The following is a 144,179-nucleotide window of genomic DNA, read 5'->3' as shown; positions in this document are numbered from 1 at the left end:
GTTCGTTGTTTCTCTCCTCCAGAGCAACGCTTCCAGAATGTTCCAGAATAACAATTTCATAACTTGTCACGTATAATACATACTACGCAAAAAAATACAAAACTATTGAATTACAAAGTCGAAATGCATAGGAATAAATAATAAATCACACAAAATACTAACTACCGAAAACCATGCTAGGTAGCACAAGTGTACCACAAGAGGGCGCTATATCACAAAACTGCATGGTGCATATTTAAGCGATTTAAGTCGAACAATAGACAACAATGCCATGTACCATGGGTCAAAAATGCCTAAAGTAAGGCTGAGTTACAATAACAATAGTAATTAAAATAAATATATGCATGATTCAGCGTAAATAAAAAAATATTATTCTTCTGACGTTGTTTAGAACCACATTAGTTTTTAAAAATGGCATTTTGTGTTTTGAGGGAAAACACTTGACTCGTTCGCCTCGATGTTTTCATTTGAAAGCTGTTACATGTATACACATTCATTTGCCCTTTTCTTGGCACGGTTATTAGTCTTTCTCTACGAAGGAACCATCCAGAGTTATCCATTTCTCCCACCGTTTGATGCAGCTATGGACACAGTTTTTGTGAAACACCCCAGGTTGGTCTTCCAACCACGTCGCAACTTCAGAAATCAAGGCTGAAACGATTTTCTTTCAAAAACAACTTCATGCCTGGGAAGAGATGAACATCAAAGGGTGCAATGTCAGGAGAGTAAGGGGATAGGGAGCTTTTCATAGCCACACGCCCGTGCTTCTGATCTGGCGACATGCGAGTTGTGGACAGGAGCATTGTCCTGCAGGAGGAGGATACATTTGCTGATCTTACCCCGCCTCTTGATTTTGATAGCTTCTTTTAATTTCTTTGGAGGTGGTGAGTCCAAATGCTTCAACTGCATCGACTGGGCGTTGGTCTCTGGGTCGTAGAGATAGACCCAGATTTCATCCTGTGTAATCAATTTTATGAAAAACTTTGACTAATTTTCTTGCCACATCTCCAAATTCATCCTCGAGCACTCGACGCGTTCTTGCTTCTGGAAAGGTGTGAGCAACCTGGGAATCCATCTGGCAGACACCTTATGTATATGCAAATAGTCATAAATGATAGTTTCCACAGACCATATGCTAATCTTGACCTCTTGGGCTATTTGGCGAACAGTAATGCGTCGATCTTCCGAAATATAGCTGTCTCAACTTGACGGACAGATGGCAGATCAATGGTAGAAGAGGGACGACCAGGACTGGGAGCTGATTGAATTCACGATGCCAGTGTTTTACAAGGTCATGTGATGGGGAATCATCACCATAAGTGACTTTCATTTCATCAAAAGTCTCCTTTGGTGTGCGTCCTTTCAAATAAAAAAATGGATCACTGCGCGACACTCAACTGGCTCCATTTCACACCTGACTCAGTTCAAACAACAGACACCACAATTAGTTCAGAGCTGTTTTTTGCAACACAACTCATAGAGATGTAAATCATTACACATGCAAATTTTAATCTAAATCAGACAACGGAAGTGGGTCAGGTACATTACTTATTGAACGCCCCTCATATTGAATGGACTCAAAATACCACATTTTGCGGTAACCTTCTCATAACATATTTAGCAAAGCAAGACATTTATTGTTTATATTTATTAAATGGCCGTTTTTTCATTCTGTTTTCCTTTTTTTCATTTTGTTTTAAGTATTTTGACATTTTATTTAAATTTACGTTCCTGACAAAATGCTTAACGCGAAACAGGTAATAAAAAAAATCAATGTCTGTTTCTCAGAAGCGGGCGGTTCACATTAACACTGATATAACACAAATTGACGTTCCAAAGCGGAAATGGAACTACATTTAAACATTGCATATTTTATGCTGAGTTTCGAATGTGCCAGTCTGAAGACAGAGCATTGCTTTAGTCGGCAGCAGGTAAAGGTAATGGATATTGTGCTCTATTTTTATTTGTCGTTTATTGTGACGACGAAAGGTAAATCGTGACAGTCAATAGATACATTTAGTGTGAAGTGACATAAGTAGTGGCTCTTCCAACAATAAGGACACTGTGTCATTGTTGATGTTTTATTCGGCTCTATGTTCGCCAACGCTATGTGTGGTCTGTTACGAGGTCTTTTCTACGTAAATTAGTTTAACAGTGGTCTGAATGACTGATAATGATTTGAACTTATTATGTAGTATCTGACATGTGGGTGGTATATTATTGGGATGGCATGTGGTTTGATTTGGTGATTTGATCAACTATACACTCGATTACTACTAACATTTCATAGCAATGCATTTAAATTGTGTTTGTCGTCTAGATCAAATCATCGCCAGCATTTTCCTCACGTGTTATTGATGCGCAGTGACATAATGCGGAGTTATGTCAGTCAGTAGACATAATTATCTATTGACGTTATACGTTATTATTGTATTGGGAGAACGATAACACCGTTACCATTATTTCTAAATATTGTTTATTAATTATTATACTCAGTATATTGTCAGGATGTAATTGGACCAACTGGTATAGAATATGCCAAACCAGGAGAAGATGTAACCTTGAACAGTTTACTGCTTTATAGATTGGCAACCAGGTTCAAGTACTGTGGTTTGGGTTAAAATTGATGAGAGCGATACACTAGCTGAAATGACAAGTGGTACTATCAACGTTAGTGATCCAACCAATTAAGGTGCTGTGTACACAGCGCCATACAGCTATGACTTGGTTATATATAACGTGGATTTACAAGACGATGATGGAAAGTATGATGAAGATGGGGAAGTATGAACACTTAATGTACTTGGTAAGTAATATATAATTCAACAAATGGGAATACACAGATGTTGTTCAAAACGTGCAATAAAACATGTTACAAATGAAGCGTCACACTTTACAGTAAATTTTGTATCCAATACATTCAATAAATTCAGTTTCTCTGATATCACATGATTACATTTGCGTTCCGACTTATTGCGTTACAAAGTACCGTGTTTAAAAATCACCGAGTCACTGTCAGTGCTGTCAGACTGTTACACTTCATGTCGGTTAATATTATTCACTCATGTTTACGTTGTCACCTCTTGATTACGACGTGTATAGAACCACCATTCGTTATTATGGATAAAACGTCTAAGACAATCTGTACTGATTGAACGACGTATTTCAACTAGAATCCATTAACCATCGTTCCATGTCTACATAATATTATATTTTATTCTAATTATATAATATGAAAATGTTCGTCATCACAGATCAAATAGATTCAATAACCATAGTTGGCTACAGCGATGAGGAAGTTGTCACACCTGTGAATCCACTCATGGTAACTCAGCAGCTGAGTTAACGTGGACAATAGGTGGTAAAGATATCACAAAATACAGTACATATACATCACAAGTCAGCGATAACAATGACAAACTACATAACAGTATGAGTGTGTTACATTATACATTCAACGCATCGGATAATGGGGATGCTTTGAAATGCCAAGGGTTTCAACATGAACGATTAACAAAAACAAGTACACGTGTTTACTTGAATATATTATGTGAGTATTTTAACTTTGGAATGAGTAAATATTGTAGATTTACTGCACATTGTTGACACATTATTTTCAGTCTTATTGATGATTGATTCGTGAACGAGGTGCTTTCATTAATATCGACATGTATTCTCGCACCACTATTAACATACGTCGAGTTTCCACCGTAAGTATTTGTCGTCCAGATCGTTGTGCCGTCGTGTTTTACGGAGTTGTTTTTAAATAGAATTGAGTATTCGCCTTTTCTTTCCAAGGCAAAAAAAACGTTCACCAAATCTTTCATGAATTTTAAGTTAAAAATGCAAAGGAAACCATATTGAGAGAGGATTAAAAGAATTGCGCCTATAACGTTTCATAAAATAAAATGCCTTGGTAATTTCTCTCTCTACATTGGTTTGCCGCTTTTGGTTATGACGCGCCCTCTATAGGTCAATTATAATATTCAACTTGTTGCCGTTGAGAAATTTTAGATGCACTATACACAATTATAAGTATTCAACTTAAAATAATGTGTCAACAATGTGCAGTAAATCTACAATATTTACTCATTCAAAAGTTAAAATTCATTTCTGTCGCTGTTAGACTCGGGTTAAAAGACCAATTCGTTTTAGATCGACAGTTTGTTCAATCACCGACCACCTCTGAAACACCTTTAAAATATATTTATTTAAACTATATGTGTAGCGGTAATTACGAAATTATTTGAAATATTTAATTTGTTTACTTTTATTAAATCGGCAGCTAAAGAAATCAAAATCGCGGAGGGAATATTTACTATGTACTAATAGTAGACTGAAACAACTGTACTGTATTGTGTTGACATGAAATCTCGTGTCGACTTTATGCAATTGAATGCTTTGCTAATATTACTGCCAATAACACAACATTTCAATTGATTAAACTTGTATATGGCAATTATCACAAATAAATAGCCTATTTAATTACAATAACAAGTAAGTGTCTTTAATAGATCGCACTTCATATATTGTCTGGAACTGACATTGTTGACACAATGATCAAAGTTCATGCATGACAAAAAGCTTCGTATACTGTTCCTCCCTGTTGCCGGATAAGCAGAACAATATGTCACATTGTAAAGCTTATAAAGTACATATTCGTCAACCTGTTTTTTACTGGGCGCCTTCACTTCGTAGTTATTCCCTGTCTGGTAAAATGTGTGTATATAAACTACTACCCATTATGTGACGCAAAGGTACATGACCGTATAAAAGTGACATATTCATAAAAGTTGAAAGGTCATATAATGAGTTTAAAGGCCCGGGTATACTATAAATACGCTTCAAAAAATAGGGATTATGTTTAAGTCTTGCTGTGGTAAACAAGTCCAGCCAAGCTCTGATAAAACCGTGTTTTCACCAATTTACGGGTTGATTATTTCGTATCAAATCGGGTGTATGTGATAATGAATAATACAGCTGTGATTATGTGTTGTATGTATGGCAATAAATAGTGCAGATTGACGAGTAAAAGTCAAAAAACATAAACCGTATAAAAGACGCGCTGCTAAGCAATCAATGTCACGTGATGTTGACGAGCTGAAACAGATGCGCTCTCTAATCTTTACAAACATTTACACAGTTTCTAATTCAACGAAGAATGACAATTGTATTGGCAATTTAAAAAATCGCCACCGTGAATATGAACTAGAAATACCCCTGATTGTTTCTAATGAAAGTATTAATGTGTTAGTCTTGTTTACTGTTATGCTCCGAGTGTGTTTACATAGTGATCTATCTCCGAATCGTTGTTGGGGTCGTCAAACGTGTCCAGCTGTTCAAACATAACAAACATCACACGACTACCTGCGTAACATGCGGTGAATAAAGAAATATGGAGAATAACATTTTGAAGTTAATTGTGATACTGGCTTTCTTACCAAGGTATTCGGATATTTCACCGAAATATTGGTGTAATTTATGACACATAAAGTAGTGTTTGGTGGGTGTGAAACCAGTTAAACCCATGTCTTTTTTACAACTCCTCTGTCATCTGTTGTTATATTACCAATGATATATTGCCAACCTAAATGGTGAAAATGTCGCCTTTGTACATGCCGACCTAATGATATACCACCAACGTGACAGACAGTTAAAGTTCAAATCGGTATCTGTCATACAGACCAGTATTAAACTTGGCAATTTACATAGGAACAACCTCGTGACCAAGTCGTGTCATGTTATGTCGTGTTGGCATGTACAAAGCCGAAGATAAAATCACAATGGCACAGTGTATCTGGTGGTTGAGTAGCAACAACTTTTATCTGTACACACTGTCAATATTTACATTTCAATATCACAACGAACGACAGAGCAATGCAGAGCTTGATTACAATATCCATGGTCATATACTTGCTGCCGAACAAAAGAGAGGTGGGTATCCATATAGACACACTAAAAACCAACTCAGTATAAACGTTGCTCTGTCTAAATATAGTTCAATTTCCGCATTGAGACGCCATATTTTGTTGTTGTGCCAATGGGTACTACCCATATTTACCATAATTGCGTGTGTACCATGGGTGAAGCGCCCTCGTCGTCTAACAGAAGAAATTGTTATTGATTTTACACGTGCATCCTATTCATCCGCTGTCGCTATTTTATAAAATGTATTTCCTCTTCATAAAGGCGACTCTATATCGGTGTTAAAAGTCAAAATCGTTCAGCTATTCTTTCTATCTTTTCAAAGATTTTGAAAAAAACATGTTTATTAGTCTTTAGACTGTCGGCAGTCCTCGGGCCTAATGTAATTGAGTTTCCTAGATATTCGAACGCCGAAGGAAATGCGAACCATTTCACGCGAGGTTCTTTAGTCCCGAGAGACTGTCCCCGTCTGCAGGTTTCTAGTTGATATAAATAATTCATAGTTGATGCAGACTTAGATTATATTATATTATTATATAGATTATATTAACATAATGCATGCAAATTTATTCCAAATGACCCCCTGAATGCGTTGGTTGTCCACGTCAAGATTTGCTTGTGACATGAGATCAAAAACTGCTGTGGAAAGTGTTGCAATTACGTATACTGTAGTATAGTCAAAACAAACTTCGCGTGAGTCGTGGGTGATCCTCGTAGCCGACTCTGACCCTTTTCACGATTGGCCACGATAAAATGATATAGACATCTGCGCGACCTCATTTGCATATGTACCCAGATCTGGTAATAAATCTTACCAGTGAATTGCAGCACCGGACCGTCGGTCGTGCCTAACGGCACTCCATACTTCCTGTCCCGGCGTTCGATATATTCACGTCTATTACGTTTATACGCAATATGTATTAATAATAACATATTATTATTAGGTACGACCGACTATCGACAGCCTAAGTAGTCTTGTAAATAGGTGTGTTAAATGTGCAGTAATGATGGTTTACTTGGGTACAATGGTCAAACAGTTAAGCTCAGTCAGTGTTCGATATATGGGTGAACGACCTCCTCTATATTCACATGCAAATGAATTGAAAATGACACTACATCACTGCATCGACATGTATAGTATAAGCTAGACTGGCGCAGTCAGGGCGATTAATTTGTTTTTGTAGTTTAAATAAAATAAAAAAAATGCAAAATGGAGGGCGAAATCCCCCGTAACTGCGAAATCACCCCGACTGGTTTATTCTGCATGGCCCTCTATCGACACTACAGGAACCCGTCGATTTTTCAACGGGTAATTATGTTAATGAGTGTTCTAATTGACAATCATCTAAGCCAATCACAACGTCTCTTCAACTGACCTCTGACCGAGAAGGCGTCGGCTGATTGGAGCAGCCCACTTTTTTTCAATTCTACGACAGTGCAAGTTACTTTTTTACACATTGTGATAAATTAGAAACGACGACTACGAGAAACTCGAATTTCAACGTGCCGCCATGTTGGGTCTGCAGTGTGACCTTTACCGCGTTGACCTCATTATAATATTTGCTCATGAATATTTAATAGCAATGAATTTCCTGCAAAATAAACCAGTCGGGGTGATTTGGCGCTAACACCTCCATTTTGCGATTTTATTTTATTTTATTTTATTTAAACTACAAAAACAAATTAATCGCTTCGACTGCGCCAGTCTAAGTATAAGCGTTCTCATTAACATAAGAAACGTGCAATATGTCAAGTCAGTAGAAGACCATAGTGTCACGCGTTTTGTTCAAATTAAAAATAGGACACTTCGATGTTTTTATCTGGGAAGTTCTGGGAACTTCGTCACGCTTGATTGATATCACTTACACGTAGAGATACCAATTTCAAATGAATGCACATTAGTTTATTATATATCGTCCAGTTTTATTCTTCCCATTCCAATTACAAAACGTTACAAACGTTCTATATTAAAAGTCAAGTCTCTGAGTCGTGGCAAAGTAAACATGCGATCAGCCAATTGCTGCAGTCGTTGGTACGATCACGTGATTACCAGGGATGTGTCTCACGGTTAAAGCCTTGAAAAGTTGCACTACTAAATACAATAATTAAACAATCTATTATTCAGATTCATGTAATATATGTTTATAATCTTCACCCAAAACATGCCATTTGTTGATTATAAACAATTGTGCAACGGCGTGTGAACCGAATTTGCGAACGTGAAGTCGCTATCATAACAAAAGTGTCAAATTATTCATTGGGTAATACTACAGTGTATTTTCAAAATGATGGTAATAAATTATCGATGACTTGTAAGTCAGAAAATAGTCTCAATATACCATACAATACAATACAACTACGAAACAATTCTCTAGCTGCAGTAACCACGCATTTATTTATTTCTATAATTTTCATGTTCATGTATTCCTTGTAACTATTGAATGAATAACTAAGTTGTTATCAAACTTGTTGTAATTTCTAAAAGCCAATAGATCAATTAAGGCAATTCAGAAAAGTACTGATAAATATAATTTACTCTGAATAAATTGGTCGTTAAATGTCACAACTTGTAAAAGTAATGTATTAAAAATCTATAACGCGCTAACTAGTCAACTTACTTAAAACTATTGTATTTACTAAGCTTTGTTAATAATTGGCCATATCTCAGAATGACGTCAGCATTATATTGAGCTGTGAGAAATATGACAACGTGAATGGTTTATTTTCTGAAGCTACCACGAAATTGAATATAAATATGTTCCGTGGACGTCAACATTAGTACAGCAATAAGTCTTCATCTCGTTCAGATGTTCTGAGTGAAAAACGATAGTACAATGTTATAAACTCAATGCTACAGTTATTGTAACAGTCGTTTATTTTTAATTGGTTTCACAAGAGTAAAATTGTTTCACAAGAGTAAAATTGTTTCACAAGAATTTAATTGTTCACAAGAGTAAAATGTTTTGTATGTTCTAATCATAGTTTCATTGCATACATATACTATAACATGACATGGCACAGAATACATTTTTGTAATGAATAAAGTAAAATATAAATATCATATCAATCGATGTAATCTGTAAAAAAAGCATTACGCTGCTCAGTATTTACCTTTGTCGTGTTTATTATCTCATATGTAGATTGTGTGTTTCTTGTTTCTGCCTTTAATGTAGGTTTTATATATACATGTACTGCATCTTTAGTCATTGTATAAAGTGTTGTATAATTATCACGTGAGTTCGACATAGACTTTAAAAGAAAATACAAAATACCTACATAAAACAATAAATTTCTCGAAAAATAAAAACTGTTTTAAACGAATACACGGATATATATTTCCACCGTTTTTGCGAGGATGATTTTGCCGATAACAATATCAAGACATGTCTGATTTAATTACTTAAATATATTGTGTGTAGTAGGAAACCTAAATTATTCTATGTGGATGAGTTATTGTTATAAAATATATTTTCAATATCCACGCTATGTACCACATAGAAAACATTAATCTTCATTATTAAACATGGAACAAACCTGTTCTGTGCTTCGCTTAAGACGTCTTTTTATAACAATGGTGAAGACATTCGCTGTCACTGAGCAACAAAGAAGAACTGTAAGTAATACCGCCATACCGACACTCACGTTGCAGGAATTCTGATCAGTTGCTGGAATAATTTACAAACACAGCACATGCGGTGTGAATAAATATAATATTACGTCATCGGTTTTTACAATATTGACAATTGTTATCGTCATCTAGATTACATATGCATTGCGCTTATGTATATACAGATCGCCATATGTTTAATACATTGAATACGGACGGTGAATTTACGTCTTTTATCTACGATAATGTGTATTCAATACCTATAAATGTTCAAATATTATATGTTAGTACTGCAATATCAAAATTAGATAATATATTAATATATCATTAATATCTGTAAAGAGAGGTATGATTAACTCTGCCGTGAAGTTTACCTGATCCCGTTGCCTGGACTTCAATATTGGCGTATGATTCTCCAAGTTGACAGCGATAAGTATTGACACCTTGTGCATCAAATACAGTTAACGTTGTTGTCTGTTCATCACCTTCCACTGGATCAATATCATAGCCTTCATAAGAAAGATCTAATTGTGTGTAATTTGAACCATCCTGTAGAAACCATTTCCAACTCTCGTTATCGGGAAATGGTGGTATAGCATCTGTGCCGCACTCTAACACGGCGTCAGACCCTGCTTCGATTATACGGGGACTTGAGTCAGTGATAGCTTTAACCAGTGGTTCATCTGCAAAATAGAACACAGTCAGTTATAAGTATGGCAAATATGTTATATATACGCAATTAACGCATGTAATGTTAATGTAGAAATGTCACTAGACCTATCAATGTATACATATCTAATTCGTAATGTTAATTCATAGCTTATCATGAAATAAACAGAATCACATACCATGACCGTGTGTATGGGCAGTGTAGAACCGACTCTTGAAAAGACATGCGTTCTTTAGCAGAGAATGGGTTTACAGAGGGAGCTACAAAATCATGCTAAATTCCGGCCAGTGGAATAATATTACAAAGTGGTCGTATACAATCCCAAAAACATGGATTTTTGTTAACCAATTGTGGTATTTAAGAATTGATGAGTTTAATCACCACATTTGAATATTTTAATATAATGTGTTTATTTGGCAGAATAAAAATTTCATCTTTCATATAATAATTTTAATTTAAAATCCATATTATTTTGGCCAAAAGAGAATGACACTTTATTTGACAGTAGGGTTGTTAACAACATAATTACTTATTAGTAGCGAGCACAGAATTCCACGGAGACATTAACAGATCAGCGCATTTTTACAAGTATCATTGAAATCTCGTATTTTTTCGAGATATATTGGTGGAACAGACACAACTAGACAGTAATCAAATGCAGACACCAAAACTGATGATGAACTAAACTGCAATGACTGCAATTGTGTGCATTGTACAATATACATCGTGTCATATTCAAACTATTGCATTTGCCACAGGCAAGAACAAATAAATAAAAGACTTGATGTCTAAACCGACCACAATAATTCAACTAATAGATTTACAGATTTTTCTCAAAACTATGTAAAATAAAAAAAATAATTCGCACAGTACTTCTACACTATTGTTTTATCTTAAACAATATACCTCATGGTCTAAATAGCTTCATTGTTGTTGAGTGTCTCCTTCCAAATTTGACATCGTTCTTTATGTTAGTTTGAATGGTTTTTGCTTTGGTAATTGCAATTGTCATCACTTTGTAAATCATACCAATTATCAAAGTAATGTAGCTGATATTTCCCAAGAATTCGAAAATAGCATTTTTACTAAAAATTCCAAAAACGGTCTCTAAAATAGAAAGTAAAAGATATTAGCAAAGTGAATAAATCCAACAAAAATCAACTCATGGAACATACATACTAAGTATCAAAGTAATTGAGTTAGTAGTTTCAAGAAAAACTAGAACAAAAGCATTTTTACTAAAAAAATACAAAATATTTTCTAAAAATAAAGAATTGAAGATATCGCCAGGAAATAAACAAATCTGACAGAGGTTTACTCAAGATATCAACATAAAAAGTAAAAAAAATAATCACTGAAGTAGAAAATTGAAGAATTGTGTCACCAAATTAACAAAATTGATAACAGTCAACCGGATTCATGTGCACTGTATACCAAATAGTGTTATAGAAGAAGTTCGTTATGCATTGTTATCTATACACAACACAAATTACGTCAATTGGTTCAGCGATTTTTCAGTCACCTTACACCCATCCATCAATCTAGATTAACCAAGACCACTTTCTAATGTGACGCCCTGAAACATACAAAAATACCACAACCATGTTCGTATATAATGTGAAAAATCGTACCTTAACTTTTGCTGGTTCAATTGTTGTATTCGTATAAGCTGTTTTATATAATTGTAAAAAATAATTCACTTACGACCAAAAAAACAAACTTTGATTGGTTGAGTGGTCGTCTCGAATGTGTCAACTAGACCATCTTGTGTTGATTTACATTGTATAGCCAGTGTCATATGCTCTTGCCCACTTGTATACACAAATGTGATACGACTATTCGTGGTGTAATAACCTCCATTTTCTTGCGTTGTTGTCACAGCCCCGAATTGTACATCCGAGTAAGTATCCGGACTGTGTATATCGTCATATGGTATATCCCCCTGTATCGGTGACCTCGTAGCTGATGTGATTATATAATTCCAGGTTAAAGTAGCCGAGGGTACTACGTTAACGACAGTGCACATCCAACTAAATGACATGATTTGACCAGGTGCAGGAAATTCTGTTTTACAGTCGCCTTGCTCACCACTTATCAACACTTCTTCTGCAGGGACTATTAGAAATATATGGTCAGAGGAAGTAATTCTATGTTGTGCATAGCATTGTGTATTAGATAGTGTACATTATTATACGTCATTTCAAAATTATCGAATTGATTTGTCATAGCGTGATCACATGGCGGTTTTGTTTTTGCGCATGTATAGTTGTTCACAAAAACATCGTCTGGAACTCAAATGTTCGATGATATTGCGTGAAATTATTCGATAGAATGAAACATATAGTTACCTCAATATTGTTCAAACATCAGTTGTAATGACACACTGAAATTATGAAACTCGTTTTTACTATTTCTCTAATATTCATTATATAATGTACTTGAAATGAATTCAATGGAGAAGATTAGTAGAACTAACAATATAACATCCGTATTTATTGACTTACCCCACACACCCAAGTTCGCTGATTGAAATTGTGGAATCAGATTCAACATCATACACCTGTATTCACCTTCATCCGCCAGTTTTACATCACTTAATACTAAATTATACGAGTCTGCGACCTATAAAATAAACAGTTAACATTCATTACAGCAGCAGCAAATTGAAAGATTTCCTTTAGTGAAATGGTATCTCAGTATTTTTTTGTGGGCACTTGGACAGAGTCTTGTCAAGACCCTTTAGGAGCTCTGTCAATAGAAACTTACTCGAAAGATTTTAAAATACGAACATTGGTGACATAAATTAACAGACAAAAATGAAGTCGCATTGTTAGGAAAATTACTGTAAATCAAGGCACGTTTTATTCAACTGCAGACAAGACTGCCAATAAAAAAATGAGACAAACCTCAACCTCTAGAAATACCTTAGTGCCATAGTACCAAAAGTCATCGACCACTGCCACAAAATATACTTTGTGGCATCACAACCGATGAATGCTAAGTGACAAAAGGTTTCTGATCAAGGTAACCAAGATGGCATCACAACAGTGCATGATCTTTCCCTACAATGTTTTAGAAAACAGGATCTTGTTGCTGAATGTTAATGTAATATCCAGGATAATTTCATTTTCAGATGAATTGCTCAAGGCTAATTTAAGATAAGTAATTGTTAGATTTTGAAGAATTTAATGCATGTCAGCAATGGAAAATACAGTGGCCCTCGCTAAGTTGCAGATTTCAGAATCCTAGCAAAAAACTGATCGAGAGGTCTCGTGAAAGATTTTTATTCATAGATAGATAGCAAGCAGCCTGTCACTTGAGATAGCTCCGTTGTTAGCAAGGCACATTTCAATTAAAGAACTGAAGATATAATTAGAAAATGAACAATATGTAAAGTATCAAAGCAATCAGACTTGCTGGTTTCAGCAATAATTTGAAAATATCACTTTTTACCAAAAATATTCACCAGATAATTTAAGATATCATCATGCAATTAACAAATCTAAGAGAGGTCTACCCAAGGTATCAAGTCATTCGGGCTTATGGATTTCAAGAATAAGTCGAAAAAGTAAAAAGTTGACATGGACGATCAGTCATATGATAAGCTTCGCTCGACAAAGTCGACAGCAGAGCCAAAAAGCACATGTACACACATGTATTGGACAATATCACAGCATCCATTTCTGCATGGATTCAACTCATCGCAACAAGTTTAATAGATCATTATCAAGGGGAACGCCCAAGAAGTACTCAAAGTCGTGACTTCGTACCCCTGTATATTTATCTCAGTAATCAACAGCCAGCAGGTGTCATCTCCTCCAGCCTATTAATGGCCAATATACTATGCGACAAAACATTAGTTCTTTTACTTCAAAACTGCCGGCAAAGCTATAGAATTTTGGGAGCAATCCAACCACCTGCGACTTAGCCGAAACTGCGACTTACCGAGGCACAACTAAGCGAGGCGTTACTGTACATAAAACTTAACCACACTTACATTATCAATAACATATTCACAATCATCAAGGGTACAACCAGCTGTATTAGTAGCTATAAGGGTTGATTCAGTTGTCCCCGATATTGTTCTCTCCCATCTTGGTTCAAGCCCTGCCGTTACATCACCATCAAGTTTACATTTTAATGTCACATCATCACCTTCAAGTACCTGGACATCAGATGGACCTTGATTCCATGTTTGGGCAAACACTGGATCAAATAATATAATGTATAATTACATATGTTGACATGTTTTATAACAAGCTAGTATATTATATGTGATACCTTATGATATCTTATATTCTTATTTAGCGCAAATACAATAAAAAAATTATAATGTCATGGTAACACAATGCAGTCAATACAGGTTACATATTACACGCTTACCCAATTGATTAAAACAATAAGTTGTATCAACATTCAATCGCATGGTAATTATATTGTACTTGTACATGGTTATGTCATGTGATGTATTATATTTGTTGTACTTATGCTGATAACTAGCACGTATAAAGGTAATTATTTGTGTTCATTTCTAGAGAATCATACGATTAATTTAGACCCTTGAATACATGTTCTGGACTACAATGCAAATTGCCACGTTCTACACCAGTGGATCTCTTAGTATCGTAAAGTAAAGGTTACAATCAACACATAATATGTTCCAGGGTAATCTTGCCACTGTATATGTGCATAAGCTTGACAATCTGTGGGTATTATTTAACACTATAGATATACTCGTTGCACCACTTTTTGAATGTTGTACTGTCTGATGTCGCCAATATGCTCAAGGATATTTATGGCGATATATATTGTAGTCGTAGGCTTGTTAATCTGTAGATATGTCATCATGATACAAACATATACACTACAACAGTTCTGTCGTTGCACTAAATCGAAGCACCTTGGAAACCAAATGTCGTATGTTTGAATAACACCTTTACACGTAACAAACAAACGTTAATTTGGATCACCACTGCTGAATCAACACCTATTCATTCGTCTGTATTTCTCTACATACCATTGTGTATTTTGTTTAGTGAATGCACTGTAAATGTTCCGTCTCGCTGTTACATTATTGTACGGATTAGGTTGTATAACGGTCCTGATAATCGTTTATTTAATGTTATATTAAGATACTTCGGAACATATGCTGCGACACTTTATCTCAACCACAACATGAAAACAAAATAAAAAAAACAAAAAATGTGGTCATTTCAAACCTCTCAATTTACAAGGTTGTATAATGCTATGTAAGCACATCATCTTTGTAATCACTGTGACGGAATCCACTATGTTTTACAGTACAATATAAGTTCTCCTCGTATTTTTGCAATGTGTGTAAACTAAACTTAAATAGCTCCTACAGTGTTTGTATGTGTTATTTATCGTCGTCGATAAAATGTTTTGTTCTCTTCTAGCAATATGCCGTATAGGTTGCTTATCACATAAATAAACACAGTGCAGTTCTTCGGAGAGTATCATCATTTGTAAAAACACTACAAACAGATAAAGTATTGCAATGAAATTTATTAAAATATGACTCAAGCAAATAATACACATGTACTCAAAACGAGGCTGCCAGCACCTGATACCCAGATACGACAGAGATGGCATACCAGCAAAGGCAACGCAGTAGATCAAGATATAAACAAAAATTAAATTACAAAGCTATAAGCTAATAAACTCAAACAGGCAAACAATAAAATTACCAAGCTATAAACTAATACTCACATAAAATCAGAAATAAATAAATTGGGCGTGAAGGCTTCTCTCTCATCCCACATGCGAGTTGGATCCCCTAGGCAAAGGATGACTTGCTAAGCAGAAAAGGGGGTCTGAGGTAGCCACTAAGAAACCAAGAGATCAGACGGAGCGTTCTAGAAAGAAGGGGGTCTCGGTGAAATAGAATGGTAGGTGAGACCTGACGGTACATCCTGGGAGGAGGGGGGACCTCTTGAAGCCTGATTACTGCGTCCCAGGCTGGGTGAAAGAAGGCCTGGTGAAACCTGATGGTTGCGTTCCTGGGAAGGAATGGGATCAAGTGAAGCCAGCTGGCTGCGTCCCGGGATAGCCTAGCCTTAAAGTTGGATAAGGTGGTCAGGGATATTGGCTTATGCTGCTGTTGCAGCTGCGCCTATTCGGAACAAATAACCAGCAAAAAGGTGGAAGGAGAGTCAAAGTCGAGTTAAGAGTGTACGAAGGGAGTCCGTAAAAAAAGAGTGGCGATAAAAGGGAACTCCTTCCGGAAGCAGTAGGAAAAGATCGCTAGGTTTAGCATGCATACAGTTTCGTAAAGCAAGGAAGCTGCGAGTCGGAAAATATTGGAGGTTGATTCCTCTGCGGAATTGATCAGTTTTTGATGATTTAATATGAATTGAGATAACATCTAATTTACCGCAACGTAAACAAAGTTGATGTCAGGAATGTACAAGTGCGGATCAGGGTTAAAATCAAATTGGGGGCACGTGATTTTGCTGCAGCGCAGAAAACCAAGGTGAAGCTGATCGGCACAATATACGACAAAAAATAAAACAAAATGTCCTCGGAATTTAATGGAAAAGTACAAGAACTGCCTTGAAAATTGTAAAATGCACAGAAACGGAACCAAGCTTTGACCCTTGTAGCATATAATTGAACTGTTCTCAAACTCAATGATACTTGTTGAAACTGGGTGATGGCCCGATTTAGCCGAATAATATTGCTGAGGGTACTTGGCATGGTATCTTTTGAGCCATTGGTGCTGCTTCTCTGAAACGACGAACCTGCTAGGATATCTCTTCGTAGGGATGGTGAAATAAGCTAAATAAAAGGTAGAGTTTCCGATGATGTCCCACGTGAACGAAATAAATCGTTTCCCAAAGGCATGATCGGCGTTGGAGCAACGTTAGTATTCAGAGCGCTTTGGCTGTTCGTCACTCAACTGTTGCGACTCAGAGTTTCCCGCTTCCTGTTTGGGGCGAAGTCACTTTCCGTGTTTGGTGTTGAAACTGCATGGCGACGATATTGGCTAGGTTGATGACAGACAATTGCAGATTCTGTATTGTCTGAGGGGTGACAACTGCAGGATTCGGACCCTGATCATTCTGATGACTGCAGCTGCTTGGGCTGGTATGACCGTTGATTGGAAATTCGGCGCTGCAGAATGATCGGTAAGACTTCTCGTTGGCGGATTGCCAGCTGATCAAGCGAGGAGTTAGTTACATTAGAGGTCGTTGTCTGGATCTTCGTCGTTTGCCTTGTTACTGGTCGGGTGTAAGGAGCAGCACGATGAGCGTTGCCTTTGTTGCTGGGGATGACCTTTTCGTGGACGAACAATAGTAAAAATTGGCGTTGATTACAACTTTCGATCTCGAACCAAACTCACAATCAGGAACTCTTTAGGATCTACCTGACGTAGCACCAGGAAAGAATGCAAGGATGTAAATTGACAACACCATTGATGTTGATGTCTGCTACTGTAGTTCAGAAACAAAGACGAAAATAATAGCGAAAATATATAATAGCAAAATGACAGCATGCGCGAGTGACCAGGAACAAAAAATGAATGAATAGAAAGGGCACAAGACAAAGGAAACACGTGACGCAATGTGTCGTGTGCACGTAAACTTGGTCCTGATTGGCTATAAGGGAAATCTTAAAAACAAATACACAACAAGAAAATAACGTATAGCAGGCCCCTTAGTTGATGGATAAAAAAACGTTTATTTACGAACTAGTACATTAGTAACCACATGTACACAATAATCTGCAGAGTACTACATACAAACAACTGTGCATTCCTTCGATACACACAACACCTATATAAATTCAGATTGACAGAATGCCAACTTATTTAGCTATATAGGTAAGGAATTCCTTGAAACACTGAATAAATGTCCATTTTAAAACATGAACTACAGTGTATCTTAAAGTTTTTAATATTTTTAAAAGTCAAGTGTGTGAACCCAATATTATCATACAATGTATGTACAAAAAAACACTTAATATAGGTAAAATAAATGTAATTTTCTTAACTTCAAAACCATTATAATTGAAATGTTGCAACAATATTTGTGTTTGTATTAATGAATGTAAATCAGGATTTCCAAAGCCACAACAAATGGCCTATGATAGGAAAAAGAAAACAGCATATATCAAAGTTGTCTGTAAGATTGTTTGGACCAGTAATAGTAACGTCATATTTTCATGTGGTTTATTTTAGTCTTAGTTGATATATGAGTCAATTATTGTCAATATTTACATATTAGAATTACGTCATTGATATATTACAGGACATGTATACCACGACTGCATTGCAAAATTCATATTTATGCAGTTGTGAAGTAAACATTATTACATAGATATGTGAATGTTCGAAATAATAATTTTTTACACGTTGAGAAAGCATAAACTGTTGAGTAAGTGTCACTTGATGTCCGGTCATTCTTTGTGTATAACGATACCCACGTACATATATGCCGTACATGATTATATGCTCGATGCAACTCTATGATTTATGAATTGGAAGATGTTTACTGCCTAACATGTGTAAATGAAACACCGTGACAACAATTATTCCGACACATTGCTATATTAGATTCCAAGACTCACCTTCTGTTTCAGTGCTATACTACTATTTCGTTTTAGCAACACTGTCTAACATGATCTCTTCTGACAATTCCTGGCATATCGCCAATAATGATATGTAGTAATAGATTGCAGACACAGGCATGGCGATAGAAATGGGGTAATAATGATCGATCAAGATTTATTGATAATGAACTATTCACAGGAGGGGATTTCATGCGCGATAGTCTGCTATTTCGAGATATCATAACATTGTGTAACATAAAATTTCATATTTGTGTGTGCTCTAAAATAATACACACTGAGGCAGAATGTTTAAGTTGATATATGTATATTAAAGCGGGGAAGTAGTCACCTGCATATGATATAGATGGTCATGGCGTGTCATCGTCAACAAACCCATGAGTCTTTGCGTTTTAGCGTGTTTTGTTATCGTTGCTTGGTACTCAATTCCCGCGCGTGCGCAGATGAAGACTATCCCGCTTCAAGCGATTGCCTAGAGATGTTTTGTGTAATTATTAGGTTCAAAACGCAACAGATGAATATTTAATTACCATTAGTCTCCAACTGGATCAGTGAAGAGAACCAGCAGATTAATGTTTAAGAAAACCAGCGGACAGGCTGGTGACACACGTGACAACTATGAAGTCAACGTTTATTTGTACTGGCACGCATGTCGTCTTTCCAGTGTTGGTTATTTTGTATCATTACGTGATGATTTTCCTGAAATATTATGCATTTGTATGAAGTTATTTGTTCGAGACCTGAATTGATAGACTACAAACTGAAATCTTGCGCTCGGAGGACACTCAAGGCTAACCATAATCAGCAAACCATAATCATAATCAGCATGATGTCTTTGACAGAAATCGTTGTTATGTGTTCCAGTTATGTGTTCAGCAGATTACACCAAGTGTACATGCATTTATAGATATTCATTGGAAATATCTACGCATCTAGCCATGCAATAAACATGTCTTACCTGATATTGACGTAAAGTACACGTAAATTGTGATAATATTCGTTACACACATGTTCCGTCCTAATGTTCGACACTGGTAGTTCACGATGATGGCATGTTGTGTAAAGTACCAGGATAAACGTAACAATGCTCTTTTCACTGTGATTGCTGGCATGTGACAATAAAGTGTACAAAGTCTATTGACCCTATTCGGATCGGTCATAACACGTACGCCAAATAGATTTGATTTTGTCCCACCCACATATAATTCATTGTTTAATTGAGTAAATACTTTCTATAACATGATTGGCCGAGAACCTAACTTATTTGCATAAATTAATAATTCACGCGCTTTTATTAGACCTATGTCGAAATGCGTCCCAAGTATCGCATAAATTAAATTTCCACGACAAAATTTCCAATTAGTAGTAATTATCAATCATATACAATTTGATATGAGACGCAATGAAATTGAGCATAAAACTCACTCCAGTAAAACCACAAAGGGTGTAAATTGATTTCGATTGATTTATCACACAACACACAATGTTAGGGCCTGTATGTTTTTGAAAGAAACAAAATACACATTGCCTAAGAGAGCCACATACAAATGGGCGACATTCAAATCATTGAAATCTTGATATAATAGGCTGCTTGTCTGACTATAACAATGCTCTGTCCACTCTGAATTTAAATTAGTCTCTATGGTGGATAATACATCTATAGAGTGCAGTGTTGACACAGTCAGAAAGGGCAGCTTGGTTCTCATAACCTTCACTGTAGGTCAGATATAACTCATACTGTCACATGTGAACACCTGGAGGGTCGTGTTCTGTCATTCTACTAGGTCACCACCGTCGCGACTGAAGTGCGTTCCACAATTATGCACCATGATCGGCTTTAGTTTGCGAATTATTACTGAAACAAGCATAGATTTTTGTAAAACATTTGAGCGTACAATAATGTACATAAATAATTCATGTTACTGGCTTGTATTTAAATACAGCGGGTGAAATTAAAATCACTCACTTAAAACCCCACAATAGCTGGTGAAGAAAAAAAGCATTTTGAAAATGAGTACATGTTGACAAAAAAAACATACTATTTAGTGATTTGCAATATCATCAGGCCACATAAAATGGCAAATTAATGAATAAATTATGCATGCTTCAGACGCAATGAAAACAGTGTAAATTTGGTATAAAATATTCACCTTGAAATCGAACATTATCAAATAGTTTTGAATACCGTGATCATTAGAATAGGTGGTTATAGTCAATGCGGCATCGTGTTCGAACTCTCTCACTGGTCATGGTTTTGTCACATTTTATGTATGAGATCAAGGATACTCTTGTTTCGTAAAATCAATAATATGCCTAGGTTTGCTCTCCCATATCTAGTACGATGGAAAACAATATTCTACCAACAATGTCAATCTTATATTTACGTTTTCGCGTTTCAAATAGAACACTGAGATGTTGAACTCATTGAGAATCGGTGAGTCTGACATAAATCTTTTCAGCTCAGTCCGTAATCTTGGAGTACATTTTGAAACTGATGGTGATTTGGAGCACCATATTAATCAGATTTGCATGTCAGCTTACTTTGCACGCTATTTGATAAAGCGGCTACGATGAAGTTGGTCCATGCATTTGTGATGTCGAGATTGGACTACTGTAATATTATATTTTATGGATGCCCTCAATCTCAGCTAGATAAACTCCAGTCTGTTCGAAATGCAGCGGCAAGACTCGTCAAGTGTAAAAAACTGACCATATTACATTCGTTAGTCAATCAATATAAATGATTTTAAGAGAGTTTAAAAAACTCATTTGTTTAGAAGACAGTTCTTCATTTAAATCCGATTTAATGGTAATGTTATTGAAAAGTTTTGTTTTTATTTTTTCATAATACTGTTAATTTTTCTCTTAATGTGTGAACATAAAATTGTATTATTATTATTATTATTATTATTATTATTATTGTCCAATATGATAATGCTACATACAAACGTATAACATTTAACATGAATTACCAAAACACAAGACACACACGCATTACTGTTGGGCATAGTGGGCAGCTTTAATCAAAAACATATGGGCTGAGAAAGAAGACACCCATGTGAAAAATGTTAGAACTACAAATGCGAGAAAGGAAGAAGCTGCCCTATATGTACCTATGCAACTAAATTGTTTATAATCAGTAAGAGATCCAGGATGGAATAATGTGTATCAAATATACAGCCAGGAAAACGCATGCACCGACAACATGCACACATTATTGAACAAAAGATATGTGACCCGTCACCAAGGACTGTGGGGGCGCTATATAACGTAAGGCAACCAAGAACTATCACAGAAATTAAATTAAATTAAAAATACACAGTATAAAACATACCCTAATTCGTGCTAATCACAAGCTGTGTATGACATCAGTAAGCATTTTTAGTCGGGCTTGCCATGTTGTACAATTGCAAATAAATTGTCTTTTCAACACAGTCAATCCAACCAAACTGTAAATGTCTTTCAAAATATGATTGGTAACAGAAATAAGGGCATATGAATGACATCAAATACTGGCCACGGGTCATTAACTGTACTGCAATTGTTGACTAAACGAAATTGTTGTATTTCCAAATATGAAGGAGACGTCTCAACCGTGTCATGATGATATATATATCTATTTTCTTTTATTTCTTTCTATACAATGTGTGTTTGAGCAATATTGTCGTATACCTCAAACCATACTTTAATTTGCTTACTTGCTATTTTCAATACGATTAGCAAGTATGATTTATAATATTTCTGTATGCATTATTTAATCTGAATAGAATAAATTATGGAACTTTCCCGCCATGTAGTTTATACCAACATTCATCCACGTATGCTTTAAATAACGGGAAAGGCATGACAGGAATTCCAATGCAATATTACTCATTGCAGTTTGTCAAGTTGTCCACCGTTGATTTGACGTATAAGTTGACTAAAAAATCAATTAGAACAAGTATTACAATTATATGATATGTATTAAAACTCCTTCAAGTATTGGTATTTTATGTTTAGTTGCCAAATGTTTGTCCATAGAAATGACAATGTTCGTTCTTATTCATTATACACAATGCTGGTCGCAAAATGCTAGAATCATGAAATTGATGTTTGATACCCAGTGTTAATAGTATCAACTGTTTGTATGATGCTCTGCTGTCAAGACGAATTGTTGCAATATACATCATAGTAGCGAATCTCAATAATAGGTGCCTATGTACAATGATGATGACGTTGCATGACCCCTATGAAATATGACCACCATTCCTATCAAATAGTTAATCATATGAACTCATGTAGTATCACTGAAAAAAATTACATGCACACTAAACAAAATACTTTGTCAAATGTTGTATAGAGCTATCCATTTGATTTCAATATATTTGAAACATTCAATGGAACATGTACAGGAATACGAAATCTAATCCAATCCACCAAAACGTCCTTTGCTATGTAATTTACAACACCACGCCGCTCTCAATTACAATTACGCCAATTACAAATGACAAATAATATGAATATACAAACGAGCAAGGTTTTGCCAAGAGAATGGTATACTACATTTACATGAACTCGTCTAGTTGTGCTTTTAATTTCATGATAATTTTTTCTGATTTCATCACCCATCAATGATTTACTGCCCTCGTTTATATTTATACTTGTGGTTACTATGTCTTTAACATCCGCCACCAAACATATCAGAGATATTGCTTTAGAAATACTCTTCGCTATTGTACGTCCAATATGTCCATGTGTTTTATTCAAAGAAATGTTCTCGCCAGCTTGGCCACCACTTTTACACATCGATATATCGATTTCTTCTGTTCCATACGCCATGTTCATCAACTGAATCATTGTAAATGTCCCACCTACATGCTCAGAATGAACACTAAATATGATGTCCTCCACTTTTTATTATTCTGTTCAATCATCAACACCATTCGTCTATCTTTTTTAAACTATGTGTCTGCTTCTGTTCCTACATTTCCGGTGACAATTCCATTCACAATCTCTGCACCGAAGTTTGTAAGAGTTCCAGCGACTGAGATTACTAACCCCATTAAGACAGTGCCTCCTGTTAAAGCAACAGCTACTACTCCCCCTGCAATTTAAGCCGCCAAACCACAACGTTTAGCTCTATTAATATCATTTTGTACCTTGTCCAACTCCGCAGCCAGCAAATTTAATTTGTCTATTGTCTCATTTCTTGTAGGTATCCAGTTTTCAATAATTTTAATAAGTTCTGAGTAACTTCATTGACGATCACACTGTCAATGACGTTCATTCCGGTAGCTGTCATAATCTTTATTTCAGTTCACCAGTTGTGTTGAACGTCTTGGTTCCTGTAAATAAGTAGAAACAAACATAACTTCCATGGGCCGAACAGTTTGTTCTCGTATGTGTTGGCATGGATTCCACTTTGGTGATAACCCTGTATTTAAATCGTATTTGATGGCTGGCTGTCCTATAGGTTAATCCTACAAAATGGGAATTAATAAACACGTATGGCAAATTACTTTATAGTTATAAATTTGATATCATGTTTACAGTACATTAAATAGAACAAAATTAACGCATTCGGACACGATCGAGGCGACATACAAACAGTTTACTAATGACTTCACAACGTAAAAACAAAACCTTGATTCATAGGATGTAATATTTATTTTGTTCATGAACATGTTGGTGATTTTACATAATAACCCATTGTTAAATATTATAAAAATATTTAATATGTAGTCAACTAATTCAGTCTGCTAAAATGTGCTTGTGTATGTCATTAGGCCTTATATACGTCAGGTTTATTTTGTCATATCGAAGCATGTAATGTATTGTTTAGACATAGGTCATAATTACTTCATGCAATTGTGTAGTTTAACATGTAACTCTACATTATCTTGAATGTGCATACACAATTAACAATTACCGGGACGTTTCTTTTGATTAACATTGAATATTTGGAATGATATATTAAACTAGGGACGTTATTCTGTTTGTTAATCGATAAATACTTATAATAAATAGTTATATATTTAATTATATGTACATCAATATCTGAGAAACACCTTCTTATCTCCGTATCCGAGGGACAAACCGGCTTACCAAATAAAGTTCCAACTATAGTGCCATGTATATTAGTATAGTTCATGGCAATTCAAATATAAACATTCGCTTTATAACTAGAATTAAAAGTATATAGTGCCGTTAGGGTTACTGATGTTTGTGGCTGTTAATTATGATAAACAGACAAGTTGGAAATCAATGCTCCATGTAAAAAGGGGAATGTTTAAGGCCTAATATATTCGCATTTTTTAAATATATTCTACCATACTCCAGGTGTCCAATGGAACATTGGAAATATTTTCCCCGCACCGTAGCAGAGACTTAGTTGTTCGTCAACTATGGCATCTAAACTTTGGCACCGTTTTGCCAGATTAGCGTCCTCATTGGCCTTCGTCAATTTTGTGTGACATGGTCGGCACTGGCTTTTGTGTGATGTCGTCTACCACCTTAGTAAATCGTGTGGATCAAAAATAACGACTGGAAATGCATGCGGATAAGAACGCAGAAATATATGTGCAATAATTCTCGTTTACTTGATTATAAATGTCAGTCTACTTGGGTTATTCAGTAGTGATATTAATTGACATGTACGTGTAAATTAGTTTATTATACACGATGAACATAAAACCAATGCACATAACCATACAGGTAAATAGGTGTATTTAATGTGAATAACGCTGGTTTACTTGGGTGCAAAGGTCAAACCGATCAGATCAGTCAATGTTCGATGAAGGGTTGAACGACCTTCTATATATTCACATGCAAATGCATTATGCTACATCACGACATCATGTGCTATAGTAAAAGCTTTGTTGGTAAAATAAACAAAAAATATGAGACATTAGTTCTCTTCTCCGATTAAATAGTATTTAAATAGCAATTATTTTGTTGTTGCTTTTCGGTAATAAAATTTGCATTGTGATATAAACTACAACTCACATACTTATTACATATCATGCATACTATTAGTAGCACCACCATTATAACATGTCATTCCTCATATTTCAATATCTTTCTTTAATCGAAAGTGAGTGCTCATATCAGCACTGCTGTGTAAAACACAGTTCTAAACGTTACTGCCTACTATTTATAATGGCAATCAATGTTTGTGATCGCATGTCACTAGTCATGTTAATGTTGAAGTGGCTTAGACGTTAGTATTTACGATGTAACAGTTTGCAAATAACAACGTTGAGTGTAAGAAAAAAATGTTACCGCATGGAGTTGTCACGTATCACGAAGAAGTTGCGAAATTTACACTGTATTTTATGTGTCCAACCACGAGTTGTCATCAATGCTTGCCTTGCTTTCAAACAACCAATAAAATTCGTTTTAATATATCTTTTGTTTTCAAATATAAAACCTGAATACGATATACTCAATTTAACTGACGGACACGGTTAGGTCTTGATATGAGATGAGACACAATGTTAACATTTATCATTAACCTGTAATTGGTTTAGCAATCATTGACAAATGTCTTATCCTACCTTTGAAAATCACAATGTCACGCTCTTCGTGCTTGAAAAGACGGAAATGTCACGTAGTTATGTGGAGTCTCTACGATACCTCCACGAAGGTTCAAAGGTAATATATGCTTATTAGTTGTGTCATGTATATACATGGTTCTGTGTCGTACATAAGGTGGTGCTGTAACATCTGCAGTGTGTATTATGGTGTGTATTTTTGTAAAAAAAATCGACGTTTTATACATTCACACTTTTTTCTTTTTCTCGTGAAAGAAGGTGTGCGAAATTGCTCCTGCAATTTTCTCATTTTAAGCTGGGTAATGAAAAATACTGTGGGGCTGAGAACATCCGAACAGTATCGTGCTTGAATAGGTCAGAGGTGATTATTCTGAAAACAAAAATTGTAGATATAATATGCCTAACGGGTGTACTGTAAATTACAAACATGTCCAACCCCAACCTATGGTGACGCCTACTGCTAGGATAACTATCCAATGTACCATCGTTTATTATACACGCAACATTTATTCAATATTTCCATAAATACATCATTCCATGTCATTCCACATTGATGCAACAAAGACACACGTTAGACGTTAGGTCTACATGCTCATACAAGAATTATAATAGAGTGATCCAAGTTCAGCATGATGAAATGAGATGCTTTCATTGGCGTAATACTGGCCATGTAATCACGACGACACCGACGCGGTCTAAGCTCTGCGTGATTATCTGGGCACGCTTATAGAATTTTATATCTCACCTACGAATTCAAATTCTAATCAAATTTCCAATGACGCATATGAATGAGACACTTTCAACGACGTATTATTTCCCAGCCAATCAATGATCAATTCACCACCCGGCCGGTGAAGTGAGTTGTAAACCGTAGTTTGGACGTTAGTTGTAGTAACCATAAATCTGACGTAGTTGTTCACCAAAACACGGAAAAAAGCTAGATGAACGAATAAGGTTGAACGTTAATTATTGCCGATGTTTATTATTTTATTTTCTATTTTGGCTGCTTTTAAATGATACACTCGCATTCCAAATATATCGTTATTGAACATAAATTCATACTTGTTTAAATCACGTTCATGCATAAATGAATGTAACATTTGTGGCGTTTACATGAGCCGTCTTATCCCAGTCTACCATCCTGAACGATTCTATAGGTGTCTGACTCTGTGTGTGGTAGTGCGTTTTATTTGTTTAGCTGCGGTGATACTACAAACTTATAACAACCAAAAACATACATTTCATCTCTAGTATTGTACTGATCCACAGTCCTTCTATATACTTGGAGCAGACATCCGTGTGTTTTTTCACCGCATGCATACCGTCACGGTGAAAACAAAGGCAGAAAACTTTCAGAAAACTTTAATTTGGGATAGTTGATCAGACTCCTTCGAACAGGGTAACAATATTATCTCTACATATATACATTTAGTTGCTAAGGATTATTTCAAAGTTGAGTTTGTGCTGTTTCTTCGACTTTAGCTGTTTTCACCGGCTCCTCAAGTGAGCATCTACAGCAGGTCACGTAATAGCCACAGAATAACAAAGAACGTTTTGCTCTAGCTGTCAAGCCAGTCTAGGTGTCATGCAAATATATTTGACCCTTATTTTAAGATTTGTTTTTCATTTTTGAAACATGTAATGTAGGTGGTATTGAACTCGTGATAGATATATAGTTTCACGTAAGTTATACCTACACATGCATACTCAAACGGGTCCGGCTTATAATAGATAATAGGTATTTTGTAGACTTGTTTTTGTTTGGGCACTGGGGACATTCATTGAACACATTATAAATTCAAGTAAACGTTGACTAGATTCAATTCAACAAAACGAGGTAACAATTTGTCTTACCTTTAGTATAGCTACGGTGAATAATGTTATTCATTTGCATTGAGTTTTCCGATGTCTAAATATTTGTTCTTTTGTGTTCAATATTTATATTCTACTATTGGAGATGTAATTTAGTTTTTGGTGCTTTGATATAAAATATTATCATTGTATATATACATGTATGTATTGTATGTATACATACATGTTTGAAATGGTTTATATAACTGTCTATTTACAATTCGTGTATTGCTAGGTTTACATGACAGCATTTTATCTGAGCACAAGTTCGGCTCCAATAAAACCTCGGGGTTGAACTCCGATAGTGTTGGACCCGACATGGCTCCGACCATGTATATGCATCGCGCCCAACTATCGGAGCCGAAATCACGCCCTCACTCTTTTTCATCAAGGAACATCTCATTTCAGCTATGGCGGAGACAACATCGTTTGTAATTTCACGTAATTTCTGGTTTGACAAAGAGGTACGCGCCCTAATATCTATTTTGCAGAGTAAAGAATTACAACGAAAGATTGATAGTTCAACGGGAAACAGAAAAATGGCGTACGAAATGATGCAACAAAAACTTGAAAGGACGACTGAACAGATGCAATGGAAATTGAAGAAACTTGTTAAAACACCGAAGATAAAATTGTAGAATCGGTTACGGTAGGCGACGTGTTCCTACTAGTTTTTTGACAACTGTTACAAATATCACAACAGTTGAATAATTACAATATGGTAATTTTGCATGACAATAACTTAAGCGAATAGGCTGTAACACATTTAGCGTATTTTAGCTGCTGTGTATCTTGTTTATTCGAGCATGGTTCGAGATACCTAAATTATAACACCAGTGTATTGTCTCAGACTCACGACTGTTTTTTCCCAGCTCAACAGTAACGTACTATGTAAAGAAACAACACAAGCATGACACCAACATCGTTTTCAGCCATGTTGTTTTCATGCCAAGTATTCTAGGGCACAACATTAATTCATTTACAATAATAATATTATTCAGAATCCGACTCCAGGGTGATCAATTTACTAATATGTGGTGACGATGACGTAATCAGAGTGAGTGAATTATTGTGTTGCTGGTTTTTATTATGGACTGTCACATACCCTAGAGTTTCGAATATGTCGTCATGGCAGTTATTTTGAACAATGCGTGTTTGATTGAAGGGTAGACTATATCTCCATGCAACTGCATTGACTGGTTTTGATTTCTGGCTTGACAGAATCTTGTCAATCTCATCTGTAGCTGACACGCCTATAAAGGCGTACATTTGCAGAACTAGTTGACGTGGTCTTGAAGTCAGGTCCTCGTACCGCACGATCATATAGTGTTTCTTCAACCACTCTGACCCGTTGCGAACTGCGTCTATGTTAGTTTTTAACCATATACAATAGTTTTTACTAGCGTCACTGATTTTTTGCGCGCTTTTCCCCTGTTTTTCACATGTGTCCAAGTGTTCAAACTTTATTCTCGAGTTGATCATTGCCCGAGGATCTCTTACAATTTGGATGACTTTCGCATCATACTTCTTTAACGTTTCCAGACCTTTGGAAATATCATTTATCCGCACAGTCTTCACCACACGATGAGCCTTTGTCATGCATATTTCAGATATTCGTTTGGCATTAAACTGAGGGCCTTCAAGGTGGGCGAGACCATTACTTGATTTCATCCACTTTGTCTTGTTGATAACAGGCAATAGTTCAGGACATCTTGTATAATCACAGTCAAAAAATCCCTCAATAATTTTGTAGAACGGTTTTTGAAGTTTCTCGATATTTGCTGCACTGTCGTTGTATACATTATAATGAAACGACTTTCGTAAAGCGAGTTCCGGTTCGTATAGGTACATAAATCCAGGATGATTAGAAAAATAACGACCGGTCAAAGATGATCCTGTACGCATTCTAGCGTTAATTAACACGTGAATTGGTTTGACCTTCTTAATTGCAGTTATCCTAATATTCTGGGAGGCAGGTATTTCAATATTCTCGGATACGGTCATTGGAATATCTTTAGATGATAAATAGCTCCAATCAAGGCATCGCATAAACAATGTTGTTAGTATGGAGAGCACTATACATACAATAAACCACAGCATCAAACGTCGTTCCATGTCTGAAATTATATAAAAAATATATCACTAAAATCAGTAAATATTAGGTCATGGTGGTTTTGAAACCTCGGTTGATGGAAAGAATTTATAAGATTGAGATGACCGACATTGTGCAATTCTTACTTATATTTTGGTACAAGGGATCCCAACTATTGTGATTCTACTTGCAGGAAAAACATACAGAAAGTAGAGTTGCCATTTTGTAGTTTATTCCGCTGCATTGATATCATATTATTCTCACGTGACTAAATGTGGAATATGGAATGGCATGCCAATATAACTTAATTTATACTCCACTGAGACCTACCTCATCGTCTTTTCTATCCTCATTTAAGGCATTGTAGATATATGAAATAGAATAATAACAATGGTCGGGAAATCTTAACAGATCGGATTTGTTATATTGGCGAACATGAGTGAATTTTTATTACATTTTATTAAATAAAGTATGATATCTCTTACAATTGACGCAGTTTGTGTTATTATATATATTCAAGATACCCAGGCAAGTGTTTTATTCCAATAACCGAAACAGTATGTTTGAAATTGTGTCACTTTTCATGAACAAAGTTATGTTATGATAATTATATTTTCTTTGCCACAAAAAATTGTATTCATTACATATTTTTTTAATAAATATCAATTTTTATACCATGTATACCTAATTTCATTAGCTTCCTTCCAGGGATAATCGTTTTATGTTCAGTTAATCAGCAACGGTGATAACGACAGATACACAAAACGTATGGGCAATCTATGAATCACAAGAACAAATCACATGAAGCATTTCATAACCTACTGGCAATAACTTGCATATCCGGCGTCCCAAATCAATTATTCAATTCAGCAAAATTTTACTTTGGGCTCTTTTGGAAATTTGTCACTTCTATTTAGCCTATTGTTCTGATTGGTTTGACTAAGCCACATATATAAAGATTGTTTTCCCTGTTTTAAAAAAGAGAAAGAGATTAAAAAAGTTTAATTTTGGCAGAGTGATGGCCAACTGATTTTAAAATGCTATGTCATATGCTGACGTTAAAAACGTAAAATGTCGCGAACAGTTCAGTTAAAGAAATTAAATATTCAGAAATTGTAGAGTTTGTATGTGGAGATATTGCCACCCTTGTCAAACGACAAAAAAGATCACTACAAGTGTAACTGATGTATTTATTTACCTAAATCATTGTTGTTGAACGGTGGATCATTTTGCAGACAAATCTGGACACATATTTTTATTCAATAATTGAGGAGAGATTAAAAACAACTGAGCAATACAATATATGATCATATTAGCCTGCACATTTTAAGTAGTAGTGAGAAAGCTTATGAAATGTAGTTAAATCGTCATTATGGCGGGGAGCTGAAAATAATTCATATCGTAATGCTCCAAAATAGTATCACATATAATTCAGTTGTATTGTTTAGGTCGAAAGTTCAATTAAATATCCAGTAACGGTTTTCTTTCATATGTCCTAGTGCTTTTAAAGTAATCAGTAATATATAAGTTATAAGAAATACTTGAAAATTCCTATCCCACATGATGTTAATTTTGCGATGATCGGGGGGACCAGTGATGTGTCGATGGATTGAAGCTCGTAAAGAAGACAGCGACGGCTTGCTGTACTGCACCCCATCTTGCTTGCGAGCTGAAGCGTAAAATTCCCACAGCAAGATGACACGAAGTTCTTCAAAATATTGGTGGCGCATGCCCCTTGTATTCAAGCCATTCTAGGAAGAAAACACGTACTCCCCATTTAGTCTGCTGTGAAATATCTTTTTTCATTTCTTGCATTTTCGAGCACATTTAACTGGGATTCGTCGACATCGATAAAACGCGTCATTGTTTGCCTTTGGTGAGCTACATTTATTTACGTGTTGGGCGTCGGTACCGGGTGTTTCTCGCGAGGTTGGAATTGGCCAGACGACGGTTTTTGTTTGTCGTTATGGCGGGAATGACATTTTTCATGTAAACTAATAACAAATAATTATTTTAGTTATTTAGTTATTAATTTTCAGTTTTGATTTTATTCGTTTTCACCCCATAGTTTCCCTTATTATTATTAAATGGCCGCCTCTTTATTTGTTTTCCGAACTCAAAATTTATTCCTATGCATGGTACGGGGCCCAATAATGCAATGATGCAATACATTATCGCGAATAATCTGTGGCAATGACGTCATAAAATTCGCTTGTATTGACAATGCTTTAATATAATTACTAATATTAGAGGATTAAATATCAAAGCAATCGGACTAACTATATTTAGAATATAACAGCAATTGCACTAAATTAGGGAATGGTAGGTATCGTCACAAAATGAACAAATATGAAAACCCAAGACCCCTGCCACAAACGAAAGTATCAACCTGACTGACTGTTTTTCTAAGACAACATTGCAGTAGTTATAATCACAAGTCAAAACAAGTGAAAACGATATTAGCTGTCGGTGAAAATTTCAAATGTAAGAGTTTCAGTTGTACGCTTTGATAGGATGATTTACTGCAAAAACAATAACAAACCGAGAAACGTAGCAATATTACTGACAAAAAATACACGCTTTGAATCGTACCTTACCCACACAGTCACACAGAGTTGTTGAAGCTTCAGTTGATTCTGCTGATGTGGCTATCTGATGTCACATCGCGTGCTTTTTCATCTTGTTTATGACGCTTAGGTTCGTCTCACCAGTCTTTTAGCATTCTCTACTGGGTGGTCACAGTTATGATTGACAGAATGACACAGTATGACGTATGCGGATGTGTCATGTTGTATGTATTCTACAAGTATAACCATGAACATTTCTGTTTACAATATTTTTAAGGAGGATTTGGATTATAACATATTTACTTTAAGTTACTAAACTGTAATTTGTTTTTAGTGTTATCTCCTGATAAGTACAAAAGCAAATATTCCGCTGGAATCATGTATATGCTTCTTTCAAGAGAGGGAGTTAGTCTAAAGAGGGGACAGTTCATTCGATTCGATGGATTATTTACCTAATATTAGCATTTGAGGGCTGCTGTGTATAAATTACTACACTGAATTAGCTGAAAAGTATGCGTTAGCGACGTATGCTGAATTTGATATGCCATTATTTAAACCAGTATTAACACCTTGGCTACTATTTCGACATTGGCTGTTAATATTATTGATTTAGCTAACTGGTAAGCAGACGTCCAAAACTAGTACAGAATGGCTGAACTTTGTTTATATTACTTGCTGACATATGTATGATGTGTCTCTACTCTCAATACAGCGAATCTGCTCACAACTAACTCTGTGACGGCCACGTCACATGTTCTATTTAACACTGTGATTTTTAAAAACAATAATTCTGCATTTGCAAATAACAGATAATATGGTTGAAAATACAAATATAATGCGGTGAGTTCTCTTCATACAAAATGGAGAGACTAAATACCCATCCCGTGTGAATGGGTTTGCTATAATATACATACAATTGTTTATATAATAATACTGGTAGTCACGACATGTTTCAAAACAACATTTCATTTGAAATCTTTAGATGAAACCAGAGGGATAGTCCAATCATTCTAGCAAAAAAGGGGGCCAAACCGTCACAAATTACAACAAAAATAATTTCATCACAGTGCTTTTCGGAAAGGTATCTAGATTGACATACTAAAAGTCTAGGAAAATCTAGGCTTCCGATATATACCTAATTTGCATATATTCAAAATGGCCGTTTTGCACATTTTTACAACATGGAAATATAACTATTTGGACATATCTTTAATTCTAGATGAGGTATTTTAAAAATTCATGATGCTATGGTACTGTTTTGAGGCGGAGAATGAGAGTGCGAAATGTGTTGATTTGGTAGATGAAAATTAGCATAAATCCAATATGGCCGCGATAATATATTTATTTAATGTAACTTCTCTTCCGGCTTCTCTTCTATGTGGCATAAGTAATAAATTTAAGATGCGAGAATACAATTTTAAACAAAATATGTAAATAAATATGTAAATAAATGGTTTCTTTGGTAGACGGATGCTTCATCTGAATAAATCCAACATGGCCGTCACATCTAAAAAAACTAGAGGAATGAAACACCTTGGACGGATCTACAAATCTGCTATACTATATTCATAATAGACCATTTAAACGTAAATTTTCAACTTTATAAACTATATTTTTTGAATTAACAAACTGTATTTAATAGTTCTGTTCTAAATAATTCTGTCCAAAAGTTTATTGTTTGATTAATGTAATTGCTAATCGTCATCGCTATCTTCATCAGATATCTGAACTACATTTGTGCATCCAGATCCACGACATTTACCACAAACTGCAGAACATTCAAGGTTGTGCTTTCTGCAGGTACATCTGAGACTGCGACAGTATGTGGAGCAGTTGCATCTCACTATCCTCGCGAGAAATTCAGGTGCTGCCTCCTTGTCAGTCATTACAGGAATGATGATAGGTTGTGAATCGCGTCCTGGGATTTGCTTCCTGGCGAGAAATCCGATTCGTGTCTTTATCACGACTTCATTGTCCATAAAGGCGACACACCCGTCTGAGAAGGACGCCCCTAGTTCAGCCCGACGCCTACCTGAGGCAAGGGTGAGTAGGAAGACTGTTTTCCACGTCAAGTGGTGCTGATCGTAGAGGTTCAAAGGGCTGCTTAGAGCGGCCAACACAACCGATAAGTTCGAATTGGTTGGTTCCCTCATTCAGGGTCTAGGCCTCTGATTAAACAGTAAACAATGGTAGGACAACAGGCTAGCCTCGTCCCCAGAGAATCCCAATGGTTGACCTATAGCTAACAATCGCTGAAAGAACAAGTCCATTTCGTTCAAACGATGGATGAAAAGTCAGCTGTCTGGCCAACAAAGGGATGGCAAGGATCTCCCTTCCACTACACCTCAGTGTACGCACGTCATTTCGAGACGTAGGCTGTGTTGGTGGGATCTCTGTTCGCCCTGACCAGGACGTTGGCAGCCCACTCAGAAAAGTGAATCAACTGAGAGCCTTGATGCGTGTAAGTGGTACACCGCTGGGTTCAAAATCAGTGCTGCATCTGGTTGGGACAGCAGATCCAGAAGCACCCCTGGTGTTTCGACTAACATTTCCAACAGTAGTGGAAACCAGACCTTGCTTGGCCCATTGGGCGCCACCCGCGTCAAAGTGCAGATGCGCTCCTGTCGAAGTTTCTCCAGTACCCGGTGAATAGCGGGAAGGAAGTAAAGGCTTACACGTCAATGTGGGTCCATGGGGGACGACAAAGTGTTCCTGGCCCAGGCTCCTGGAGTTGGCAGGAGTGTCATGTACGTCGGGAGCTTGGCGTTCTGGGGTGTGGTGAATAGGTCTAACCTTGGACCGTCCCACCGCCGAAACAGTCTGGAGGTTACCCATTGGGGTATCCACTACTCCGCGTTCTGGAGACGGAGCTGCCACGAGAGGGTGTCCACTTGACTGTTTTTCGCTCCTGGAAGGTGGAGTGCGGCTAACTCCACATTGTATTCCGGGTACCAAAGGAGAATTTGCTCTGCTAGGACTGACAACAATGGGGATCCTTGCCCCCCCCCCCCTCCTTGTAGCTATAGCTGTGTTGTCCGTGCGAAGCAAGACTCTGTGGTCACAAACTAGGGGTAGAAAGTGGAGTAGTGCTAAGCGCACTTCTTTCAGTTCGAGCCAGTTGATATGGCAGTCCTGAATCTAATGCAGGGGCCATATTTTCCATTGGGCTTGTTCGTCCAATATGTGCGCTCCCCAACATGTGAGGGAAGCATCCGTTTCCAGAGTCATAGCCGTAGCGAGTGGGTCCAAGGGGACCCCCTGCCTGAGGTTGGCAATTGCCGACCACCAGGGCAAGGCATCCCTCGCTTGGTCCTGGTCCGAGAGTGCTACTCGCCTCTCCAGTTCCCGTAAGAGAGTGTTGCAACAAAAACGCGCTGTAATGGGCGGCTGCATAATGCGGTCTGGGGGTACTTCCCTGCGAACTGCTGACATCATTCTGATGATCTGCATTAGTTCTCGGAGGGACACAGAGAGAACGCTGACTAGGCATTTCGCTGGGTCGTTTAGGCAACAGGCCTGCAGTGACCGTACCAAGCCCACCTCTGTGTCAAACTCCCTGGCCAGAAACACCAACTGTTGTGTTGGCTGAGGGTGGGCCTTCCACGATTTACCAGGAAGCACAACTGGTCTAGAAAATCTGGTGTTAGCCTTACTGTTTGACTAACTACCCCTTGTTGGGTTGTGTAGCAACCAGCCATCTAGGTACACGTTGATGTGTACCGATGTTATGTGTATCGGCGCTGCAGTAGCACCACCTGTTTCCACACTCTGGTGAATATGTATGGAGCCATGCAAAACCTGAAGGAGAGCACCCCGCGCTCGACTACTTGGCCGAATTGGGCGAATCGAGGCAGTCGCTGACTCACTTGGTGTAACGGTATGTGCGGGTAAGTATCGCTCAAATCTAGCGAGGCTAACCAGTAGAAACAGAGCATGGAGAATAATATGGTGCTCGGCGTTTCCAGGAAGCTCATACTGATTTAGTCTGCTTAAGCACAGCCACCTGTAGTCTCAGTTGTTGTCTTTAGAACCACCAATACTTGCGAGTAGAAGCCCGGACTTAACGCCGGGTCCCCTATCCTGTGTATATCGCACTTTGTAAGCAAACTATCTACCTCCTGTCAGTTTACTCTCGCTTTGCGGGAGTCCCCTGTTTGTGCCCTGAATGGGGGCTGGTGCCAGGGGGTGGAGATTGCAGTGGGATAACCGTGTATCGCCACCTGGAGATTCCAGGGATCGGTTACGCGCTGCCTCAGAACCGGAATACATCGGCGCAATCAATGTGACAGAGATGTGTGGGTTCGACGGTTCCACATCGGGGTGATCTCTCCTCCACAGAGGTGAGACCCCACGAGGCCTGTGGAAGTCGATAGGTTTAGACTCTACCTCCCGCCGAACGTATGCCCATCCCCATTGTCACAAGCAGAAGCATCAAACCTGCTTCCCTGCGAGCTGGGTAGGCGACCCCTGAGGAAGACAGGGGAACGCCACCTGGTCCTTTCTTCCTGGGGGCGCGTCACCACTCTTCCCTCCCCCGGAAGAGCCGGGACGCTTGCCTCCTGGCTACTTCTGGCCAGTGGGTGTCGACTACGTTTTCTCAGCTTGGGGTCCTTACCGCTTGCCCTTGGCAGAAGCCAAACTGGCTTGCGGGCCTCACCTGTACCAACTGGTCAGTGGGATCCTGAAGCACAGAGACTGCTCCTTCCATCCTCAAAAAATAAGAGGGTGGGGGAGGTCCAGCCTGCGTAACTGAGGCGATGAAAACAGGCAAAACCGCATTCCTCTGTACAGAGGCAGGCCCTGCCACAAGAGCCAGATGACACTGCAGGATATCCCGCTCAGCCGTGTCAGTGCATATTATGAGTAACGCTTGTTTTAGTCAGTGCATATTATAAGTATCTCTTGTTTTTGTCAGTGCATATTATAAGTATCTCTTGTTTTTGTCAGTGCATATTATAAGTATCTCTTGTTTTTGTTAGTGCATATTATAAGTATATCTCGTTTTTGTCAGTGCATATTATAAGTATCTCTTGTTTTTGTCAGTGTATATTATAAGTATCTCTTGTTTTTGTCAGTGCATATTATAAGTATCTCTTGTTTTTGTCAGTGCATATTATAAGTATCTCTTGTTTTTGTCAGTGCATAATATAAGTATCTCTTGTTTTTGTCAATGCATATTATAAGTATCTCTTGTTTTTGTCAGTGCATATTATAAGTATCTCTTGTTTTTGTCAGTGCATATTATAAGTATCTCTTGTTTTTGTCAGTGCGTGTTATAAGTATCTCTTGTTTTTGTCAGTGCATGTTATAAGTATCTCTTGTTTTTGTCAGTGCATATTATAAGTATATCTTGTTTTAGTCACTGCATATTGTAAGTATCTCTTGTTTTAGTCAGTGCATATTATAAGTATCTCTTGTTTTTGTCAGTGCATATTATAAGTATCTCTTGTTTTTGTCAGTGCGTGTTATAAGTATCTCTTGTTTTTGTCAGTGCATGTTATAAGTATCTCTTGTTTTTGTCAGTGCATATTATAAGTATATCTTGTTTTAGTCACTGCATATTGTAAGTATCTCTTGTTTTAGTCAGTGCATATTATAAGTATCTCTTGTTTTTGTCAGTGCATATTATAAGTATCTCTTGTTTTTGTCAGTGCATATTATAAGTATCTCTTGTTTTTGTCAGTGCATAATATAAGTATCTCTTGTTTTTGTCAGTGCATATTATAAGTATCTCTTGTTTTTGTCAATGCATATTATAAGTATATCTTGTTTTAGTCAGTGCATATTATAAATATCTCTTGTTTAAATCATTGCATATTATCAGTTTCTCTTGTTTTTGTCAGTGCATATTATTAGTATCTGATGTTTTATTCAGAGCATAATATAAGTATATCTTGTTTTTGTCAGTGCATATTATAAGTATATCTTGTTTTTGTCAGTGCATATTATTAGTATCTGCTGTTTTATTCAGTGCATAATATAAGTATCTCTTGTTTATGTCAGTGCTTATTTTAAGTATATCTTGTTTTTGTCAGTGCATATTATAAGTATCTCTTGTTTTTGTCAGTGCATATTATAAGTACCTCTTGTTTTTGTCAGTGCGTGTTATAAGTATCTCTTGTTTTTGTCAGTGCATGTTATAAGTATCTCTTGTTTTTGTCAGTGCATATTATAAGTATATCTTGTTTTAGTCACTGCATATTGTAAGTATCTATTGTGTTAGTCAGTGCATATTATAAGTATCTCTTGTTTTTGTCAGTGCATATTATAAGTATCTCTTGTTTTTGTCAGTGCATATTATAAGTATATCTTGTTTTTGTCAGTGCGTGTTATAAGTATCTCTTGTTTTTGTCAGTGCATGTTATAAGTATCTCTTGTTTTTGTCAGTGCATATTATAAGTATATCTTGTTTTAGTCACTGCATATTGTAAGTATCTATTGTGTTAGTCAGTGCATATTATAAGTATCTCTTGTTTTTGTCAGTGCATATTATAAGTATCACTTGTTGTTGTCAGTGCGTGTGATAAGTATCTCTTGTTTTTGTCAGTGCATGTTATAAGTATCTCTTGTTTTTGTCAGTGCATATTATAAATATCTCTTGTTTAAGTCAGTGCATATTATAAGTATCTCTTGTTTAAGTCATTGCATATTATCAGTTTCTCTTGTTTTTGTCAGTGCATATTTTAAGTATATCTCGTTTTTGTCAGTGCATAATATAAGTACCTATTGGTTTAGTCATTGCATATTGTATATAACTCTTGTTTTTGTCAGTGTATATTATATGTATCACTCTTGTTTTTGTCTGCATATTGTATGTAACTCTTGTTTTTGTCAGTGTATATTTTAAGTATATCTCGTTTTTGTCAGTGCATAATATAAGTACCTCTTGGTTTAGTCAGTGCATATTATGAGTATATCTTGTTTTTGTCATTGCATATTATCAGTTTCTCTTGTTTTTGTCAGTGCATATTTTAAGTATATCTCGTTTTTGTCAGTGCATAATATAAGTACCTCTTGGTTTAGTCAGTGCATATTATGAGTATATCTTGTTTTTGTCAGTGTATATTATAAGTATCTCTTGTTTTTGTCAGTGCATATTATAAGTATATCTTGTTTTAGTCATTGCATATTGTATATAACTCTTGTTTTTGTCAGTGTATATTATATGTATCACTCTTGTTTTTGTCTGCATATTGTATGTAACTCTTGTTTTTGTCAGTGTATATTATAAGTATCACTATTGTGTTAGTCAGTGCATATTATAAGTATCTCTTGTTTTTGTCAGTGCATATTATAAGTATCTCTTGTTTTTGTCAATGCATATTATAAGTATATCTTGTTTTAGTCAGTGCATATTATAAATATCTCTTGTTTAAGTCATTGCATATTATCAGTTTCTCTTGTTTTTGTCAGTGCATATTATTAGTATCTGATGTTTTATTCAGTGCATATTATAAGTATCTCTTGTTTTTGTCAGTGCATATTATAAGTATATCTTGTTTTAGTCACTGCATATTGTAAGTATCTATTGTGTTAGTCAGTGCATATTATAAGTATCTCTTGTTTTTGTCAGTGCATATTATAAGTATCTCTTGTTTTTGTCAGTGCATATTATAAGTATCTCTTGTTTTTGTCAGTGCATATTATAAGTATATCTTGTTTTAGTCACTGCATATTGTAAGTATCTATTGTGTTAGTCAGTGCATACTATAAGTATATCTTGTTTTAGTTAGTGCATATTATAAGTATCTCTTGTTTTTGTCAGTGCATGTTATAAGTATCTCTTGTTTTTGTCAGTGCATATTATAAGTATATCTTGTTTTTGTCAGTGCATATTATAAGTATCTCTTGTTTTTGTCAGTGCATATTATAAGTATATCTTGTTTTAGTCACTGCATATTGTAAGTATCTATTGTGTTAGTCAGTGCATACTATAAGTATATCTTGTTTTAGTTAGTGCATATTATAAGTATCTCTTGTTTTTGTCAGTGCATGTTATAAGTATCTATTGTGTTAGTCAGTGCATATTATAAGTATATCTTGTTTTAGTTAGTGCATATTATAAGTATCTCTTGTTTTTGTCAGTGCATGTTATAAGTATCTCTTGTTTTTGTCAGTGCGTGTTATAAGTATCTCTTGTTTTTGTCAGTGCATGTTATAAGTATCTCTTGTTTAAGTCAGTGCATATTATAAGTATCTCTTGTTTTTGTCAGTGCATGTTATAAGTATCTCTTGTTTTTGTCAGTGCATGTTATAAGTATATCTCGTTTTTGTCAGTGCATATTATAAGTATCTCTTGTTTTTGTCAGTGCATATTATAAGTATCTCTTGTTTTTGTCAGTGCATATTATAAGTATCTCTTGTTTTTGTCAGTGCATATTATAAGTATCTCTTGTTTTTGTCAGTGCATGTTATAAGTATCTCTTGTTTTTGTCAGTGCATGTTATAAGTATATCTTGTTTTAGTCACTGCATATTGTAAGTATCTATTGTGTTAGTCAGTGCATATTATAAGTATCTCTTGTTTTTGTCAGTGCATATTATAAGTATCACTTGTTTTTGTCAGTGCATATTATAAGTATCTCTTGTTTTTGTCAGTGCATATTATAAGTATCTCTTGTTTTTGTCAGTGCATGTTATAAGTATCTCTTGTTTTTGTCAGTGCATGTTATAAGTATATCTTGTTTTAGTCACTGCATATTGTAAGTATCTATTGTGTTAGTCAGTGCATGTTATAAGTATTTCTTGTTTTTGTCAGTGCATATTATAAATATCTCTTGTTTAAGTCAGTGCATATTATAAGTATCTCTTGTTTAAGTCATTGCATATTATCAGTTTCTCTTGTTTTTGTCAGTGCATATTTTAAGTATATCTCGTTTTTGTCAGTGCATAATATAAGTACCTCTTGGTTTAGTCAGTGCATATTATGAGTATATCTTGTTTTTGTCAGTGCATATTATAAGTATCTCTTGTTTTTGTCAGTGTATATTATAAGTATCTCTTGTTTTTGTCAGTGCATATTATAAGTATATCTTGTTTTAGTCATTGCATATTGTATATAACTCTTGTTTTTGTCAGTGTATATTATAAGTATCACTCTTGTTTTTGTCTGCATATTGTATGTAACTCTTGTTTTTGTCAGTGTATATTATAAGTATCACTATTGTTTTTGTCAGTGCATATTATAAGTATATATTGTTTTTTTCAGTGTATATTATACGTATATCTTGTTTTAGTTAGTTTATATTGTAAGTAACTCTTTTTTTTGTCAGTGCATATTATAAGAATCTTCTGTTTTTGTCAGTGCAAATTATAAGTATTTTCTTCTTGTCAGTATATATAATCAACTGTTTTTCACGTGGCATATAATTAGTACAACTTGATTTAAATATATAATTAGTATTAATAGATTATGCTTGAATATGATTATGCAAACACGTGGATCGCATCTGATTATATATATATATGTACTACCACTGGTTATTGTGACGGCATATTATTTAGGCAGTGGAGTGAGAGCACCTTCTTTACTGCAGCTGGTGCCTTACGAGTGTAGCTATGTCAATGACTGTCATTATTCTCACAATGGTAACATTACAGAGAGTATTGGTCGTGATGTTTCCATTTACGAGTTATCATCTGTCCCAGTTCTCTGCGAAGGTTATCTTCATTCTAGCCCAGAACACGGGTGCAGTCATGACAACAAATTAGCGACATATTAGTTCCACCCCAATTACAATATTATAAAAAAATTAGTTGTATGTATGTTAATATGATCTTACCATGCAATATGTACAACTGTTTTCTTTCTCGTTATCCAAATATTATTTTTGGCTGCAAGCTGGTCGCCCAAGGCAAAATAACCGTAGTGTAGTGGCAACGACTGAACCTGAATACCGTCTACATACAATTAATTGCCTTTCTGTTTTGATTTAGTCTGCCAGCTGGAGTTTTTTATCAAAACATTGTTGCAACATGTATTTATTGATCTATTATTATTATAGTGTTGCATATTTAATAATTTATAATGTCACTGTAATATTTGACTAATATAAGTGGAAAGAAAGACTTAAAGACTTTAACCGATGTGTAACGTATGAATGCAAAATAAACCAGTAATAATTATGATATAGACGACTTTCCCGGAAGTCGAAGATATGGCGTTTTGCATGCGCGCGCGTGTCGTTTTGGGGTGTTCGTAAACTTGCATGCGTAATATTGTGTTCTGGGTGAACCAATCGATGTCACGAAAATAAAATTCCCTTCTATCGATTACAAGCAAACTGACATGTTTGTATTTTCAGTTATGACAAAGCAGGAGTATTTTCCCACCGCAACCTCGCTACTTCCGGGAAAGTCGTCTATCAGATAAAACAGTAGCTTTATTGACAATTGCCATTGGTGGCGCTGTATAGTTACAAAAGTGGCTCAGAATGATAGACATGTAGTATAAGGCGAAGAATCAGTTGTTAAATCGGGTATCCAATCCAATCCAATTAATATGACGGCAACATGTACAGTCTTCTGGCAAAATATATGTGCTTGCGACGTTTCATAATTAAAGTTTTCTAGTAATAATTGCATCTAAAAATCATATTCACAAGATATGTCTACTTCGTAACATCATTAAAGTTATTAGAATATCGATTACGTAGTGCGCATGCCTCAGGTCGCATATTCCACAATGAATGCGTGACCTTGCTAAGGTGTAGTTGATACAAAGTACCGTTTTCCCATGTTGTTGACATTGACAAATTTATGGATCTACATCTACAAACACTTTCATTTAGTGTTAGCATGGAGCTAAATAATCTACCTCCATGGTGTGAGTATCCTTAATGTTCATGTTCAATGGACCCTTTCACTACCATTTAAATTGTCTCTTTCCTCAAAACAAAGGCACAATCTTCCCCTATCCTTAAGAACAATTAATCTTTATTAAATAATCCATATCTACTTCAGTGAACTTCAACAATCCTTAACCACCCCATAATCCCGCCAGAAGGCAAATATCGCTAGATGAGTGACGAGATAACAAACAAATATACATGCTTATCTGTATAGCGTAATTTGCAACACGTACCGGTATTGTTCCGAGTATGTTTACATAGTGATCTAACTTCGACTTGTAATGTCCAGAGTGTGTTTACATAGTGATCTAACTCCAGCTTGATATGTTACAGGTGTGTTTACATGTGATCTAACTGACTTGTAATGTTCCGAGTTTGTTTACAGAGTGATCTAACTGACTTGTTATGTTACGAGTGTGTTTACATCGTCATCTAACTCCGACTTGTTATGTTCCGAGTGTGTTTACATAGTGATCTAACTCCGACTTATGTTCCGAGTGTGTATACATACTGATCTAACTCCGACTTATGTTCCGAGTGTGTTTACATACTGATCTAAATCCGACTTGTTATGTTCCGAGTGTGTTTACATAGTAATATAACTCCGACTTATTATGTTCCGAGTGGGTTTACATAGTGATCTAACTCCGACTTGTTATGTTCCGAGTTTATTTACATAGTGATCTAACTCCGAATTGTTATGTTCTGAGTGTGTTTACATAGTGATCTAACTCCGACTTTTCATGTTTCGAATGTGTTTACATAGTGATCGAACTGACTTATTATGTTCTGAGTGTGCTTACATAGTGATCTAACTGACTTGTTATGTTCTGAATGTGTTTACATAGTGATCTAACTCCAACTCATGTTCCGAGTGTGTTTACATAGTAATATAACTCCGACTTGTCATGTCCCGAGTGTGTTTACATAGTGATCTACCTCAGACTTGTTATGTTCCGAGTGTGTTTACATAGTGATCGAACTGACTTGTTATGTTCTGAGTGTGTTTACATAGTGATCTAACTCCGACTTGTCATGTTCCGAGTGTGTTTACATGGTGATCGAACTGACTTGTTATGTTCTGAGTGTGATTACATAGTGATCTAACTGACTTGTTATGTTCTGAATGTGTTTACATAGTGATCTAACTCCAACTCATGTTCCGAGTGTGTTTACATAGTAATATAAATCCGACTTGTTATGTTCCGAGTGGGTTTACATAGTGATCTAACTCCGACTTGTTATGTTTCGAGTGTATTTACATAGTGATCTAACTCCGAATTGTTATGATCTGAGTGTGTTTACATAGTGATCTAACTCCGACTTTTCATGATCCGAGTGTGTTTACATAGTGATCGAACTGACTTGTTATGTTCTGAGTGTGCTTACATAGTGGTCTAACTGACTTATTATGTTCTGAATATGTTTACATAGTGATCTAACTCCAACTCATGTTCCGAGTGTGTTTACATAGTAATATAACTCCGACATGTTATGTTCCGAGTGGGTTTACATAGTGATCTAACTCCGACTTGTTATGTTCCGAGTGTATTTACATAGTGATCTAACTCCGACTTGTCATGTTCCGAGTGTGTTTACATAGTGATCTACCTCAGACATGTTATGTTCCGAGTGTGTTTACATAGTGATCTAACTCCGACGTGTTATGTTCCGATTGTGTTTACATAGTGATCTAACTCCGACTTGTCATGTTCCGAATGTTTTGACATAGTGATCAACCTCCGACTTGTTATGTTCCGAGTGTGTTTACATAGTAATCTAACTCCGACTTGTTATGTTCCGAGTGTGTTTACATATTGATCTAACTCCGACTTGTTATATTCCGTGTGTGCTTACATAATGATCTAACTCCGAATTGTTATGTTCCGAGTGTGTTTACATAGTGATCTAACTCCGACTTGTTATGTTCTGAGTGTGTTTACATAGTAATCTAACTCCGACTTGTTATGTACCGAGTGTGTTTACATAGTGATCTAACTCCGACTTGTTATATTCCGTGTGTGCTTACATACTGATCTAACTCCGACTTGTTATGTTCCGAGTGTGTTTATATGGTGATCTAACCCCGAATTGTTATGTTCTTAGTGTGTTTACATAGCGATCTAACTACGTCTTGTTATGTTCTGAGTGTGTTTACATAGTGAACTAACGCCGACTTGTTATGTTCCGAGTGTGTTTACATATTGATCTAACTCCGACTTGTTATATTCCGTGTGTGCTTACATAATGATCTAACTCCGAATTGTTATGTTCCGAGTGTGTTTACATAGTGATCTAACTCCGACTTGTTATGTTCCGAGTGTGTTTACATAGTAATCTAACTCCGACTTGTTATGTACGGAGTGTGTTTACATAGTGATCTAACTCCGACTTGTTATATTCCGTGTGTGCTTACATAATGATCTAACTCCGACTTGTTATGTTCCGAGTGTGTTTATATGGTGATCTAACCCCGAATTGTTATGTTCCCAGTGTGTTTACATAGCGATCTAACTACGTCTTGTTATGTTCTGAGTGTGTTTACATAGTGAACTAACGCCGACTTGTTATGTTCCGAGTGTGTTTACATAGTGATCTAACTCCGGCTTGTTATGTTTCGTGTGTGTTTACATAATGATCTAACTCCGACTTGTTATGTTCCGAGTGCGTTTACATAGTGATCTAACTCCGACTTGTTACGTTCCGAGTGTGTTTACATAGTGATATAACTCCGACTTGTTATGTTCCGAGTGTGTGTTTACATAGTGATCTAACTCCGATTTGTTATGTTCCGAATGTGTTTATATGGTGATCTAACTCCGACTTGTTATGTTCCGAGTGTGTTTACATAGTGATCTAACTCCGACTTATTATGTTCTGAGTGTGTTTACATATTGATCTAACTCCGACTTGTCATGTTCCGAATGTGTTTACATAGTGATCAACCTCCGACTTGTTATGTTCCGAGTGTGTTTACATAGTAATCTAACTCCGACTTGTTATGTTCCGAGTGTGTTTACATATTGATCTAACTCCGACTTGTTATATTCCGTGTGTGCTTACATAATGATCTAACTCCGAATTGTTATGTTCCGAGTGTGTTTACATAGTGATCTAACTCCGACTTGTTATGTACCGAGTGTGTTTACATAGTGATCTAACTCCGACTTGTTATATTCCGTGTGTGCTTACATAATGATCTAACTCCGACTTGTTATGTTCCGAGTGTGTTTATATGGTGATCTAACCCCGAATTGTTATGTTCTGAGTGTGTTTACATAGCGATCTAACTACGTCTTGTTATGTTCTGAGTGTGTTTACATAGTGAACTAACGCCGACTTGTTATGTTCCGAGTGTGTTTACATATTGATCTAACTCCGACTTGTTATATTCCGTGTGTGCTTACATAATGATCTAACTCCGAATTGTTATGTTCCGAGTGTGTTTACATAGTGATCTTACTCCGACTTGTTATGTTCCGAGTGTGTTTACATAGTAATCTAACTCCGACTTGTTATGTTCCGAGTGTGTTTACATATTGATCTAACTCCGACTTGTTATATTCCGTGTGTGCTTACATAATGATCTAACTCCGAATTGTTATGTTCCGAGTGTGTTTACATAGTGATCTAACTCCGACTTGTTATGTTCCGAGTGTGTTTACATAGTAATCTAACTTCGACTTGTTATGTACCGAGTGTGTTTACATAGTGATCTAACTCCGACTTGTTATATTCCGTGTGTGCTTACATAATGATCTAACTCCGACTTGTTATGTTCCGAGTGTGTTTATATGGTGATCTAACCCCGAATTGTTATGTTCTGAGTGTGTTTACATAGCGATCTAACTACGTCTTGTTATGTTCTGAGTGTGTTTACATAGTGAACTAACGCCGACTTGTTATGTTCCGAGTGTGTTTACATATTGATCTAACTCCGACTTGTTATATTCCGTGTGTGCTTACATAATGATCTAACTCCGAATTGTTATGTTCCGAGTGTGTTTACATAGTGATCTTACTCCGACTTGTTATGTTCCGAGTGTGTTTACATAGTGATCTAACTCCGACTTGTTATATTCCGTGTGTGCTTACATAATGATCTAACTCCGACTTGTTATATTCCGAGTGTGTTTATATGGTGATCTAACCCCGAATTGTTATGTTCTGAGTGTGTTTACATAGCGATCTAACTACGTCTTGTTATGTTCTGAGTGTGTTTACATAGTGAACTAACGCCGACTTGTTATGTTCCGAGTGTGTTTACATAGTGATCTAACTCCGGCTTGTTATGTTTCGTGTGTGTTTACATAATGATCTAACTCCGACTTGTTATGTTCCGAGTGCGTTTACATAGTGATCTAACTCCGACTTGTTACGTTCCGAGTGTGTTTACATAGTGATATAACTCCGACTTGTTATGTTCCGAGTGTGTGTTTACATAGTGATCTAACTCCGATTTGTTATGTTCCGAATGTGTTTATATGGTGATCTAACTCCGACTTGTTATGTTCCGGGTGTGTTTACATAGTGATCTAACTCCGACTTATTATGTTCTGAGTGTGTTTACATAGTGATCTAACTCCGACTTGTTATGTTCCGAGTGTGTTTACATAGTGATCTAACTCCGGCTTGTTATGTTTCGTGTGTGTTTACATAATGATGTAACCCCGAATTGTTATGTTCTGAGTGTGTTTACATAGCGATCTAACTACGTCTTGTTATGTTCTGAGTGTGTATACATAGTGAACTAACGCCGACTTGTTATGTTCCGAGTGTGTTTACATAGTGATCTAACTCCGGCTTGTTATGTTTCGTGTGTGTTTACATAATGATCTAACTCCGACTTGTTATGTTCCGAGTGCGTTTACATAGTGATCTAACACCGACTTGTTACGTTCCGAGTGTGTTTACATAGTGATATAACTCCGACTTGTTATGTTCCGAGTGTGTGTTTACATAGTGATCTAACTCCGATTTGTTATGTTCCGAATGTGTTTATATGGTGATCTAACTCCGACTTGTTATGTTCCGAGTGTGTTTACATATTGATCTAACTCCGACTTGTTATATTCCGTGTGTGCTTACATAATGATCTAACTCCGAATTGTTATGTTCCGAGTGTGTTTACATAGTGATCTAACTCCGACTTGTTATGTTCCGAGTGTGTTTACATAGTAATCTAACTCCGACTTGTTATGTACCGAGTGTGTTTACATAGTGATCTAACTCCGACTTGTTATATTCCGTGTGTGCTTACATAATGATCTAACTCCGACTTGTTATGTTCCGAGTGTGTTTATATGGTGATCTAACCCCGAATTGTTATGTTCTGAGTGTGTTTACATAGCGATCTAACTACGTCTTGTTATGTTCTGAGTGTGTTTACATAGTGAACTAACGCCGACTTGTTATGTTCCGAGTGTGTTTACATATTGATCTAACTCCAACTTGTTATATTCCGTGTGTGCTTACATAATGATCTAACTCCGAATTGTTATGTTCCGAGTGTGTTTACATAGTGATCTAACTCCGACTTGTTATGTTCCGAGTGTGTTTACATAGTAATCTAACTCCGACTTGTTATGTACCAAGTGTGTTTACATAGTGATCTAACTCCGACTTGTTATATTCCGTGTGTGCTTACATAATGATCTAACTCCGACTTGTTATGTTCCGAGTGTGTTTATATGGTGATCTAACCCCGAATTGTTATGTTCTGAGTGTGTTTACATAGCGATCTAACTACGTCTTGTTATGTTCTGAGTGTGTTTACATAGTGAACTAACGCCGACTTGTTATGTTCCGAGTGTGTTTACATAGTGATCTAACTCCGGCTTGTTATGTTTCGTGTGTGTTTACATAATGATCTAACTCCGACTTGTTATGTTCCGAGTGCGTTTACATAGTGATCTAACTCCGACTTGTTACGTTCCGAGTGTGTTTACATAGTGATAATACTCCGACTTGTTATGTTCCGAGTGTGTGTTTACATAGTGATCTAACTCCCATTTGTTATGTTCCGAATGTGTTTATATGGTGATCTAACTCCGACTTGTTATGTTCCGAGTGTGTTTACATAGTGATCTAACTCCGACTTATTATGTTCTGAGTGTGTTTACATAGTGATCTAACTCTGACTTATTATGTTGCGAGTGTGTTTACATAATGATCTAACTCCGACTTGTTATGTTCCGAGTGTGTTTACACAGTGAACTAACGCCGACTTGTTATGTTCCGAGTGTGTTTACATAGTGATCTAACTCCGACTTATTATGTTCTTAGTGTGTTTACATAGTGACCTAACTCCGACTTATTATGTTCTGAGTGTGTTTACATAGTGACCTAACTCCGACTTGTTATGTTCAGAGAGTGTTTATATGGTGATCCAACTCCAAATAGTTGTTGGGTTCGTCAAACGTGTCCAGCTGTTCAAACATAACCAACAGTTAACGACCTGCGTAACATGCGGTGAATACAACAATATGGAGAATAGCACGCTTGTGAAGCAAATTTTGAAGTTAAGTTTGATACTGGCTTTCTTACTTAGGTATTCGGATATTTCACCGAAATATTATTGCAATTTATTACCGATAAATCATACGATACGTCTTTACCAAGATATACATATTGTACCTTAAATGAAGCATGTACATGTTCAATAAGATTCAAGTGATATTTCACTTCGTACTTTAGTTTGCCACATTGGGTTATAATGCGCCCACTATAGGTCAGTTATGATATTCAATTTGTTGACGTTGAGTAACTTTAGATGCACTAGATATAATTCACACACTGACAGATATTATACCATAATACAAAAGCTATGTTTATTGCATACACTAGAAACATAATTTATATTTTTTTAATTTCTGGATGCAATTTTGTATAAAGCTGTGAAAATTATACTTCCTTTTAGACATAGACAGAATGTAAATAAATATTAAATCAAAAATAGACAGTGTTCTTACTATCAAATAGTGTGGTTTGGACATTATGGAGCAATATATTTTATTTGTCTGTCGTTGGGTCACAGCGTGTTTAATGTGGGTTCAATGTGACATATATAGCGAATGCTATTTATACAAAATTGTAATGCTTACTAGACAAATGACTGTGATGTTTATTTATCTTTGTACTAGACACCATGAAAAGACAACACACCAGATATTTTATTTCATAAAAGACATGTCATTTTAGTGTCTTAGATAACCTACAAGATCAGCGCCATGCTGTCAAACAGTTCGGTCGATGTGGTACTATATTCGGGTCAACACACCGATGTCACTGAATGTACGGTGTATTTACTTTGTGTCCTCAATTGCATTAATATGCAAATATTCACAATATTGTATTGCTGTACCCACCTTATACAAACAAAATCATTTGTATTTTTGTATAGTTATTCATTTGTAGTCTTCTTCACGAACTTTCCTCGCCCATGAACACAAATTGTTCAAGTAATATATTATCCAGTAATTATTATATTAGCTGTAATTTGTCTCAGAATATATATAGTATACTATTGTCTCATTATGTACAAAGACTTAACATATTAAGATATTTACTTAATTTTGTATTACAATGAAAAAAAATGTGAATTTTAGAATAAGTCAGATGGCGTTTCTTTCTTCTTCTTCTGGTGAAAAAACATTATTACTGGCAAAAATGTGTAGTAGATATCTACAATATTTACTGTTTTCAAAGTTAACATTATTTTTTGGCGCTGTGTTACTCAATTAAAATACGCTGTATTATTCAATTAAAACATTTTGATATTCTACAAGACTTTTTAGACCGGCAGTTTGTTTAATCACCGACCATCGTGCCGGCAATGTGAAACCGAACATATGTGGAATACTTTATTTTCGCTGGAATTAATTTTCGCTGAAAAGGATTTTTAGGCATTTTTTATGAAATTTATTTTCACAGATTTTAATGTTTTATGTGAAATATAGGAAAACAAGTATATTAGCTGGATTTTATTTTCACGAAATCGTCCCTTCAGCGAAAATAGCGAAAATAAATTCCAAGCGAAAATAAAGTATTCTACAGTAAATAGTATGATATATTGTATCGGGACATGTACGATGGAATATACAGCTTTGAACAGCATTAGTTAATATAAAATAATATAAAATTAGTGCATTACTCATTAGTTCATCTTAAAGTCAAAGTCAATAAAATTAATATGATAGATAATATTGAACGATTTAGAATATTTACTTATGCTGTATGTGGGGTTGGTATTTCATATTTTCATAATACTAAGCTAAGGGTCTTTCAAAGCCATCAAAGTTTGCAAATCTATAAATGTTATGAAATTTGTTTCTAGATTATGTAATTAAATCATATGATATTTTAAGAGAATTTGTTATGATATTAGCTTAATGTTAGATGCTACACTATACTGTTGTGTCTTGTTTCTTGGTGGAGCTTAATTATAGTGATATTTGTGGTAGAACTCGCATACACGTGTTCGCTTTACCTCCTTATCGGGAATAGTGTTGCATAATTATCGGCACAGCCTGAAAAGAAGCCTATCTCAGTACATATAAAACTTGTACAAATGTGACATTATTAAATGTTAACGTAACGCATGTTACAGTTACAGCGTGGCGTAATTGTGTGGTGTTTTACGGGGTATTTTCATCCTACTATATCAGGGAATGCGAATTCCAAATATGTGACGATTACGCGCGGACGTCGACACTCCCGCTGTACTGTCTTCATGTAATAACCTCATATTGCTATATTCTTTCTTGTTTAAATTTATTCTTCAAACGTCTGTATAATACAAATCCACTTATATTAAGAGCACTGAGCATACTAGAAGTGCGACAACACCAACACTACATGAATTCTGTGGCCATACTGAAATTCTTACTGACAATATGGTGTGTATACGTTAACGGAATTTAATGTTGATGGGATGAATATCACCAATTCTTATTTAGAAATGACATAACTTTTAATTATGTCATTGTTAGAACGTAGAAAACTTACGTTTTCGACTAAACATTGGACCAAATGTATGATTCATTTAGATATCAAGTTTCATTGGGTAAACGAGAACGTGTGTTATATTAGCAGCATTATAATATAACACTGTCTACTCTCATTAGGTCTCACCTGCTGTTGTCCAGACTTCAATATCCGCGTACGATTCTCCAAATTGTCAGCAATAAGTACACCTTGTGCACCTTGCTATCCCACAAGGTCAGTGTCTAGCGGTAACTGTTGCTCAACTTACAGTTTCACAACATAATTTTAAATTTGCTGCAGTAAAACACTGGAATTCACTTCCAGACTTCCTGAAAAACATCAACAACAGAAACAAATTTAAATATGAAATAAAACATTATTTGCTTTGTTAAATTTCTCGACTACCACCCACTTCTCTGCATTTTTTTTTCTTTTCTTCTGCATATAAATTTGCTGTACCAGAAGTTCATTTATATTATTATTACACATAATATATTTGTCATTTTATATCTACATCATATAGATTACTTTTTACTCTTCGTTATGTAAACAGTAATTTCCCTTTCATTTGCTAGTACATTGTCATTTTCTACTTGACAGTCTGGGCCATGGACTGGACTAGTCCATAAGGACTATTTTCCTGGTCCACGCCGGAATTACTACTATTGTATTTTGTTTATAAATTCTGTAATAATGGTCATTCTGGTGAAATAAATAAAATAAATAAATAAATAAATAAATAAATAAATAAATAAATAAATAAATAAATAAATAAATAAATAAATAAATAAATAAATAAATAAATAAATAAATAAATAAATAAATAAATAAATAAATAAATAAATAAATAAATAGGCTTCGTTAGAAGAATCCATTTCTGCGTAATTTGATCCGTCCTACAGAAAACATTTCCAACCGTCGTTATCAGGGAATGGTGATACAGCACCTGTGCCGCACTCTAACACGGCGTCGGACCCTGCTTCGATTTTAATAGGAGTCGCTGTGGTAGCAATAACTGTGGCTTCAACTGTGAACAAGTTAATTTGTGTAAAACTCAACAATAGATATTTTGCGAAAGCGCCACAATGTCGGAAGGGAACATTATTTTAAATTGAGTATATATATATATATATATATATATATATATATATATATATATATATATATATATAGGAAGGAAGAAATGCCGTTCGTACATACTAGCTCAAAGACATAATTATTTGGTTATTTGTTAACTAGAATACAGTACATCACGCATTAAATTACAAACAATAATTACAGACAACAATACTACTATAACTGTTGTGAACGGAATCCCTTACACCAATTTACTTCACAGAACTACTTCGTTGTTAGAGGATACAAATTACATGTATACATTTCCCTTGATATCACTATAATGTGAACATATTGTATACTTACATGGTTTGTAGACTATATGTGTATATGGTGTACTAAATCCCATAGTGTTTGTAGTTGTATATATTGCCTCTGATGTCACTATAATGTGAACACATTGTATACTTACATGGTTTGTAGACTATTTGTGTATATGGTGTACTAGATCCCATAGTGTTTTTAGCTGTATATATTGCCTCTGATGTCACTATAATGTGAACACATTGTATACTTACATGGTTTGTAAACTATTTGGGTATATGGTGTACTAGATCTCATAGTGTGTGTAGCTGTACATATTGCCTCTGATGTCATTATAATGTGAACACATTGTATACTCACATGGTTTGTAAAATATTTGGGTATATGTGTACTAGATCTCATAGTGTTTGTAGCTGTACATATTGCCTCTGATATCACTATAATGTGAACACATTGTATATTTACATGGTTTGTAGACTATTTGGGTATATGGTGTACTAGATCTCATAGTGTTTGTAGCTGTACATATTGCCTCTGATGTCACTATAATGTGAACACATTGTATACTTACATGGTTTGTAGACTATTTGGGTATATGGTGTACTAGATCCCATAGTGTTTGTAGCTGTACATATTGCCTCTGTTGTCACTATAATGTGAACACATTGTATACTTACATGGTTTGTAGACTATTTGGGTATATGTGTACTAGATCTCATAGTGTTTGTAGCTGTACATATTGCCTCTGATGTCACTATAATATGAACATGTTGTATACTTACATGGTTTGTAGACTATTTGGGTATATGGTGTACTAGATCCCATAGTGTTTGCAGCTGTACATATTGCCTCGGATGTCACTATAATGTGAACACATTGTATACTTACATGGTTTGTCGACTATTTGGGTATATGGTGTACTAGATCTCATAGTGTGTGTAGCTGTACATATTGCCTCTGATGTCACTATAATGTGAACACATTGTATACTTACATGGTTTGTAGACTATTTGGGTATATAGTGAACTAGATCCCATAGTGTTTGCAGCTGTACATATTGCCTCGGATGTCACTATAATGTGAACACATTGTATACTCACATGGTTTGTAAAATATTTGGGTATATGGTGTACTAGATCGCATAGTGTTTGTAGCTGTACATATTGCCTCTGATATCACTATAATATGAACATGTTGTATACTTACATGGTTTGTAGACTATTTGGGTATATGGTGTACTAGATCTCATAGTGTTTGTAGCTGTACATATTGCCTCTGATGTCACTATAATGTGAACACATTGTATACTTACATGGTTTGTAGACTATTTGGGTATATGGTGTACTAGATCGCATAGTGTTTGTAGCTGTACATATTGCCTCTGATATCACTATAATGTGAACACATTGTATACTTACATGGTTTGTAGACTATTTGGGTATATGGTGTACTAGATCTCATAGTGTTTGTAGCTGTACATATTGCCTCTGATGTCACTATAATATGAACATGTTGTATACTTACATGGTTTGTAGACTATTTGGGTATATGGTGTACTAGATCGCATAGTGTTTGTAGCTGTACATATTGCCTCTGATATCACTATAATGTGAACACATTGTATACTTACATGGTTTGTAGACTATTTGGGTATATGGTGTACTAGATCTCATAGTGTTTGTAGCTGTACATATTGCCTCTGATGTCACTATAATGTGAACACATTGTATACTTACATGGTTTGTAGACTATTTGGGTATATGGTGTACTAGATCGCATAGTGTTTGTAGCTGTACATATTGCCTCTGATATCACTATAATGTGAACACATTGTATACTTACATGGTTTGTAGACTATTTGGGTATATGGTGTACTAGATCCCATAGTGTTTGTAGCTGTACATATTGCCTCTGATGTCACTATAATGTGAACATGTTGTATACTTACATGGTTTGTAGACTATTAGGTATATGGTGTACTAGATCCCATAGTGTTTGTAGCTGTACATATTGCCTCTGATGTCACTATCATGTGCACACATTGTATACTTACATGGTTTGTAGACTATTTGGGTATATGGTGTACTAGATCTCATAGTGTTTGTAGCTGTACATATTGCCTCTGATGTCACTATAATGTGAACATGTTGTATATTTACATGGTTTGTAGACTATTTGTGTATACAGTGTACTAGATCCCATAGTGTTTGTAGCTGTACATGTAATTTCTTTTTGGTCATCATCCCCAGTATGTGTAAGTTCTCATATGTAGTACCAGTCTGTCCACCCTCAGCTTTCTATTCATATTGATATGAGTCAAGATATATTCTGGCTGTATCTATAAAAGCCACAATTATCAACCACAAATATTCCAGGAAATAGCCATAATTTACGTGATTATTGGGATATCTGAAAATGTGTCTCACATATTTTAATCTTGTTTTGTAAAACTGACTGATCAAATTATTTCTATGTAGAACAAATATTTGAATTAATACGTTCAAATATTACACTGCTTTGTTACATGTTTATTGAAAATATGATATATTGGGTACTGATAAATTAAATCGGATTGTTTCAAAAGTACGGAAAGTTTGAGCACATCTGGTGTATTTTCAGATAAATGTTTGATAATTTGCCAAAGTCGACAGAATATCACACAATTCTAGTGATATACTTTCAAACTTAGTTTTCAGTTTATCATTCCTAACAATAGTTAATAACAAAAAATCATATCAGTAATTGTTGTTATCAAATCTAAAATTCACACTCTGAATGATACAACACAACTGATCACAACTTGGCTCACCTCCACATAACCGCTGCGCAATAAATACAATGCTGCAATAGCCTTTGGTTCAGGTGTCATACATTTATTTTTACATACATTAGTTATTTTACTAAGCAGTTATTCAAAACATAAATAGTTAATGTATACCTAACAACCGGACCCGTTGAAACAAGTTATCATCACAATTTGTCCTATTTTGTTTAGTTCTCCACAGTAAACAATACCCTTCGGCTAGATGAAGGGAGAATCATGTTACTCTGTTGATATATTTTATGCAAGTATCATAAATAGTAACACTACAAAATGGATAGTATATATTTTATTTATTTGTTTATCTCCATTATCTTCCTAGCCTATTATATCTGGTATTATTACCTTCATAACTATTATAGACACATAAACTCCCAAGAACATCCACAGAAATTGACATGGCCTCCGATTACGTATGAGTCACCAGTTATAAATTTGATGCTATGGTCCCTGTCTAACGAGAATATTTATATTCATTTCTGTGTTAATATCATCTTGCATTTTAAGCTATATTGTTCCTGCTTAATGCTTGCAAATATCACCTTGAAGTACCATCTAAGAAAGTGATGTGTTTTAGTTACAGTTGAAATAACAAAATGATCAGGTAATCAATACTGATTGCCTGATCATCCATTGATTTAGTTACAGCGACACACAAATTATATTTCAATTTTCGTTTATGCTGGAGAGATAGTTGTTGAACAAATGTGTGGGAGGTTCAACTCCGTTTGTTTTATAGATAGGCAACCTAGCTGTCGTAACAGTTTAAGATATTACTTAATAATTACTAAATGACACAACCAGTGTCAATTTTTTCAACGAGCTTTTTTTCATACGAATTTTATCACATGAATGACATGATGATCTATATAAACACGACAACTTCCTTGATGTGACGTCAGCTTCAACCGCTAATTCAGAAGTTAGGCTTGTTTGTTATGAAAAATAATATTTTCAGCTATATTTTAGCATCAAATACTGTTGTTTTATTTACCATATTATTCAAAGTTAAAATAGTTACAGTAGAAGTAAGTATAATAATTATATGAAAGAAATGTACATGTATAAATAAATAAACAAGTGGATAAACAAATAAACGAACACAAGTCGAAATACATATGTATAATATGGCTGGGAAACAGAAATGGCGAAGCTAGTCGAGTCTGCTTCCCAGAGTTCGAAATACTTGATAATATATTAAATGTTTTGTAAAATTGACTAGAACCAAACAAAAAACAATGGATATAGGTGTGTTAAATGTGCAGTAACGCTCGTTTACTTGGGTACAAAGGTTAAACAGTTCAGATCACTCCGGTTCGATATAGGGGTGAACAACCTCCTTTATATTCACATGCAAATGTAAATTTAAATCAGTAAAAATGCCATAGTATTACGCATTTTGTTAAAATTACAAATTCGACACTTGCAAATAAGATACATATAGTAATGTATATGAAGACAGTGCCAATTTATTCACTGGGAAAATATGACATACATTCAATTGTTGTTGTAATAAATTATTGATGATTTGTCAGTCGGAAAATAGTCTCAACATATCATCCCAGTTATATCTAATAAATCATTTTGTAGCTGTCGTCGCCACGCATTTTAAGATTTCTACTATGTATATATTTGTTTTTATAATTTTTACATTCTTTCTATATTCTATGAAAAGTACACCGTTTTGCTTGTAACTATTAAATGAATAACTAAGTTGTCAAACATGCTGTTATTTTTAAAACGTTATAGATTGATTAAGGTAATTCACAGAAGTGCAGATGTATATATAACTTACTCTGAATAAATTGGTCATTAAATGTCACTACTCGAAAAAGAAATATATTAAAAGCATGAATACGCTAATTAATCAACTTATTTTAAAATATTGGATTTTCTGAGATGAGTTTGGCAAAAAATCAGAATGATGCCAGTATTATATTCATCTCAAAGAAATATGAATGGTTTATATTCTGAAGATATCGGATTGAAAAATAAACATTTGAATGTATTTCCGAGATATGCAATACTTAATTAGTACAGCAGTCAGTCTTCATCTCATTCTGGTGTTCTGAGTCAAAAACGAAAGTAGAATAATATGAACACAATGCTATAGTTATTTTAGCAGTCGTGTATTTCAATTAGTTTCGTTAACTGTTCACATGAGTGAAATATTTATATATTATAATCATCGTGTCATTACATACAAATATTACAACATGAACAGTCAACATGAAATTTTCTTTGTGAATAAAGTAGGAAACAAATGTCATATTAATCGATGTAATCTGTGAAAAGGCATTAGGTTGCTCTGTATTTACCTTTGTCGTGTTTATTACCTCATATGTAGATTTTGTGTTTCTTGTTTCCGGTGAAAGGGAGGTATAATTACTGTCTTCAGCGTTCTGCAATTAAATATAATGTACTACAATGTCTAATCACCTTCATGATTCATTTGGTTTATTAGTCAGTTCAAAAGCATTTGTAGTTTTCTATAAACTAAACAAATACAATTATAAACGATTATATTTGAATAATGTGTTTACTCTGTTACTCCATGCGATTGTTAAGTCTTTAATATGTTCTCTTACCTCATCTGCTTTTAATGTAGGTCTTTCATATACATGCACTGCATCTTTAGTCATTGTAGAAAGTGTTGTATAATTATCACCTGAATCCGATATAGACTTTAACTTTAAAACAAATTACAGAATATCAACATAAAACACATAATTTTTCAAACAAACAAAATTATTTTAAACAAATACATGGATACATGTTTTTACCGCTTATACGTAAATGAAGTTGCAGATAACAATACCAACCTATGTGTCAATATCCACGCTAAGTACCACACAGAAAATCATAGAAAACACAATTATTAACTCGTCATTATTTAACATAGAACATACCTGTTTAGAGAAACTTCGTTTAAGACGTCTATGTATAAAAAAATGCGACGATATTGCCAGTCACTGAGCAACAAAGTAGAACTGTAAATAATGCCGCCATACCGACACTCACGGTGCAGGAATTCTGATCAGTTAGTAGAATAATATACAAATTATGATTTAAATACCCAAACACAGCACGTATGATTTCAATAAATAAAATATAACGTCACAGGTTGTGAATGGATATTCAATCTCTATGCATGTTTTTATATTATATGTTTTAATATATATATATATATATATATATATATATATATGTATGATAAACTGGATATGGTCGGTGTGTTTGCATTTTTGTGAATAGATAATCAATCTCTATACATGTTCTTATAGTACATGTTGCTATAAATATACAGGAGCGTATAATTAACTGCCGCAAACCTGGCCCTGATCCCACTGCCTGGACTTCGATATCCGCGTATGATTCTCCAAATTGACAGCGATATGTTTTAACACCTTGTGCATCAAATACAGTTAACGTCGTGGTCTGTTCAACACCTTCCACTGGTTCAATATCATAGCCTTCATAAGAAAGATCTAATTGTGTGTAATTTGACCTATCTTGTAGAAACCGATCCCAAATCTCGTTATCGGGAGATGGTGGTACAGCATCTGTGCCACATTCTAACACGGCGTCAGACCCTGCTACGATTTTAAGGGGACTCTCTGTGATAGCGTTAACTTTGGGTTCGTCTACAAACAAACAGGATAAATAGTTTATGTAAAACCTAACATTTGATTGTTCAGGAAAGTGCCACAATATCTGAAAGGAACATTAATTTGAATTAAATATATACATAGAGACGTAAGACTGATCAGCCACAAATCACACCATTCATTTGACGGGAAGTAGCTCAAATCAATAACTGTTTGGATATTTGTCAACTAGAATACAGCACAGCACATATTATTTTATTAACGATAATTATAGACATCAACACCATGACATTTGTAAACGGCAGTTCTTTGACACATTTACGTCACAGATGTACTTCTATCGCTAGAAGGTAGAATTTAAATGAAAGACATTGTAACCAAAGGTCTCTGCAAGTATACTATATTAGTACGTACACGTCATACTTTAAACTTTGTCATTGTACACCATGCTATACATACGTATACATATATTATATAGTATATATTTGCATGGTTTGTAGACTATTTAGTCATATGGCCTACTGGATCCCATAGTGTTTGTAGCTGTACATATTGCCTCTGATGTCACTATAATGTGAACACATTGTATACTTACATGGTTTGTAGACTATTTGGGTATATGGTGTACTAGATCCCATAGTGTTTGTAGCTGTACATGTAATCTGTTCTTGGTTATCATTTCCAGTATCTATAAGTTCCTATGTGTTCTCATATGTAGTACCAGTCTGTCCACCCTCAGCTTCCCATTCATATTTATATGAGTCTGGATTGACTGCTGTATCTACACATGCCACATTTATCACACCACCATCACTCCAAGAAATAATCTCAATTTTGGAGATTATTAGAGGGTCTAGAATATTGATGAATCAACCCAGAAAGTAATGGTTACTGGCATGTTTTTGCACTGGTTTTCTACTTTCGACAAGGCAGCGATTATATTATGTAGTTTGTCATTATTATATCTGACTTGTGTTGTATATGTACTGTATTTTGTGATATTGGTGTCTCCTATTGTCCATGTTAACTCGGCAGCTGGGTTATCATCAGATGCTGTACAAGTGAATTGTGTTGTTTCTCCTGCTATTATATCTACTTTCTGGTCATCATAGTAGTCAACAATATCAACTGAATCAATATTATCTAGTAAAAGAAATTAAATTAATATACAATTCTCTATTAATATTATAACACACCTCTCAAATAATAAAAAATGACAGTCAGTATATCACAACTTAATAAGTAAAAATATTATAATTACATTAGTATTCATCTACAAATTATAAGAAATATTATACTTACCCAGGACAACAAGTGTTCCAACAGGATTGATATCTAGACTGAAATAACAATCATAATCACCATCACTTCCATCTAAAGTGACGTCACATACAATCAAATCATACCTATTCGATGTTGAAGTATCCACACCATATCCGTCTGCTGCACTGGTATCCCCAGTAGGATATATATTGGCAACAACGTCCCCAGTGGTTGCATATACCCAGGAGGCGTGATCAGTTGAGTCGCCCAAGTTGTAAATAGTACAGTTGAGTGTAGCGTCCTCCCCAGACATAGCATACACTGTACTACTTGGTCCTATCAATGTAGCTTCACCGCCAACTATAAATAATCGATCTATACAATAAATTTTTATTCCTGGGCATTTAATTTTTATCTATTTAGCGTCATTCAATCTCCATACACATTTAAACAGTTCCTAATGCGTTTCTCATTGTCAATTAGCGGATTCTTCGAAAAATTAAAATTGTTTGGCAAATTTAAAAAGTCACTACCGAGAGCATGAACTTAAAGAAATCTACTTGTTTAATGAGAATAATAATGTTTTAATATGTTACTGTTATGTTCCGAGTGTTTACATAGTGTTCTACCTCCGACTTGCTATGTTCTGAGTGTGTTTACATAGTGATCTAACTCCGATTTGTTAAGCTTCGACTGTGTTTACATAGTGATCTAACTCCGACTTTTTTATATTCCGAGTGTGTTTACATGGTGATCTACCTCCAACTTGATATGTTCCGAGTCTGTTTACATAGTGATCTAACTCCAACTTGTTATGATCCGAGTGTAGTGTGTTAACATAGTGTTCTAACTCCGACTTGCTATGTTCTGAGTGTGTTTACATAGTGATCTAACTCCGATTTGTTATGCTTCGACTGTGTTTACATAGTGATCTAACTCCGACTTTTTATGTTCCGAGTGTGTTTACATGGTGATCTAAATCCAACTTGATATGTTCCGAGTGTGTTTACATACTGATCTAACTCCAACTTGATATGTTCCGAGTGTGTTTACATAGTGATCTAACTCCGACTTGTTATGTTTCGTGTGTGTTTACATAGTCCGACATGTTATGTTCCGAGTGTGTTTACATAGTGATCTAATTCTGTCTTGTTATGTCCCGTGTGTGTTTACATAGATATCTAACTCCGACTTGTTATGTTCCGTGTGTGTTTACATAGTGATCTAACTCCGACTTTTTTTATATTTCGAGTGTGTTTACATGGTGATCTAACTCCAACTTGATATGTTCCGAGTCTGTTTACATAGTGATCTAACTCCGACTTGTTATGATCCGAGTGTAATGTGTTAACATAGTGTTCTAACTCCGACTTTCTATGTTCTGAGTGTGTTTACATAGTGATCTAACTCCGATTTGTTATGCTTCGACTGTGTTTACATATTGATCTAACTCCGACTTTGTATGTTCCGAGTGTGTTTACATGGTGATCTAACTCCAACTTGATATGTTCCGAGTGTGTTTGCATACTGATCTAACTCCAACTTGATATGTTCCGAGTGTGTTTACATAGTGATCTAACTCCGACTTGTTATGTTTCATGTGTGTTTACATAGTCCGACATGTTATGTTCCGAGTGTGTTTACATAGTGATCTAATTCTGTCTTGTTATGTCTCGTGTGTGTTTACATAGTGATCTAACTCAGACTTGTTATGTTCCGTGTGTGTTTACATAGTGATCTAACTCCGACTTGTTATGTTCCGAGTGTGTTTACATAGTGATCTAACTCCAACTTGTTATGGTCCGAGTGTGTTTACATAGTGATCACACTCCGACTTGTTATGTTCCGAGTGTGTTTACATAGTGATCTAACTGACTTGTTATGTTCCGAGTGTGTTTACATAGTAATCTAACTCCGACTTGTTATGTTCCGAGTGTGTATACATAGTGATCTAACTCCGACTTGTTATGTTCCGAGTGTGTTTACATAGTAATCTAACTCCGACTTGTTATGTGCCGTGAGTGCTTACATAATAATCTAACTCTGACTTGTTATGTTCCAAGTGTGTTTACATAGTGATCTAACTGACTTGTTATGTTCCGAGTGTGTTTACATAGTAATCTAACTCCGACTTGTTATGCTCCGAGTGTGTTTACATAGTGATCTAACTCCGACTTTTTATGTTCCGAGTGTGTTTACTTAGTAATCTAACTCCGACTTGTTATGTGCCGTGAGTGTTTACATAGTAATCTAACTCCTACTTGTTATGTTCTGAGCGTGTTTATATTGTGATCGACTTCCGAATCGTTGTTGGGGTCGTCAAACGTGTCCAGCTGTTCAAACATAACAAAGAGTAAACAACTACCTGCGTAACATGCGGTGAATAAAAAAAATATGAAGATTAGTGCTCTTGTTAAGCAAATTTTGAAATTAAGTTTGATACTGGCTTTCTTACTAATGTATTCGGACACCGAAATATTAGTGCAATTTATTGCCGATAAACTATACCATATGTCTATACCTAGATATACATATTGCATCTTTAATAAAGCCTATACATGTTTAGATTCAAGTGATATTTCACTCGTAGATTTGTTTGCCATGTTGAATTATAAAGCGCCCTCTATAGGTCAGTTATCATATTCAATTTGTTGACGTTGGGTAACTTTAGATGCACTAGATACAATTCACACACTGACAGATATTACACCATAATACAAAAGCTATGTTTATTGCATACACTAGAAACATATTTTATAATTTTAAAATTTCTGGCTAAAATTTTGTATAAAGCTGTGAAAATTATAATTCTTTTTGGACATACACAGAATGTAAATCAATATTAAATCAAAAATAGACAGTGTTCTTACTATCAAATACCGTTGTCTGGACATGATGGAGCAATTTATTTTGTTTATCCAAAATCGTTAAATCGTGTGACATAGCTAATTTTAAATTGAGGGGGGATTTTCTGAATATATAAACAAATTATCCAAATAATAGTGTAAATTACAGAAAGAAATTATGTTTAAAAGTTGAAGAAATACGATAAATAAACAGGATACTTCCGTATTTGAAAGTGAAGCATCGCATTTCACAATCTACAGTAATAACCACCAACTGCAGCTTGTATTCAAAATACTGAGCATGATGCTCATTTTAGCACTAATCTTAGTACTCATCAAACAATCTTAATTGTTGCTGCAAAACCATGGCAACTTGTGAAACAATGAGGAAGGTATTTGATCATGTCGATGATTATCTTGTAAATGTATGTTATGAATAATTACGCGATAACATTCTACTGATTTACTCATACTCTTGAAATTTCTTGATCACATACAGAAAAAAAAGGAGTTAAAAACCTTAAATAAATTGTTAACTCGTGTAAAGCGTTATGCATGTTTTAATTGCAGTAAAACACACTGCAAATATTTTTTTTTTCAATCACTTCAGATCTCATACGTTGACTATGGTAATTAGCGCCCGCAACGTTCGAATAGAGATATAATGTACTGTTACATTTGTTATCGGTTTTTTCACATTCGTAAATTTTGTGTGTGATCAGAAAATTCATTGTTAATAAACTATTAACAATAGTGTATTTATATGATATACTCCAAGTGTTAATATATGTTTTTACCTTCCTGGTGTGGTATACTACATACTCCAAAACTTCCAGGTACTGAGCAATTAAGGAAGATTGCAAATTATGCACCAACATACATTTATTTTGCCCGGTTTCTGTAATAATATATAAAACGTTATTTAAAGCTCAAATACGACGGTGTATTCTATGCAATCATATTGCCTGCACTTCAATATCCACGTATGATTATATAAGTTAACGAATAGTTGCTTAACGAAACTAATAGACGCGACAACTGTCAATTAACTGGATATTGGCATGTATTAGTGAGAATGTGGAAGTATGAAATACAGATTTTATAGAATAAGTAGTGATAGATGTGTGTTAACCATGTTATATAATCTGAATTGTAAAACTATTGGTCTTTAAAACACGTATTTCAAATATATCAAATGTTAGGCCTATGGGTATGTTGTCTTGTGCGCCATTTTGTATTCCATGAGATGAAAGGTCAAATAACAAAATAATGGCAACATTGTTTTTCATATCCTGCATTTGATAACAAACACTAATATCAATGCTGTATACTTATAGCGTGAATTACACATGATACCACCATTTACCTACATAACTAAAGCACTATTGCCCCAATAGCATTTTGTGCCCATCCACATAATATGTGTAAATGACGTGTATTTATAATAATTGGCAATTCGCAGGTAACATGTAGTTTAATTTTAAATTTAATTAAGTTTTATGAATAAAAGTGTCATATTTCGATATGTGACACCACGGAGCTCGATATAAAAGTTATTAAATGACGTAATTTCATTTTTGAATTGAAAAAAATGAAAAAAAATTAAAAATACCCCAGAAATTATTAATCCAATCAATAATATGATTTCAGATATTTGATAACATTTTTAATTAGATATTTGTATTGGCAAAATATATGTCTGCCTTGATAAATGATTGTATCACTTATTCCACTACATGAAAATACTTCTCCTAGAAGAAGTCATTGTACGCAGCATTGTTCATTATGTACCACTATACATAACATGATAATCTGTATAAATGCTACAACTTCCTTGACATCAGCTTCAATCCCTATAGGAGTTAAGTTTGTTTCTTATGAAAGAAAATATTTTCAGCTATATTCTAGCATCAAATTCTTCATTTGTTTTGTAAAATTGACTAGAACCAAACAAAAAAAATCAATGTACATAGATGTGCAAAATGTGCAGTAACGCTGGTTTACTTGGGTACAAAGGTCAAACCGTTCAGACCACTCAGTGTTCAATATAGGGGTGAACAACTTCCTTTATATTCACATGCAAATGAATTGAAAATGCTACTACATCACTGCATCGACATGTATAGTATCAGCGTTGTCGGTAAAATAATAAGACACAAGACAATAGTGCAATATTTATTCAGTAAAAAGACTACTGTGTCAAACATTTTGTTCAAATTGCAAACACTTGTATTAAATAAATTATGCAAACAAGATACATATAGTACTGTACATGACGTCAGTGTCAATTTATTCACTAGGTATTACTATGACATACATTCAAAATGATTGTAATAAATTGTCAATAATTTGTAAGTCAGAAAATAGTCTCAATATATAATTACAGTTATAACTAATAAATCATGTTATAGCTGCAGTCACCACGCATTTAAGATCTCTACTATGTTTATATTTGTTCCTGTAATTTTTATATTCTTTCTATATTCTATGAAAAGTACCCCGTTTGTAACTATTAAATGGATAACTAAGTTATCAAACTTGTTATAATTTCTAAAATCCAATAGATCAATTAAGGTAATTCAGAGAAGTGCAGATAAATATAATTTACACTGATTAAATTGGTCGTTCAATTTCATACTTGCAAAAGTAATGTATTAAAAAGCATTAATATTCTATTTTGTACTTATTTAACAATATTTTATTTGCTCATATGATTTTGTTAATAATTGGTCAAAACCAGAATGAGACCAGTATTATATTGAACTGGTACAATATTACAACGTAAATGTGTGTTTTTTCTCTAAAGTTACTATCAAATTGAAAAGAAAATACTTCAATTTACTTCAGAGATATGCGATAATTTAATTGTCAGATACAATTGCAAAAGTGGCACATAAGAGTCGAATCCACAATAGTTATCACGTAATTTAAATATATTCGGATCAACTGTTTAAATTTCATCAGTCACCAATCTGTGGACGTCAACATTTGTATAGCAATCCGTCTCATCTTGTATGTGTTTCTTTTTCAGATGTTCTGGGTGAAAACAAAAGAAAGTACAATGTTATGAGCACAATGCTTATTAGTTATTTTAGCAGTCGTGTATTTTAATTGGTCCTAATAATCGTTCGTAAGAGTAAAATGTTATGTATGTTATAATGATCGTTTCATTGCATATATATACTATAACATGAACAGCCACAGAATACATTGTCTTTGTGAATAAAGTAGAAAAAAATATCATATAAATCGATGTAATCTGTAAATAAAAAGGCATTAGGCTCTGTATTTACCTTTGTCGTGTTTATTACCTCATATGTAGATTGTGTGTTTCTTGTTTCTGGTGAAAGGGAAGTATAATTACTGTCTTCAACGCTCTACAATCAAATATAATGTATTACAATATCAAATCAGTGACACCATCATAATTCATTTGGGCTATTAGTCATTTATTTGTATTAAATACTTCAATAATGTTTTACTTTGTTACTGTATGCGATTAATAACTGTTCTCTTACCTCATCTGTTTTCAATGTAGGTATTTTATATACATGTACTGCATCGTTAGTCATTGCAGAAAGTGTTGTATAATTATCACCTGAATTTGACATAGACTTTAAAACAAAATACAGAATATCAACATAAAACACATAATTTAAACAATCACAACCACTTAAACAAATACACTCATACGTATTTCTACCGTTTATACGTAAATGTTGTTGCTGGTAACACTATCAAGTTTATCTGACAGGATTTTTTTTTATTATTTATTAATATTTTGATCTAATTGTAATAGGAAATCTAAATAATTCCATGTGAATGGGTTATTGTATTCAAATAAATTGTCAATATCCACGATATGCACCACATAGAAAATATAGTTATTTACTCGTCATTATTTAACATAGAGCAAACCTGTTCAAGAGCAAAACTTCGCTTAAAACGTCTATGTATAATAAATGCGACGATATTGCCAGTCACTGAGCAACAAAGAAGAACTGTAAGTAATGCCGCCACGCTGACACATATGATACAAGGATATTGGTCAGTTTCTGTAAAAAAAATACGATGTGAATTGATTGAATAATACGTCATAGGTTTTTACCATAATGACGATTGTTGTCGTCATCTACATTACATATGTCAGATGATTATGCATATACAGATCGCCATATGTATGATAAATTGGATAATAACGGCGAGTTTGCATTTTTGCGTATTAAGTCAACAACAATGACTTCAATATCTACACATGTTCGAATATTACATGCTGCTACTAAAAAAAATAGATAATCTTTTAATATATCATTAACATATACAGAGAGGTAGAATTAACTGCCGCGAAGCTGACCTGATCCTGTTGCCTGGACTTCAATATCCGCGCATGATTCTCCAAGTTGACAGCGATAATTATGAACACACTGTGCATCAAATACAGTCAACGTTGTTTTCTGTTCATCACCTTCCACTGCATCAATGTCATATTTATCAGATGAATCTATTTGTATGTAATTTGACCCAATCTGTAGAAACCATTCCCAAGACTCGTTATCGGGAAATGGTGGTACAGCATCTGTGCCGCACTCTAACACGGCGTCAGAGCGTGCTTCGATTTTGAGGGGACTCTCTGTGATAACAATAACTGTGGGTTCGTCTACAAACAAACAGGATAAATAGTTTGTGGTAACACTAAATAATCAATTATCGGCAGAGTTCCACACTGTCTGAATGAAACAATAATCTGAATTTAATACATGCATAAGTAGGAAATGCCGTTCAACTGGTCATTCACATATAGAATGGTATACGCATTTTTGTCGCTGATAATGAGCTTATTTAACGTTTATATAACAGCAGGACCTTGTGAACGGCCTTCCGTTCAAAAATTTACACCACAGAATCGAATAAAAATCTGATGTATTGTACTTCGTGAATTTATTTTTTTTATTTTATTTTTACTATATGTTTTTATTATTTCGTAATTGTGTTTACTATTACTACGTACATGATATGTTTTATTACTCTCGCTATATACATGTTTACTACACATACATAACAATGTTTCAACAAGCCCACAACCTTTCTGGTTTAGTCAATCAATCGTAGACCCATACTACAGCGCAACTGGTGACGTCACTGATTAGAAACAGGTCACAGACAATTCAAATAAAATGACGGATTCTACCGATATTAACGATCGAGAGCCACACAATTTGTCTTGTTAAATGAAGCGAACATAATTTGTAATCATATTGCGTCTTAAAGGGTTTCAGTTTAAATGATTATTTTGCAAGGTTACTCCGTCAGTGACGATCAAATAGGACATCATAGATTTATACACACTGATCAGCTATAAATCACACCTTTCCAATGAACACATTTTATACTCACATGGTTTGTAAACTATTTGTGTATATAGTGTACTAGACCCCATAGTGTTTGTAGCTGTACATATTCCCTCTGATGTCACTATAATGTGAACACATTGCATACAGGCATGGTTTGTACACAATTTGTGTATATAGTGTTCTAGATCCCATAGTGTTTGTAGCTGTACATATTGCCTCTGATGTCACTATAATGTGAACACATTGTATACTCACATGGTTTGTATACTATTTGTGTATATAGTGTACTAGACCCCATAGTGTTTGTAGCTGTACATATTCCCTCTGATGTCACTATAATGTGAACACATTGCATACAGGCATGGTTTGTAAACTATTTGTGTATATAGTGTACAAGATCCCATAGTGTTTGTACCTGTACATATTGCCTCTGATGTCACTATAATGTGAACACATTGTATACTCACATGGTTTGTATACTATTTGTGTATATAGTGTACTAGACCCCATAGCGTTTGTAGCTGTACATATTGCCTCCGATGTCACTATAATGTGAACACATTGCATACAGACATGGTTTGTAAACTATTTGTGTATATAGTGTACTAAATCCCATAGTGTTTGTAGCTGTACATATTGCCTCTGATGTCACTATAATGTGAACACATTGTATACTTATATGGTTTGTAAACTATTTGTGTATATAGTGTACTAAACCCCATAGTGTTTGTAGCTGTACATATTGCCTCTGATGTAACTATAATGTGAACACATTGCATACAGGCATGGTTTGTAAACTATTTGTGTATATAGTGTACTAAATCCCATAGTGTTTGTAGCTGTACATATTGCCTCTGATGTCACTATAATGTGAACACATTGTATACTCACATGGTTTGTATACTATTTGTGTATATAGTGTACTAAATCCCATAGTGTTTGTAGCTGTACATATTGCCTCTGATGTCACTATAATGTGAACACATTGTATACTCACATGGTTTGTATACTATTTGTGTATATAGTGTACTAGATCCCATAGTGTTTGTAGCTGTACATATTGCCTCTGATGTCACTATAATGTGAACACAGTGTATACTCACATGGTTTGTATACTATTTGTGTATATAGTGTACTAGATCCCATAGTGTTTGTAGCTGTACGTATTGCCTCCGATGTCACTATAATGTGAACACATTGCATACAGACATGGTTTGTAAATTATTTGTGTATATAGTGTACTAGATCCCATAGTGTTTGTAGATGTACATATTGCCTCTGATGTCACTATAATGTGAACACATTGTATACTCACATGGTTTGTAAACTATTTGTGTATATAGTGTACTAGATCCCATAGTGTGTGTAGCTGTACATATTGCCTCTGATGTCACTATAATGTGAACACATTGTATACTCATATGGTTTGTAGACTATTTGTGTATATAGTGTACTAGATCCCATAGTGTTTGTAGCTTTACATATTGCCTCTGATGTCTCTATCATGTGAACACTTTGTATACTCACATGGTTTGTAGACTATGTGTGTATTTAGTGTACTAGATCCCATAGTGTTTGTAGCTGTACATATTGCCTCTGATGTCTCTATGATGTGAACACATTGTATACTTACATGGTTTGTAGACTATTTTGGTATATTGTGTACTAGATCCCATAGTCTGTGTAGCTGTACATATTCCCTCTGATGTCACTATAATGTGAACACATTGTATACTCACATGGTTTGTAAACAATTTGTGTATATAGTGTACTAGATCCCATAGTGTTTGTAGCTGTACATATTGCCTCTGATGTCACTATAATGTGAACACATTGTATACTTACATGGTTTGTAGACTATTTTGGTATATTGTGTACTAGATCCCATAGTCTGTGTAGCTGTACATATTGCCTCTGATGTCTCTATGATGTGAACACATTGTATACTTACATGGTTTGTAGACTATTTAGATATATGGTGTACTAGATCCCATAGTGTTTGTAGCTGTACATATTGCCTCTGATGTCACTATAGTGTGAACACATTGTATACTCACATGGTTTGTAAACAATTTGTGTATATAGTGTACTAGATCCCATAGTGTTTGTAGCTGTACATATTGCCTCTGATGTCACTATAATGTGAACACATTGTATACTCACATGGTTTGTAGACTATTTGAGTATATAGTGTACTAGATCCCATAGTGTCTGTAGCTGTACATATTGCCTCTGTTGTCACTATAATGTGAACACATTGTATACTCACATGGTTTGTAGACTATTTGTGTATATAGTGTACTAGATCCCATAGTGTTTGTAGCTGTACATATTGCCTCTGATGTCACTATAATGTGAACACATTGTATACTCACATGGTTTGTAGACTATTTGTGTATATAGTGTACTAGATCCCATAGTGTTTGTAGCTGTACATATTGCCTCTGATGTCACTATAATGTGAACACATTGTATACTCACATGGTTTGTAAACTATTTGTGTATATTGTGTACTAGATCCCATAGTGTTTGTAGCTGTACATATTGCCTCTGTTGTCACTATAATGTGAACACATTGTATACTCACATGGTTTGTAAACTATTTGTGTATATAGTGTACTAAATCCCATAGTGTTTGTAGCTGTACATATTGCCTCTGATGTCACTATAATGTGAACACATTGTATACTCACATGGTTTGTATACTATTTGTGTATATAGTGTACTAGATCCCATAGTGTTTGTAGCTGTACATATTGCCTCTGATGTCACTATAATGTGAACACAGTGTATACTCACATGGTTTGTATACTATTTGTGTATATAGTGTACTAGATCCCATAGTGTTTGTAGCTGTACGTATTGCCTCCGATGTCACTATAATGTGAACACATTGCATACAGACATGGTTTGTAAATTATTTGTGTATATAGTGTACTAGATCCCATAGTGTTTGTAGATGTACATATTGCCTCTGATGTCACTATAATGTGAACACATTGTATACTCACATGGTTTGTAAACTATTTGTGTATATAGTGTACTAGATCCCATAGTGTGTGTAGCTGTACATATTGCCTCTGATGTCACTATAATGTGAACACATTGTATACTCATATGGTTTGTAGACTATTTGTGTATATAGTGTACTAGATCCCATAGTGTTTGTAGCTTTACATATTGCCTCTGATGTCTCTATCATGTGAACACTTTGTATACTCACATGGTTTGTAGACTATGTGTGTATTTAGTGTACTAGATCCCATAGTGTTTGTAGCTGTACATATTGCCTCTGATGTCTCTATGATGTGAACACATTGTATACTTACATGGTTTGTAGACTATTTTGGTATATTGTGTACTAGATCCCATAGTCTGTGTAGCTGTACATATTGCCTCTGATGTCTCTATGATGTGAACACATTGTATACTTACATGGTTTGTAGACTATTTAGATATATGGTGTACTAGATCCCATAGTGTTTGTAGCTGTACATATTGCCTCTGATGTCACTATAGTGTGAACACATTGTATACTCACATGGTTTGTAAACAATTTGTGTATATAGTGTACTAGATCCCATAGTGTTTGTAGCTGTACATATTGCCTCTGATGTCACTATAATGTGAACACATTGTATACTCACATGGTTTGTAGACTATTTGAGTATATAGTGTACTAGATCCCATAGTGTTTGTAGCTGTACATATTGCCTCTGATGTCACTATAATGTGAACACATTGTATACTCACATGGTTTGTAGACTATTTGTGTATATAGTGTACTAGATCCCATAGTGTTTGTAGCTGTACATATTGCCTCTGATGTCACTATAATGTGAACACATTGTATACTCACATGGTTTGTAGACTATTTGTGTATATAGTGTACTAGATCCCATAGTGTTTGTAGCTGTACATATTGCCTCTGATGTCACTATAATGTGAACACATTGTATACTCACATGGTTTGTAAACTATTTGTGTATATTGTGTACTAGATCCCATAGTGTTTGTAGCTGTACATATTGCCTCTGTTGTCACTATAATGTGAACACATTGTATACTCACATGGTTTGTAAACTATTTGTGTATATAGTGTACAAGATCCCATAGTGTTTGTAGCTGTACATATTGCCTCTGATGTAACTGTAATGTGAACACATTGTATACTCACATGGTTTGTAGACTATTTGTGTATATAGTGTACTAGATCCCATAGTGTTTGTAGCTGTACATATTGCCTCTGATGTCACTATGATGTGAACATATTGTATACTTACATGGTTTGTAGACTATTTGGATATATGGTGTACTAGATCCCATAGTGTTTGTAGCTGTACGTATTGCCTCTGATGTCACTATCATGTGAACATATTGTATACTTACATGGTTTGTGGACTATTTGGATATATGGTTCACTAGATCCCATAGTGTTTGTAGCTGTACATGTAATCTCTTCTTGAGCATCATATCCAGTATCGTTAAGTTCCCATGTGTTCACATTTGTAGTACCAGTCTGTCCATTCTCAGCTTCCCATTCATAATGATCTGACTCTGGATTGGCTGTATCTACACATGCCACATTTATCACACCATCACTCCAGGAAATAACCTCAATTTCTGAGATTATTGGAATAACTGAGGAACATCATGAACAAACCATTAGAAAACACTTGATGATCATCACAGAATTACAATTTTTTTCTATTTTCATACTATGCTCCTAATTCACAAGAACATTGAATAAATCTCCTAACGCACTAATTTGGTGCCCGTTAAAATATATGTTCTATACAATTTCTATCAGTGTAAGGCATATTTAAAAAAAATCTCTTGAGAGGACTCTCTGTGATAGCGTTAACTGTGGGTTCGTCTACAAACAAACAGAATAAATAGTTTGTGGTAACACTAAATAATCAATTATCGGGAGTGTCACACGGTCTGAATGAAACATGAATCTAAATTTAATACATGCATAAGTAGGAAATGCCGTTCAACTGGTCATTCACATATAGAATGGTATACGCATTTTGTCACTGATAGTGAGCTTATTTAACGTTTATATAACAGCAGGACCTTGTGAACGGCCTTCCGTTCAAAAATTTACATCACAGAATCGAATAAAAATCTGATGTATTGTACTGCGTGAATTTATTTTTTTATTTCATTTTTACTATCTGTTTTTATTATTTCGTAATTGTGTTTACTATTATTACGTACGTGATATTTTGTATTACTCTCGCTATATACATGTTTACCTACACATACATAACAATGTTTCAACAGGCCCACCCCCTTTCTGGTTTAGTCAATCAATCGTAGACCCATACTATAGCGCACCTGGTGACGTCACTGGTTAGAAACAGGTCACAGACAACTCAAATATAATGACGGATTCTACCGATATTAACGATCGAGAGCCACACAATTTGTCTTGTTAAATGAAGCGATCATAATTTGTAATCATATTGCCTCCTAAAGTGTTTCAGTTTAAATGATTATTTTGCAAGGTTACTCCCTCAGTGACGATCAAATATGACACCATAGATTTATACACACTGATCAGCTATAAATCACACCTTTCCAATGAACACATTGTATACTCACATGGTTTGTAAACTATTTGTGTATATAGTGTACTAGATTGTATAGTATTTGTAGCTGTACATATTGCCTTTAATGTCACTATAATGTGAACACATTGTATACTTACATGGTTTGTAGACTATTTGTGTATATAGTGTACTAGATCCCATAGTGTTTGTAGCTGTACATATTGCCTCTGATGTCACTATGATGTGAACACATTGTATACTCACATGGTTTGTAAACTATTTGTATATAGTGTATTAGATGCCATAGTGTTTGTAGCTGTACATATTGCCTCTGATGTCACTATAATGTGAACACATTGTATACTCAAATGGTTTGTAAACTATTTGTGTATATAGTGTACTAGATCCCATAGTGTTTGTAGCTGTACATATTGTCTCTAATGTCACTATAATGTGAACACATTGTATACTCAAATGGTTTGTAAACTATTTGTGTATATAGTGTACTACATCCCATAGTGTTTGTAGCTGTACATATTGCCTCTGATGTCACTATAATGTGAACACATTGTATACTCACATGGTTTGTAAACTATTTGTGTATATAGTGTACTAGATCCCATAGTATTTGCAGCTGTACATATTGCCTTTAATGTCACTATAATGTGAACACATTGTATACTTACATGGTTTGTATACTATTTGTGTATATAGTGTACTAGATCCGATAGTGTTTGTAGCTGTACATATTGCCTCTGATGTCACTATAATGTGAACACATTGTATACTCACATGGTTTGTAGACTATTTGTGTATATAGTGTACTAGATCCCATAGTGTTTGTAGCTGTACATATTGCCTCTGATGTCACTATAATGTGAACACATTGTATACTCACATGGTTTGTAGACTATTTGTGTATATAGTGTACTAGATCCGATAGTGTTTGTAGCTGTACATATTGCCTCTGATGTCACTATAATGTGAACACATTGTATACTCACATGGTTTGTACACAATTTGTGTATATAGTGTAGTAGATCCCATAGTGTTTGTAGCTGTACATATTGCCTCTGATGTCACTATAATGTGAACACATTGTATACTCACATGGTTTGTAGACTATTTGTGTATATAGTGTACTAGATCCCATAGTGTTTGTAGCTGTACATATTGCCTCTGATGTCACTATAATGTGAACACATTGTATACTCACATGGTTTGTAAACTTTTTGTGTATATAGTGTACTAGATCCCATAGTGTTTGTAGCTGTACATATTGCCTCTGATGTCACTATAATGTGAACACATTGTATACTCACATGGTTTGTAGACTATTTGTGTATATAGTGTACTAGATCCCATAGTGTTTGTAGCTGTACATATTGCCTCTGATGTCACTATAATGTGAACACATTGTATACTCACATGGTTTGTAAACTTTTTGTGTATATAGTGTACTAGATCCCATAGTGTTTGTAGCTGTACATATTGCCTCTGATGTCACTATAATGTGAACACATTGTATACTCACATGGTTTGTAGACTATTTGTGTATATAGTGTACTAGATCCCATAGTGTTTGTAGCTTTACATATTGCCTCTGATCTCTCCATGATGTGAACACATTGTATACTCACATGGTTTGTAGACTATGTGTGTATTTAGTGTACTAGATCCCATAGTGTTTGTAGATGTACATATTGCCTCTGATGTCACTATAATGTGAACACATTGTATACTCACATGGTTTGTAAACTATTTGTGTATATAGTGTACTAGATCCCATAGTGTGTGTAGCTGTACATATTGCCTCTGATGTCACTATAATGTGAACACATTGTATACTCATATGGTTTGTAGACTATTTGTGTATATAGTGTACTAGATCCCATAGTGTTTGTAGCTTTACATATTGCCTCTGATGTCTCTATCATGTGAACACTTTGTATACTCACATGGTTTGTAGACTATGTGTGTATTTAGTGTACTAGATCCCATAGTGTTTGTAGCTGTACATATTGCCTCTGATGTCTCTATGATGTGAACACATTGTATACTTACATGGTTTGTAGACTATTTTGGTATATTGTGTACTAGATCCCATAGTCTGTGTAGCTGTACATATTGCCTCTGATGTCTCTATGATGTGAACACATTGTATACTTACATGGTTTGTAGACTATTTAGATATATGGTGTACTAGATCCCATAGTGTTTGTAGCTGTACATATTGCCTCTGATGTCACTATAGTGTGAACACATTGTATACTCACATGGTTTGTAAACAATTTGTGTATATAGTGTACTAGATCCCATAGTGTTTGTAGCTGTACATATTGCCTCTGATGTCACTATAATGTGAACACATTGTATACTCACATGGTTTGTAGACTATTTGAGTATATAGTGTACTAGATCCCATAGTGTTTGTAGCTGTACATATTGCCTCTGATGTCACTATAATGTGAACACATTGTATACTCACATGGTTTGTAGACTATTTGAGTATATAGTGTACTAGATCCCATAGTGTTTGTAGCTGTACATATTGCCTCTGATGTCACTATAATGTGAACACATTGTATACTCACATGGTTTGTAAACTATTTGTGTATATTGTGTACTAGATCCCATAGTGTTTGTAGCTGTACATATTGCCTCTGTTGTCACTATAATGTGAACACATTGTATACTCACATGGTTTGTAAACTATTTGTGTATATAGTGTACAAGATCCCATAGTGTTTGTAGCTGTACATATTGCCTCTGATGTAACTGTAATGTGAACACATTGTATACTCACATGGTTTGTAGACTATTTGTGTATATAGTGTACTAGATCCCATAGTGTTTGTAGCTGTACATATTGCCTCTGATGTCACTATGATGTGAACATATTGTATACTTACATGGTTTGTAGACTATTTGGATATATGGTGTACTAGATCCCATAGTGTTTGTAGCTGTACGTATTGCCTCTGATGTCACTATCATGTGAACATATTGTATACTTACATGGTTTGTGGACTATTTGGATATATGGTTCACTAGATCCCATAGTGTTTGTAGCTGTACATGTAATCTCTTCTTGAGCATCATATCCAGTATCGTTAAGTTCCCATGTGTTCACATTTGTAGTACCAGTCTGTCCATTCTCAGCTTCCCATTCATAATGATCTGACTCTGGATTGGCTGTATCTACACATGCCACATTTATCACACCATCACTCCAGGAAATAACCTCAATTTCTGAGATTATTGGAATAACTGAGGAACATCATGAACAAACCATTAGAAAACACTTGATGATCATCACAGAATTACAATTTTTTTCTATTTTCATACTATGCTCCTAATTCACAAGAACATTGAATAAATCTCCTAACGCACTAATTTGGTGCCCGTTAAAATATATGTTCTATACAATTTCTATCAGTGTAAGGCATATTTAAAAAAAATCTCTTGAGAGGACTCTCTGTGATAGCGTTAACTGTGGGTTCGTCTACAAACAAACAGAATAAATAGTTTGTGGTAACACTAAATAATCAATTATCGGGAGTGTCACACGGTCTGAATGAAACATGAATCTAAATTTAATACATGCATAAGTAGGAAATGCCGTTCAACTGGTCATTCACATATAGAATGGTATACGCATTTTGTCACTGATAGTGAGCTTATTTAACGTTTATATAACAGCAGGACCTTGTGAACGGCCTTCCGTTCAAAAATTTACATCACAGAATCGAATAAAAATCTGATGTATTGTACTGCGTGAATTTATTTTTTTATTTCATTTTTACTATCTGTTTTTATTATTTCGTAATTGTGTTTACTATTATTACGTACGTGATATTTTGTATTACTCTCGCTATATACATGTTTACCTACACATACATAACAATGTTTCAACAGGCCCACCCCCTTTCTGGTTTAGTCAATCAATCGTAGACCCATACTATAGCGCACCTGGTGACGTCACTGGTTAGAAACAGGTCACAGACAACTCAAATATAATGACGGATTCTACCGATATTAACGATCGAGAGCCACACAATTTGTCTTGTTAAATGAAGCGATCATAATTTGTAATCATATTGCCTCCTAAAGTGTTTCAGTTTAAATGATTATTTTGCAAGGTTACTCCCTCAGTGACGATCAAATATGACACCATAGATTTATACACACTGATCAGCTATAAATCACACCTTTCCAATGAACACATTGTATACTCACATGGTTTGTAAACTATTTGTGTATATAGTGTACTAGATTGTATAGTATTTGTAGCTGTACATATTGCCTTTAATGTCACTATAATGTGAACACATTGTATACTTACATGGTTTGTAGACTATTTGTGTATATAGTGTACTAGATCCCATAGTGTTTGTAGCTGTACATATTGCCTCTGATGTCACTATGATGTGAACACATTGTATACTCACATGGTTTGTAAACTATTTGTATATAGTGTATTAGATGCCATAGTGTTTGTAGCTGTACATATTGCCTCTGATGTCACTATAATGTGAACACATTGTATACTCAAATGGTTTGTAAACTATTTGTGTATATAGTGTACTAGATCCCATAGTGTTTGTAGCTGTACATATTGTCTCTAATGTCACTATAATGTGAACACATTGTATACTCAAATGGTTTGTAAACTATTTGTGTATATAGTGTACTACATCCCATAGTGTTTGTAGCTGTACATATTGCCTCTGATGTCACTATAATGTGAACACATTGTATACTCACATGGTTTGTAAACTATTTGTGTATATAGTGTACTAGATCCCATAGTATTTGCAGCTGTACATATTGCCTTTAATGTCACTATAATGTGAACACATTGTATACTCACATGGTTTGTATACTATTTGTGTATATAGTGTACTAGATCCGATAGTGTTTGTAGCTGTACATATTGCCTCTGATGTCACTATAATGTGAACACATTGTATACTCACATGGTTTGTAGACTATTTGTGTATATAGTGTACTAGATCCCATAGTGTTTGTAGCTGTACATATTGCCTCTGATGTCACTATAATGTGAACACATTGTATACTCACATGGTTTGTAGACTATTTGTGTATATAGTGTACTAGATCCCATAGTATTTGCAGCTGTACATATTGCCTTTAATGTCACTATAATGTGAACACATTGTATACTCACATGGTTTGTATACTATTTGTGTATATAGTGTACTAGATCCGATAGTGTTTGTAGCTGTACATATTGCCTCTGATGTCACTATAATGTGAACACATTGTATACTCACATGGTTTGTAGACTATTTGTGTATATAGTGTACTAGATCCCATAGTGTTTGTAGCTGTACATATTGCCTCTGATGTCACTATAATGTGAACACATTGTATACTCACATGGTTTGTAGACTATTTGTGTATATAGTGTACTAGATCCGATAGTGTTTGTAGCTGTACATATTGCCTCTGATGTCACTATAATGTGAACACATTGTATACTCACATGGTTTGTACACAATTTGTGTATATAGTGTAGTAGATCCCATAGTGTTTGTAGCTGTACATATTGCCTCTGATGTCACTATAATGTGAACACATTGTATACTCACATGGTTTGTAGACTATTTGTGTATATAGTGTACTAGATCCCATAGTGTTTGTAGCTGTACATATTGCCTCTGATGTCACTATAATGTGAACACATTGTATACTCACATGGTTTGTAGACTATTTGTGTATATAGTGTACTAGATCCCATAGTGTCTGTAGCTGTACATATTGCCTCTGATGTCACTATAATGTGAACACATTGTATACTCACATGGTTTGTAAACTATTTGTGTATATAGTGTACTAGATCCCATAGTGTTTGTAGCTGTACATATTGCCTCTGATGTCACTATAATGTGAACACATTGTATACTCACATGGTTTGTAAACTTTTTGTGTATATAGTGTACTAGATCCCATAGTGTTTGTAGCTGTACATATTGCCTCTGATGTCACTATAATGTGAACACATTGTATACTCACATGGTTTGTAGACTATTTGTGTATATAGTGTACTAGATCCCATAGTGTTTGTAGCTTTACATATTGCCTCTGATCTCTCCATGATGTGAACACATTGTATACTCACATGGTTTGTAGACTATGTGTGTATTTAGTGTACTAGATCCCATAGTGTTTGTAGCTGTACATATTGCCTCTGATGTCTCTATGATGTGAACACATTGTATACTTACATGGTTTGTAGACTATTTTGGTATATTGTGTACTAGATCCCATAGTGTGTGTAGCTGTACATATTGCCTCTGATGTCTCTATGATGTGAACACATTGTATACTTACATGGTTTGTAGACTATTTGTGAATATAGTGTACTAGATCCCATAGTGTTTGTAGCTGTACATATTGCCTCTGATGTCACTATAATGTGAACACATTGTATACTCACATGGTTTGTAGACTATTTGTGTATATAGTGTACTAGATCCCATAGTGTTTGTAGCTTTACATATTGCCTCTGATGTCTCTATGATGTGAACACATTGTATACTCACATGGTTTGTAGACTATGTGTGTATTTAGTGTACTAGATCCCATAGTGTTTGTAGCTGTACATATTGCCTCTGATGTCTCTATGATGTGAACACATTGTATACTTACATGGTTTGTAGACTATTTTGGTATATTGTGTACTAGATCCCATAGTGTGTGTAGCTGTACATATTGCCTATGATGTCTCTATGATGTGAACACATTGTATACTTACATGGTTTGTAGGCTATTTAGATATATGGTGTACTAGATCCCATAGTGTTTGTAGCTGTACATATTGCCTCTGATGTCACTATAGTGTGAACACATTGTATAATCACATGGTTTGTAGACTATTTGAGTATATAGTGTACTAGATCCCATAGTGTCTGTAGCTGTACATATTGCCTCTGTTGTCACTATAATGTGAACACATTGTATACTCACATGGTTTGTAGACTATTTGTGTATATAGTGTACTAGATCCCATAGTGTTTGTAGCTGTACATATTGCCTCTGATGTCACTATAATGTGAACACATTGTATACTCACATGGTTTGTAGACTATTTGTGTATATAGTGTACTAGATCCCATAGTGTTTGTAGCTGTACATATTGCCTCTGATGTCACTATAATGTGAACACATTGTATACTCACATGGTTTGTAAACTATTTGTGTATATTGTGTACTAGATCCCATAGTGTTTGTAGCTGTACATATTGCCTCTGTTGTCACTATAATGTGAACACATTGTATACTCACATGGTTTGTAAACTATTTGTGTATATAGTGTACTAAATCCCATAGTGTTTGTAGCTGTACATATTGCCTCTGATGTCACTATAATGTGAACACATTGTATACTCACATGGTTTGTATACTATTTGTGTATATAGTGTACTAGATCCCATAGTGTTTGTAGCTGTACATATTGCCTCTGATGTCACTATAATGTGAACACAGTGTATACTCACATGGTTTGTATACTATTTGTGTATATAGTGTACTAGATCCCATAGTGTTTGTAGCTGTACGTATTGCCTCCGATGTCACTATAATGTGAACACATTGCATACAGACATGGTTTGTAAATTATTTGTGTATATAGTGTACTAGATCCCATAGTGTTTGTAGATGTACATATTGCCTCTGATGTCACTATAATGTGAACACATTGTATACTCACATGGTTTGTAAACTATTTGTGTATATAGTGTACTAGATCCCATAGTGTGTGTAGCTGTACATATTGCCTCTGATGTCACTATAATGTGAACACATTGTATACTCATATGGTTTGTAGACTATTTGTGTATATAGTGTACTAGATCCCATAGTGTTTGTAGCTTTACATATTGCCTCTGATGTCTCTATCATGTGAACACTTTGTATACTCACATGGTTTGTAGACTATGTGTGTATTTAGTGTACTAGATCCCATAGTGTTTGTAGCTGTACATATTGCCTCTGATGTCTCTATGATGTGAACACATTGTATACTTACATGGTTTGTAGACTATTTTGGTATATTGTGTACTAGATCCCATAGTCTGTGTAGCTGTACATATTGCCTCTGATGTCTCTATGATGTGAACACATTGTATACTTACATGGTTTGTAGACTATTTAGATATATGGTGTACTAGATCCCATAGTGTTTGTAGCTGTACATATTGCCTCTGATGTCACTATAGTGTGAACACATTGTATACTCACATGGTTTGTAAACAATTTGTGTATATAGTGTACTAGATCCCATAGTGTTTGTAGCTGTACATATTGCCTCTGATGTCACTATAATGTGAACACATTGTATACTCACATGGTTTGTAGACTATTTGAGTATATAGTGTACTAGATCCCATAGTGTTTGTAGCTGTACATATTGCCTCTGATGTCACTATAATGTGAACACATTGTATACTCACATGGTTTGTAGACTATTTGTGTATATAGTGTACTAGATCCCATAGTGTTTGTAGCTGTACATATTGCCTCTGATGTCACTATAATGTGAACACATTGTATACTCACATGGTTTGTAGACTATTTGTGTATATAGTGTACTAGATCCCATAGTGTTTGTAGCTGTACATATTGCCTCTGATGTCACTATAATGTGAACACATTGTATACTCACATGGTTTGTAAACTATTTGTGTATATTGTGTACTAGATCCCATAGTGTTTGTAGCTGTACATATTGCCTCTGTTGTCACTATAATGTGAACACATTGTATACTCACATGGTTTGTAAACTATTTGTGTATATAGTGTACAAGATCCCATAGTGTTTGTAGCTGTACATATTGCCTCTGATGTAACTGTAATGTGAACACATTGTATACTCACATGGTTTGTAGACTATTTGTGTATATAGTGTACTAGATCCCATAGTGTTTGTAGCTGTACATATTGCCTCTGATGTCACTATGATGTGAACATATTGTATACTTACATGGTTTGTAGACTATTTGGATATATGGTGTACTAGATCCCATAGTGTTTGTAGCTGTACGTATTGCCTCTGATGTCACTATCATGTGAACATATTGTATACTTACATGGTTTGTGGACTATTTGGATATATGGTTCACTAGATCCCATAGTGTTTGTAGCTGTACATGTAATCTCTTCTTGAGCATCATATCCAGTATCGTTAAGTTCCCATGTGTTCACATTTGTAGTACCAGTCTGTCCATTCTCAGCTTCCCATTCATAATGATCTGACTCTGGATTGGCTGTATCTACACATGCCACATTTATCACACCATCACTCCAGGAAATAACCTCAATTTCTGAGATTATTGGAATAACTGAGGAACATCATGAACAAACCATTAGAAAACACTTGATGATCATCACAGAATTACAATTTTTTTCTATTTTCATACTATGCTCCTAATTCACAAGAACATTGAATAAATCTCCTAACGCACTAATTTGGTGCCCGTTAAAATATATGTTCTATACAATTTCTATCAGTGTAAGGCATATTTAAAAAAAATCTCTTGAGAGGACTCTCTGTGATAGCGTTAACTGTGGGTTCGTCTACAAACAAACAGAATAAATAGTTTGTGGTAACACTAAATAATCAATTATCGGGAGTGTCACACGGTCTGAATGAAACATGAATCTAAATTTAATACATGCATAAGTAGGAAATGCCGTTCAACTGGTCATTCACATATAGAATGGTATACGCATTTTGTCACTGATAGTGAGCTTATTTAACGTTTATATAACAGCAGGACCTTGTGAACGGCCTTCCGTTCAAAAATTTACATCACAGAATCGAATAAAAATCTGATGTATTGTACTGCGTGAATTTATTTTTTTATTTCATTTTTACTATCTGTTTTTATTATTTCGTAATTGTGTTTACTATTATTACGTACGTGATATTTTGTATTACTCTCGCTATATACATGTTTACCTACACATACATAACAATGTTTCAACAGGCCCACCCCCTTTCTGGTTTAGTCAATCAATCGTAGACCCATACTATAGCGCACCTGGTGACGTCACTGGTTAGAAACAGGTCACAGACAACTCAAATATAATGACGGATTCTACCGATATTAACGATCGAGAGCCACACAATTTGTCTTGTTAAATGAAGCGATCATAATTTGTAATCATATTGCCTCCTAAAGTGTTTCAGTTTAAATGATTATTTTGCAAGGTTACTCCCTCAGTGACGATCAAATATGACACCATAGATTTATACACACTGATCAGCTATAAATCACACCTTTCCAATGAACACATTGTATACTCACATGGTTTGTAAACTATTTGTGTATATAGTGTACTAGATTGTATAGTATTTGTAGCTGTACATATTGCCTTTAATGTCACTATAATGTGAACACATTGTATACTTACATGGTTTGTAGACTATTTGTGTATATAGTGTACTAGATCCCATAGTGTTTGTAGCTGTACATATTGCCTCTGATGTCACTATGATGTGAACACATTGTATACTCACATGGTTTGTAAACTATTTGTATATAGTGTATTAGATGCCATAGTGTTTGTAGCTGTACATATTGCCTCTGATGTCACTATAATGTGAACACATTGTATACTCAAATGGTTTGTAAACTATTTGTGTATATAGTGTACTAGATCCCATAGTGTTTGTAGCTGTACATATTGTCTCTAATGTCACTATAATGTGAACACATTGTATACTCAAATGGTTTGTAAACTATTTGTGTATATAGTGTACTACATCCCATAGTGTTTGTAGCTGTACATATTGCCTCTGATGTCACTATAATGTGAACACATTGTATACTCACATGGTTTGTAAACTATTTGTGTATATAGTGTACTAGATCCCATAGTATTTGCAGCTGTACATATTGCCTTTAATGTCACTATAATGTGAACACATTGTATACTCACATGGTTTGTATACTATTTGTGTATATAGTGTACTAGATCCGATAGTGTTTGTAGCTGTACATATTGCCTCTGATGTCACTATAATGTGAACACAGTGTATACTCACATGGTTTGTATACTATTTGTGTATATAGTGTACTAGATCCCATAGTGTTTGTAGCTGTACGTATTGCCTCCGATGTCACTATAATGTGAACACATTGCATACAGACATGGTTTGTAAATTATTTGTGTATATAGTGTACTAGATCCCATAGTGTTTGTAGATGTACATATTGCCTCTGATGTCACTATAATGTGAACACATTGTATACTCACATGGTTTGTAAACTATTTGTGTATATAGTGTACTAGATCCCATAGTGTGTGTAGCTGTACATATTGCCTCTGATGTCACTATAATGTGAACACATTGTATACTCATATGGTTTGTAGACTATTTGTGTATATAGTGTACTAGATCCCATAGTGTTTGTAGCTTTACATATTGCCTCTGATGTCTCTATCATGTGAACACTTTGTATACTCACATGGTTTGTAGACTATGTGTGTATTTAGTGTACTAGATCCCATAGTGTTTGTAGCTGTACATATTGCCTCTGATGTCTCTATGATGTGAACACATTGTATACTTACATGGTTTGTAGACTATTTTGGTATATTGTGTACTAGATCCCATAGTCTGTGTAGCTGTACATATTGCCTCTGATGTCTCTATGATGTGAACACATTGTATACTTACATGGTTTGTAGACTATTTAGATATATGGTGTACTAGATCCCATAGTGTTTGTAGCTGTACATATTGCCTCTGATGTCACTATAGTGTGAACACATTGTATACTCACATGGTTTGTAAACAATTTGTGTATATAGTGTACTAGATCCCATAGTGTTTGTAGCTGTACATATTGCCTCTGATGTCACTATAATGTGAACACATTGTATACTCACATGGTTTGTAGACTATTTGAGTATATAGTGTACTAGATCCCATAGTGTTTGTAGCTGTACATATTGCCTCTGATGTCACTATAATGTGAACACATTGTATACTCACATGGTTTGTAGACTATTTGTGTATATAGTGTACTAGATCCCATAGTGTTTGTAGCTGTACATATTGCCTCTGATGTCACTATAATGTGAACACATTGTATACTCACATGGTTTGTAGACTATTTGTGTATATAGTGTACTAGATCCCATAGTGTTTGTAGCTGTACATATTGCCTCTGATGTCACTATAATGTGAACACATTGTATACTCACATGGTTTGTAAACTATTTGTGTATATTGTGTACTAGATCCCATAGTGTTTGTAGCTGTACATATTGCCTCTGTTGTCACTATAATGTGAACACATTGTATACTCACATGGTTTGTAAACTATTTGTGTATATAGTGTACAAGATCCCATAGTGTTTGTAGCTGTACATATTGCCTCTGATGTAACTGTAATGTGAACACATTGTATACTCACATGGTTTGTAGACTATTTGTGTATATAGTGTACTAGATCCCATAGTGTTTGTAGCTGTACATATTGCCTCTGATGTCACTATGATGTGAACATATTGTATACTTACATGGTTTGTAGACTATTTGGATATATGGTGTACTAGATCCCATAGTGTTTGTAGCTGTACGTATTGCCTCTGATGTCACTATCATGTGAACATATTGTATACTTACATGGTTTGTGGACTATTTGGATATATGGTTCACTAGATCCCATAGTGTTTGTAGCTGTACATGTAATCTCTTCTTGAGCATCATATCCAGTATCGTTAAGTTCCCATGTGTTCACATTTGTAGTACCAGTCTGTCCATTCTCAGCTTCCCATTCATAATGATCTGACTCTGGATTGGCTGTATCTACACATGCCACATTTATCACACCATCACTCCAGGAAATAACCTCAATTTCTGAGATTATTGGAATAACTGAGGAACATCATGAACAAACCATTAGAAAACACTTGATGATCATCACAGAATTACAATTTTTTTCTATTTTCATACTATGCTCCTAATTCACAAGAACATTGAATAAATCTCCTAACGCACTAATTTGGTGCCCGTTAAAATATATGTTCTATACAATTTCTATCAGTGTAAGGCATATTTAAAAAAAATCTCTTGAGAGGACTCTCTGTGATAGCGTTAACTGTGGGTTCGTCTACAAACAAACAGAATAAATAGTTTGTGGTAACACTAAATAATCAATTATCGGGAGTGTCACACGGTCTGAATGAAACATGAATCTAAATTTAATACATGCATAAGTAGGAAATGCCGTTCAACTGGTCATTCACATATAGAATGGTATACGCATTTTGTCACTGATAGTGAGCTTATTTAACGTTTATATAACAGCAGGACCTTGTGAACGGCCTTCCGTTCAAAAATTTACATCACAGAATCGAATAAAAATCTGATGTATTGTACTGCGTGAATTTATTTTTTTATTTCATTTTTACTATCTGTTTTTATTATTTCGTAATTGTGTTTACTATTATTACGTACGTGATATTTTGTATTACTCTCGCTATATACATGTTTACCTACACATACATAACAATGTTTCAACAGGCCCACCCCCTTTCTGGTTTAGTCAATCAATCGTAGACCCATACTATAGCGCACCTGGTGACGTCACTGGTTAGAAACAGGTCACAGACAACTCAAATATAATGACGGATTCTACCGATATTAACGATCGAGAGCCACACAATTTGTCTTGTTAAATGAAGCGATCATAATTTGTAATCATATTGCCTCCTAAAGTGTTTCAGTTTAAATGATTATTTTGCAAGGTTACTCCCTCAGTGACGATCAAATATGACACCATAGATTTATACACACTGATCAGCTATAAATCACACCTTTCCAATGAACACATTGTATACTCACATGGTTTGTAAACTATTTGTGTATATAGTGTACTAGATTGTATAGTATTTGTAGCTGTACATATTGCCTTTAATGTCACTATAATGTGAACACATTGTATACTTACATGGTTTGTAGACTATTTGTGTATATAGTGTACTAGATCCCATAGTGTTTGTAGCTGTACATATTGCCTCTGATGTCACTATGATGTGAACACATTGTATACTCACATGGTTTGTAAACTATTTGTATATAGTGTATTAGATGCCATAGTGTTTGTAGCTGTACATATTGCCTCTGATGTCACTATAATGTGAACACATTGTATACTCAAATGGTTTGTAAACTATTTGTGTATATAGTGTACTAGATCCCATAGTGTTTGTAGCTGTACATATTGTCTCTAATGTCACTATAATGTGAACACATTGTATACTCAAATGGTTTGTAAACTATTTGTGTATATAGTGTACTACATCCCATAGTGTTTGTAGCTGTACATATTGCCTCTGATGTCACTATAATGTGAACACATTGTATACTCACATGGTTTGTAAACTATTTGTGTATATAGTGTACTAGATCCCATAGTATTTGCAGCTGTACATATTGCCTTTAATGTCACTATAATGTGAACACATTGTATACTTACATGGTTTGTATACTATTTGTGTATATAGTGTACTAGATCCGATAGTGTTTGTAGCTGTACATATTGCCTCTGATGTCACTATAATGTGAACACATTGTATACTCACATGGTTTGTAGACTATTTGTGTATATAGTGTACTAGATCCCATAGTGTTTGTAGCTGTACATATTGCCTCTGATGTCACTATAATGTGAACACATTGTATACTCACATGGTTTGTAGACTATTTGTGTATATAGTGTACTAGATCCGATAGTGTTTGTAGCTGTACATATTGCCTCTGATGTCACTATAATGTGAACACATTGTATACTCACATGGTTTGTACACAATTTGTGTATATAGTGTAGTAGATCCCATAGTGTTTGTAGCTGTACATATTGCCTCTGATGTCACTATAATGTGAACACATTGTATACTCACATGGTTTGTAGACTATTTGTGTATATAGTGTACTAGATCCCATAGTGTTTGTAGCTGTACATATTGCCTCTGATGTCACTATAATGTGAACACATTGTATACTCACATGGTTTGTAAACTTTTTGTGTATATAGTGTACTAGATCCCATAGTGTTTGTAGCTGTACATATTGCCTCTGATGTCACTATAATGTGAACACATTGTATACTCACATGGTTTGTAGACTATTTGTGTATATAGTGTACTAGATCCCATAGTGTTTGTAGCTGTACATATTGCCTCTGATGTCACTATAATGTGAACACATTGTATACTCACATGGTTTGTAAACTTTTTGTGTATATAGTGTACTAGATCCCATAGTGTTTGTAGCTGTACATATTGCCTCTGATGTCACTATAATGTGAACACATTGTATACTCACATGGTTTGTAGACTATTTGTGTATATAGTGTACTAGATCCCATAGTGTTTGTAGCTTTACATATTGCCTCTGATCTCTCCATGATGTGAACACATTGTATACTCACATGGTTTGTAGACTATGTGTGTATTTAGTGTACTAGATCCCATAGTGTTTGTAGATGTACATATTGCCTCTGATGTCACTATAATGTGAACACATTGTATACTCACATGGTTTGTAAACTATTTGTGTATATAGTGTACTAGATCCCATAGTGTGTGTAGCTGTACATATTGCCTCTGATGTCACTATAATGTGAACACATTGTATACTCATATGGTTTGTAGACTATTTGTGTATATAGTGTACTAGATCCCATAGTGTTTGTAGCTTTACATATTGCCTCTGATGTCTCTATCATGTGAACACTTTGTATACTCACATGGTTTGTAGACTATGTGTGTATTTAGTGTACTAGATCCCATAGTGTTTGTAGCTGTACATATTGCCTCTGATGTCTCTATGATGTGAACACATTGTATACTTACATGGTTTGTAGACTATTTTGGTATATTGTGTACTAGATCCCATAGTCTGTGTAGCTGTACATATTGCCTCTGATGTCTCTATGATGTGAACACATTGTATACTTACATGGTTTGTAGACTATTTAGATATATGGTGTACTAGATCCCATAGTGTTTGTAGCTGTACATATTGCCTCTGATGTCACTATAGTGTGAACACATTGTATACTCACATGGTTTGTAAACAATTTGTGTATATAGTGTACTAGATCCCATAGTGTTTGTAGCTGTACATATTGCCTCTGATGTCACTATAATGTGAACACATTGTATACTCACATGGTTTGTAGACTATTTGAGTATATAGTGTACTAGATCCCATAGTGTTTGTAGCTGTACATATTGCCTCTGATGTCACTATAATGTGAACACATTGTATACTCACATGGTTTGTAGACTATTTGAGTATATAGTGTACTAGATCCCATAGTGTTTGTAGCTGTACATATTGCCTCTGATGTCACTATAATGTGAACACATTGTATACTCACATGGTTTGTAAACTATTTGTGTATATTGTGTACTAGATCCCATAGTGTTTGTAGCTGTACATATTGCCTCTGTTGTCACTATAATGTGAACACATTGTATACTCACATGGTTTGTAAACTATTTGTGTATATAGTGTACAAGATCCCATAGTGTTTGTAGCTGTACATATTGCCTCTGATGTAACTGTAATGTGAACACATTGTATACTCACATGGTTTGTAGACTATTTGTGTATATAGTGTACTAGATCCCATAGTGTTTGTAGCTGTACATATTGCCTCTGATGTCACTATGATGTGAACATATTGTATACTTACATGGTTTGTAGACTATTTGGATATATGGTGTACTAGATCCCATAGTGTTTGTAGCTGTACGTATTGCCTCTGATGTCACTATCATGTGAACATATTGTATACTTACATGGTTTGTGGACTATTTGGATATATGGTTCACTAGATCCCATAGTGTTTGTAGCTGTACATGTAATCTCTTCTTGAGCATCATATCCAGTATCGTTAAGTTCCCATGTGTTCACATTTGTAGTACCAGTCTGTCCATTCTCAGCTTCCCATTCATAATGATCTGACTCTGGATTGGCTGTATCTACACATGCCACATTTATCACACCATCACTCCAGGAAATAACCTCAATTTCTGAGATTATTGGAATAACTGAGGAACATCATGAACAAACCATTAGAAAACACTTGATGATCATCACAGAATTACAATTTTTTTCTATTTTCATACTATGCTCCTAATTCACAAGAACATTGAATAAATCTCCTAACGCACTAATTTGGTGCCCGTTAAAATATATGTTCTATACAATTTCTATCAGTGTAAGGCATATTTAAAAAAAATCTCTTGAGAGGACTCTCTGTGATAGCGTTAACTGTGGGTTCGTCTACAAACAAACAGAATAAATAGTTTGTGGTAACACTAAATAATCAATTATCGGGAGTGTCACACGGTCTGAATGAAACATGAATCTAAATTTAATACATGCATAAGTAGGAAATGCCGTTCAACTGGTCATTCACATATAGAATGGTATACGCATTTTGTCACTGATAGTGAGCTTATTTAACGTTTATATAACAGCAGGACCTTGTGAACGGCCTTCCGTTCAAAAATTTACATCACAGAATCGAATAAAAATCTGATGTATTGTACTGCGTGAATTTATTTTTTTATTTCATTTTTACTATCTGTTTTTATTATTTCGTAATTGTGTTTACTATTATTACGTACGTGATATTTTGTATTACTCTCGCTATATACATGTTTACCTACACATACATAACAATGTTTCAACAGGCCCACCCCCTTTCTGGTTTAGTCAATCAATCGTAGACCCATACTATAGCGCACCTGGTGACGTCACTGGTTAGAAACAGGTCACAGACAACTCAAATATAATGACGGATTCTACCGATATTAACGATCGAGAGCCACACAATTTGTCTTGTTAAATGAAGCGATCATAATTTGTAATCATATTGCCTCCTAAAGTGTTTCAGTTTAAATGATTATTTTGCAAGGTTACTCCCTCAGTGACGATCAAATATGACACCATAGATTTATACACACTGATCAGCTATAAATCACACCTTTCCAATGAACACATTGTATACTCACATGGTTTGTAAACTATTTGTGTATATAGTGTACTAGATTGTATAGTATTTGTAGCTGTACATATTGCCTTTAATGTCACTATAATGTGAACACATTGTATACTTACATGGTTTGTAGACTATTTGTGTATATAGTGTACTAGATCCCATAGTGTTTGTAGCTGTACATATTGCCTCTGATGTCACTATGATGTGAACACATTGTATACTCACATGGTTTGTAAACTATTTGTATATAGTGTATTAGATGCCATAGTGTTTGTAGCTGTACATATTGCCTCTGATGTCACTATAATGTGAACACATTGTATACTCAAATGGTTTGTAAACTATTTGTGTATATAGTGTACTAGATCCCATAGTGTTTGTAGCTGTACATATTGTCTCTAATGTCACTATAATGTGAACACATTGTATACTCAAATGGTTTGTAAACTATTTGTGTATATAGTGTACTACATCCCATAGTGTTTGTAGCTGTACATATTGCCTCTGATGTCACTATAATGTGAACACATTGTATACTCACATGGTTTGTAAACTATTTGTGTATATAGTGTACTAGATCCCATAGTATTTGCAGCTGTACATATTGCCTTTAATGTCACTATAATGTGAACACATTGTATACTCACATGGTTTGTATACTATTTGTGTATATAGTGTACTAGATCCGATAGTGTTTGTAGCTGTACATATTGCCTCTGATGTCACTATAATGTGAACACATTGTATACTCACATGGTTTGTAGACTATTTGTGTATATAGTGTACTAGATCCCATAGTGTTTGTAGCTGTACATATTGCCTCTGATGTCACTATAATGTGAACACATTGTATACTCACATGGTTTGTAGACTATTTGTGTATATAGTGTACTAGATCCGATAGTGTTTGTAGCTGTACATATTGCCTCTGATGTCACTATAATGTGAACACATTGTATACTCACATGGTTTGTACACAATTTGTGTATATAGTGTAGTAGATCCCATAGTGTTTGTAGCTGTACATATTGCCTCTGATGTCACTATAATGTGAACACATTGTATACTCACATGGTTTGTAGACTATTTGTGTATATAGTGTACTAGATCCCATAGTGTTTGTAGCTGTACATATTGCCTCTGATGTCACTATAATGTGAACACATTGTATACTCACATGGTTTGTAGACTATTTGTGTATATAGTGTACTAGATCCCATAGTGTCTGTAGCTGTACATATTGCCTCTGATGTCACTATAATGTGAACACATTGTATACTCACATGGTTTGTAAACTATTTGTGTATATAGTGTACTAGATCCCATAGTGTTTGTAGCTGTACATATTGCCTCTGATGTCACTATAATGTGAACACATTGTATACTCACATGGTTTGTAAACTTTTTGTGTATATAGTGTACTAGATCCCATAGTGTTTGTAGCTGTACATATTGCCTCTGATGTCACTATAATGTGAACACATTGTATACTCACATGGTTTGTAGACTATTTGTGTATATAGTGTACTAGATCCCATAGTGTTTGTAGCTTTACATATTGCCTCTGATCTCTCCATGATGTGAACACATTGTATACTCACATGGTTTGTAGACTATGTGTGTATTTAGTGTACTAGATCCCATAGTGTTTGTAGCTGTACATATTGCCTCTGATGTCTCTATGATGTGAACACATTGTATACTTACATGGTTTGTAGACTATTTTGGTATATTGTGTACTAGATCCCATAGTGTGTGTAGCTGTACATATTGCCTCTGATGTCTCTATGATGTGAACACATTGTATACTTACATGGTTTGTAGACTATTTGTGAATATAGTGTACTAGATCCCATAGTGTTTGTAGCTGTACATATTGCCTCTGATGTCACTATAATGTGAACACATTGTATACTCACATGGTTTGTAGACTATTTGTGTATATAGTGTACTAGATCCCATAGTGTTTGTAGCTTTACATATTGCCTCTGATGTCTCTATGATGTGAACACATTGTATACTCACATGGTTTGTAGACTATGTGTGTATTTAGTGTACTAGATCCCATAGTGTTTGTAGCTGTACATATTGCCTCTGATGTCTCTATGATGTGAACACATTGTATACTTACATGGTTTGTAGACTATTTTGGTATATTGTGTACTAGATCCCATAGTGTGTGTAGCTGTACATATTGCCTATGATGTCTCTATGATGTGAACACATTGTATACTTACATGGTTTGTAGGCTATTTAGATATATGGTGTACTAGATCCCATAGTGTTTGTAGCTGTACATATTGCCTCTGATGTCACTATAGTGTGAACACATTGTATAATCACATGGTTTGTAAACAATTTGTGTATATAGTGTACTAGATCCCACAGTGTTTGTAGCTGTACATATTGCCTCTGATGTCACTATAATGTGAACACATTGTATACTCACATGGTTTGTAGACTATTTGAGTATATAGTGTACTAGATCCCATAGTGTTTGTAGCTGTACATATTGCCTCTGATGTCACTATAATGTGAACACATTGTATACTCACATGGTTTGTAGACTATTTGTGTATATAGTGTACTAGATCCCATAGTGTTTGTAGCTGTACATATTGCCTCTGATGTCACTATAATGTGAACACATTGTATACTCACATGGTTTGTAGACTATTTGTGTATATAGTGTACTAGATCCCATAGTGTTTGTAGCTGTACATATTGCCTCTGATGTCACAATAATGTGAACACATTGTATACTCACATGGTTTGTAAACTATTTGTGTATATTGTGTACTAGATCACATAGTGTTTGTAGCTGTACATATTGCCTCTGTTGTCACTATAATGTGAACACATTGTATACTCACATGGTTTGTAAACTATTTGTGTATATAGTGTACAAGATCCCATAGTGTTTGTAGCTGTACATATTGCCTCTGATGTCACTATAATGTGAACACATTGTATACTCACATGTTTGTAGACTATTTGTGTATATAGTGTACTAGATCCCATAGTGTTTGTAGCTGTACATATTGCCTCTGATGTCACTATAATGTGAACACATTGTATACTCACATGTTTGTAGACTATTTGTGTATATAGTGTACTAGATCCCATAGTGTTTGTAGCTGTACATATTGCCTCTGATGTCACTATGACGTGAACATATTGTATACTTACATGGTTTGTAGACTATTTGGATATATGTTGTACTAGATCCCATAGTGTTTGTAGCTGTACGTATTGCCTCTGATGTCACTATCATGTGAACATATTGTATACTTACATGGTTTGTGGACTATTTGGATATATGTTTCACTAGATCCCATAGTGTTTGTAGCTGTACATGTAATCTCTTCTTGAGCATCATATCCAGTATCGTTAAGTTCCCATGTGTTCACATTTGTAGTACCAGTCTGTCCATTCTCAGCTTTCCATTCATAATGATCTGACTCTGGATTGGCTGTATCTACACATGCCACATTTATCACACCATCACTCCAGGAAATAACCTCAATTTCTGAGATTATTGGAATAACTGAGGAACATCATGAACAAACCATTAGAAAACACTTGATGATCATCACAGAATTACAATTTTTTTTCTATTTTCATACTATGCTCCTAATTCACAAGAACATTGAATAAATCTCCTAACGCACTAATTTGGTGCCCGTTAAAATATATGTTCTATACAATTTCTATCAGTGTAAGACATATTTAAAAAAAATCTCTTGAGAGGACTCTCTGTGATAGCGTTAACTGTGGGTTCGTCTACAAACAAACAGAATAAATAGTTTGTGGTAACACTAAATAATCAATTATCGGGAGTGTCACACGGTCTGAATGAAACATGAATCTAAATTTAATACATGCATAAGTAGGAAATGCCGTTCAACTGGTCATTCACATATAGAATGGTATACGCATTTTTTCACTGATAGTGAGCTTATTTAACGTTTATATAACAGCAGGACCTTGTGAACGGCCTTCCGTTCAAAAATTTACATCACAGAATCTAATAAAAATCTGATGTATTGTACTGCGTGAATTTATTTTTTTATTTCATTTTTACTATCTGTTTTTATTATTTCGTAATTGTGTTTACTATTATTACGTACGTGATATTTTGTATTACTCTCGCTATATACATGTTTACCTACACATACATAACAATGTTTCAACAGGCCCACCCCCTTTCTGGTTTAGTCAATCAATCGTAGACCCATGAGATGAATGAATGTCATGTTATAGTATAATGTCAAGTGATGAATGAATGTCATGTTATATTATAATGCCATGTGATGACTGAATGTCATGTTATAGTATAATGTCATGTGATGAATGAATGTCATGTTTTAGCATAATGCCATGTGATGAATGAATGACATGTTATATTATAATGCCATGTGATGACTGAATGTCATGTTATAGTATAATGTCATGTGATGAATGAATGTCATGTTTTAGCATAATGCCATGTGATGACTGAATGTCATGTTATAGTATAATGCCATGTGATGACTGAATGTCATGTTTTAGCATAATGCCATGTGATGAATGAATGACATGTTATAGTATAATGCCATGTGATGAATGAATGTCATGTTATAGTATAATGCCATGTGATGACTGAATGTCATGTTATAGTATAATGTCATGTGATGACTGAATGACATGTTATATTATAATGCCATGTGATGACTGAATGTCATGTTATAGTATAATGCCATGTGATGACTGAATGTCATGTTATAGTATAATGTCATGTGATGACTGAATGACATGTTATATTATAATGCCATGTGATGACTGAATGTCATGTTATAGTATAATGTCATGTGACGAATGAATGTCATGTTATATTATAATGCCATGTGATGACTGAATGTCATGTTATAGTATAATGTCATGTGACGAATGAATGTCATGTTATATTATAATGTCATGTGATGACTGAATGTCATGTTGTAGTATAATGCCATGTGATGAATGAATGTCATGTTATAGTATAATGCCATGTGATGACTGAATGTCATGTTATAGTATAATGTCATGTGATGACTGAATGACATGTTATATTATAATGCCATGTGATGACTGAATGTCATGTTATAGTATAATGTCATGTGACGAATGAATGTCATGTTATATTATAATGCCATGTGACGAATCAATGCCATGTAATAGTATAATGCCATGTGACGAATGAATATTTTGTTATATTATAATGCCATGTGACGAATCAATGCCATGTCATGGTATAATGCCATGTGACGAATGAATATCATGTTATAGTATAATGATATGTGACGAATGAATGTCATGTTATAGTATAATGAAATGGGACGAATGAATGTCATGTTATAGTATAATGCCATGTAATGAATGAATGACATGTTATAGTATAATGCCATGCGATGAATCAATGCCATGTCATAGTATAATGCCATGTGATGAATGAATGTCATGTTATAGTATAATGCCATGTGATGAATCAATGCCATGTCATAGTATAATGTAATGTGATGAATGAATGTCATGTTATAGTATAATACCATGTGATTAATGAATGACATGTTATAGTATAATACCATGTAATGAATCAATGACATGTTATAGTATAATGTCATGTGATGAATCAATGCCATGCCATAGTATGATGTCATGTGACGAATGAATATTATGTTATAGTATAATGATATGTGATGAGTGAATGTCATTTTATAGTATAATGCCATGTAATGAATGAATGACATGTTATATTATAATGCCATGTGATGAATCAATGCCATGTTATAGTATAATGTCATGTGATGAATGAATGTCATGTTATAGTATAATGTCATGTAATAAATGAATGTCATGTTATAGTATAATGCCATGTGATGAATGAATGTCATGTTATAGTATAATGTCATGTGATGAATCAATGTCATGTTATATTATAATGCCATGTGATGAATGAATGTCATGTTATAGTATAATGTCATGTGATGAGTGAATGTCATGTTATAGTATAATGCCATGTGATGAATGAATGTCATGTTATAGTATAATGCCATGTGATGAATGAATGTCATGTTATAGTATAATTTCATGTGATAAATGAATGTCATGTTGTAGTATAATGCCATGTGATGAATGAATGACATGTTATAGTATAATGTCATGTGCAGAATGAATGACATGTTATAGTATAATGCCATGTAATAAATAAATGAATGACATGTTATAGTATAATGTCATGTGATGAATGAATGTCTTCTTATATTATAATGTCATGTAAAAAATGAATGTCATGTTACATTATATTATAATGCCATGTGATGGATGAATGTCATGTTGTAGTATAATGCCATGTGATGACTGAATGTCATGTTATAGTATAATGTCATGTGATGAATGAATGTCATGTTATAGTATAATGTCATGTGATGAATGAATGTCATGTTGTATTATAATGCCATGTGATGACTGAATGTCATGTTATAGTATAATGTCATGTGATGAATGAATGACATGTTATATTATAATGCCATGTGATGACTGAACGTCATGTTATAGTATAATGTCATGTGATGAATGAATGTCATGTTATATTATAATGCCATGTGATGACTGAATGTCATGTTATAGTATAATGCCATGTGACGAATGAATATCATGTTATAGTATAATGATATGTGACAAATGAATGTCATGTTATATTATAATGCCATGTAACGAATCAATGCCATGTCATAGTATAATGCCATGTGACGAACAAATATTATGTTATATTATAATGCCATGTGACGAATCAATACCATGTCATAGTATAATGCCATGTGACGAATGAATATCATGTTATAGTATAATGATATGTGACGAATGAATGTCATGTTATAGTATAATGTCATGTGATGAATGAATGACATGTTATAGTGTAATGCCATGTGATGAATCGATGCCATGTCATAGTATAATGCCATGTGACGAATGAATATCATGTTACAGTATAATGATATGGGACGAATAAATGACATGTTATAGTATAATACCATGTGATGAATGAATGACACGTTATAGTATAATAACCTGTAATAAATCAATGACATGTTATAGTATAATGCCATGTGATGAATCAATGCCATGCCATAGTATAGTGCCATGTGACGAATGAATATTATGTTATAGTATAATGATATGTGATGAGTGAATGTCATTTTATAGTATAATGCCATGTAATGAATGAATGACATGTTATAGTATAATGCCATGTGATGAATCAATGCCATGTCATAGTATAATGCCATGTGATGAATCAATGCCATGTCATAGTATAATGCCATGTGACGAATGAATATCATGTTATAGTATAATGATATGTGACGAATGAATGTCATGTTATAGTATAATGCCATGTAATGAATGAATGACATGTTATAGTATAATGCCATGTGATGAATCAATGCCATGCCATAGTATAGTGCCATGTGACGAATGAATATTATGTTATAGTATAATGATATGTGATGAGTGAATGTCATTTTATAGTATAATGCCATGTAATGAATGAATGACATGTTATAGTATAATGCCATGTGATGAATCAATGCCATGTCATAGTATAATGCCATGTGATGAATCAATGCCATGTCATAGTATAATGCCATGTGACGAATGAATATCATGTTATAGTATAATGATATGTGACGAATGAATGTCATGTTATAGTATAATGCCATGTAATGAATGAATGATATGTTATAGTATAATGCCATGCGATGAATCAATGCCATGTCATAGTATAATGCCATGTGATGAATGAATGTCATGTTATAGTATAATGCCATGTGATGAATCAATGCCATGTCATAGTATAATGCCATGTGATGAATGAATGTCATGTTATAGTATAATACCATGTGTTGAATGAATGACATGTTACAGTATAATGTCATGTGATGAATCAATGTCATGTTATATTATAATGCCATGTGATGAATGAATGTCATGTTATAGTATAATGTCATGTGATGAATGAATATGATGTTATAGTATAATGATATGTGACGAATGAATGTCATGTTATAGTATAATGCCATGTAAAGAATGAATGTCATGTTATAGTATAATGTCATGTGATGAATCAATGTCATGTTATATTATAATGCCATGTGATGAATGAATGTCATGTTATAGTATAATGTCATGTGATGAATCAATGTCATGTTATATTATAATGCCATGTGATGAATAAATGAATGTCATGTCATAGTATAATGCCAAGTGGTGAATGAATGTCTTGTTGTAGCATAATGCCATGTGATGAATGAATGTCATGTTATAGTATAATGTCATGTGATGAATGAATGTCATGTTTTAGCATAATGCCATGTGATGAATGAATGACATGTCATAGTATAATGCCATGTGATGAATAAATGTCATGTTGTAGTATAATGCCATGTGATGAATGAATGTCATGTTATAGTATAATGCCATGTGATGACTGAATGTCATGTTATAGTATAATGTCATGTGATGAATGAATGACATGTTATATTATAATGCCATGTGATGACTGAATGTCATGTTATAGTATAATGTCATGTGATGAATGAATGTCATGTTATATTATAATGCCATGTGATGACTGAATGTCATGTTATAGTATAATGCCATGTGACGAATGAATATCATGTTATAGTATAATGATATGTGACGAATGAATGTCATGTTATATTATAATGCCATGTGACGAATCAATGCCATGTCATAGTATAATGCCATGTGACGAATGAATATTATGTTATATTATAATGCCATGTGACGAATCAATGCCATGACATAGTATAATGCCATGTGACGAATGAATATCATGTTATAGTATAATGATATGTGACGAATGAATGTCATGTTATAGTATAATGAAATGGGACGAATGAATGTCATGTTATAGTATAATGCCATGTAATGAATGAATGACATGTTATAGTATAATGCCATGCGATGAATCAATGCCATGTCATAGTATAATGCCATGTGATGAATGAATGTCATGTTATAGTATAATGCCATGTGATGAATCAATGCCATGTCATAGTATAATGTAATGTGATGAATGAATGTCATGTTATAGTATAATACCATGTGATGAATGAATGACATGTTATAGTATAATACCATGTAATGAATCAATGACATGTTATAGTATAATGTCATGTGATGAATCAATGCCATGCCATAGTATGATGTCATGTGACGAATGAATATTATGTTATAGTATAATGATATGTGATGAGTGAATGTCATTTTATAGTATAATGCCATGTAATGAATGAATGACATGTTATATTATAATGCCATGTGATGAATCAATGCCATGTTATAGTATAATGTCATGTGATGAATGAATGTCATGTTATAGTATAATGTCATGTAATAAATGAATGTCATGTTATAGTATAATGCCATGTGATGAATGAATGTCATGTTATAGTATAATGTCATGTGATGAATCAATGTCATGTTATATTATAATGCCATGTGATGAATGAATGTCATGTTATAGTATAATGTCATGTGATGAGTGAATGTCATGTTATAGTATAATGCCATGTGATGAATGAATGTCATGTTATAGTATAATGCCATGTGATGAATGAATGTCATGTTATAGTATAATTTCATGTGATAAATGAATGTCATGTTGTAGTATAATGCCATGTGATGAATGAATGACATGTTATAGTATAATGTCATGTGCAGAATGAATGACATGTTATAGTATAATGCCATGTAATAAATAAATGAATGACATGTTATAGTATAATGTCATGTGATGAATGAATGTCTTCTTATATTATAATGTCATGTAAAAAATGAATGTCATGTTACATTATATTATAATGCCATGTGATGGATGAATGTCATGTTGTAGTATAATGCCATGTGATGACTGAATGTCATGTTATAGTATAATGTCATGTGATGAATGAATGTCATGTTATAGTATAATGTCATGTGATGAATGAATGTCATGTTGTATTATAATGCCATGTGATGACTGAATGTCATGTTATAGTATAATGTCATGTGATGAATGAATGACATGTTATATTATAATGCCATGTGATGACTGAACGTCATGTTATAGTATAATGTCATGTGATGAATGAATGTCATGTTATATTATAATGCCATGTGATGACTGAATGTCATGTTATAGTATAATGCCATGTGACGAATGAATATCATGTTATAGTATAATGATATGTGACAAATGAATGTCATGTTATATTATAATGCCATGTAACGAATCAATGCCATGTCATAGTATAATGCCATGTGACGAACAAATATTATGTTATATTATAATGCCATGTGACGAATCAATACCATGTCATAGTATAATGCCATGTGACGAATGAATATCATGTTATAGTATAATGATATGTGACGAATGAATGTCATGTTATAGTATAATGTCATGTGATGAATGAATGACATGTTATAGTGTAATGCCATGTGATGAATCGATGCCATGTCATAGTATAATGCCATGTGACGAATGAATATCATGTTACAGTATAATGATATGGGACGAATAAATGACATGTTATAGTATAATACCATGTGATGAATGAATGACACGTTATAGTATAATAACCTGTAATAAATCAATGACATGTTATAGTATAATGCCATGTGATGAATCAATGCCATGCCATAGTATAGTGCCATGTGACGAATGAATATTATGTTATAGTATAATGATATGTGATGAGTGAATGTCATTTTATAGTATAATGCCATGTAATGAATGAATGACATGTTATAGTATAATGCCATGTGATGAATCAATGCCATGTCATAGTATAATGCCATGTGATGAATCAATGCCATGTCATAGTATAATGCCATGTGACGAATGAATATCATGTTATAGTATAATGATATGTGACGAATGAATGTCATGTTATAGTATAATGCCATGTAATGAATGAATGACATGTTATAGTATAATGCCATGTGATGAATCAATGCCATGCCATAGTATAGTGCCATGTGACGAATGAATATTATGTTATAGTATAATGATATGTGATGAGTGAATGTCATTTTATAGTATAATGCCATGTAATGAATGAATGACATGTTATAGTATAATGCCATGTGATGAATCAATGCCATGTCATAGTATAATGCCATGTGATGAATCAATGCCATGTCATAGTATAATGCCATGTGACGAATGAATATCATGTTATAGTATAATGATATGTGACGAATGAATGTCATGTTATAGTATAATGCCATGTAATGAATGAATGATATGTTATAGTATAATGCCATGCGATGAATCAATGCCATGTCATAGTATAATGCCATGTGATGAATGAATGTCATGTTATAGTATAATGCCATGTGATGAATCAATGCCATGTCATAGTATAATGCCATGTGATGAATGAATGTCATGTTATAGTATAATACCATGTGTTGAATGAATGACATGTTACAGTATAATGTCATGTGATGAATCAATGTCATGTTATATTATAATGCCATGTGATGAATGAATGTCATGTTATAGTATAATGTCATGTGATGAATGAATATGATGTTATAGTATAATGATATGTGACGAATGAATGTCATGTTATAGTATAATGCCATGTAAAGAATGAATGTCATGTTATAGTATAATGTCATGTGATGAATCAATGTCATGTTATATTATAATGCCATGTGATGAATGAATGTCATGTTATAGTATAATGTCATGTGATGAATCAATGTCATGTTATATTATAATGCCATGTGATGAATAAATGAATGTCATGTCATAGTATAATGCCAAGTGGTGAATGAATGTCTTGTTGTAGCATAATGCCATGTGATGAATGAATGTCATGTTATAGTATAATGTCATGTGATGAATGAATGTCATGTTTTAGCATAATGCCATGTGATGAATGAATGACATGTCATAGTATAATGCCATGTGATGAATAAATGTCATGTTGTAGTATAATGCCATGTGATGAATGAATGTCATGTTATAGTATAATGCCATGTGATGACTGAATGTCATGTTATAGTATAATGTCATGTGATGAATGAATGACATGTTATATTATAATGCCATGTGATGACTGAATGTCATGTTATAGTATAATGTCATGTGATGAATGAATGTCATGTTATATTATAATGCCATGTGATGACTGAATGTCATGTTATAGTATAATGCCATGTGACGAATGAATATCATGTTATAGTATAATGATATGTGACGAATGAATGTCATGTTATATTATAATGCCATGTGACGAATCAATGCCATGTCATAGTATAATGCCATGTGACGAATGAATATTATGTTATATTATAATGCCATGTGACGAATCAATGCCATGACATAGTATAATGCCATGTGACGAATGAATATCATGTTATAGTATAATGATATGTGACGAATGAATGTCATGTTATATTATAATGCCATGTAATGAATGAATGACATGTTATAGTATAATGCCATGTGATGAATCAATGCCATGTCATAGTATAATGCCATGTGATGAATCAATGCCATGTCATAGTATAATGCCATGTGACGAATGAATATCATGTTACAGTATAATGATATGGGACGAATGAATGTCATGTTATAGTATAATGTCATGTAATGAATGAATGACATGTTATAGTATAATGCCATGTAATGAATGAATGACATGTTATAGTATAATGCCATGCGATGAATCAATGCCATGTCATAGTATAATGCCATGTGATGAATGAATGACATGCTATATTATAATGTCATGTGATGAATCAATGCCATGTCATAGTATAATGCCATGTGATGATTCAATGCCATGCCATAGTATAATGCCATGTGACGAATGAATATTATGTTATAGTATAATGATATGTGATGAGTGAATGTCATTTTATAGTATAATGCCATGTAATGAATGAATGACATGTTATATTATAATGCCATGTGATGAATCAATGCCATGTCATAGTATAATGCCATGTGATGAATCAATGCCATGTCATAGTATAATGCCATGTGACGAATGAATATCATGTTATAGTATAATGATATGTGACGAATTAATGTCATGTTATAGTATAATGTCATGTAATGAATGAATGCCATGTCATAGTATAATGCCATGTGATGAATCAATGCCATGTCATAGTATAATGCCATGTGACGAATGAATATCATGTTATAGTATAATACCATGTGATGAATGAATGACATGTTATAATATAATACCATGTAATGAATCAATGACATGTTATAGTATAATGCCATGTGATGAATCAATGCCATGCCATGGTATAATGCCATGTGACGAATGAATATTATGTTATAGTATAATGATATGTGATGAGTGAATGTCATTTTATAGTATAATGCCATGTAATGAATGAATGACATGCTATATTATAATGTCATGTGATGAATCAATGCCATGTCATAGTATAATGCCATGTGATGAATCAATGCCATGTCATAGTATAATGCCATGTGACGAATGAATATCATGTTATAGTATAATGATATGTGACGAATTAATGTCATGTTATAGTATAATGTCATGTAATGAATGAATGATATGTTATAGTATAATGCCATGCGATGAATCAATGCCATGTCATAGTATAATGCCATGTGATGAATGAATCTCATGTTATAGTATAATGCCATGTGATGAATCAATGCCATGTCATAGTATAATGCCATGTGATGAATGAATGTCATGTTATAGTATAATACCATGTGATGAATGAATGACATGTTATAGTATAATACCATGTAATGAATCAATGACATGTTATAGTATAATGCCATGTGATGAATCAATGCCATGCCATAGTATAATGCCATGTGACGAATGAATATTATGTTATAGTATAATGATATGTGATGAGTGAATGTCGTTTTATAGTACAATTTCATGTGATGAATCAATGTCATGTTGTAGTATAATGTCATGTGTTGAATGTATGTTATAGTAGTACTATGGAATCCATATATCTTTCGTTTATCAACTTTAAGATGAAGTGAAATGTGTACCTGAGTTACTTGTTTTGTGTTTGGATGGTTATTTCTTGTTTTGCCACTTATTTTTGTTTGTGTTTTTGGACTTGTAAATGCGTCTTTTGCTCAATGGTTTGTGGTTGTATATGTTATTTGCCCGTTAAAATGCTATTCGGTGAAAGTATGCCAAAAAACGTGGCGAATTTCGTCTTGAAATTATATTTTTAAATTATTATATTATACACAGCTCAAAAAAGAGAATGTTTAAATAAAGTGTTATACTCACAGTCCATTGTGATTTCTACAGTCTCTTGAACACTGCCCTCAGTGTTATTGGCAGCACATTGATAAATACCTCGGTGTGAACTGCTCATATTCACTAATTCCAATATACTACCATGCGATAAATATTCACCACTCGGTAACATGTCTCCTTGTCTGGACCAGACAATGCTTGGTTTAGGACTTCCAATCGCTGTACACCTCAATTCATATGTCTTATTTTCATGAGCAAAGAAATCGTCAGTGATGAAATCGATCTCTGGGGAAGCTAAATAAAAAAGTATTGATTATATTCTTTTCATTTATTGTAACAGTAATCAACGTGCAATGATAGCAAACATTTTTCCATAAATTATTCAGAATTCCAGAAGGGCCATATATTATCAATGTCAACAGAACTCTATATGATTGGTGCGATGTTGAGAAGATTAACATAGGATGGGGTAGTACAACTTTACAGGGCGGGATTTAAGTCAGAGTCTCTATGTTATGCCAAAGTGAATGTGTCAAAAATGGAAAAAGGTGTCCGAAAATAATCCTGGAAATTTGTACGATTTTAATACTTGACATAAAAAATGTTCCTTTTTTGAAGTACTATAATTAACGATGTTTTCCACTTTTGAAGGTTATAATTGTTTATTGGCGTACCGGTGTTCACGCACGCCCTGAATTAGCGTTTGTTGTTTTTCCCATAACCCTGCTCGAACGCTCACACGCCCAAGGCTAGTAATAAAGGGCCAAGGCTGGTGCTTAATCACGAGACTACTTACTGTGTTGAAGTGCATAGTTACATGTTTTATGCAGATTCATGTCCGATGAAAACAATGTTCAAATATGGGCAATATTATGTCAAATAATGTTTAATAACGTACTTATTCATATATATGATAACAATAATCTAACTATTTCAACAATATAAGAATTAATATGAACCTGTAATTATCAATACTGTTGATACTCTAAGTTGATGTATGCATTAAATTGTAATATTTTGAGAACTAAAAACGGATTTTTAGAACACATCATCCATTTCATGATACATTAGTATCGGTCCCGATAGATGCTCTGGACCGAAACTCAGCACGTGTCGAGATTTTCTGCCGGAACGCTAGGCACGAGCCGAAATCACGCCCTCTGTGGTAAATTAAAGAGAACATATGCTGATTCATACTTATGAAATGACGATGAAGAGAAATGCAGATATATATGGGCGGATGCTGTAGTAATGAATGAATGAAATGAATGCAAATCGTCATCAGCAACGCATATTTATGTGCTGCTGCAACCGGTATATTCTTGAAATTGACGTGAACTAAATAATTGTTTTTAGAATCTTCTTTGCCGTTCATGTTTACGATGACTCGTAATAAATACCTTAGCAACAAATGGATATAATTTCAGTATAGCAATTATTATTATTATTATTGTATAGTATCGTTTTCCATGTCTGGGCCAAATAACAGATCGACGAATGAGGGCGTGATTTTGACACGAGCCGAGCCGGTTCTAAGTGGGTCTCGACTAAAGTGAACGCAGTTGCTGTAATCTCTCAGCAAAAACAAAGAATTAAAAATGTCGGCACGTAACGTGAACGTAGTAAATGTTATAGTAAATAAAAACATAAGCAGCGCCAATGCATATGAGAGGTGTTAATTGCTTCATCCAGTGAATAATTTGGTAATTGAAAACTAATAATTATTATTGAAAACAACATACTTAGTTAATGATAAATCTTACTCACCCGTGTCATACATTTAATCAAAATATAAATAATTTACAAATAATATTTAATATTCACATTTTGGGTAACGATCATATGACAATTTTGTTTAATTTCTCTGAATGTACCAAACACTATGCAACTATACTACTTACTTTTTACAGTTAACCAGACTGCCTGCTTTTGATCTGTTCCTACGATCCAGCATTCGAATTTACCTTCATCTTCCATTTTGGCATTGTCAATTTCAAGAGTGTACCTGGTACTAGTTTTTATGAGACGATATCTAGCAGGACTATTGGGTACATCAGGGTCACTTCCATCAAAAGCAAGGGCATCGCCAAATGCAATAACATCAGAACGAGGACCATTTGGTGTGTCAGTAAGTTTGGTCCATGAAATAAAGTGATTGTCAGAAACACCACTTATTACACACTCTAAGTCAACATCATTTCCATTGGAAATTGTGATATTATTGTCAAATGGTTCCACTCGCTGTCCAATCACTGTAAATAAGATATTATTTTGTATCAAATTAACATACGTAGGTAGGTAGTGAATTGAATGGCTTAAACCGTACTATTTCTGCTGGGGTTTGCCCAATACTAAGAGAGTCGTTATTCTTTTCCAAAATATTGTTAATATGTACAAACACAAATGGTCAAGTGACAGATGGTACATTCTAATTGATCTTACAGTATATGAGACACGTTTCACATTATGTACCATTTACGGGCACAGCGAACAGGATGATCAATCCTGGCTGTTTTTCCTAAACATCAAACATGTTATGAATTTCGACAATGAAGTTATTTGTTCGCTTGGCACAAATGGGCGTCTGCATAACCATGATACAAAATCACAAGCGGAAATTGGATTTATGATTTGACAGACATTTAGCCTATGCTTCATGACAAGAAGCATGGACTCACTTAGAGTAGGCGTCGTCTGAAGGTGACATAAAGTAGATAGGACTATTTCCTAGTCACCCTAGAGTTTTTGGATATCGTTGAATCCAGTATCAGTGCCAGATATAGGACCGCCCATTCTTTAATCTCACACTCGTGTAAACTGTATGATTCAACCCCGGGGTGAAAATTACAATTCGACGAATAGTTCGCAAATATACGCCCGACATTACTACAGGTCAGCAGTGTACACAGTTCAGCATTTCCAATCAATCTCAAAACAATTGGCAACAAAATATTCAAATATATGCACAGTTGTAAAATGAAACGGAAACTGCAAATAGCCATAGGTTTATGACGATGAACAGTTGGGGTTGGGGCTACTACTGACTACGGTGGAGTGTGATATAGTACTCATACATATGCCTAATGACAAACGTCCGAGCACTGACGCGTTCACCCGGACTAAGACTTATCGTTGGTTTGTTCATTGTTCGATGGTGATTGGTCGTCTCAGCAACATTTCCTGGATAGCGGTTTGAAATTGTAATTGCACTCGTATTCAATTTAGGTTGTTGTGTTGCTGTGGCTTTTGGTTTGTGTGTGATAAAAACTGTAGATTGATCTCTTAACTTGACAGGTTTACGCTGTTACATGTCAACTTATTGTAATTCATTAATGCAAACATCATGGAGCTTAGATACGAAAATGTATTCAATAGCTTCGAAATGTGTATTGACTGTTCTTGTTCATTCTTTAACTGACTGAACAATTCGACAAGATATTCAGTCGTTGCGATGCAATTTTTCACTTATAGTTCTATTGAAGTATGCATAACCAATACTTTATTATTAAAATAAAAATCAAACAAATTAGATATCGACTTATGGTGGCGGCTGATTTCCTATGATTGTTTGTTGTCTACACTCAATGAGAGTAGTGTTTCCTTTACTTGGTTCAGATTCAGCGCGACGAGACGAATCCCTTCATTACATAAACCCACAACCGCAATGTCTAGCTAATCACATCAACTTATTATATATATAAATGTATTACTTGGAAACTAGAATTATTATTATTATTGCTGTTGTTGTTTATCAGTACTGTTATGAGCGTCGTCTCACGCGATTAATACTCTAGTCGTTGTTTTCTTTTTTGCCACAAATGACACTTAGACTGACTTGGACACGGATATTTTGTCTGTGTTCTGTCATTGTGTTTAGGTCCTCGGGTCACAACTCTCTTTCCTATCCGCTTTTTCCTAAGCCATTTTTTTTACCAGTGTAGTTTTGATTATTTCACAGTCCAAATAAGATATTACTGGTTGTAAGTTAAACTAGACGCTTAAACTACAGAGCAATAATATGAGAGAACCCCACACCCTGCTCGTGGCTTTCGTTGCGTATGGAAGTTATTTTCACGAGTGATGCGGTGTATCCTGCGGCCGTACTTTCACGAGCGAAGCGAGTGCAAATACAGCAGAATACACCGCATCTCGAGTGAAAATAACTTCCGTACGCAACGAAAGCCACGGGCAGGGTGTGGGGTTCTGTTATTATTACATATGTTCCATATTTGATTATTTCATATTAAAGAAAGAACGTACAACAAACCGGGATGGATTTTAGGTCGGGAAACCCCATTGCCCATTAATATGTTCCAAGATAGTGACACGGCATAGCAACACGTGCCAGTGAAGAACGCGTGTCACTACAACAATTTATTAACTCATAACAACCGGTTAAATGTTACAACAACAACAACAACAACAACAACAACAAAAATTACAGATAAAAATTAATCAAATTACAATGGCTAATAGTTTAAAGACAACCAACACTGTCTGTGTGAAAATAAAATAATCAGACGTCTAATCTGATTCACTGTCTGAATAAATAACTCGTGGACGTTTAGTTGGGACCACGACGGAACCAGAACTTGAACTAGACGACTATGATACACAGTTTATGTTAAAGTTAAATGTTCCTCCACAGATCTGTGCATTGGCAAACATGCCGTTCAGCTGCGGTACTACACCGTGACTGACAGGATGACTTTCGTCGTCAGCGGTTGTCGCTGAGCTGCACGCCACAACTGCGTTTGCGATGTTGCTTGCTGGTCGTGGATTGAAAGAGTCTTGGTTTCCGGATAAAATGTTACTCATTTGACGTTGGTGCTCTTTATTCGGAACTGAGTATCGGTTTAGACTGCTGACATTTTTGTGTCCACTTAGTTGTGCTGCCGTGTTTGGTGGTACACCGGCGTCAAGGAGCCGTTGAACACAGGTTTTACGTGCGCTGTGGTTACTCAATTTGCCAGTTAAGTCTGCTGCTTTCGACATTGACTTCATGATCGTAGTCAGCTTATTTATGCCCATAGGTTGATTTCGGAACCATATTCCCTTAGCAATGGTTCATGGGACATACTCAATTCCAAGGTAGAATGGCGCTGAACTGCAGTTCATTCTGTCTGGTCGATGAGCTGCGTATGCTTTGTAGGCTCGAACCGGGCAAATGTCCGGGGTTTTCGGTGTAGCATACGCCTTCGGTACAAAGCTCCTAGTATTACCAGGCTCTCCGTGACGAGTTTTGGTGAGTCTCTCATTATACACTAGAAACTCACCATTTTCATCACTCTGTAATACTACATCACCCCATTCCATCTGACGTGTTCGTTGTTTCCACGCAAACCGAAAAGCTTCGTGTTGTTATACCACACGGTGTTGATGATGGCTGTTGTGGAGTCTACACCAAGTTGCCCAGCTTTCAGTAACGCCTCTTCTTGATTTTTCGTAATTGGTTGTGATTTGTTGGGCAAATTACCAAATCCAGAAGCCTTCAAATGTTTCTTTTAGCGGCCAATGTGCGGCGACTTGAAGCAAACGCATCGTCACGAATGATGCTTACCCCGTAATCATTGTCACGCAAATACCGGTCGATTTTTGATACAATGATATGGAGTCCGGCTCATATTCGTCGCCATTTTTCTTACGAATACCTAGATAAAATTGCGACAGCAGAGCATCTAGCTGGGATGGTGGTATATCTTTTAGGTCACGCTTTTCTTGTGTCATAGACTTCTTCCAATCGTTAAACATGTTAGGGAGTTAGCCTTATGTAAGATATGGCGCCCTCAGCGTCCATACTGATAACCCGCTTGTTTATACACTTAATGTATGCAGCCTCTTTCTGACCTCTCGGTGTAGAATATAAACATGGCGTCTTAGATATGCTGTCAGTGTTCAGTCACTCGTCTTGTCATTAATTATCTTCAATGAACAGAACCCATAACATGGTGTCAGAAGTGGTGAAGTTTTGGCGAAAATAGTGTGGATCACAGTAGAAAAGCCTGGATTACAACACAGCTACCAAAACGAAGACTATTGAGCAAAGAAAAATACAAGACTGGCAAGTTTGACTCCGTACATGTGTTTGAGCACAGATCGCTGCTATTAATGTTGTGAACAGTTTGACAATATCACCGATTGAATATATGTGAGTGCAAACATTTTTTTTGAAGTATCCAGCCTTCAAACTGACTCAGATGTGTGCAGCACAACACTTCAAAACCGTGAGTAACATAGCGTAAAATTTGTTGTCAGAGTTGACCCCAGTGATTGATCATGGCAACGAACAATTCCATTCCCGCTCCAGAACCAATGAACTGTAATGGAAATATAGCAATAAATTGGCAGACATATCGTGAATCATATGAAGATTACAAAACAGCCACTGAGCTTGATAAGAAAGATAAACCCATCCAAGTTGCTACTCTTAAGATGTTAATGGGTACAGAGTGTAAGAAAATACTGAAAAGATTGCAACTCACAGATGATAAAATGAAAAAGCCTCAGACAATCTTATATAAGTTAGAAGCACACTTCGTACCAAAACGCAACGTTCTGTATGAAAGATATGTTTTTCACAATGCAGAACAACAACCCAATGAAACCATAGACCAATTAGTAATCCGACTACGTCAGTTAGCTGAACCATGCAAATTTGGCACATTCGAAGATGAGATGGTTAGAGATAGATTGGTCCTTGGCTGTAAAGATTCCATAGCAAGAGCAAGATTATTCAGAGAGCAAGCAAGTGACTTACACAAAGTCATAGAATCGCTTAGAATAAGTGAAGTTTCACGGCAACAGCTAAGTCAAATGGGAAATGATGTCACAGTAAACCCAGTCAACTATGTAAAGAAAGGAGGTAAACATACAGAAAGCAATCAACATAAATATACTGAGCAACGCAAAGAAAGACCCAAGTATAAGCAAACGAAAGATAAGTCCTCCCAGTGTAGATATTGTGGTAGCAACCATGAACGTGACAAGAACAAATGTCCAGCCTATGGTAAGACTTGCAGGAATTGTGGTAAGCAAAATCACTTTCAATCTGTATGCAAACAGAAGCGTCAAGTACAACAGAATCTACACCAGCTGCAGGATGAAGTATCAGATTCTGATGATTTCATATTTAAGATAGATACTATTGGTGCAGTTCAATATGGAAATAGAAAGAAATTCTATATACCAATAACATTTCGAGATACGACTGGTGAAACAAGAATAAATTGTCAATTAGACACTGGTGCAACCTGTAATGTGATGACATATAATGACCTGTGTGACATAAAACAGCATGGTAAACCAGCATTAGAGAAAACAACAGCAAGGTTGAAGCTCTATGACGATAGCATAGTAAATGCTATTGGTGAATGTAACCTAATCTGCAAAGTTAAAGATAAAGAGTACACACTGAACTTCAAAGTTATAGCAGGAAAACAGAAACCACTACTATCTGGTGATACATGTACAAATATGGGACTGATTACTCTTAATGTTGTGAATAGTATTTCACAGGAAGCAACTCCTACATGCACATCTAAAGATAACGTCATCAAACAATACAATGATGTGTTTGAAGGTCTTGGGTGCCTGCCTGGTGAATACAAAATTGAAATAGACTCAACTATTAAGCCAGTACAGCATGTACCAAGACGCGTTCCCATTCCACTGAAAGCAAAATTGAAAGCCAAAATAAATGAAATGGAAAGGAAAGGCATAATAAAGAAAGTTACTAAATCCACAGACTGGATAAGCAGTATTGTAGCTGTTCTGAAACCAAACAAGTTGAGAGTATGTCTCGATCCCAGAGATTTAAATCGAGCAATTAAACGTCCCAAGTATCAGATGCCAACGCTAGACGAAATTCTACCTAAGTTATCCGATGCCAAAGTATTCTCGATTCTAGATGCCAAAGATGGTTTCCATCAGGTCAAACTGGATGAACAAAGCTCCTACCTGACAACGTTCTGGACACCTTTTGGCAGGTACAGATATGTACGGATGCCGTTTGGTATTTCATCAGCTTCGGAAGAATTCCAACGCCGCCTTCACGACGCATTGGATGATATTCCTGGTATTGAAGTCATTGCAGATGACATACTTGTGTTTGGATGTGGAGACACTCCTCAACAATACATGGAAGACCATGACAAAAAGCTAAGAAGTCTACTGCAGAGAGCGAGAGAGGTTAACTTGAAATTAAACAAAAAGAAGCTAAGATTATCGCTCAAAGAAGTACCATTTATGGGAGAGCTGATTACCACTGATGGACTCAGACCAGATCCTCAGAAAATACAGGCGATACAGAATATGCCCAGACCAGATGGCAAAAAAGCAGTACAACGTTTACTTGGTTGCGTTAACTACTTAGCTAGATATTTACCCAAACTAGCAGAAATCAGCGAACCGTTAAGACGACTGAAAGAAGACAAAGCTGTATTTGTATGGGAATCGCAGCAAGAAGAATCGTTCAGTCAAATAAAGCATCTTATCACCCATGCACCAATTCTGAAATACTACGATGTAAATGACGAGGTAACCATACAATGCGATGCTTCGGAAAAAGGATTAGGTGCCACACTTCTTCAAAACGGACAACCTGTGACATTTGCGTCAAGATCGTTGTCTCCCACTGAGCAAAACTATGCCCAAATAGAGAAGGAATGTTTAGCAATCGTTTTCGCATGTGAACGATTTAATCAATACATACATGGACGAGAAGAAATCACCATAGATTCAGATCACAAACCGCTTGTACCTATCTTCAATAAACTGATACACCGAGCACCGAAACGCTTACAGCGCATGATGCTACGTCTTCAAAAGTACAACATCAAAGTACAATATAAACCAGGCAACCAGATGCACATTGCTGATATGCTCAGCAGAGCATACTTAACAGAGAAGAGCACTAGCTCCAACATGCCAGAATATCAGTTATTTCAGCTAAAAATAGAAGACAAGTTGTTTCAAGAAATAGAGTCCATTAACCAAGCTCAATACCAACGCATTAGTGATCCTACTCATCAGCAAATTCAAAAGCTAACACAAACAGATACAACTCTACAATCCTTAATGACAACAGTATTAGCTGGATGGCCAGACAACAGAGATGATGTTCCAATATGTGCAAGAGACTATTGGACATACAGAGAAGAAATCACAGTACACAATGGTGTTCTATACAAAGGAAATCAAATCATAATTCCAAAACAATTGAGACCACAAATGCTCAATAGAATTCATTCAAGTCACTTAGGTGCTGAAGCATGTATACGACGAGCACGCGACGTACTATTTTGGCCCGGAATGACAGCGGAAATAAAGGACAAAATCACACAATGTAGTCCTTGCAACGAATACCTCAGTAAACAACAAAAAGAACCTTTGATGTCATACGAGATTCCATCACGACCATGGAAAATGGTTGGACAAGATTTGTTTACATACAACAAAACTGACTACCTAATTACTGTTGATTACTATAGTGATTACTGGGAACTTGACAAATTAGATACAGATACAACTTCATCAACTATAGTTAACTGTACTAAATCACACTTTGCCAGACATGGCATTCCAGAGAATGTAATTTCAGACAACGGATCGCAATTCATATCCAATGAGTATGAAACCTTCGCACGTGAATGGGAATTCGAACATATAACCTGCTCACCATACCACAGTCAAAGCAACGGGAAAGTCGAGTCAGCTGTCAAGATATCAAAAAAGATCATCAAGAAAACAAACAAAGACAAGAAAGACTTACAGCTAGCAATTTTAGATTGGCGAAATACACCCAGCACTGATGGCAGCAGCCCACTACAGAAATTAATGTCACGTAGAGCCCGCACACTATTACCAACTCCAGAAGTATTACTTCAACCACAAGTTGTCCAAGGTGTAGCAGAAAACATCAAACTTAGAAAACAGAAGTCCAAATTTCATTATGACAAAAGTGCTAAAAAAACTACCAGAGCTAAATATAGGTCAACAAGTTAGATTGCAACCTACAAACCCCAGAGAACCATGGAGAAAAGCCTCATGTGTCAACAAAGTGGGTCCACGTTCATATATACTGCAAACAGAGGATGGAAGGATGTATAGACGGAATCGTAAATTCATACGTGAAACTGCAGAACTATCTAGTCAACCACCGACTAATCGACCGTCTCAACTAGCAAGTCAGCCTGAATGCACTGCGTTACCAACTCAACAGTCAACACCAGCAGTGAGTAATGATAAGCCGGATCATACATCTACACAACCAATTCCAGAGATTCCAGTGACAGAGACCTCACTGAGTCAAACAACAAGATCAACTCGAACCAGAAGCAACATTAAACCGTCCGCCAAATACAGAGACTTTATAATGACATGAACACTAAGTTTAGTATTTAGATTAGTGATTTAGTTATATACATAGTACTAGCGTAGTATAATGATCGGACAATTATGCTGATATAACATTCGATATTTGATTCGATATTTGATTCGTTGTTTTATACGTATATGTTACTTGACACTGTTCGATATTTGATTCGATATTTGATTCGTTGTTTCATACATACATGTATATGTTACTTGACCCTGTTCGATATTTCATTCGTTATCTGATTCGTTCAAGATCTTTGCATATGAGAAATGACTTTTATCATCCTGATGCAGCATCAACATCCAGTGTGAACATTGAACTTTAATCTTGATAAAAGAAGGGAGATGTTAGGGAGTTAGCCTTATGTAAGATATGGCGCCCTCAGCGTCCATACTGATAACCCGCTTGTTTATACACTTAATGTATGCAGCCTCTTTCTGACCTCTCGGTGTAGAATATAAACATGGCGTCTTAGATATGCTGTCAGTGTTCAGTCACTCGTCTTGTCATTAATTATCTTCAATGAACAGAACCCATAACAAAACACAGCGACTTCACGCTTTGTTTTCATCGCCGTATTCTTGTTTTTCTGCTCGCTGACAAACGCCGCAACGTCACCGGCAGAAACCTCCCGGTACCTCGATGTTGATGGTTCCGGCTCCATAGCAAATGCCGATTTTACTGCGGGTTGATCTTCTAAGAGCCTTTCAGGATAATAAAACTCGGTTTCCAGGTGGTCAACATACATAAAGTTCTCCCAATCGTAGTATTTCATGTGATATGCCAACAAAAAATAGCAGACGGATAAAAATAGCAGACGAAAATTTGTTTAGAAAATAAAAGTAGTTCGGTCGCCAATGGAAATACCATGCTCATTTGCATATCGACCGTGAAAATACCGAAAACATTATTGCATGGGTGATATGCAAATTAGTTTTAGTAAAAATAAGTGACTGCTTAAAATTACCATTACTGTTGTTCAAATTTTATTTCACTCGGCAAGTATATTCATGTACCCTAAGGGGAAAATATCGTACTTCTAAATGTTGTTTATTTCTGCTATGTTTCGAAAAACGGTACTACTGAAGGAACTAATTTGTTTGCTCTCAGACCTCATTTGCATATGGAGTGTGGAAATACCGATTTTGATTTCAGGGACGAATCAAAATAAACTGCAGCACATATGTAATAATAATCAGAGAAAGGGTGAATTGAAGAGATCAGACAAGGCATACAGAAGTATTGAGATCATTAGGAGACAAACATTCGAGGAGAAAAGAAGACACAAGTCAACAATACTACAGAAACTACATATCTAGTGTCTTTTGTTTTAAACAATAGCCCGTTACTGGGAAAAACTGTTTGTTTGTTGAAAAATGTATTGGTTATATAACTAACTGAACTAATACTGAATTAGTATTTAAGAACCCGGCTTTGTATGCATGTTTGAAGCAGCGTGGGCAGAAATTGCCACAAAGTTAAGATATCACATGTCAATGACCTATAGCTTCATAACACCACTCACAATTATTTAATGTCAGATTTTTATAAAAAACATTAAGATATCATTTTACTAATTTGAGCGTAGTGACTGGATTTTAAAATTTATGCAAGTAAAAGAATAAATTCTATTTTAATTTGACACGTTCATGTGGACATTCTTTTATCAGTGAAACTTATTCCGAATGAGTAACTGTTGCTTAAGGTAGAGATGCAGGTTCGTGGGCACTTGGGAGTGAATTTTTTGTTGCTTTTTATTATCCAAACAGTCTAGGCTATAGACTGTTAAAATTTTGTTGAATTGTGAATAGTGGAACATACTAAAAAAACGATTTTTAAAATATAGATAACAGGTGCAAAAATTCTCTTTTTTTGAATACTTAGCAAGATTTAGCAAGGCTGTACATAAATAATAAAAAAAAAACATGGTGAAAAAATGGTGAGCATTATCAAACTTCTTACTGAGTGAATTGTTATGCAAATTATCAATTAGCTTCTTTTTAGTGTACATCCCAGATCCCAAAATAGCTCCTAGACGCTTTGACCTTTTGTTTTGAAATTTTCACAAATGATTGACAATGTGTTTATCTTCAAAACGCCGTCGGGGCATTGTTTTTGGTTGAACAGCGTTACAACAATCGTACAGACAACTAGCCCGGGCGGTAATTTATGCATAAACTTGAAATAGTAAAATTTGAGCTGCTGCCCTGCAAAATTGACAACTGGTAGACAGTTTTCAAGACGGCAATTTCTTCATAGTAAACAGATGTACCCACAAACCAATTATGACAGAAAACAGAAGCATGGTCTAGAAGCTAATTTTTTTTAAATCACTTTTAACCAAAAAAGCACATTTTTGTACATATTTCAAACTACAGTTTTCATAAAAAGAAAATACTAACAAAATTTTAAAATTCATACAATAAGCGTTCCGAAAATATATAGTTTTGTGGACAAGGGAGGTCATCTTGGTTTTCTAATTAACTAATTAAAATACCTGTCAGGTAAACTGCATCTCTACCTTAATACAGGATGTTAAACCTGATTAGCCATCACAATAAATTACTTTTAAGGTAGCGGAATAGATTTTTGGGCACTTTTCACATTTTTTTTTTGAAAATCACAAGCATAGCTCCATAAGGCATGCCACATACATTAGTGTATTTATTTTATTGAAAAAATAATATCTTGTACAAGTAAACTGGTTTTTTTCTTGTGTGCAAACAAATACCCAAGTTTTTTGTTTATCCAGTGTACACCCCATGAGTGCTTCTCATTAATATTCATGGTTAACAAACATAACTGAACTGGGGCTAAGCTATTTACAAACAACTGATAAGATATCTGTTCGTAGTTTACACACAGCTGATAAGATGTGTGCACTGCTTCGTTTCAAGAGGAGGAAGCTGTACAGCAAAAACAACAACAAAAAACACTTTCGAAACACAACAAATTTTGTATAAACAAAATAGTACATGAGTGTATCACATGTTACCGGATTTTGCCATAAATTCGCCCGGGCCGTTTAACGGGAGTTTGGTATTTTTTAAGATTTTTTTTTAAATATTTTGGGAAGATAAATTTATGTTCTAAATGTTATTTTTAAATCTGTTGTCAAAATAAAAGTACAATGTCACAGTTGGGGATTTTTTATTTTTTTTTTTATTTCTGTTCGATACATTATATGCTTTTTAGGATCAGATCATTCAACGAGATCCGAATTTTTAATTTGATGGCTGGTTTGAATTTATCCACTTTTACAGTGATCAATATAAGCGTTTGGAAATAGCATAATTATATTGCGTGAGTGAAAGAAGCCAGTGAAACAGCGTGTTCTATTTATTTCTAACGTGCGTGGTCGGCGTCTTTGATTGCGATTGTTTTGTATTTTTGTCTTCGAAATGTATCACTGGCTGCGTTTTTTTGGGGGTCACGTCTCGCAACTGAAAGTCCAAGCTGACTTTGTTTTGGCTGTAAAACTAAAAGCCCCCAACGTCGGATTCGTCGGCGTCATTTACAAATACTTGAAGGGCATCTGTGATATCTTCACCTTCAAACTGTCTTCGTCCAAAAAGTCAAATTCGTCATCTTCTTCTCCAGAGTTAGCTTCCCCAGCTAACACCTCTTGAAGTTTGCTGTTCAGTAATTTACTTTCATTGACTCCACCGTCATTCACAGCAGTTTTCGTTTCCTCAACGGCGGTACTCACAATGGTAAAGGATGTTTCCCAAGATAGTACGACCATGGTACGACGTATTCAATGCGGAAGTGTAAATTATAAACAGACCAGAAAAGTCCGGTTAAAGCAACAAAAAGACGACAAAAAGACACTTTGAAGCCCCGTCATAGCCATAACAAGAAACCACGTGGGGTTGTTTAGTGTCTGTCAATATTTTAGAACACTGCATTTTCATTGGTCGAATTACGTTGAAAGAGTCGTCATTTGAAACAAATATTACAGTCTGTTGACAGTGATTGATCACTGTTATCATCATGAGAACAAAACAATATCCGCAATGTACTTGCTGTTGCGGAGCCACACTACGGTAGCTTCCTTTGCCGAGATTGCCAGAATCTTCACGATAAAGTGGCAAGTTTAAAACTTTATGCAGCACAATTATTTGCGAACATAATGGACTTGAATTTAGCTGATGGTGGTTGTTACTATTTTAAACCAAAATCAAACCAAAGTCCGACGTACCTGCAAAAAGAGTGCATGTAAATGTGCTGTAAGACGAACACTTTGGTGAGGAGGGGCAGCGTTCCCTTCGAATTTGTCTGAAAATCGCTTTAGGCTTATTCAGGTAAAATGAAAACTAAACTTGCACGAACACTACAAAAGGTCCCTCCCGAAAATAACAAGTCCAACAAAAACGGTCTCGTCGGATGATGATTTACAATATTTTCGTGTTGAAAATTTACTCTGCATTTCTTCCAATTCCACACATAAAAAACTTACCCCGCAGCCGTCATTCCATTTTCTTATTCTACCGTATTCTGCGCAAGTTTGCTCGCGGGAGCCTGATAATTATTGTCGGAAAGTGTTCTTGTGTCTCTAAAGGACTTTGAAACTTGTGGAATTCTCAAGAAAATAAGTTTGCAAATAAAACGGCCCAAACATAAATACGCTATGTTGACAAACACTTCAACTTCCCAGTGTAGTATTTGTGTTGTTTGCTACCTGCAAACAGAACCACCCACTTTGCATAATCCCAGCTGTAATGAATGACGTCACCGTTCGTTATCAGCACAGAATGTGTCAAAACTCCATAGCGTGAAAGAAAACGGTAAAAATACAGTTTTTTCACAGACATAAATGTCGAATCATGATTTTTTCTGAAAACAACCTTCAAGGTAATTTATTTACTACCAACCTATATAATTGTTGCTGCTAAAACGGGAGTTAACCTTGATTGAAGTTTAAAATCATAAAAGTGCCGATTTCTCGGTGTTCGATTTCTGGCAATTGCCGTTGACCTAATTTCAAGTAATAAATGTAATAACCATTCAACTAAACACACATAGTCTACACTCCATTTAAACATCATTTACATCACAATAGCAATGTGATCAGTTTAAATGTCTGCAAGTAGAACATGCATGAATGGTTTCAAATTCCTGTATGTTCCTGTTTACAAACGTTCCACACTTTGACCATTGTATGACACTTAGTGCATGCGAGTCGACGTGCAGAAACGGTCCTGTAATTTTATGGGTCTTTTCTGTGATAACCTTTCTTCATTCGGCATGAAAAACTATAACGTATGATTTGGAATAACAGTGGCATTAAATACCCGCAAATCGACTAAGACGGCCACATTATCACGTGCTTTGGGCAGTTGAGTCAATCAAAACTACCCCCTCTCAATGCCTATGGCTATTTACAACTACTTCACAAGTAACAACAGCTTTTTACACTTGCATCTTTTGAAGTAAATTCATACATTCGCTCATATAAATTGTCCACAGGGAGGTATGACAATAAATGAAACTGCTAAACCGGAAACTGTCCGTAGTATGGTGACGCAGTCTAGATAGCACCACATACTTCGGAAATAATTGACGGAATTGTACGAAATAAACTCCTTGTTACAGTAGATAATATGTTCCATTAATAGAACGGAAATGTGGTATGTAACAATAGTGTCATTTCATTTATATTGCTTATATCAATAAATTGATAAAAAAAACAGAGGCTAACATATAAGGTTGATGCAAAAACAAAAACCCTAATATTCGGAAAGCCAGACTACTACTACTACTACTGTTTCATACAAGTCAGTGTCAATTGTTGATAATATAACATTCCGACAGTGTTTGCAATTAATACAGCTACTCTGTGTAGTAAACGAGTGTTCATCTACAGAAACAATACACAGTGTTATAAATGCTATAAATAAATGTGACAAACACATATACATATAACAATACAAATACCTTCAACAGTAAGCAGTGCCATTACAAGAAGTAATATAGCCATTTTCGCAGATTTCCGAGACAGACTTTGAGACGCTGACAGTTTTGACAATTGTTGAACACCCTGGTAGCACAAACACGTTAGGGGCACACTTTTACAATGACGTCATTGTTGCATTGTATTGGTCACACATGTTGATTCAGAACTAGGTCTGGATGTCAAGGTTCATTTTTGTACGTGACGTGGTTACTAAGTTCCTAAGTTATACATAGCGTTACATGTTATACCCAACAAATAATAGCATTTTCAAATTAAGATAGACACTAACGATTCTGTTGTCGATCAGGAAAGATTTACAACAAGAGTAAACAAACGGACACACACTATTCAACACAGTCTTGTTAAATTAGTCAACGAGTCAGTTTGACACAATAAAATACAGTTCAAATAATTTAACGGTATAAGAAATGAATAATAATGATAAAATAAAATTGTCTGAAATAAGAAGTAGTTTGCTTTCTTCTATCATCTACCACTGCCGTTTTACGTAACTAAGTTGTAAATACACCCATATGGCATGGTTGTCACAAATCACACAATGAGCGGTGATGACGACCTGCATACAGGTCAGGTCAATTCTTGTATTTTCTAAACCTCCAATAAATATATATTCATGCAGATAAATTAACATGAAACTTGTGCACAAGAAATTATCACTAATGAATCACATTAATGTATATAAACAGAAATCGATTGTCAATTTATGTGATGGACGCGAATTCTCTGGTTATACTACTGGTTATTGTGACGGCATATTATTTAGGCAGTGGAGTGAGAGCACCTTCTGTACTGCAGCTGGTGCCTTAGCGAGTGTGGCTATGCCAATGACTGTCATTATTCTCACAATGGTGACATTACAGAGAGTATTGGTCGTTTCCATTTACGAGTTATCATCTGTCCCAGTTCTCTGTGGTGGTAATCTTCATTCTAGCTCAGAACACGAGTCCAGTCGGGGCAACAAATTAGCATCATATTAGTTCCACCTCAGATACAATATTATAAAACAAATGTATTTATTGTAATATGGTCTTACCATGCAATAAGTACAACTGCTTACTTTCTCGTTTTTCAAATATCATTTTTTGCGGCACAATAACAGTAGTGTAGTGGCAACGACTGAACCTGAATACCGTCTACATACAATTAATTGTCTTTCTGTTTTGATTCAGTCTGGTGTTGTAACATTTGACTAATATAAGTGGAAGAAAAGACTTTAACCGATATGTAACATTGGAATGCAAAATAAACCAGTAATAGTTATACGCAAGTATGAGTAATAGACGACTTTCCCGGAAGCTGAAGTTATGGCGTTTCGCATGCGCGCGCATGTCGTTTTTGGGTGTACGTAAACGTGCATGCGTAATATTGTGTTCTGGGTGCACCAATCGATGTCACGAAAATGAAATTCCATTCTATCGATTACAAGCAAACTGAAATGTTTGTATTTTCAGCTATGACAAAGCTGGAGTATTTGTTCACTGCAGCCTCGCTACTTCCGGGAAAGTCGTCTATCAGATAAAACAGTAGCTTTATTGACAATTGCCAATGGTGGCGCTGTATAGTTGCAAAAGTGGCTCGGAATGATAGACATCTAGTATAAGACGAAGAATCGTTTGTTAAATATGGTATCCAATCCAATCCAATCCAATCCAATCCAATCCAATTAATATGACAGCAACATGTACAGTCTTCTGGCTAAATATATGTTCTTGCGACGTTTCATAATTAATGTTTTCTAGCAATAATTGCATCTAAAAATAATATTCACGCGATGTGTCTACTTCGTAACATCATTAAAGTTATTAGAATATTGAGTATTTAGTGCGCATGCCTCAGGTCGTTCGTATGTATTCCATGCTAAAATAATTTACCTCTATGGTGTGAGTATCCTTAAAATTCACCCTTTCACTACCATTTAAATTGTCTCTTTCCTCAAAACAAAGGCACAATCTTCCCCCTCCTTAAGAACAATTAATTCTTATTAAATAATGCATATCTTTTTCAGTGAACTTCACCAATCCTTAGCCACCCCATAATCCCGCCAGAAGGCAAATATCACTAGATGAGTGACGCGATAACAAACAAATATACATGCTTATCTATATAGCGTAATTTGCAACTTGTACCGGTATTGTTCCGAGTATGTTTACATGGTGATCTAACTCCGACTTGTAATGTTCAGAGTGTGTTTACATAGTGATCTAACTCCAGCTTGTTATGTTCAGAATTTGTGTTCACATGTGATCTAACTGACTTGTTATGTTCCGAGTTTGTTTACAGAGTGATCTAACTGACTTGTTATGTTCCGAGTGTGTTTACATAGTAATCTAACTTCGACTTGTTATGTTCCGAGTGTGTTTACATAGTCATCTAACTCCGACTTGTGTTCTGAGTGTGTTTACATAGTGATCTAACTCCGACGTGTTATGTTCCGAGTGCGTTTACATCGTGATCTATCTCCGACTTGTGATGTTTCGAATGTGTTTACATAGTGATCAACCTCCGGCTTGTTATGTTCCCAGTGTGTTCACATAGTGATCTAACTCCGGCTTGTTATGTTCCGAGTGTGTTTAAATAGTGATCTAACTCCGACTTGTTATGTTCCGAGTGTGTTTACATACTGATCACTGACTTTTTATGTTACGAGTGTGTTTACATAGTGATCTAACTCCGACTTGTTATGTTCCAATTGTGTTTACATAGTGATCTAACTGACTTGTCATGTTCCGAGTGTGTTTACATAGTGATCTAACTCCGGCTTGTTATGTTCAGAGTGTGTTTACGTAGTGATCTAACTCCGACATGTCATGTTCCGAGTGCGTTTACATAGTGATCTAACTCCGACTTGTTATGTTCAGAGTGTGTTTACATAGTGATCTAACTCCGGCTTGTTATGTTCCGAGTGTGTTTACGTACTGATCACTGACTTGTTATGTTCCGCGTGTGTTTACATAGTGATCTAACTACGACTTGTTATGTTCCAATTGTGTTTACATAGTGATCTAACTGACTTGTCATGTTCCGAGTGTGTTTACCTAGTGATCTAACTGACTTGTTATGTTCCGAGTGTGTTTACATAGTGATCTAACTGACTTGTTATGTTCCGAGTGTGTTTACATAGTGATCTAACTGACTTGTTATGTTCAGAGTGTGTTTACATAGTGATCTAACTCCGACTTGTTATGTTCCGAGTGTGTTTAAATAGTGATCTAACTCCGACTTGTTATGTTCCGAGTGTGTTTACATACTGATCACTGACTTTTTATGTTACGAGTGTGTTTACATAGTGATCTAACTCCGACTTGTTATGTTCCAATTGTGTTTACATAGTGATCTAACTGACTTGTCATGTTCCGAGTGTGTTTACATAGTGATCTAACTCCGGCTTGTTATGTTCAGAGTGTGTTTACGTAGTGATCTAACTCCGACTTGTCATGTTCCGAGTGCGTTTACATAGTGATCTAACTCCGACTTGTTATGTTCAGAGTGTGTTTACATAGTGATCTAACTCCGGCTTGTTATGTTCCGAGTGTGTTTACGTACTGATCACTGACTTGTTATGATCCGCGTGTGTTTACATAGTGATCTAACTACGACTTGTTATGTTCCAATTGTGTTTACATAGTGATCTAACTGACTTGTCATGTTCCGAGTGTGTTTACCTAGTGATCTAACTGACTTGTTATGTTCCGAGTGTGTTTACATAGTGATCTAACTGACTTGTTATGTTCCGAGTGTGTTTACATAGTGATCTAACTGACTTGTTATGTTCAGAGTGTGTTTACATAGTGATCTAACTCCGACTTGTTATGTTCCGAGTGTGTTTACATAGTGATCTAACTCCGAATGGTTGTTGCGGTCGTCAAACGTGTCCAGCTGTTCAAACATAACAGACAGTAGACGACTACCTGCCTAACATGCGGTGAATAAAAAAATGTGGACAATAGCACTCTAGTGAAGCAAATTTTCAAGCTTAGTTTGATACTGGCTTTCTTACCAAGGTATTCGGATATTTCACCAATTTATTACCGATAAATCATAAGATACGTCCAAGATATACATGTTGTACCTTCACTGAAGCATGTACATGTTCAATAAGATTCAAGTGATATTTCACTCTGTAGATTTGCTTGTCATATTGGGTTATAAAGCGCCCTCTATAGGTCAGTTATGATATGCAATTTGTTGACGTTGGATAACATCAGATGCACTATAGATACAACTTCTCACACTGACAGATATTTTACGTTAATACTAAAGCTATGTTTATTGCATACACTAGAAACATATTTTATACTTTCTGACTGAAATTTTGTATAAAACTGAAAATTATAATTCAGTTTGAACATGGACAGAGTGCAAATAAATATTAAATCAAAAATAAACAGTGTTATTACTATCAAATACCGTGGTTTGGACATGATGGGGCAATATATTTTGTTTGTCGAAAATCGTTAAATCGTCTGTCGTTGCGCCACAGCGTGTTTAATGTTGGTTCAATGTGACATATATAACGAATGCTATTTATACATATTGTAATGCTCACTGTGCCAGACACCATGAAAATACAACACACCGAATATTTTATTTCATAAGAGACATGCCGTTCTTAGTATCTTAGCTAACCTACAAGATCAGCGCCATGCTGTCAAACAGTTCGGTCGATGTGGTACTATACCGGGTCAACTAGCCGATATCACTGAATGTACGGTTCGTGTCCGGAATTGTATTCATATGCAAATATTCACAATACTGTTTTGCTTTACCCTCCTTATACAAACAAAATCGTAGGTTTCGCTACGTTTTAATCTAGTTATTCATTTGTAGTCTTCTTCACGCAGTTTGCTCGCACAAGAATACAAATTGTTTAAATGATATATTATCCAGTATTTATTATATTAGCTGTAATTTGTCGCAGAACATGTATAGTATACCACCATATCCTATACAAAGTTAGCCCAATTTGTTCTAAACTTTTTGTATTTCGGCATTTCTATGATGTATCCTTAGGAGGGAAAGATGTATAATAATAATGTTATTACGACAATGCCGAAACGTATGCACTCAAGCATTGCCGTGAAGCTGACCTGATCCCGTTGCCTGGACTTAAATATCCGCGTACGATTCTCCAAATTGACAGCGATAAGTTTTAACACCTTGTGAATCAAATATAGTCAACGTTGTTGTCTGTTCATCACCTTCCACTGGATCACTATCATATTCATCAGAAGAATCTAGTTCTACGTAACTTTAGCCGTTCTATGGAAACCATTAAGTGGTGGTAAAGCACCAGTACCGCACTCTAACACGGCGTCGAACCCTGCTTCGATTTTAATAATATTCACTGTGATAGCAATAACTGTGGCTTCATATGTGAACAAACAGGAGAATTAGTTTGTGTACGGGGAATCGATGATTTTGACCGCCCTGTTGTATCTGTATCACACTGAATAAAAATGTACACTTGTCCATCTTGTCTCTAACTACACACAAAGAATGTTTGGGAGCAGCTTTTGTGGCCATATTGCAATTTGCATAGTTTATATTTTGTAATTTTAGGACTTTTGCTTATTCACACTGACAAACTCAAGTGCATATGTTAACCACTATGATGCATTTCAGTACTGTTATGATCATTCAATCATATACTAGGACTGTTACACTGGAGGTGAAAGTTTATTGTACTTTCTTAGATTTCAGTTGACTATCTTTGCACACACCTGCAACAGTGTATAATTGTTCCATGTTACTGGTTATTGGTTTTAAATGTGGATTCACGGGTAAACTCTCTTGCTTCATTTTCATCAACTTTAACAACTGCATCATTACTGTAGCAAACTATGCTTATTGAATCTTATCCATCTGTGAGGATGAACAGTTTCGTTCACTCAAGCAGTATAGTTTGCCTAAGAGTCTAAATATTTATTATACCTCGTCGCGGTTCTATACACATTTTATTTATGAAGTAATAGTGTAAACGTAGTTGAATAAATCGATATTAATTTAAATAGTCTAAAAGAAGAACATCAACTCAATTACTTTCAACATATTACTTTTTAACTCAATATCAAAGAGTGATCCCTAAAAAACTGACTCTTTATAAATATAATGCGTTGGATACAGAATGTAAAACATGACATTATATAATTTTATTTATTTTTCATTCAAGTAACCTCAATAATTTTTTAAAAGAATATGTCGTATCCACTGTCAATTGTTACATAAATAAATAAGCCGAAAGGGATTGAAAATTGCGTCTTGGAATTTCTTTCTGTTGTGTTATACTTTACTTACCAAGTACAGTAAGTGTTCCTACTTCCGCATCTTCATTCCCATCTTAACTAAAATAACAATCATACTGGCCATCGTTGTCTTCTAAATATATATTATATATAACCAAGTCATATCTGTATGGCGCTGTGTACACAACACCATAATTGGCTGGATCAACTACGGTAATAATAGAATCCTGGTCTGTGATTTCAGCTATTGGACCGGTCTCGCCAACTTTAACCAAGTCCAATTTTGTGAAACTGACTGTCTATTTATATACAGTAGTGCATATTCTATACCAGTTGGTCCAATCAGAACTAGTCCTGACAATGAACAATTTATTTCATTTTTTTCGTTATAGCATTGTTTTTACATATGTTTTGTTGTAAAATTCGGTCATCATATATAATTTGTTATTTCATTGTTTATTTTTAATGTGAGATTCGTTCACTATATCTGACCAAACTGTTTAACGCTAATCAACAAATAATTTTTATGTTTTGCTTTAAAACCTTATCAAAATATTACATCAGCCTTTGCGCTCTGCTTTCAAACGTTTGCCTTGCCTTGCCTTCTTTGTCATGAATGACTTTTTCAACGCTCTGTCACAAAACCAATGTATCTGTTTACAATCGACGTGGTACTGTACTATACCAGTTCAACACGCCGAGTACACTGAATGGAAATACTGTATTTACCGGTCACTATTTGCATAGTGGTTGTTGTAATGATCGATAGACGTAGATTTTAAATCCTACCGGTGTTGAATACCAAAAAGGGTCGACTCCTACGCTGAGTGAGTGTTCCAAAGACTCAATACCTAGGCTATATCCACTGGCCTAGATACATTCACTAACACATGCATAAAGGTCAACTCACTGATGTCACTGAAGTAAGGTTTGTGTTTGCATTAAAGTTCGTGTACTCAGTTGCATTCAAATGCAAATATTCAAAATACTACGCTACTGTGCTGCATTCTATAAACAAAGTCTATCCGTCTGTGCCCACTATCACGAAATAAGCTTAAAATTTGACAATGCCATTTTTTTGTGATCTGGGTAGTTTGATTTTATAGCATAAAAACTTATTGTAACATTTGAATGACTAGTTTAACAAGTCAGCATACATCATTCAGATGTTTCTTGAGAAAAAATATAGTGAAAATTGATCACAATCATGCTTTAGATATAGCAGACGATATTTTGTGAAATTGTTGTAATTAAGGTAAGTAATTTTATTATTTTTTTCGATTTTTTGAATCTATATCAAATTTAATTTAAATAATAATGTAAGTTACAGAATGAAGAAATATGATAAAAAAAACATGATATCTGTCAGGATCTATCGAATTGGTAGTACTGTTTGCGATTCCACTTAGAAGTGTGACCTTCAGTTGCACTTCGGTATTTGAAAGTTACGCATCTCTGTTTACAATCTTTACCATTAATCCTAGTACTTATCAAACAATCTTATAATTATCTTGAAAATGTATGTTACGCGATAACATTCTACTGACTTACTCACACTCCTGAAATTTGTCGATCACATACAGAAAAAAAGGAGTTTAAATTGTAGGCCACGAACACGAGTCTCTACCTCAAATAACTTGTTAACACGTGTAAAGTTATGCATGTTTTAATATACGTTTCATTGCGGTAAAACACACTGCAAATATTTTATCTGTCAACCAGTTATGATGTTATATGTAGACTATGGTAAATAGCGTCCTCAGTGTAATGTTACATTTGTTATCGGCATATTATATTCGTAAATTGTGATCTGAAAATTTATTTTAAACTATTAACAATATTGTGTTATATATATATTATCTTACCTTGTCTTCCTGGTGTGATGTATATACAAATTAAGTAATTTCTTGAATATATCCACAGGTGATCATGCTGAAATATCACATTATTTAGTAGTGCATACTGAAATATTGATATATATTAGTTGACAGAGAATTAGCGATACATATCCACGCTTTGTGCCTAGTATACACACTTTAAAAAATCAACCAATTTAATGATCATTATTTTGTTATTGTAAAACAAGTATGTTTAGGAAAACCTTGCATATGACAAATCGATAGATAATATATACTCCAATCCTCACAGTTACTGAGCAATTAAGAAAGATTAAATTATGCAGCCACACCAACGTTGGTGATAAATTTATTTTGCCCTGTTTTTTAATAATATATAAACCATTATTTAAAGCTCAAATACGACGGGTTCTATCACAATAAATCAAATATATCGCCAAACTCAAAGTGTTCAATGAAATCATTTTGCCTCCACTTCAATATCCGCGTATGATTCTATAAGTTAACCGATAGCTTCTTACCTACAACTAGTAGATGCGACAACTGTCCATTAACTGGATATTGCCATGTATTAGTGTGAATGACGAATTATTAAATACAGATTTTATAGAATAAGTAATGTTAATCATGTTATATAATCTGAATTGTAAAACTGTATATGCCTGCTTTGCAGATTTTATCACTTATTCCACTACATGAAAATACTGTTTTTAGGGGAAGTCATTGTACGCAGTATTGTCCATTTTGTACCACTGTACAACATTAAATAACACCGTAGTCTACTTCAACTACATCATATTTATTCGTTACAGTGTATCAATTATTTGAATCAATTATTCATGAATTATATGATGATCTGTATAAACACGACAACTTTCTTAATGTGGTGTCAGCTTCAATCCCTAATTCAAGGCGCGCACACCCCAATGAGTTAAGGTTGTTTCTTATGAAAGAAAATATTTTCAGCATCAAATACTTTATTTGTTTTGTGCAATTGACTAGAACCAAACAAAAAACAAAGTACATAGGTGTGCTAAATGTGCAGTAACGCTGCAGTTCAGCAGTTCAGATCACTCAGTGTTCGATATAGGGGTGAACGACCTCCTCTGTATTCGCATGCAAATGAATTGAAAATGACACTACATCACTGCATCGACATGTATAGTATAAGGGTAATCGGTAAAATATTCATTAGAAACGTGACACTAGTGCAATATGTTAATTAAGTAAAAAAGACCTTAGCGTCACAATTTTTTTTTTCAAATTACAAATCGGACACTTTTATTAAATTATGCAGATAAGATACATAAACTAATATATAAGACGTCATTGTCAATTTATTCAATAGGTAAATACTACGGTTACATTCAAAATGATCGTACGTAAATTATGTAATAAATTATCGATGATTTGCCAGTCAGAAAATAGTCTCAACACAGTTATATCTAATAATATAGCTGCAGTCGCCTTGCATCTCTACTATGTATATATTTGTTCCTATAATTTTTATATTCTTTCTATATTCCTATGAAAAGTACCCGTGTTGCTTGTAACTATTAAATGGATAATTAAGTTATCAAACATGTTATAATTTCTAAAAGCCAATAGATCAATTAAGGTAACTCGAAGAAGTACAGATAAATATAATTTACTCTGAGTAAATTGGTCGTTAAATTTCAAAACTTGCAAAAGTTATATATTTCTGAAAAATCATTATTACGCTATTTAATACTTATTTAATAATATTTTAATTGTTTATGTGATTTGGATAATAATTGACCAAAACTCAGAATGACATCAGTATTATATTGAACTGGGAGCAATATCACAACGTGAATGTGTGTTTTTTCTAAAGGTGCTATCAAATTGAAAAGAAAATACTTCATTTCACTTCCGAGATTTGCAAATGTGACACATAAGAGTCAAATCCACAATAGTTAACACGTAATTTAAATATGTTCGGATCAACTGTTTAAATGTTATCAGTCACTAATCTGTGGACGTCAACATTTGTATAACAATCCGTCCTCTTCTTGTATGTGTTACTCGTTCAGATGTTCTGGGTGAAAACAAAACAAAGTACAATGTTATGAGCACAATGCTTATTAGTTATTTTAGCAGTCGTGTATTTTAATTGGTCCTAATAATCGTCCGTAAGTGTACAATGTTATGTATGTTATAATTAATCATCGTTTCATTACATATGATATTTATACTATAACATGAACAGCCACAGAATAATTTTCTTTGTACATAAAGTAGAAAACAAATATCGTATAAATCGATGTAATCTGTAAAAAGGCATCAGGTTGCTCAGTATTTACCTTTGTCGTGTTTATTTCCACATATGTAGATTTTGTGTTTCTTGTTTCTGGTGAAAGGGAAGTATAATTACTGTCTTCAACGTTCTACAATCAAACATAATGTACTACAATATCTAATCACCTTCATGATTCATTTGGTCTGTTAGTCAGTTCAAAAGCAGTTATCTATAAACTAAACAAATAAAATTATAAACTATTATATTTGAATAATGTGTTTACTTTGTTACTTCATGCGATTGATAATTTGTAATATGTTCTTTTACCTCATCTGATTTTAATGTAGGTCTTTCATATACATGCACTGCATCTTTAGTCATTGTAGAAAGTGTTGTATAATTATCACCTGAATCCGACATAGACTTTAAAACAAAATACAGAATATCAACATAAAACACATAATTTCTCCAAAAACATTTTTTTAAACAAATACATGAATATATGTTGGTATGTTTGACAATATCCACGCTAAGTACCACACAGAAAATCATAGAAAGCACAATTATTTACTCGTCATTATTTAACATAAAACATACCTGTTTAGAAAAACTTCCCTTAAGACGTCTATGTATAATAAATGCGATGATATTGCCAGTCACTGAGCAACAAAATAGAACTGCAAATAATGCCGCCATACCGACACTCACGGTGCAGGAATTCTGATCAGTTGCTAGAATAATATACAAATTATGATTTAAAACCCAAACACAGCTCGTATGATGTGAATTAACCAAATATTACGTCACAGGTTGTGAATGGATATTCAATCTTTATACATGTTCTTATATTATATGTTGTAATATAGATAGATAAATATGTATGATAAATTGGATATGGTCGGTGTGTTTGCATTTTTGTGAATAGATATTCAATCTCTATACATGTCCTTATAGTACATGTTGCTATATATATATATATACAGGAGCGTATAATTAACTGCCGCGAACCTGACCATGATCCCGTTGCCTGGACTTCAATATTCGCGTATGACTCTCCAAGTTGACATCGATAAGTTTGGACACCTTGTGCATCAAATATATTTAACGTTGTTGTCCGTTCATCACCTTCCACTGGATCAATATCATAGCCTTCATCAGAAGAATCTAACTGTGTGTAATTTGACTCAATCTGTAGAAACCATTCCCAACACTCGTTATCGGGAAATGATGGTACTGCATCTGTGCCACACTCTAACACGGCGTCAGACCCTGCTACGATTTTGAGGGGACTATCTGTGATAGCGTTAACTGTGGGTCCGTCTACAAACAAACAGGATAAATAGTTTATGTAAAACCTAACATTCGATTGTTCAGGAAAGAGCCATAATGTCTGAAATGAACATTAATTTGAATTAAATATATGCATAGAAACGTACGACTGATCAGCCACAAATCACTCCATTCATTTGACGGGAAGTAGCTCAAATCAATAATTGTTTGGATTATTTGTCAACTAGAATACAGCACATCACATATTATTTTATTAACGATAATTATAGACATCAACACTATGACAGTTGTAAATGGCAGTTCTTTGACACATTTACGTCACAGATGTACTTCTATCGCTGGAAGGTAGAATTTAAATGAAAGACATTGTAACCAAATGTCTCTGTAAGCATACTATATTAGTACGTATACGTCATACTTTAAACTTGGTCTTTGTACACCATGCTATACATACGTATACATATATTATAAAGTATATATTTGCATGGTTTGTAGACTATTTAGTCATATGGTCTACTGGATCTCATAGTGTTTGTAGCTGTACATACTGTCTCTGTCACTATAATGTGAACACATTGTATACTTACATGGTTTGTAGCTTATTTGGGTATAAGGTGTACTAGATCCCATAGTGTTTGTAGCTGTACATGTAATCTCTTCTTGGCCATCATTTCCAGTATCTATAAGTTCCCATGTGTTCTCATATGTAGTACCAGTCTGTCCACCCTCAGCTTCCCATTCATATTGATATGAGTCTGGATTGGCTGTATCTACACATTCCACATTTATCACATCACCATCACTCCAAGAAATAATCTCAATTTCGGAGATTATTACAGGGTCTAGAATATTGATGAATCAACCCAGAAAGTAATGGTTACTGGCATGTTTTTGCACTGGTTTTTCTACTTTCGACAACGCAGCGATTATATTCTATCCGGAAAATAGCTGAATGAACTGTGACATACGTAATTGACGTGTAATCTGTTCATAACATTATACATGCTAAGAATACTCACATAACACATTCACGTAAACACGTGCACTTGTTCTTGTTAATCGTTCATGTTGAAATGCTTGACATTTCAAAGCCTCTCCATTATCTGTTGCATTGAATGTATAATTCAACACACTCATACAGTTATGTAGTTTGTCATTATTATCGCTGACTTGTGTTGTATATGTACTGTATTCTGTGATATTAGTGTCTCCTATTGTCCATGTTAACTCAGCTGCTGGGTTACCATCAGATGCTTTACAAGTGAATTGTGTTGTTTCTCCTGCTATTATATCTACTTTCTGGTCATCATAGAGGTCAACAATATCAACTGAATCAACATTGTCTAGTGAGAGAAAATACATTAATATACAATTTCTCCATTAATATTATAATAATATTTCACCGGTATTTGCTAAATCGGTGAGTACGTACTAGCATAACTCCCTTCTACGCTAGGTTCAAATGTTGCGAAGTGGGGTCCTTGGGTAAAAACATACAAATCACACCTCTCAAATAATTCCAAAATGACAAGAATTAGTCAGTGCATCACAACTTAATAAGTAATAATATAAATACATTAGTATTCATCTACAAATTATAAGAAATGTTATACTTACCCAACACAACAAGTTTTCCAACTTCTCCATCAGGATTGTTATCCAGACTGAAATAACAATCATATTCACCATCACTTCCATCTAAAGTGATGTCATATACAATCAAATCATATCTATTTGATGTTGAAGTATCCACACCATATCCTGGTGATGCATTGCCAGTACCAGTTGGATATATATTGGCAACTATGGTTGAGGTTTCTTCATATACCCATGTAGCGTGGTCAGTTGAATCGCCTAAGTTGTAAATAGTACAGTCGAGTGTAGCGTCCTCCCCAGGCATAACATACATTGTACTACTTGGTCCTATCAATGTAGCTTCACCGTCAACTATAAATAATTGATATATTCAATAATTTCCGGGCATTTAATGTTTATCTATCTGGGTTTTATAAATAAATTATAGAGTGCTATGATAACCACGTAGAATTTACATGTTTACCAGCTCATAACAGCCAAGGGACATTCAGCCAGTTAAATAGAATGCTAATGGAACAATGGCGTATGTATGACTGAAGCAATTGTACTGAATTCTGTTGACATGAAATCTCGTGTCGGGTTTATTTAATTGAGTAAGACCAATGCCTGAATGTTTCGCTAATATAACTGCCAGCAACACAACATGTCAGGAGATTAAACTTGTATACAGCAATTATCACAGATTAATAGCTAATGTAATTACAACAGGACAGTGTCCAAAACAGGTCGCATTTTACGTTGAACTGACACTCTTGGCATAGTGATAGTACGTAACAAAATAGCAATGTATACTGTACCTCCATGTTTCCGGGTAAACAGAACAATAAGTAACATTGTAACGCTTGTGAAATACATATCAACTTGTTTTTCTCCTGTTCACATTCACTTCGTAGTTATTCCATGTGCGATAAAACGTGTGTATATAAACTTCTACTTCCGTGTATGACGTCAAGGAACATGACTATATAAAATTTGCATATTCATCAAAGTTGAAAGGTTATATAATGAGGTTAAACTCCCGGGAAAACTCAGAGGTTTGTCTGATCAAATGTCTGATAAAATATCTGACTAAAATGTATTTTTCATATACTAAAGTATGTTGAAATTTTCTATGGATGGTACTCGAGGCATTCACGTAAACGGTCGTCTGTAATTGCTAATTGAAGCATAAAAATACACCTAAGCTTTCCAAGCCCCGTAGTACAAATGTGTTGATTGTCTGTTATTTATTAACTACAACCGCCAAGCTTTTAAATATACATGAATTCTGTACTTAATTACAGTCCCATAATTCTCGTCTAAATTATCATACTATTACAAAATGTATACACAATATATGTTAGTCAGACAATTGTTTCTTGTATAATCACGTCATAACTTTTTTATTCTAGCATTATATCGTGGTGTTATGATTGTACCATCGCTTTTTGGGCTAAAATATCAGTAGATGATTTAGAGGAGCGCCGCACATGAAATCGGCGTTTCTCTTACAAATGTGTTCCTCAACGCAAAGTAACAATGACGTTTATGTAAATATGCCCCTTCTAACGCAACATTCTGCATCAGTCTCTGATTATTAGGAAATGCTATATTTTGATACAAATTTTGAAATAAATAATCACAATGAATTATTTTGGGAAAATATTGTTTTTTAGGAAACATTAATTAGACATATTAAAAGTTGATATTATACCAGACTCCTGTAACAAAGTGCTTGTGGATTGCCTGCTATTTTCTGGCCCAAAATAATTTATTTGTACATCAATATTATTATTTTTATGTTATTAACTACAAAATATGTTTTTAAAATGAAAAAAATGGTTTTCAAACTCAATCTACGCCAAATTTATTTGTATGTATTTGTCAGGTTACTGAATATATGTTTGTTTGCTGATGTATTACATCGATCGTCTAAGTAAAACAAAATTCAAAAGATAATGTTTTAACATTCTAAACATTGAACCATAGCGATCAATGAAATAGAGAAGAACATATATAATGAATCCAGAGGCGGATTTAGAGGGGGCCGAGGGGGCCGCGGCTCCCTATTTGTAACCATCGGCGCTCGCGAACTAGGCCATCGGCCAACTTATCGCCCGCCCCCTATTCCAGAATCCTACATCCGCCCCTGGAGTCGATGATTCTTAAATAACGTTACGAAATACGAGCCGAGTGCGAAGGAATTTACATTCTGTTGAAATGGATAAACGCGTCGGGTCACGGCGAAGACAAGTCTATGAATGGCGGTGTTAGATTGGGTAACAAAAATAGTGAAGAGCAAACAATAGCAAAAAGTGTGAGTTTATTTTTTTAGCGTGATTGTCATAACTACGACATCACATTAAGAATTGCCTGGTCGCAAAATAAGGATAGCCAACTTATTACGCAGATCAAATTGCAAGAAAAGATCACAGAAGCGGGAAGTCGTCATTCAACCAATCACCAAACAATTCAGAAACTTTTAGACAGCGAAATTAAAAACAAATACCAACGTGTGAGTACTACATAATTTCCGAGCTTTGGATTTCGCATCACCTCATTAATACCTCTCACATAACACGAACTATATGGTCTCTACAAAACGTTATTCAGATTCCAAAAACATTTGATAAACTTACCCGAGGTTTCTCTTTTTTCTGAAAGCGACGCGGTGAACATGGGCTAGTCTGGTTCTTTGAAAAGTGTTAGTATTGTGCCAAATTTATTTTGTCGGTACTTGTCTTTAAATTCAAATTGTTCTTTCATAAATGATGACAGATGTTCGGCGAAACTTGTACTCTTTGAGTTTACGGCTTTCATCCACTGATGTAACGCCTTCAGGTCGTTCGTAGACTCTTACATTCTCACACTATTACTATATGCATTGCTGGATTCGCCAAAAATACAATGTTTCAAAAAAACGCCGTCAGATGACTCATTATTATAACAGTATAACGATCTCAAATATACTCTCATACGGGTAATAATTTTCAACAACAAAATGAAACACAAATCCAAATTAGGAAATGTGTTAGTGGGCATTCCAGAGGCACTTTAAATCTTATCGTAAACATCAGTTCCACTTTCAATACACATGACAATGTGGACAATAATTTGAGTTTTACAAGATGGAAACCATTGTCAACCTACTGGCTTTCCAAATTTATATTTGAGAATTCACTTTTGTCAATGAGAATATTTACGATGTCATATTTGATTCTCGTCGTAGGGGGCAGTTTATCAATAATACCATCAAATAAGAAAGAACTATCGTAATAGTACAAGTAATTTAGGTTAACCGTGTTATTGTTATGACAAATGAATTTTTATATTAATGTAGTCACTGTTCTCGTCAAAAATGTTTCAGTAAACTAGATTTCTTATCATGTAACTGTGTATATGTGTTATTATACCAACAATATTGAATGGTGAGTTACTATGGTTTGATGACGTGGCGACTGCAATCAATCGAAATGAATTGATCAGGGATCATTAAAAGACTTTAATGAGAATCTCATCAAAAAGATACAAACTGGTTGGATCAATAAGGAACAGATATAAAAAGTTGAGCACTCAAGGTATATATCTATCATTAAGCCCAGGATTTGACCCCACGCTCTTACCTGTTCAGATGTAATAGTTTTGTTCCATTTATAACACAAGATATTTCAGACAGGTTGTGGACCTGTTTTTCAGTACATACGTGACGTATATCGAGTGTTTCATATACAGATTTTGCTACAAAAAGTACAGTTAATCCCCTTGACTGGATATTCGAAATTATGAATAAACTTTAATTATGTGTTTTTTGGTCATTTTTTCATTAAAAATTACATCCAGTATTTGGTTTAACAGTATTCGGAAATTGTAACATGTTTGAATACTCTCTCTTCATTCTGTTATGTCCGCCCTTTAGACGTGTTTTCGTTGCTAAATGCATTGTGATGATCTGATCTGCGGACATGATGAAAATAAAAAGGCTCACTCCAGAAACTAAGCAGAACAGGTTCTGACAATGTTGATGCATTGACATTTCTGATGGCTGACTCTTCGGTTCCATTTAAATTAATTTTAAAACTTGAGTTTTATAACATATGTCTGATTTTATTATCTAATTATAAATCAGGATGACAAATTAAAATCCTTACAGCAACCATTGTATATTCACTACATCGTGTTTATCAAGGACGAGATTAAATAAAAAATAAATAAATACAATCAAAACATTGAAGTTGTATTTGTTACATGAATAATTCACAAAATATATACAGCAATAATTATATATATACATGTGTAGTGCCTGGTTCTCGCGAACATTATTATTTCTGCAGTCATCAAAGTGCATAATAATAACATAATAACAAGTTTTGTATGTAAAAAGCGATAATTCAGGATCACTTTCATAAAGTCACCATGACGTTTGTTTGGATGTAGATAATTTTGACGAGGGTATCATATTGCATCACGATGGGGCCCTGGAACTTATGATGACATCCATGACATAATATCAATTCTACCGAATGATAGAAATGTTAGGCAAATGTTGAAAGAAGAGCGTTCGCCTGTTTCTGTGTACCTAGTACGGCGCTTACTGACAGGTACGTATGAAATCAAAGAATTAAGGAAATTGAATACTACGCGAAACCTTCTTTAGGAGGTTCAACCTGAATTCAATATTATGTAGATTTTCTATTTTTTGGATTGCTGTATATTCGTGATATATATAGTGGATATAACCTGACAACATTTCGATATTTGTGTGTTTATAGAGAGAATATCTGTGTAATCTCGCAAGGTGACATGGTAAGTGACCGACTGACCAAGCAGATTTATAATAGCTTTGTAATATTATAGCAATAATTCCTTATTATAAGTACAAAATAAGTATAGTGATATAAGTAAATAAGTAAAAACAAATACAGATCTCACATTTTAAGATATGCGAAAACAATGCATCATTTAAGGTAGCGAGACTATTATTTGTGTTGAAAATTACGATTTTCACATTTATTTATTAATTGATGAAATGCACTACATGTATAAACTTCCATGTGATAAAGTCAACATAACATAGAATGTCATGTAAGTTGGTTAAAATGTAGATTTTCTGAAGGGAAGCAAGGCAGCCTCAGTAGTGTTTTCCAAACACAGGTTTTATCTGTGTGCCTATAAGTTTCAAAGATACATTCAAGACAAAGCAATGTTAGGATGTGTTATCAGGAGCTATCTGACACACAATGAGTGTTTCCAAACATTTGAGTGGTTTGTCTCCGCCCCTGTTTGTTTCACAGATTACTCATTTGCATATGAATGTGTCAGACACAAGTTCACACAGCAACTGAAAAAAAAATCATTGATTTTGGTGTTTTCATATGCCGAATTTATCCAACCATAGCTATCCCATTCCTTTATTGTTTTGTTTCCAATACCCTTACACATTTGGATGTCCTTACACATGTTAAAACAGACCTTGACGGGAAAACAAAATTGATTGTGCCGATAAACAAGCTTGAAAATCGTTGCTGTTACTTCATGGACGTTTTCTAGGAGTTTATGTTTTTCAAAATACAAGGTCTTTAACAAAAAATAACGTATACTTATTGTCGTCGGATTAACACTAAATTTTCACAGCTTAAAGGTGACAGTGAGAGGAACTTGAATGTGTCCAGACAAACTATTTCATCGATTATTTACCAACGAGTTGTGGTTTGAGTTGGGGGCAATGCGACTAAAACAGTAATTGAAATTCAACACCCTATTTTTTTAAAACGTGTTGCTTGAATGATACTGACCAGACACATTCAATTTACCAGACTCTTGAACAACTAGGAAAAGTGAAAACATACTTATTGCCAGCATAAATGCGTAATTATTTTTTTTTACAGAAAAAGTAATTTTTCACCTTCGATTGAGTAACGCGTCGTAGAATGCAGATACAGGCATGCAAAATACACTTGTGAATAGCTTGAAGTCTGGTGATTCTAAAAATATATATTTCCCTGGGTCTATTTGTAGTCATTTAGTCACAATTAGAAAATGAAAACAAGTATGCAAATAATAGTCCCGCTACCTTAAATACTAAATATAATACAAAAATTCTATAAATTTTATAAGCTATAATATCCATCCGTTTATCGCTCTTGATGTAGAATGTTTTTATAGTTGATACGTCTATGGCTTTAAATTGACTAGGCGTATATTGAATGATTAGAAGATTGACCCTGCCATAATGTGTCTGCTTTCCGATGACAGTTATGTTGAATGTAGTTTTTTCCTGGTTTTGTCTATGTAGTGAATCGGTAAATCATTTTCTATACGCTTTATTTATGATTTATTTCAACATCTTGATCAAACTTTACGTCCTGCAAAAATTATAATATATAGAATTTTATTTTGTAATGATTAACAGTAATGTTGTGTAAATTATCAGCAAGAATGTAGACGTCATATTTACATACAGACTGAATATAAAATTCGGACGATGAAATGTGAAAATCGAATACACGAATACATTTTATAACATTAAATTATTTAAACAAATAAAAATAGTTTTTTTCCGTGAAAGTATTTTATTTCAAGTTGAGCCAATTATGTAATCACTTCATATCGATACATAGAAAAGCAATGCTCGAAATATTCACTTTTCTTTCCCATGTGAGCTTTACATAATTAGACTCAAATTCATATTTAATGGTTAAAAAGTTTGTATTTTTTATGTTGAGAAAGAAAA

The 144,179-nt window shown here is 34.7% G+C and overlaps 5 protein-coding genes across 7 annotated transcripts; all 5 read right to left on the bottom strand.

The window, feature by feature from the left end:
- Nucleotides 1-7,827: 7,827 nt before the first annotated feature.
- Nucleotides 7,828-19,902, bottom strand: LOC102808126 (uncharacterized). 2 transcript variants are annotated; one of them, XM_085499332.1, is made up of 8 exons: nucleotides 19,750-19,902; nucleotides 14,200-14,408; nucleotides 12,707-12,824; nucleotides 11,907-12,317; nucleotides 9,907-10,215; nucleotides 9,460-9,590; nucleotides 9,037-9,174; nucleotides 7,828-8,737 (listed from the first exon to the last, which is right to left on the bottom strand). In XM_085499332.1, the coding sequence occupies exons 1-8, from the start codon at nucleotides 19,799-19,801 to the stop codon at nucleotides 8,729-8,731; spliced, it is 1,377 nt and encodes a 458-aa protein (XP_085355458.1). In that variant the 5' UTR covers nucleotides 19,802-19,902; the 3' UTR covers nucleotides 7,828-8,728. The 2 variants fall into 2 exon arrangements, with proteins under 2 accessions (XP_085355458.1, XP_085355459.1); XM_085499333.1 differs by having other exon boundaries at nucleotides 9,460-9,518.
- Nucleotides 19,903-28,946: 9,044 nt separating this feature from the next.
- Nucleotides 28,947-32,943, bottom strand: LOC102809065 (carbohydrate sulfotransferase 3-like). Its single transcript, XM_006822450.3, has 2 exons — nucleotides 32,859-32,943; nucleotides 28,947-30,291 (listed from the first exon to the last, which is right to left on the bottom strand). Exon 2 carries the CDS (start codon nucleotides 30,287-30,289, stop codon nucleotides 29,168-29,170), a length of 1,122 nt encoding a protein of 373 aa, XP_006822513.3. The 5' UTR covers nucleotides 30,290-30,291; nucleotides 32,859-32,943; the 3' UTR covers nucleotides 28,947-29,167.
- A 33,802-nt stretch (nucleotides 32,944-66,745) lies between these two features.
- On the bottom strand, nucleotides 66,746-80,087 carry LOC146746073 (uncharacterized). Of its 2 annotated transcripts, none has more exons than XM_085499336.1 (7): nucleotides 78,513-80,087; nucleotides 74,326-74,577; nucleotides 68,940-69,242; nucleotides 68,504-68,640; nucleotides 68,104-68,199; nucleotides 67,897-67,962; nucleotides 66,746-67,621 (listed from the first exon to the last, which is right to left on the bottom strand). In XM_085499336.1, the coding sequence occupies exons 1-7, from the start codon at nucleotides 78,553-78,555 to the stop codon at nucleotides 67,613-67,615; spliced, it is 906 nt and encodes a 301-aa protein (XP_085355462.1). In that variant the 5' UTR covers nucleotides 78,556-80,087; the 3' UTR covers nucleotides 66,746-67,612. The 2 variants fall into 2 exon arrangements, with proteins under 2 accessions (XP_085355462.1, XP_085355460.1); XM_085499334.1 differs by having other exon boundaries at nucleotides 67,879-67,962; nucleotides 78,513-80,086.
- LOC146746072 (hemicentin-1-like) lies at nucleotides 78,902-124,293 on the bottom strand. Its single transcript, XM_085498938.1, has 8 exons — nucleotides 124,187-124,293; nucleotides 109,776-110,126; nucleotides 107,905-108,168; nucleotides 96,849-97,100; nucleotides 92,406-92,597; nucleotides 88,219-88,410; nucleotides 84,668-84,859; nucleotides 78,902-78,999 (listed from the first exon to the last, which is right to left on the bottom strand). The coding sequence occupies exons 1-8, from the start codon at nucleotides 124,227-124,229 to the stop codon at nucleotides 78,902-78,904; spliced, it is 1,584 nt and encodes a 527-aa protein (XP_085355064.1). The 5' UTR covers nucleotides 124,230-124,293.
- Nucleotides 124,294-133,107: 8,814 nt separating this feature from the next.
- LOC146746071 (uncharacterized) lies at nucleotides 133,108-137,011 on the bottom strand. The gene is made up of 7 exons (XM_085498937.1): nucleotides 136,894-137,011; nucleotides 136,462-136,716; nucleotides 135,593-135,904; nucleotides 135,182-135,315; nucleotides 134,912-135,007; nucleotides 134,649-134,732; nucleotides 133,108-134,383 (listed from the first exon to the last, which is right to left on the bottom strand). Exons 1-7 carry the CDS (start codon nucleotides 137,009-137,011, stop codon nucleotides 134,375-134,377), a joined length of 1,008 nt encoding a protein of 335 aa, XP_085355063.1. The 3' UTR covers nucleotides 133,108-134,374.
- Between the last annotated feature and the right edge of the window lie 7,168 nt (nucleotides 137,012-144,179).

The sequence above is a fragment of the Saccoglossus kowalevskii genome, chromosome 5 (genome assembly GCF_978046115.1).
Source record: "Saccoglossus kowalevskii chromosome 5, keSacKowa6.1, whole genome shotgun sequence".
In the NCBI taxonomy this organism is placed as follows: Eukaryota; Metazoa; Hemichordata; class Enteropneusta; family Harrimaniidae; genus Saccoglossus; species Saccoglossus kowalevskii.
Note: the sequence above shows the minus strand (reverse complement) of the source record. Positions and strands in the feature narration are given on the sequence as shown.

Bases quoted from the DNA above. Each gene is read 5' to 3' on its own strand.
- LOC102808126 (XM_085499332.1), bottom strand. From the start codon at position 19,801: ATGTGTGTAACGAATATTATCACAATTTACGTGTACTTTACGTCAATA. The intron at 14,409-19,749 runs GTAAGACATGTT...TATTTGATCCAG, and splicing joins GTACTTTACGTCAATATCAG to TGTTTGCCCAAACATGGAAT. The intron at 12,825-14,199 runs GTAAGTGTGGTT...TTTATTTTATAG, and splicing joins GTGAATATGTTATTGATAAT to GTCGCAGACTCGTATAATTT.
- LOC102809065 (XM_006822450.3), bottom strand. From the start codon at position 30,289: ATGGAACGACGTTTGATGCTGTGGTTTATTGTATGTATAGTGCTCTCC.
- LOC146746073 (XM_085499334.1), bottom strand. From the start codon at position 78,555: ATGGGATCTAGTGAACCATATATCCAAATAGTCCACAAACCAT. The intron at 74,578-78,512 runs GTAAGTATACAA...GATGTTCCTCAG, and splicing joins CCAAATAGTCCACAAACCAT to TTATTCCAATAATCTCAGAA. The intron at 68,200-68,503 runs GTTTGCTCTATG...TTTGTTTTAAAG, and splicing joins GAAGTTTTGCTCTTGAACAG to TCTATGTCAAATTCAGGTGA.
- LOC146746072 (XM_085498938.1), bottom strand. From the start codon at position 124,229: ATGGCTATATTACTTCTTGTAATGGCACTGCTTACTGTTGAAG. The intron at 88,411-92,405 runs GTACAGCTACAA...GATGTTCCTCAG, and splicing joins TGCTCAAGAAGAGATTACAT to TTATTCCAATAATCTCAGAA. The intron at 79,000-84,667 runs GTACAGCTACAA...GTTTGTTTGTAG, and splicing joins TGCTCAAGAAGAGATTACAT to ACGAACCCACAGTTAACGCT.
- LOC146746071 (XM_085498937.1), bottom strand. From the start codon at position 137,011: ATGAGTGTGTTGAATTATACATTCAATGCAACAGATAATGGAGAGGCT. The intron at 135,316-135,592 runs GTTCGCGGCAGT...ATATTATTCTAG, and splicing joins GGCAACGGGATCATGGTCAG to CAACTGATCAGAATTCCTGC. The intron at 134,733-134,911 runs GTAAAAGAACAT...GTTTGATTGTAG, and splicing joins CTACATTAAAATCAGATGAG to AACGTTGAAGACAGTAATTA.